Source organism: Ochotona curzoniae, unplaced genomic scaffold (genome assembly GCF_017591425.1).
Source record: "Ochotona curzoniae isolate NIBS_2020 unplaced genomic scaffold, NIBS_Ocur_1.0 contig_2210, whole genome shotgun sequence".
Classification (NCBI taxonomy): Eukaryota; Metazoa; Chordata; class Mammalia; order Lagomorpha; family Ochotonidae; genus Ochotona; species Ochotona curzoniae.
In genome coordinates, this window is record NW_024465369.1 from 42,360,011 (window position 1) to 42,504,189 (window position 144,179).

General features: G+C 38.9%; 1 protein-coding gene and 1 pseudogene across 4 annotated transcripts; one reads left to right on the top strand and one right to left on the bottom strand.

Moving 5' to 3' along the window:
- Positions 1-13,129: 13,129 nt before the first annotated feature.
- NCKAP1 (NCK associated protein 1) lies at positions 13,130-113,865 on the bottom strand. Of its 4 annotated transcripts, none has more exons than XM_040971825.1 (32): positions 113,542-113,865; positions 96,334-96,351; positions 95,172-95,282; positions 75,803-75,889; positions 75,560-75,616; positions 74,137-74,279; positions 73,964-74,054; positions 72,082-72,219; positions 71,011-71,059; positions 62,978-63,134; positions 60,285-60,341; positions 57,558-57,654; positions 57,097-57,203; positions 56,310-56,442; positions 52,562-52,643; positions 49,342-49,400; positions 47,903-48,048; positions 45,542-45,674; positions 42,687-42,806; positions 38,378-38,517; positions 37,415-37,546; positions 35,171-35,389; positions 34,850-34,980; positions 34,482-34,579; positions 29,830-29,923; positions 27,548-27,630; positions 26,995-27,075; positions 22,269-22,362; positions 20,586-20,702; positions 20,007-20,116; positions 15,117-15,206; positions 13,130-14,257 (listed from the first exon to the last, which is right to left on the bottom strand). In XM_040971825.1, the coding sequence occupies exons 1-32, from the start codon at positions 113,647-113,649 to the stop codon at positions 14,141-14,143; spliced, it is 3,399 nt and encodes a 1,132-aa protein (XP_040827759.1). In that variant the 5' UTR covers positions 113,650-113,865; the 3' UTR covers positions 13,130-14,140. The 4 variants fall into 4 exon arrangements, with proteins under 4 accessions (XP_040827759.1, XP_040827757.1, XP_040827758.1 ...); XM_040971823.1 differs by having other exon boundaries at positions 75,803-75,895; XM_040971824.1 differs by lacking the exon at positions 96,334-96,351.
- A 28,266-nt stretch (positions 113,866-142,131) lies between these two features.
- LOC121150835 lies at positions 142,132-142,695 on the top strand (annotated as a pseudogene).
- The last annotated feature ends 1,484 nt before the right edge of the window (positions 142,696-144,179 follow it).

The following is a 144,179-nucleotide window of genomic DNA, read 5'->3' on the forward strand; positions in this document are numbered from 1 at the left end:
AGGAGTACAAACTCAACTGAGCTGCCTTACGAAGCTCCCCCTTCATTCGGAGGTAAAGAAGCCCGTTACGGGACAATCCTTCCATGCCACCACCTTTGACACCAGAAGAAAGGATGAAGTTCTCCCTGCTGAGCGGTGGCCCTGTGCTAGTCTAAGTGGTTGGCACGAGTCTATACTTTCAGCAGGAGAGCAGAGAGCTCAGCACGGGCCACTCTAGCTGAGGAGCAGAGCCAGAGTGGCTGTGTGTTTCTGTCTGCAGGAGAAAGTGCCAGAATTCCTTGAGAGGTAGAAGAGAACCCAAGCATTTCTCAGAAGGCTTTTGGAGAAGAGTGAGCAGGTGCATGGATGTGAATGGATCCTCACGTGGCCTCACAAAGCTTGCAGCCTCGGGGAGGCTGGACTACACTTTTTGGCAAAGTGCTGTTTTCCAGTGACCTGCAAAAGAGAATCTCAACTCTGAGGGAGTTTCCGCTCAGTCAGCGCGCAAGAGCTGGGTCAGAGGTACCGAGAAGGCTGTGCTGCTCTGCAGGAACCCAGGAATGACATTGTCTTGGCTTTTGTCCATGATGTGAAAACATTATAGAACTTGAGAGCTTCCAAATAATGAGCAGAAACTCTTCTGAGAATAGTATTTGTGGAAATGTATCATAAACATTTGAAGTCAACATTTCAAATAATGACTTCAGGTTCCCTGTAGAAATCCAGCGGAAGAGCCCCTTCTCAGGTTTCCTGCTGGGGCGGGGTCAGAAGGATGAGTGTGGGTGCTCATCACATAATATGCTGTCACGTGTCTAACATGCACTGGCCCTCAGATTCCATGAGGATGCCAGAATAAATCCCGTGCTGCCTTGTTACATGGCACCCTGTGTACATTCAGTGAGTCAGTGGGTAGAGCAGAGTCACCTTGGAGTTAGTCCACATTTTGCAGAATGGGTTCCTCAGATCCTCACCGGCGGTGCATCCTCAAATACCTTTTTAATGGCCCAAGATTACAGACAACACAATGGGTCTAATCAAAAGTACCTGTAGCTTGGCCAATGAAGCACTTCATTTCAAGAAGAATTATGCTGATAGTTTATACCCTACTAAAACCGCTACATGAAAAACAACTTCAATATTGAATAGTTGAATTATATTCATTAAGATATTTTGGGCCTGGCGCGATAGCATAGTGGTTAAAGTCCTTGCCTTGTGCTCGCCAGGATCCCATATGGGTGCCAGTTCTAATCCCAGTGGACCCACTTCCCATCCAGCTCCCTCCTTGTGGCCTGGGAAAGCAGTTGAAGACGGCCCAAAGCCTTGGGACCCTGTACCTGCATGGGAGACTCGGAAGAGCTCCTGACTTCGGATTGGCGCAGCACTGGGTGTTGCGTCTGCTTGGGGAGTGAACCATTGGACAGAAGATCTTCTTCTCTTGTCTCTCCTCCTCTGTATATCTGCCTTTCCAATAAAAATAAATTTTAAAAAATTTAAGGTATCTATAAAGTCTGTGGTATTCATGAGCAAGAATTTCACTGAAATGAAACTGAGCAATATATGAAAGATAACACATCAAAGGCAGAGAGAATCTTCTATCCACCGATTCACCCTCCAAATGGTCATAACAGTTAGGACCGCACCAGGCCAAAGCCAGGAGTTCGGAACTTCATTCTGGTCTTCCACTTAGGTACCACAGGCTATCTCTGTTGTTTTCCTAGGTGTGTTAGTGTACAATTAGACCAGAAGTAGAGCAGTTAGGACTCAAACCTGTGCTCTAATGTGGAGTGTCAGCACACTAAGCAACAGCTTAATCCGCTAAGCCACGATGCCAGCGTCAATAGTTTTTTTGTCTTTTTTAAGGAATTAATTTTATTGGAAAGTCAGATTTACAGAGAGAAGGAGAAACAGAGACAAAGATCTGCCATCTGCTGATTCACTCCCTAAGCAGCTGCAATTGCCAGAAGCCAAAGCTGATCCGAAACCAGGAGCCAGGAGCTTCCTGGTCTCCCATGTGGCTGCAGGGTCCCAAGGCTTTGGGTGGTCCTCAACTGCTTTCCCAGGCCTCAAGTAGTGAGCTGGATGGGAAGTGGGCCCACCAGGACACAAACCATTTTCTTAGTTTCAAACTGTATACTATGGGGACAGCTTTGTGGCACAGCACATTAAGATACCATCTGCAGGGGCCCGGCGGGGTGGCCTAGCGGCTAAAGTTCTCACCTTGAACATGCCGGGATCCCACATGGACGCTGGTTCTAATCCCGGCAGCTCTGCTTCCCATCTAGCTCCCTGCTTGTGGCCTGGGAGAGCAGTCGAGGATGGCCCAAAATCTTGGGACCCTGCACCAGTGTGGGATACCCGGAAGAAGTTCCTGGATCCTGGCTTTGGATCGGCATAGCATCGGCTGTTGCGCTCACTTGGGGAGTGAATCATCGGATGGAAGATCTTCCTTTCCTTTCTGTCTCTCCTCTTCTCTGTATATGTGACTTTACAATAAAATTAAATAAATCTTTAAAAAAATAATGTTTTTACACTGGAGAAAGAAAGCTCCTAATGGACATTGTTTAAAATGGGAGGGCAGGCATTGTGGCACAGCAGATCAAGTCAGTACTTGGACTAGCTACATCCCATATTGGAGTGCCTGTCTCAAGTCCTGGCTGTTCCACTTCCAATCTGGCTTCCTGTTGTGTATTCTGAGATAGATGATGAATCAGATACTCCTGCCTCTGGTGTGGCAAACCTGGGCAGACTTCTCTCCTGGCTTCAATCAGGCCCAGTTCTGACTGTTGGGAGAAATTGCATAAGAACGAACAGATGGGAGAACTTATTCTCTCTCCATCTCTCAGTCCTTCTCTTTTTCTAGAGCCATTCACCTTTTAAATAAGTAACAAATCCTTTGAAAAGCTCTCAAACCAAAAAATAGATTTAGGGAGAAACTTGCCCTTAATTCCTTTTTTATAACTGTCTAGACAAATTTGAGATGATTAAAATTTTATCGATTTAGTTTTTTAAAATTTTATTAGTTAGTAATAACTACATTTTTACTCTAAGTCATTCTAAAATAATTTTGCATTATACATGCATTTTTCACAATATACACATTTGAATTCTTTCAGTTGGCCTACAAAAGGCAAAAAAATCAGCGAACTGAAATAGCCCTTAAATCTTGTGTTCAGCTGAGTTGATTATGTCATTTACACCATGAAAAATTTCTTTTTACCTAAAAAAAAAACTACTAAAGTTCAGAGAGCTGCAGTCCTATTTCGCATCACATGACAGACTGGCTAACAAAGATGCAGACTTCTTAGAAACATATTTAGATACTGGTAAAAATTTGAGAAGTTTTTTGACATGAAAAAAAGTGCTTTGGCGGCCTGACATGGTAGCTTAGCAGCTGAAGTCCTCACCTTAGATGCACCAGGATCCCATATGAATGCTTGTACTAATCCCAGTGGCCTTTCTTCCCATCTAGCTCCCTGCTTGTGGCCTGGAAAGGCAGGCAAGGATAGCCCAATGCCTTGGGACCCTGTACCTGTGTGGGAGACCTGGAAGAAGTTCCTGGCTGCTGGTTTCAGCTCAGCTCAGCTCTGGCCACTGTGGCCATTCAGACAAAATATCTTTCTCTCTGTCTCTCCTCTCTGAATATCTGACTTATTTTTGTCAGTATTAAAAAGCCTTCCAAATACTTGCAGCAAAAAGCCAGCAAAGATCAAAGATGTTTCCCATGAGCCCTCTCCATGGCACTGAGTACAAGTGTCATCTTTTAACACATAATAATGCCCTTGTGCCACGTTCACTTCCAATGACCTGTGAACATTATGTATTCAAGAAAGGCACTTTTTCCCAGCAAAAGGAAGAAAGTATGAATTAGAAAGGTGCTTTTAGCAAGTTCAATGATCTATTGTGACAAGTTAACATACTTTTACCCTTTTCTGTGTAGTTCAGAATTGCAAATACTTGACTAGACATAAAAGATGAAATTTGAATGTCAGAATGCAACTTGACAAAATGATTGATTACTCCTTACTCACTGAAATAAGTATATCTGCTAACATTTTTTTTTCACTTATTCTGTTATGCTTATCTTGCACCAAATTATATGCTTTGGCACAATACTGAAGCCAGTTTACAAAAAGACAGGAAGAAATGAAAGCAGGAAGTTACAGGAGTATAAAGTCTAACTAAAGCTAAATTTCAGCTGAGTGTAATTTGTTTTGTTTGCTAATGATATTAATTTTCTAATGTGTTCATTTTTAATGTATCCCCCCCTTGTGATTAGTGACATTAAAATTTTCCTGGATTTCTGTCCAGTATTGATACTTTCGCAGCGAGTAGCTGTTTTCTGATTTACTGTCTGCCTCCTAAAGCAAATGGTGAGTGTTGATACTTATGTTAGGATCAAGGTCAAGTGAAAATGAGTCTTCTCAACCATTTGTATATGACAAGTTCTATGTCATCAAGGGCTAGTTCATGGACAAGCCAAGCATTTAGGACACATGCCCCGCGTATTCATTCATTTAGCAGATAATTACCAACAACCTCCTCTGCACAGGATTCATGTAAGCAAGAAATGTAAATGCAGGGCCAGCTCCGTGGTGTAGCACGTGAAGCTAGGCCTGTGTTTGGGCCCCAGCCATTCACGTGAGAGACCTGGATGAAGCTCCTAGTTCCTGCTTCTGCCTGCTCAGTGCTGGCTGTTTAACCTTCTGGAGTAAACCAGCAGATGAAAAACTTCTCTCCCTTTCTCTGTAACCCACTTTCAAAATAAATAATCGGAGTATATGATCTCTACAACTGTAAGACAATAAGCAACTCTTGAACAATTACTCTTTTTTGGCAAGCCCCGTGTTAGCTGTTATGTTTTAATGAATTTATACAAATGCAAATTAATTCAAGGAAAAAAAGAGGGAGGGGGCAGAATCTGACTACTTGCTCTCATAAGTCACTCTCATAAGTCTTCTGCTGTGTGCATTTGCTCCATCTTTTTTGCCTGACCAGCTTTCTTTGCTGCTCTGTCCTTGGGACCTGGGGGTACAGGAAACTCTCCATGGTTGCCAGTACTGCTTGCTATTTCACGAGTGCCCACCCAACGCAACCCTTGGCCTCTTGATTCTAATTTATGTGAGAAATGCATTTGCAAGCCATCTGACCAACTTCCCTTGGATCAGGTTTCCTCCTTCATCTAAGCAGCTGTAGTCAGCGAAGGGTCCCCTGTTGGGATCAGAGTACGCAATCACAGGTGTCCTATTAGGCAACATCTTTTCCCCTTTTCTGCAAAGGGCTCTTTGGTTACTTGTAACATCGTTCATGACCCACAGAAAATTATTACTTAAAAATTAGCTTGCTATAGATATCTTGAATTTTGAATGCTGAGAGTGGTTGTCTTGGGAAGACCTGGCTAAATGCTTTTGCAGGCCTTACACAGCCCACAGCTCTTAACATTCCCCACCCCAGCAAAGGCAGGGAACCAGACAAATCTAGTTCAACGGGTGTTTTTAGCTAGTTTGCTTTGTTTCGGTCCCCAGTCTCTAGCACATAGCAGCCATTGCTCATTGCTCATATAACCACCTGTGTGGGCACTGTATATGAAAAATATATATATTTGAAAGGGAAAGAGAATCTTCCAACCTCTGACTCACTCCCCAGATTCTCATCACACAACAGGGCAAGGACAAACTGAAGCTAGAAATCCAGAGCTCAAACAAGCTCTCTGCTATGGGTGGCAGTGACCAAGGTGCTGGAACCATCACTCAGTGCCTACTGGGATGCAGAGAAGCAGCAACTGGCTGGGAAACCCTTAGCCAGACACTCTGGGGAGACACAGCATCCAAGCATCTATGCTCTGTGTCTAATACCCACCTAACACTTCACATTTCAAAACTGTCATGTTCATGTGCCAGTGTTTTTGTGATTCCCTTTTGAATATAAGCCATTTGAATGAGATATCATTCAATTCCAAGATACAGAAAAAATAAAGTAGCAAATTTGCCTCTAATAAATTCTCCGCCAGAAAATCTATGGCTGTGAGGAAAGGATGATGGCTGGACAGATGCTATATAATTTCGTTGCTTTAGACACATAGCCCAGGGAGTCAAGAAATAATTTTTTTGTTGTTCTTGTGGCGGGAACTTCTGTGATATTCAGAGGAGCATTTACTAGCATTCTCTCTCCCTTAAATGAAATAAAATTTGGTAAAGGATAATGATAAACCAAGACAGACCATGGGTGATCACTGAGGCTGGGAATCCATCTTCACTGGGGTTGGAGCACATTCTGAACGAGCATCCTTAGCTTCTCTCAGGGTTAAAGGCATTCTGAGGCTTCCCCTTCTGCCACCCACTGCTTTAGGAAGCTCTGCTTCAAAAGGTACAATTAGGCTAATACAGGCAGCAAAGTACTTTTCTTTTTTAAAGATTTTTTTTTTACTTGAAATGCAGATTTACACAGAAAGATTTTCCATCCATTGGTTCACTCCCCAAGTGGCCACAACAGCTAGAGCTGAAATGGACTGAAGCTAGGAGCCAGGAGTGAGTTTTTTCCAGGTCTCTCACATGGGTGCAAGGGCGCAAGGACTGGGGCCATCCTCCTTTGTTTTCCCAGGCCATAAGAAGGAAGTTGTGTTACAAATGGAACATCTGGAACACCAACTGGTGTCCATATGGTATTCCAGCACTGCAGGTACAGGATTAACTGTTATACCACAGTGCTGGTCCCATAAAGAAGACTTTCTAGAATAGGTTTCACCTGGAATGGGTTGAAGGGTTTGGACATTTTTATTTTTAATATCAGAACTATCTTTCAGTTGTAACATTCTCTATATAAGGACACATTTTTGAAACGTCACAGGAAAAACGAATTACAAGACGATACAAATCTTCCATGACCTTTTTGAGGTTTGCTCACAGAATGCAAATATTCAGAAATTGCTTTTCTAGAAAGTGTATGCTTCATGGTGAAGGACAGTCATTCAGAACAGTGTGACCTATGCTTGTAACCAGAGTTAGGCTGTTGGTTCACTTGCCAGCAACCTCAGATGTGACAAGAATAGCAGAACTCACCAGAGGTTATCAGCCGCCTCCTCCGATCACTTTCTGGGTGCTGTGACCCCTAGCAGCAGCAGCAGAGACTCTCACTCAATGAGTGTTCTGTTGTCCTGAAAGAGTACTGGTCTGGTCGGTCCTCTCTGTGTGATCAGCTGCCAAAGGAACTGCCAGTGCCATCTTGAGAAGAGATGAGGAATTTGGCTAACGGGATAAAATTTCAAGGCTTACTAATTCCGTGCTTGTTGATATGAGATCATCAGACCAGCCTGAATGTGGGATGCATTTCTGCCAAGGGGTAAGATTACGGTTAAGTGTCTCAAAGCTTCTGTCTTTTGATGAAGTCCTGCCTCTAGCTTGAGGTGTTGCCAGAATGAGGGACCATTTCTGACTTCAGGACAACAACCTGACTAGTCAACCTGCAGTTTCTCTGATGGCTCTTTGTTTTTGTATTAGGCATTTCATTTACATTTGCAGGTTTAAAAAAAAATTTTTTCCCCCTGCAACACAGAACAACTTTTGATGTGGCCAATGCTTTCATCTGTATGCTTATTGACACAACAGGTTCAGAGTCTGCACCCTCTCTACCACACACACCCAGACATGTGAATTACCTCCTTGGGAAAATCCTTAGAAATCATTTATTTCACCATCAAGATATCCCTACTCCATATGCTGAAAATATTCACCTTCATGCAACTCATAACGCCCTTCTCCTCCTCAAAAATAAAGAGAAATACAACCACTTGTTCCCAATGCGAAGCAGAAGGCATCTCTACCAACAGAGGTGTGAAGGTCTACATCGGTCTGCTCAACGGCCTACTGACACTTCAAATCTCTGACAGCTATTTGGGTCTTGGGATTTGACTTGACAGAAAAATGAAATAAACATATATCCCATCCTTAAGTTATTCCCAGAGTGATAGAAGATTGAGATATGTAAAGTACTATATATTACGGGCATTTGCAAGATTCTGAAGAAGCAAGATGGCATGTTAAGGAAAGGTTGAATGACATCTGAGTTCATCGTTTGCAAGGTGATCAGGAGTTTGCCAAGCAGAACATAAGAACATTCCATTCCAGAGGTAGGAAAAAGCATGTGGAAAAGCTCAGAGGCACCCAAGGTGGAGTTGCTACAACTGTTTTGATTACTGCAACCACACTTGAAAATACTACATAAGCTTTATGTCGAATATATACACACATGCAATATAACATATATACCATATAGATCAGACCAAAAATTTCAAGCACTGCTTACGTTAAATTAGTGGGGCAAAGAAACCCTCTCTTTTAAGACAACATGAAAACCTTCAGACCAGAGTTGCAGAATAGACTGACAAAATATCTTGCATGCTCATACATATAAGTTCTGATTTTATACTACTCAATAAAGTTCATTTTCTACAAAGGCCAAGAAGCACTCGCCCATTAATCTAATACTAAGCCACATATTGTACTCCAAGATTTTATTTCAGCAGCTGCATTAGCTTCATAAAATAGCCCAAACAGCATTTTTGTAACAGAAAAGTACTGTATGGATTTGAGTGTTTTTAAACTTAGTGGGCCGGTGCAGTAGCCTAGTGGCTAAAGTCCTTGCCTTGCAGGCACCAGGATCACATATGGGTGCCAGTTCTAATCCTGATGGCCTCATCCAGCTCTCTGCTTGTGGCCCGGGAAAGCAGTTAAGGACGGCCCAAAGCTTTGGGACCCTGCACTTGTGTGGGAAACCTGGAAGCAGCTCCTAGCTTTGGATTGGCTCATCTTCTCCGGCAATTGCAGCTACTGGGGGAGAGAATCAACAGATGGAAGGTCTTCTTCTCTATCTCTCCTCTTCTCTGTATATCCGACTTTCCAATAAAGATAAAATCAATCTTTAAAAATAAATAAATAAATTTGTTAAGTGACAAACTATCTACCAAATATGTTAGGTGGAGATAAGACTAGGAAAGAAACATAAATCTGCAGAGATTAAATGGGAGAACACTAGAGAGAGAAAAAGCAAGAAGCAAATTAAGATCATGGATAGTGGCTTCAAGGCCACTGTTACCCAGAAAACCTTTTTCCGTGCTTAGGGAAAGATTCTAAACTATATACAATATAAAAAATACAGGGTACACATTCAGCAGCTAACAATTCTAATTTCAGCACTGTCACCCAATAGGTATGTGACACTGGGCAAGGGATTTTAAAATTCAGCCAGGGGCTGGAATTGTGGTGCCACAGGTTAAGCTTCTGGCTCTGCCGACCTGTGTCATAATGCAATTCGAATAAACAAATAGATCATTAAAAAAAAAAAAACCTAGGCCTAAAATCCACCATGCCGGGACGATTATATGCTATATGGGTTAAGATGCCACCTGAGATGGTCTCATTCTCTGTAAGCAGGCCTGGGTTCAAGTGCCGCTTGGCTTCAGCTCCAGCTTCCTCCTAACGCACTTCCTCCAGTGCCTGCCATCCATCTGAATGACAAGTCCTGCATGCTGGGCTCCTGGCTTAAGCCTGATTTAGGGCATCAGCTCTTAGTGCATTTAGGTTGTGATCAGCAGATAGGAGATCTCTGTGTATCTTCCAAATATATTAATGTTTTTAAGGTTCCACAAGAAGATTTTTCATTCATTTGTAAATAAATAAATTAGGTTGTGACTTTTTAAAGTAAATTTTTATTTATTCAAAAGGTTCAGTTATTTTCATTATCTAATTGGCCACAATGACCCAGGTTAGGCTAGGCTGAAGCCAGAAGCTTCTTCTGGGTCTACCATGTAGGTATGGGTAAAGCTCCAAGTATTTGGGCTTTCACTTTCCCAGGCACAGGAACAGGCAGCCAGGGCCATATTTATATCCAGGCCCCTGCTACTTGCTTGCCATGTGAGTTTTGCAAATTATATTTCTTAACTTCAGCTTTCATCTCAGTAAAAGGGGATAATCAGCATGTAGGATTGCTATGAAAACTAAATGAGCGATCCTGAGGGTTAAGTTAGATAAAACTTAGCACAGTATCTACACAGGATGAATTATTAAAACATTAGGTCACTAATACTTTAGCCAAGATTTTTGGCATCGAAACAATCCCTCTTACCAGCCAAGGTCAAAGTTTCCTTTTTCTTCCTATCTGAGTCAGGCCTTGCTTCAAGTGACACACTCAGACCGCTGTACTTTAAAGGGCAAAAACCTAGGCATGAACTGAAGCTCAGCTCCAGCCTGAGATACTGTATAAAATCTGACACAACATCGCCTTTACAGGATATGTTAAAGAGCTCATCATGCTCTCTGCACTTGTGTGCTGCCAATGGTTGTGTAATGACATAGGTATGGCCACATCTAATTAGTCATGGTATTTCGATTTATTATTTAATGTTCCCTTTTCATATAGAAAGCACTGCATATGTAACTTGGAGTGAAAATCTCCCATGTGCTATATGTTTAATTTTATCCATGAATTTAAAAATAAATGTACCTTCAAAGTTCAAGTTTGTACATAGTACCTGCTACAGAGATTCCATGTAAACGAAAAAATGCTAGAATCAACGTGCATGCCATAACAAATGAGATACAGTGGAATTCAGAGGTTTTTAAATTTAGTGGTTGGCTTTTCATTACACTATTCCAGTGTCATGTTTTTAGAACAAGGTGTCAGGCCACTTGGGCCTTCCACCATGTAGCATATAAACAATGTTTTTTTCACAGTTCTGAAGCTAGAAAGCCCAAGATTAAAGTGTTGTGGTACTTACTATTTATTGAATGCCTGCTTGCTGGCTCTTCTTAGTGAGTTCACAGCAAGGTACCTTTTTGGAGCTTCTCTTGTAAGGTTACTAAACCCAGTCATGATGGCTGATGTCTGGGCAGTGTCTATAACCATTAGGACATATGCCTGCCCCAAGGAAATGCTTTCACCCAGTCACTAATGAAAAAGCAGCTCTTAAGAATTTGGTAGCACTTATCTTGAGTTTTTCTGTACCCTGTACTTCAGGTCCATCTTTATCAAAGAGGATTTATTTATTTAAAAGAACTACAGATAAACCTTCCAGTCACTGGTTAACCCACCAAGTGGCTACAACAGCCAGCTAAAGCTAGGAGCTTCATCTAGTTCTCCCATGCACGTGGCAGGTGGCAGGAGGCAGGCACTTCTGCTCTGAACATAACAGCAAAGTAAAATCAATAAATATTACTTAAGATTCTTTTCAAATTTTAAGAGGACCCAAAGATTAAACTTAAAAAATTTTAAGCAAATCTTTCACCATGAAGAGATCACATCAAATCTTAGGACGGTTTTTCTAATCAGAAATTGAGGGTAAAACCATTAAAATTAAATGTTGCCTTTTCAAGTGCCTTTAGAGGAGTGAGGAAATAACGATGCAAAGAAGCACTACTTTATCACAATGTTTAATCTTTACTACTTTAACTATTACTCACTACAGTTTTAGGAATAAAACTGAAATCCTATAAAGGCAAGTAGAATGAGTAGGGTTGTACACTTAATTAATCATTAGATCAGAACTGACTATCTGATGGGGTTTGGGATGGGGCTGAGAGTAATATAATAGACTTTATCACTTCAGATTCATATTTATTTATTCGCTAATCAATAAATTTTTAAACTGATTTGAGTGCTCTGACTACACAAGTAAATAAAGAGAGAAGGCCAGCAGACCAGGAATGAGGAGCTATGTAGCCAAATGCGAGGATGGTAGAAGGACCAAGTGTTCCTTATCACAGATGTATCTGACTTCTCACAGGTCCTAGTTGGTGTTTGCCTCATTGGCTCTTACCTTCACTGTTTAGTCCTCTGCTCACATCTGGTTCCTTTTTATCCTTTATCTTGAGCTTAAATGGTTTTTCTTACAAGGGTCTTTCCTGATGACTCTATATAAAGTAGCACCCTTATCAACTCCTTCATTGCTTCTTTATTAATATCAGAAGTTTGTTCTTTTACTGTCAACTGCAATTAAAATATAAAATCAGTCGTGAAACAGGACCTGCTATATTTTGCTAACCATTATATCCTAGCATCTAAAAAGAACTGCTGAACTGAATGGATTAATAGCAGGAAGCAATTCTGAGATCTCCTAGAACAATGGGTTAATTTCACTAAGACAGATGCTAGATATTTATAATTAAATAAAATAAGCAATTCCCTGGATGTACACTCAGATGAAACTGTCAAACTAATTACAGAATACGTAGAATATTAGAATCTTTCTTCCATTATTGAATGAAATAAGTAAATCACAGGTTAGTGTGCAGAATGATAATACTGCAGAGAAAACAAGAACATTATCTTGTAGATTGAGTGCAGACAATACGTTCAGATGCATGTGAAAAAACTGTGGATGAACAAAACTTTCAGTGACTATGAAAGGATGATCTTTTATTGGCCTTATTATAGCAAAATATGGCTTAATTACATCCTTCCACATATTACTCCAAAGCATACATACTCAAATACTTAACTTTATTTCTCAGGCTATCACTGCCAATGAAGTTATAAACATTCTAGGATCCTTATTCTTTGAAACTCACCACATTAAATTTTAGCTTTAACTATTCATCGTGTGTTGGGCTATTTCAACACACAAAAAAACAATTCCACTTAAAATTTTCCCTAAAAAACAATCCTCAGTGGATCCACTGAAGTTTTTCCACAAACAGTGACAACGACTCCCTGCATTAAATACAGACTGGATAAATCATACCAAAACAGTTGTATGATAATCTTGCGGCAGCTCAATTTCATTTCATCCTCTACAGCTGAACAACAAGAAAATGCTGTAACTGAATTCATGGTAACTCTCTTTGATCTTAGCACAAGTTATTAGTACACACATAGAGGTTGTGAACAATAGTTCTTTATAATATCCAGACACAAAGCTGTTGAGAAAGACTTCATAATGCAAATCAGTGAGCAGAACATCTGTTTGGTTTTCAAACCAAATGAACTGCTCTGCTCTGTATGCCAGTCCTCTATGTATGTTCCATTCAGTACTGACTAAATGTATCAGTTCTCAACAACACTCTTTTCAAAATCATTTAATTCTTTCTCATTCTTTCAATAACTCTCTCGTTCTGTTACAGACAGTTACCAAGCTGATGGTACACAAGTTTTCTTTTAGTCCTTTTTTTTTAAAAAAAAAAAACTCACAATTTTATTTCCTAATTTTAGTTTTTCCTTGGAATATTTTTCAAAACATTTAAACAAATAATGTAACAGTTGATTTGTTGTCAAATGCTGTACGTAAACATTCTCAAATCAGTTCATTTTAAACTAAACATTTTAAATTACTGAATAGATTTTCATTAAAGAAATAATTCAAAATGTGATACATTCTAGTGTTTATTTTATGTTATGGCAGATACAATTGAATTTCAAAAATTTAAAACATATAAAAAGTGGTTAGAGACTAACATCTGTATCAACAGTTGATAAATGTCTAAGATTGTTTATTATACATCAGGAAATAATGGTAGTGCTAATGCAGACAGGGCCCCATGGAAGTTAGTCTAAAAATTATCACCAGGCTTTATACAAACAACATATGCTGCTGTTATAGAATTTTGGGACATGATCTGCTTCTAATGCTAAGCAGCCTTTCAACATTTTTAATGTTATACAGTGTTACAGTATTTAGTTTGGCAAACATTTCAAAATAAAATAGAAATGTATTCATAACATCACAGAAATGCACATCCAATTTTGTTTTCAATAAGAACCATAGTACAGATCAGAACTCTTCCCTATATGAAATAATTTACACACAGATGAATGCTCTAATATCACCATCTAAAATAATCACTAAATACAATTCTTTTTTTTGGAAATAAACAAGCAAAGGATTTTTTTTCATCATCAGGTATCAAAAACATGTAGATAATGTAGAGATTTCAAACAAATGATATTCTAAAATTATAGGAATGATTTCAGTGAATTCAGAGAATGTGCAACCTAAATTAACCAAGTATACTGTATTACAACCAGATTAAGAAGTCAATAATCAGAAAATACAACCATAAAAGAAACTTATAATCCACAAACTGTTTTTCAGGCTTTAAGGTAAAATAGTTCCACAGTTTACAGATAAACTCGAGGCAACAGATAAACGCGTGCTTGTCTTGAGTAAGCTGATAGTTTATGCAGAAGATGTAACACTTTGTTTGTAGACAGCATGGTATGCATTTCTCAGCAAAACATACGGAAAACAAGATTCCAAAAGATCCATTGTCAGGAATGGGGATTCCTGTACAATCTGAAAAATTTCAAAAATACATGAAAATTTATCATAGGAACATTTATTAACAACGATTAAATCAAAATTTCTAAATTGTTTTTGTTTTAGGAAACTGACATAAACTCTTCATTTTATTTTAAAATCTAAAATGCAAATGTGCCACAGTGGATTCTACCAAAACAAGAACCACCACTTCTTGATTTAGTTATTTGGTACGGATGTGGTGAGCACTTTCATTGTTCTAAAAAAACACAGTAGACACAGAAGAACTCAAGGATACTGAAAATGTGGTCCATAACAAAAGCTTTAATTGGAACCCTTAGGTTAAACTAAAAGGCAAAACCAGACATACAACCAACCATAATTAAATGACAACTTGTAAATTCTAAATGAACTCAAAAAGAAAGATTAATATAGGCAAAGTAATCAGAAGAGGCTATCATGTAAAGAATTTGAGCTATGGAACATGCTGGGCCATAATGATGGACACTAATCTCTGGAGCAAGGGAGGTGACAAGGTGAGCAAGGAGCCTTGTGCTGGAAACAAGCAGGCATTGGACATTACATTTGATCAACAGACTATCAGAAAACTTACAGGGTTAAACATTGTAAAATAGGACTATAAGGCCTGAATGCTTCCCAACAGGCTGATAAACCGTTGATAAAAGAACACCATACAGATATTGCTCATCTTTGATTTTGCTTGCTAATATTAACAAACAATAGGGGAAGGCAGCCTTCGCAGCAATTTTTAGAAAGTGTATGGGTTAGGTAGAGTGTACACAAGAGATTAGAAAGTAATTCAGCTTAGCCAAAAAAAGTGAGTCAGAAATGGCTCTAGCATTTTCTTTTTGGTAAAAATGAAAATGAGGCTTACCATATCCAGCAGTAAATACACAGATTCTCTATTTCTTGTAGTAGTTTTATCTGTCTCCTGGCCAATTTTCAGTAGACTCGAGGATGCAAGCTTAAAAGTAAACATACATATTAAAATGACTTCTAATGAAATGTTTATCAGTTGTTACTTTGTTTTTCAGGATGATTCAACTTTTAACACATTTCAATCATTCAGCTGCATATAAAACAATGAATAATTAAATAACTTTTGATACACATTCAAGCAATGGTTTATAAAGTTATTAAAACAGAGATCCCAAAGAAAAAAATGTAATAAAAGAAATTTCATTCTTAAAACCTTTTTTTAGAACAAATCTTTTCTTTTAAAGATTGTAAAAAAAAAATCTTTTTAATTGAAAAGTCAGATATTCAGGGCCCGACGCGATGGCACAGTGATTAAGGTCCTCTCCTTGCACGCCCGGGATCCCAAATGGGCGCTGGTTCTAATCCCGGCAGCCCTGCTTCCCTTCCAGCTCCCTGCCTGTGGCCTGGGAAAGCAGTTGAGGACAGCCCAAAGCTTTGGGACTCTGCACGCACGTGGGAGACCCAGAAGAGGCTCCTGGCTTCGGATGGACAGAGCACTGGCCATTGCGCTCACTTGGGGAGTGAATCATCGGACGGAAGATCTTCCTCTCTGTCTCTCCTCTCTGTAAATCCGCCTTTCCAATAAAAAAAAATAAAATAAATCTTTAAAACAAAAAAAAAGAAAAGTCAGATATACAGAGAGGAGGAGGGACAGAGAGAGAGGAAGATCTTCTGCTCACTGATTCACTCCCCAAGTGGCCACAACAGCTGCAGCTGCAGCTGCAGCAATCAAAAGCAAGGTGCCTGGAGCCTCCTCCAGGTCTCCTGTGTGGGTGCAGGGGCCGAAAACCTTGGGCTATCCTTGAGTGCTTTCCCAGGCCACAAGCATGGAGCTGGATGGGAAGTGGGGCTGCTGGAATTAGAACTGGTGCCCATACGGGATGCTTGTGCATGCAAGGTGAGGACTTTAGGCTACCATGCCAGGCCTGACAAGTCTGTCTTAAAACTACTCACACTATTCCTCTTTCCAATATCTGTTGTCTTTCTTTACCTGACTTTTTGTTTTTACTTCCTCTAGATAGTCAAGTTCACCCATCTTCTTTGTACTCCGCCAGGGCCATGGGCTAACCCCAGTGGGGCCGATCCAAGGGCTTCACTAAACCATCCAATCGATGGTAGCAAAGGGTGAAGTTACAAGCTTATGCCCCACACTTACTGGGAATTCCTCATTCATGGGGAATGACCGCAATATCCATCCCCATCACAAATGAGCTCAAGGGGTTACTCAAGCCTGCTGGCAAAGGCTAGGCACACACTGAGCCAGTCAGTGCAATGCATACAGCTCTGGACATCCAAGGGCATCAGAGACCTGTTATTACTCAATCTCGGTTGCTGAATGCCACTTGTCCCTGTAAGTTGGGGGACGTCAACCACTCCAGGGTCGCGTAATTAGTTAGCATGCCAGATTCAAGAACATTCCAAAAATATTAAATGGAAAATTTCAGAAATAATTAAGTTCTAAATTGTATACTGTTCCAAGTAGTGTGATGAAATATTATACCATCCTGCTCCATCCCAAGACACTAATTATTTCTTAGTTGTGCATCTATACCATTTTTACTACCCATACAACCAGCCTAGATATGCTACCCTTCTGTTCATCAGTTACTTTTAGTTAACAGAACAAGTACTGTTTTGCAGTACTTGTATTCAAGTAACCTCGATTTTATCTTACAGTGGGTCCAAAGAACAAGTATGAAATGTTTGCAATCTGGACATGCCAAAGAGAAGCTGTTAAGAGAAAAGAGAATCTCTTAAGAGAAAAGGAATGAACAGAAATTTTATGTTAAGGTTGCTGAGGTCTATAGAAAGAACAAATCTTCTTCTATCTAAAAAGTTGTCAAGAAGGAAAAAGAAATTTGTGTTTATTTCACTTTCAAAACTCAAACTAAAAATGATAAGGCCACATTGCACATAAAATGTTTGGTTAAGATGTAAAGATATTAAATTTGGGAGTAGAAGATATGGGCAGAAAATATGTTCCAACTGACAGCAAAATGTTGAACCAGAAAGTACTGAGCCTATACAAAGACTTTGGCAAGGATTCTCTTAAAACAAGTAATACCAAGCCATCTACTGCATGTAATGGTAGTTACACATATTTAACAATATGCTTGAGCTGAAAAAATTACTGGATAGAGTTGCTGCTACATTTCGGAGAGCTGAAGAAGTTGATTACAGATAAAGAATATCATCAAGGAACCTGTTCAATTGCAAAGAAACTTCTGGAGGACCCTTACAAATTACAATCATTAAAATGCAAAGTTAGCACAATGGATATAAAATATGGATAGACAAATAAACTCTGGCATTATGTGCTAATCCTATAAGAAACAGTGACAGACAATGTGGAAACAATCCACAGGCTCTCAGAAAAAAATAAAGTGCCTGTGTTCTGATAGTGTAATCCTAAAATGTTGACAACAGCTATTTTGCTCATGGAATGGTTCCCTTGGTGTTTTAAATCAGAACTGAAAAAGGCAACTGGAAAAGAGAGCATTCCAACTTTAAATCCAGCTGATAACAGAAAAAACATGGTTGTACTCACTCAGCTTGCTGTGAAACACAAATGTCATAGTTACATGTCCATCATAAGCTCGCCTGCCTTTTGGCTGAATCCTACCACCGGTTGATGTAGACTCTAATCTGGACACACACAATCCTGAAAACTGTTTGCTAATGCTCAGGCAATCACATGTACCTAAGCTGCAAGGAATACATGAAAACCAGAAAGTATAGTTTGTACCGAAAAAGTTTATAAGAACTGACAAGCTTCTGAGAAACCGATGGAGAAGTTAGGAAAATCACTAACAAAAACAATTTGGTAGAGAAGGACTTGTCAACATGCCTGATGAAGATAAAAACATGATGGTCACTAGAAGTGTTATCAAAATTAGGAACTGGAGGAAAATGTCCAATTACCTACAGAAGAAGAAGGAGGAAAGGATGCAGAAACAGCAATGTGGAACTAACTGCACTGTACATATTAAAAGACAAAATGAAAAGGATTACGATTCTTGGATTGGATGGAACTCACAAGAAAGTCACCTCTACTTTCACCAAAGGATTACAGTCTCTGAAACAATATCTTGATGAGTTAAAGATAGCTACTTCCAACTATATTATTTCAAAAAGTTAGAACGGCACAATAAGGTATCTTGAGTAAGAAAAAGTATAGTATTTTAATTGTTCTATTATTAGTTACTATTGTAAAAATTAACATCTCCAATGATTCTTAATTTGTAAGTTAAACTTCAACAGCTGTGTATGAATGGGAAAAGTGGTATAAACTGTGCTTATTGTTATCTCTGCTGCAGGTATCTACTAGAGTCTTGGAGAAAATCCTGTGCAAATAACGGAGGACTATTCTATTTCCTAGGTCTCAAAAAGGATGTGAATTTCACATTGGGTTTGAAACTGCAGGAACTAATGAGATTAGGACAATAAATCTCAAATGAAGGAAATAAAGGAAAAGGAAAAAAAATAGTGTTAATACTGCCTCCCTAGGAAGTTATTTTCTCCTCTGACACTAAATTCACTTTTTTTAAAAAAAATTTATTTGTATTGGAAAGGTAGATTTATAGAGAGAAGAGACAAAGATCTATCCACTGGTTCATTCCCGAAGTGGCCACAACGGCTAGAGCTGAGCCAATTCCCAGCCAGGAGCCAGAAGCCAGGAGCTTTTTCCAGGTTTCCCATGCAGGTGCAAGATCCCAAGGCTTTGGGCTGCTCTCGACTCCTTTCCCAGGCCAGCAAGTGGGGCGGCCGGGACATGAACCAGCACCATATGGGATAACAGAGCATGCAAGGTGAGGGTTTTTAACATGAGGCTATCATACCAGGCCCTAGTTTACTTTTAAAATTAAAAAAAAAAAAAATCAATTTTTTAAAAAGGCAACAAGATGTAGAATTAAAAGAATTAGCAAATTTTACAGCATTCAGTTTACTACAGCACATCTTTCCTTAAATTGGAGCAGGTATATTTATAAAGGATACAAAGAGGGGTGCAGGTTTTGTGGCATCTCAGGTAAAGGTGCATGGCACACCAGTATCCACATTGGCACCGACTCATGTCCCAACTTCTCATCCAGCTCCCTGATAATGGCCCGGGGAAAGCAGTGGAGGATGACTCAATGCAGGCCACCATCACAGGAGACCCAGACAAGGCTTCTGACTCCTAGCTTTGGCTTGGCCCAGAGCAGGCTAGTATAGCCATCTGGGGCACTGAACCAACAGATGGAGGATTTCTGTCTCCCTCTCTTTCGTTAAATCTTTCAAAAATAAAAAAATCTTAAAAAAAGAAACAAAGAAAACAACAGTAACAGAAACACAGAAGCATATTTTACCAAGTAAACCGAAATCAGTCATATATGTGTTTTTGGTTAAATTTTTCAATTTTTAAACACTAAGAAAACTTGTAAGGGAGTTTAAATACCTGTACAGGCAAGAAAAAAAAAAAAAAACACAAAACAAACAAAAAGACATGCTCACAATGGTGAGCTCCAAGACTGGGGGAGAGGTTTTCTTGAGTCCTAGGAACAAAGTATTATACTCTGTTGCTTCATTCTCAGGTTTTCATTTGTCCCTCTCACCAAAAGGAAAAAAAAAAAAATCAAAAGATGACTAAAATTAATTTATTGGAGGAAAGAATCTAAAAAAGGAAATGTCATTGGAGGATATTAAGTAAAATGTAAAATAAAGAGAATTTACGCGATTGCATCTCATGGTTGTGGTTTTTACTTTTATATATAAAATGTCATGAGTCTTGTTACTTGATTATACGTACAGCCAAAAATTCTTTAAGACGGTCTTCAATGCTTCCTTTGTGAATTGTAAACAGAGCTGCTGCGATCTGGTTTATGGCTTTGGCCAAGCAATGTATATTGTTGCAGTGTCCTGAGAAAGTGAAAATAAGATTGTGTGGATTCTGTGTGATCCCAAATATCAAACATTCTGTAGCAAGCAAATAATTAGTAACAATAATTACATAGACAGAGGCATGACAGAAAGCAGAGTTGGGGTACTGATTGACTCTTCATACAAGACTGAGGTTTTCAAAAACAGTACAGAATGAGGGCAACAAATGATTGTATCTATGTTAATCATGCAAATTCACTTTACATTTTATCATCCACTCTAACACACAGATTCATGCACACGTGTCACACACTGACAGCTCTTACATACATCATAGATTAGGAAACTGAGGCCTAGAAAGAGAAACAGACTAACCCAGGTCACATAACTAGTAAGTGGCAGGAGTTAAGGTACTTTAAATGACAAAATAGCATCAATTACTTGAAAAGTATCCACTATTCCAAAGTGAATGGATTGCCTGGCCCAAAGCAATTTTAAACCACATTACCTTCTATAGCAGGGCTATACTGAGACATCACATTACTAGCCAGTGTTGGCAATGAAACGGCCACAAAGACCATGAGCAGGCAGGCGATTTTATATTCTTCTTCTGGACTGATGTTTTCTAGAGCAGAAAAATTAAGAATTATAGTAATTCTTAGGGATTCGGTAAAGACAAAAAATGTTCAGGCAAAAAAATTTTTAAATTACTTAAAACTTACTATTATTTTAAAATAATAACATGAAGGATTTTATTAGAGCTCTATAGAACTGATGGCAATTTTTTTTTACAGGAAAAATAAACTAAGTAGAAATAACATGGAAAAAATCTTGAAATCCAGACCCGACGTGGTGGCCTATTGGCTAAAGTCCTCGCCTTGCATGAGCCAGGATCCCATACGGGTGCCGGTTCTAATCCTAGCCACCCATCTTCCCATCCAGCTCCCTGCTTGTAGCCTGGGAAAGCAGTTGAGGATGGTCCAAAGCCTTGGGACCCTACACCCACTTGGAGACCCAGAAGAAGCTCCTGGTTCTGGCTTTGGATCAACTTTCCAATAAAAATAAATGAATAAATAAAAAATGTTGAAATCCATATGCTACTTTTTTTCAAAATAGTCATTTTCCATCAGTTTTTTGAAGACTTCTCATGTTATGGGGTTTCTCAACTAAAGTATTTTTCAAGGACACATAATAAACAATACAAGCTTGTATTTTTTCTTCATTGTTAAGATTTCAGGGTGGAAAATAATTAGGATGATCTGAATTGCAAAATTTTAAAACAAACTTGCTAATAAATCATTTCGCAAGAAAAACCCATTTATTATAGCTCAGAAAATTTACCTCATAGATTATTGTGTAAAATCACCAGAATAATTTTTTTTCCTGAAAGTCATCAATACTATGTGAATGAAAAATATCTAGCATTGTCCTAAAGATTTTAGGATAAAACCCTTTAGTATAAATAGATAAAATGCTGCTTATATCATAGTTGAATCAACAAATAGAGCATTCAGGGTGCTACATTTTAAAGGGCTATCCTTAAAATTTCTAAACGATTAGTATTGTACAACAATGTACAGACAGACTAGGACGTGTACACTCAGTCCCTTTAAGACAGAAATAGAATTTCAAGGTATCATTTTTTCTGCTATCATGGCTTTGGCCATTTCAATTACAATACAAATGCTGTTATCTTCCCCATCTTAAAAAACCTCTTCTGATTTTTTATTTCTTTGTTTCACTATTCAACAAACTCTTTGAGAACTGTTTTATACTTATTATCCTAATTCTGTTTCTTCCATTCTTTTTTCAGCATCAGCACTCTGCCCCCTAAATCTCCACTGACACTGATCTAGTCGCTCACGAACTCATCACCGTCTTGCCACTTCTCACACTGCCTTCTATTGCACAGGTCCATTCTTCTCAGTTTCTCTCAGCTGAGCTTTCACTTTTCCTTAAACTCTGAAAGTGGGAGTGATTCAAGGCTCAGATCTGGATCCTTTTCAGGGCCCCAGCATACATGAATACACAGACTCAGGGGCCTCAGATGACACAGATGTCACCCGAACAGTGATTCCTGAACACAAGGCAGGTGTCAGGTATCTGAATGAATGGACAAATAGCACACCTGTATCTAAGTAGTAGCAATATTTTTAACAAAAAGTACTACATATTTACTAACAAATCTTACCTGATTTTTGTGAGGAAAGAGCTACTACCAGGGCAGGATCAATTTCACAGGGTAATCCAGCAGCTGAAGATAACTCATACACATTCATTGCAACCTGACAAAATTTAACAATTACAGAATTAGCCTAACAAATTCCTGAGAATGTACAATTTGGTAGATTAAGATTTAGTACTCATATCACAATTAACCAACAAGAAGAATACTAGAGAATTCCAGAAACTTGGCTGAAACATCAACCACAGAGCAAATTAGCTATTTTTTTTAAAGATTTTATTTGTTTTTATTGCAAAGTCAGATATACAGAGAGGAGGAAAGATAGAGAAGAAGATCTTTCATCCGATGGTTCACTCCCCAAGTGGCTCCAGCGGCCAGTGCTGCGCCAATCTGAAGCCAGGAGTCAAGAACTTCCAGGTCTCCGACGTGGGTGGTGCAGGATCCCAAGGCTTTGGGCCGTCCTCAACTGCTTTCCCAGGCCACAAGCAGGGAGCTGGATGGAGCTGCTGGGACTAAAACCAACACCCATATGGGATCCCTTCTTGTTCAAGGCAAAGATTAGCTGCTAGGCTACTGTGCCAGGCCCCAAATTAGCTTTAATTAACAACTGATTCAGTATTCTAACTTACTGCTAGTTATAACTTCCTAGTACTAGGCCAATGGCAACTTGGGCATGTTCCAATGGTAAATTCCAACATAATTACTGTAAAACTACTGTTTGTCTTAGAAATATGGATATGAAAAAGCATAGAAGAAAAAAATTACTATACCTATTTTTATGTACACAGTTGTTTAATGAAAACTGTAGTGATTCAATACCTAAGTTATATAATATGTAGAAATGTGAGAAACTAATTATTATAGCAGGTTTTTAAAAAACGTTGAATTTGGTATCTAATAAAGAATTTTATGATTAAAATAATTTTTCAGGGCCCAACGTGGCAGCCTAGTGGCTAGAGTCCTCGCCTTGCACACACTGGAATCCTATGGGGTGCCAGTTCTAATCCTGGCAGCCCTGCTTCCCATTTAGCTCCCTGCCTGTGGCCTGGGAAAGCAGTCGAGGACTGCCCAAAGCCTTGGGACCCTGCACCCGCGTCGGAGACCCACCCGGAAGAGGCTCCTGGCTTCGGATTGGCATAGCACTGGCCGTTGTGCTCACTTGGGGAGTGAAACATCAGACGGAAGATCTTCCTCTCTGTCTCTCCTCCTCTCTGTATATCTGACTTTCCAATAAATAAATAGATCTTTAAAAAAGTTTTTTTAAAGTAATAATTTTTTGTATCACATGAGCATTTAAAACATTTTTAATATATTCTGACTGTTCAACCCTGTAGTTTAAAAACTAGCTATAGGGACTACATAGTGGCACAATAAGCAAAGCCAGTGCCAGTGATGCCAGCAATCCATACTGGTGCCAGTTTTGTCCCCAGCCTCTCCACCTCTGATCCAGCTCCCTGCCACTGGCCTGGCAAAAGCAGTGGAAGATGTCCTAAATTGCTTGGGTCCCTTGTCAACCATGTGAGAGACCACAAAGAAACTCCTGGCTCCTGGTTCAGCCCCTGGCCCAATCCCGGCTTTTGTGTTCATCTGGGGAGCGAACTAGTAGATGGAAGATGTGTATCTCTCCCTCTCTGTGTAATTCTTTCAAACAAATTAATTAATAAAAAAAAGAACACCTACTTAATATCGGTGGTATATATCTATCCACTTATGATAAATGGAATTACTAAGCTCTGGATAAGACATGTGTGTGATGCTACTAACTTCATATACAAAAATTAATTCAAAATAGATCACAAACTTAAATCTAAGAGCCAAGAGTATAAAATTCTCCCAAGAATTATAAATATTCATGACTTTGGGTTAAGACATTAAGAACAATACGAAGAAAAGTAATTATAACCCAATTTTAAAAATAGTAAAACAACAACAAAAACAAATACACATTTTTCCAGATACAACATATGAATAGACAATTAATACATGAAAAGATGGTTAGTATCATTAGCTTCAAAAATTTTTAATTAAAATCGATACTACTTCATGCCCACTACAATGGCTATAGTCGTGAAGGCCGATTAACGGATAGAGAAACATCAAAACATCTATAAGATGCAGAAACATAAAAAATTTTATATACTGCTGGTAGGAATGCAAAACACTATAGCCACTTTGGTACAGTTTGGCAAGTTCTCAAAATACTAACAAGCATATACTTTCATATGACCCAGAAATTCCACTCCTTTGGTGTGCCCAAGAGAAATGAAAACAAATGATGTGATACAAATCATATACTGAATGTTCACAGCAGCACTGTATTATTTCTGAGTCAAGAAGTAAAAATAACACATTCATCACTGAAGGAATTAATAAACTGGCATATCCATACAATGGAATATTCAAAGCCATTTTTCAAAAATGAAGTATTAACATGTTTCAGTATGAATGAACCTCAACAACTGTATGCTATGTTAAAGAAGCTAGTGTCAAAAAAGACCACACATAGTATCATTTATAGGAAAGTTTCAAGCCAGGCAAATCTACAGCCAGATTAGTGATCATTTAGAACTGAAGACTTAGAGAAAAACCTGAGTGACTAATAATGGGTACAGGATTCTAGTGATTCCCTCTGAGATCATGACAAAGTTCAAACACTGCATTAACAGTGCTGATTTCATAATTCCTGACCACACTAAAAACCACTGAATTGTAAGTAAACTTCATTGGTAAAATTTATGACAGGTAAATTATAAGGGAAACAAACAAACAAAACTTTTCCTCCCAATGAGCTCTATTCAAAGTTAATTTCCCTGAAGGAATGTGGCTTTTTTGGGGGAGAGGGTTGCTTTTTATTTTTTATTTATTGGAATGGGTTTTTAAAATGTATTTATTTCATCTTAATTAAAAAATTAAAAAAGCACAGAGCGGAAGAGAAGGAACAAAGGGAGGAAGGGGGGAGGAAGACAGAGAGAGATGTTCCATGTGCAAGTTCACTGCCCAGATTCCTGGAAATAGCCAGCCTGGCACATGGATGGCACAGACTAGGTACTTGAGTGGCTGCCTCTCAGGATGTACATTAGCTAAAAGTTGCACCGGAAGCAGAGAAACAGAGTCAGGACTTAAAGCCACGGCTACAGAGGGGTATACACCTAAGCACCCTATTAGCTGGAACAGGCATTGGTCACAGTGGTTTAACACCACTTGGGGTATCTGCACCCATTTTCAAAATGCCTGAGCTGAAGTCCTGCCTCCACTGCTAATTCCAGCTTCTGTAAATACACACTGTGGAGGGTGTAGGTGATGGCTCAAATAGCTGAGAACCTGCCACCCATGTGGGAGACTCAGACTGATTGGCTGGCTCACAGCTGTGGCCTTGCTCAGGTCAGGTCTGTGTGGGTTTTTGGGCAATGAACCAACAGATGGAATATCACCATTTATTTATATTGCTACCTCTGGAAATCAACAAAAAATATCTTAACAAAAATGTGGTGGAAACCAAATACATTTATGCCAGGAGAAAAGAATGGAAGAGTTGCTCAGAATGCTAAATGAGTACTGTAACAATGTAAACAGCACTACCCTTTCAGGGATTAATTATAATTTTTTTCTGCAGTGTTTTCCATCTAAGAAATTACTTTGAGCTATTTCTACAGAACACCAAAAATCTTTATTTATTTATTTGAAAGGCAGAGTTAGAGAGGGAAAGAGTGATAGAAAGAGATAATTCAACTGCTGGTGCACTCCCCAGACAGCTATACTGGCCAGGGCCAAGCCAGTCTTTAGTCAGGAGCCAGAAGCTTCATCAAGGTCTCCCACATGAATGCAAGTACCAAAGCACCAGGGCTGTGCCCTCCAGTGCTTGCCCAGGAGCACTCGCAGGGAACTGGAGTCCAGCTGATGCCTGATGGGATACTGGCACTGCAAGTGGGAGCCCACTCAATTTGTCAAGATTAAAAATGCCAATTCCCCTCAAGATTTAGATTTAGAAAATGATAACTGGCTAGGATTTAAAAGATACTTAGGATATCAAAACACAGAAACAGAAAATATAGATTAGGGCAAAATTATTGTATAAAAAAATAGATTTGAGAATGCGCGCGCGCATACACACACACACACACTTGTCAGCTCACATTTGGACAAAGTGGGAAAAGGAAGGAAAAATTGGACAAGTCTCCAAAAGTGTCACTGTTACCAGTTTGAGAAGTTCTACAAAGCAGTTATATTTTCCTCAAGTCTATGCTTTTCAATTCATGTGAAACAAAAAATAACCCAAGAAGTAGAAAGCTCAGCCTACTAGTAAGTTAGGTTGGGATTAGATCAGTAACTAGATTTCATGGCTTAATGAATTTTCAAAAGAAAAATTGACTCACATTATTACTGGGTCACATACAAATTAACTAAAAAAACTATTATAGCTTACACTCAGTTTCCATTTCTATGAATAAATATCTCAACATCTATACTTTAAAATAGAACTCTCATTTCCCTAGCCCAGATTTTTTAATAATTTTACACTGGTAAAGGTGATTAGGTAAATGCACAGTAGTATTTTGGTGCTGAACTCTCAGTGACATAGTTTCAAAGGTCAAGGATGTAATTTCAAAGGCAAGTACACTAACAGGTCACTGTTAAAAAAGGAACTTTAAAGAGACACAGGATTTATTGCATTTTATTTTTAATGTAACCTGAACTTCATTTTAGAATGAAATGGCAGAAGTCATATCAGTACCTTCATATCAGTTTCCCTTGGAATGTGATCCTTAAAATCTTCAATTGAACTTACAAGAAATGGAATATGGTAGGACAAGACCTAAACAGGACAACAAATAAAAACATAGAATTAATAAAACTGTATCACATAATGCAATGTAATTAATAAAAAAAAAATTCTAAATAGAAACTCCTAAATGTTTGAAATCCTGCCATTTGACTGATTTCAGTTTTCATAAAAGTTATTTTATTTAATCTATCTCTGTTATTTTCTCAAGTATCAAGAAACATGAAATGGATATATGCAATGTGCAGTGAAGTATATTCAAAATAAAAAAAAAATTCTTCAATAGCAAAACTGAAAGAATAATGTAACATCTAGGCAAGTTACACCCTTCAAATTTCAATGCCAAAACCAAAACATGAGCACAAGTAACTCAATTTCGATACAGTTTATTTCTCCAATAACAACAGCTCAAATTTTAATCATATCAATACCCATGTGAATTCAAAGATTGACTTGTAGTTTCTGATTTTCTGACAATAGGTAAGTACTTATAATGGTTTCTTACATCTCTCAGTGCTTCCTGTGCCAGTGATCGGAACGATAAAATCACACCAATTATTGTCATTCTCTTCAAGACACTGTCAACAGCTAAATTCAACACAAGCAGGGAAAAACAAGGGGAAAAAGCATGAATTTAATTCCATTTTAATCTTGGGAAAAACTCTTAAAATCATAAAAGTTCCATGATAGAAGACATAATTAATGGAAATTTAATTGTAACAAATAACTAGAGGTAAAGTTACTGAATGTATATATTTAACCACTTAAAACTATGAAGTAATAACAGTTTGTATCAAATGGAGTATACTACTTTTTTAAAATGAGTCAGGTAGTTCATCAGAATCTTGAAATACTCTCTTACGTGGTCACCTGTATAAAAAGAGGCAAGGGAAGGCAAGCAAAAGACTGGGCAAGAAAGAGGTGAGTGGAAACAGTTCAGGAATTCGTAAGTGCTAAATTCTTAAACTGTTGAGTCAAGAAAGGAAAAATATTTATTAAATACTTCTCAAATAAAGGGCATTGTACTAAATAAGAACACAAATATAAGGAGAGAAAATATGATCAGCACTTATGTGATAGGAAAATATATACTTATCTGCATATATGCAACAAATTGCAAAGTGGTATATAGAAAACTGTGAACTATGGTCACTAACTAAGGAAGAGGAATGGAGAGATTTTGTTCATAAGAATCTTGCATTAAACCACACAACCCATGCATAACATAAGCTAAAATGTAATGGAATTAAAGTAGTAGTGTTAACAAAAGGACACAAAGCACTCTTTCATGAACTCTATATGAGCAGAAACAACTCTTAGTAATTGTATCTATAGCACTCAAAAAAGTCTGTGATACATGAGAGATCAGCTGATGTTTCAATGAAATGGAGATTCAAAACCAGACTAGAAAATTTTCAGTATTCATAAGAAGTTAAAAAAGAAAAAAGGGTGAAAAACAGCACTTCTTAAGAAAATATTCAGACCAGAGATGGTCTCACCAAGAAATCGTTGAACTCACTAGGATAATAAGATGCTGGACTCTGCCTGGCATATGCTTGCAATGAAAGAACCTCAACTGAATTTGAACTGTGGTAATGCAATAAGGTGGAGAAATCCACCATGGGGAGAGGGTTCGCGGAGGGGTGGGGGGAATCCCAGTGCCTATAACACTGTGTCACACAATGCAATGCAATTAATTTTTAAAAATCCAATCTGGGCATAAAGAGGAGTAAAAAGAGAAATGGAGGAGGAGGGAATCAGTCACAATTTCATAACAAGGAATCACAAAGTGGAAAGCAAAATTTATTAGAAAGTGAAAAGTCATCATTTGTTTCCCAAAGGATATTATCCAGAATTTAATCAAAAGTTGACCAAAAAACCACAATAGGCAAGCCTTTTTGACCAATGGCACTTCCCCTAGTACTGTAAAATTTCCATTAACCTCCCAAGTGACTGATACTAAAGCCAGAGGCCGCATGCATCTCAGGGCTGACAGAGCGCAGGCAGTGAGCGGAAGGAAAGCAATAAATGGCCAAAAGAGAGGTTCAGCCAAATAATAACATTTATGAATGTCACGTTAAGGAATTTACTCTTTCCTTCAAGCAATGAGGGAGCTGTTCAGAATTTGTGAAATAAGAAGAGTTAAAGCAAAGAAATGCATTTAGAAATATTATATCTGAATATGAAAAGTGGGTTAAAAACAGAAAACTGAACACAAAAAGATGATGAAGCCATAAATAAAAGCCACAAGAACAGAAATGAGCGTATTTGGGATATTATACTTAAGAGGTTAGATCTGCAGGAACTTCAAGCTCAAACACCAATAACACTTTACCTAAAATCATGAAATAATCTGAGTGAAAGGTGATTAAAATCGGAAAATATACTTCTGAAGGGAGCAATTGCTACTTGCTGTATTTCCTAAGTTTTCTGAGAGCAATGATAAAATCTAGACAAAGTACTATAGATTTTATTCCAAAATTTATAATTTTGTTTAGAATTTTAACAAATTCCATTTCAATTTAATTCTGCAAACAGAAGGTACTGACCATACTACAGGTATCAAATTCACTAAATCAAATATTTACTAATCATTAAATTGATAAAAAAAGTTCTGAAGAGGTAACCCATATACTGAAAACATCTTTTGAATGCAAACATTTTCTGGTTCTCTCCATAATCTAAAGAATACTTTTTATAAAGTACTACTTATATTCATGTTATAAAAGTTAAATACATGAGTATCGACATTTTCTTAACGTTTAGCAATTATCAAGAGTTACCCACATGATAATCTTTTGAAGAGTGCAGCCATCTGGTCTGGTTTGTCAAAGCTGGTCCTCATCTGTGTTAGCACATCAACATTCTCCACCACAAGTTTCTGGAAGAAAAAGAAGAGTGGGTCAGGCACAGATCCCTTAGTATGAGTATATCTAGGATCCCTTAGATATGAGTATATTTAGGAATTAAAAGCTGGCATGCAGACAACACAATTCACGAAATCCAGATGCTCCATGCTATATAATTTGTTATTTCAACAAAATATTCTTAAAATTATTTACACAGAGTTAGCATTTTTTATTCAAGTTCAAGAAGGAAGGCATAAGAAAGGTAAATAGTAACAACAATAAAAAGTAGATACTAATATGGTAAAGGAGGCAAGAGTCCAATCCAAATGAAACTACTTTTCCAAAGTTAGAGCAAGCCGAAGATATTTTGGTGTGACTTTTGACAATGAAGCCATCATTGGATATATAAAATCAAAGCAGAACTAACACTTTATAGGAATTGCACTACAGCAACGAATAACAAAACAAGTTAGAAAATCAGAGTGTAAACCATGTATTGTTCCTTCAAGGAATCACAGAGAAAAAGAAATTTAAAATAAGAAAAAGAAGTTAAGCATTTGCTCTTTAAAAAAAAGTAGAAATCACTGGAAAATGTTTTTCTTGAAAGAATCACTGGAAAAATAATTTAGTTAAAATATTGTAACAATCTCATTCTGACAGAGATAAAGCTAGACAACAACAAGCTGAGAAAGTGACTCAGACAACCTGCTCTTTATTGTATTATGCTTCAATTGCCTGAATCACTAACTTCATTATCATAGTCCCTAGGTCTTAACCTAATTCAAGCCAAGTTTATGATTTCTGATCTCAATAAAAGTTCCTTTAAAGGAAAACTTCTCTGCTTTAAATTCTCTATATTGGTTGTCAGAATCTACTACATATCAAAATCACCTCTGGAAACAAAAACAAAAAAAGATTAAAAACAAAACAAAAAGAACAGAAAAACAGAAAAAAACAAAACAAAAATTGAAAAAGAAAAGAAATCACCTCTGGAGCCCCTTCCAAATACATATAACCAAATATTCATCAATGGACAGTTTAATTCAAACAATGTCAGTGGGAAAATGAAGCAACTATATAGTCCAGTTCCGTTGTGGCTTTGTTACAAACAAAAGGTTAAGGACAACTAATTAAAGGAGGGTGTGAAAACTGTACAGGAAAACCTGCAAATCATTTTTCCTAAAACATGAGGTAAGAATCTCACTAGATACTTGATATTACCTCAGCTTATCAGACTCCTAATCAGAGGTTCGGCTCTAGTAACATTTACCTGCTAAATTCAACTTCTACTCTCTATAGTTAGGATGGTTTGCATTTTCTGGGCCAATACTGTCCTAACTTAAAATTCAATGCAATACACACTCAAATTCTGTGCCCAACCTTTAAAGTACTTATATACTTCAAACATCTCATATATCTGATTCAAAAACATGATCAAACTTAAAATTTCTTATGTTATATGCCACTAAAGAAAAATCAACTATCAATCAATATAACAAACACATATAAGAAATACTAATATAGGATAAATGTCTTAAAATCAGTAAGTTATGGTATATATCTAAGAGTAAGAGTGCAAATATTTGAGGCCAGTGCCACGGCATAGTAGCCTAAGTCTCCATTTGCGGTGCTGACATCCCATGTGGATGTCAGTTCATGTCCTAACTGCTCCAGTTCTAATTCAGTTCCTGCTTATGGACTGTGAAAGCAGCAGAGAATGACCCAAAAACTTGGGCCACTGCACATGCATGGGAGACCCAGAGAAAACTACAGGCTCCTGGATTTGAATCAACTCAGTTTCAACCACTGAGGCCATTTGGAGAGTGAACCCTCTTTCTCTATCTATCCTCTCTGTAACTCTGCTTTTCAAATAAAAACAAAATAAATATTTTAAAAAGTAATAATTTAGATTCTTTTTAAAAACATATTAATTATTATTGGAAAAGTAGATTTACAGAGAGAAGGTGAGAGAGAAATATTTTTCATTCGTTGATTTACTTCCCAAAATGGCTGCACAGCTGGAACTGTGCTGATCTGAAGTCAGGAGTCAGGAGCCAGGAGCTTCCTCAGAGTTTCCCACGCAGGTGGAGGGTCCCAAGGCTTTGGGCCATTCTTGATTGCATTCTCAGGCCACAACCAGGGAGCTGGATGGGAAGTGGGGCAGCCAGGACATGAACCAGTACCCACATGGGATCCTAACACATGCAAGGCAGGGACTTTAGCCACTAGGCTATGGCGCCAAGCCCCAATTTATATTCTTTTATGAACATCTTTACAATTGCTTTTACTCTACTCCATTTCAGTAAGGGGTAGTGTTTCAATCCGACCACTAAACTAAGGCTTAATAAAGTTGGATAACAAAGTTGGGCAGTTACTATGATATTAGTAGAATTTGGAAATTGAATTCAAATACATCAGACTTTAAAAAATTCATATTTTTAATCCATAAATAAATGGGGTTCTGGGGTCAGAATTGTGGTTTAGCAGTTAAAGCCACTCACTGCTAGCAATGCCAGCATTCCCAATGTGTGCTGGTTCAAGTTCCAGCTGTTATGCCTATAATCCAGATTCCTATTGATGGCCTGGGAATGCAGCAGAAGATGGCCTGAAGTATTTGCAGGAGTCCTGAAAGAAGCTCTAGACTTCTGACCTCATGCTGGCCCAGCCCTAGCCATTGTTGCTTTCCAGAAAATGAATCAGTGTATGGAAGAGACCTTTGTCTCTTTTCTTTTCTTTCTGTAACTCACCGAAATCAATAAATGCATGTTTGGGAAGAAGGAAGAAAATAAGAAAACAAGAAAAGAGAGAAAGAAATGGTTCCTAATCTTCACTGTGTATCAGAATACTTTTAAAAAGATTTTATTTATTTCTATTGCAAAATCAGATATACAGAGAGAAGAGACAGAGAGGAAAATGTGTCCGATGATTCACTCCCCAAGTGACCACAACTGACAGTGCTGATCCAATCCAAAGCCAGGAGCCAGGAACTTCCTCCAGGTCTCTTATACCGGTACAAGTTCCCAAGGCTTTGGGCTGTCCTCAACTGCTTTCCCAGGCCACAAGCAGGGAGCTGGATGCAAAGTGGGTCCAGCAGGATTAGGACCGGCACCCATAGGGATCCCAAAGCACTCACGGCAAGGACATTAGCCACTAAGCCACCATGTTGGACCATGAAAGGATATAATTTAAAACTTAAAATATAACTAAGAAAATAATAACACATACAAATTATATACACATACAAATGAACAGCTCTGGGTAGAATTTTGAATTTTGTCATGCAAGGAAAAGCACTATGATACAAGAAGATTATGGCTTGACAAAAAGCCAAGAAATATGGGAGTTGCAAAGCATTACCTAGTCAATTTACCTGTTTAAATCACCTGTTCACTATAAAACAATACTCAACTAAAATGGCATGGAAAGGCTTTACCAGCTTTTTAAAAAGAAATTAATTTAGAAATCCTTTGCTTACTTGCTGGTTTTAAGAGATCAGTTTTAAGTTTATTTATTTTTTTCATTTTTAAATAATTTTTATTTTGAATTTTGAAATATGTGGTACAATTTCGTATAGGCTGGGATTCCCCCGCAAATTTCCACTCCCCATCATTTTTCCCACTTTATTACAATAGGGTAGTCATTCATAAGGAATCATAATTCTATCAGTCTCTTATTTAAGTGTGCCCTGACATTGTTGGTACAGACAATGTCAGACTGTCCAGCATCCCATTGTCTACACATGTGCAACAATTTAACTGGTAATCCATCTTTCATCTGGAAGCAGGGATGCATATTCATATACTCCCACATTTGTATATGATAGACCCCAGTACTCCATCATTATACATTTCCATAAGTGGGAAACCATGAAACAAGGTCAACAACTGGTATGAGTTAGAACAGCCACAACAATAACAACAACAACAACATCAACAACAAATTACAGCACCATGAAAAAATGCACCGCTGAGTAACCATCACATGGGTCACAAAAAGGAAACTCAAAAGTCCCTTGGGAAAAATGATGCCATTGTATAATCCATGAGTCCATGATGAATTTATTTTTACTTATTTGAAAAGCAGGGCAACAAAGACAGAGACATAAGAGGAAAAAAAAAAAAAAAGAAAGAAAGAAATCTACACACTGGTTTATCTGCCAAATGTCTACACCTGCCAAAGCTGGCCCTAACTGAAAATCACAAGCTAAGAACTCCCTCTGGGTCTCCCATTTGGCTAGCACGAACTCACATTCTTGAGCCATCAAATCAGTGTCTCCTGCTATGCACACCGGCAGAACATAGCCTAGGGAGCAGAGGCATGGCTGGATCCCAAGGAGCACCATTATTGGATACAGGCATCACAAAGCAGCTCCAACTACTGCACCACATCAGCTGCTTTCCTACTAATTCTTTCATTTCATTGGCAAAGCAGTATTTGCAAGTCAGAGTAAATAAAATAACACTGTATGCATGCTCAACTTTCCTAAGTTCTTTTTTTTTTTTTTTTATTTTGTCAATCTTTACATAGTTAATTTGGGCAAAAAGGGTCAAGGCCTAAGTTCTTTAAGAATTCATGAAAAATCTATTTTACCTTAAGTTCAGCAACTTGTGATGAAATATGCCACATAAGGCTTTCACTCAGGAACTTCATACCATACGGGCCTAGTAATTCTGACAATGATCTCATTTCTGAAAGGAAATGTAATGCATTTTATACTTTAGAAAGAAACATGTTAAGGGACACCATATACTGAAACAAAGAAAGAAATGAAAAATCCTGGGAAAAATCTTTTGAACTAAAGTGGTAACACAAAATGCGAAATTGATTTCAAAGAAATAATTTGCAATTATGCATAAAAGTGAATTAAAACCATCACAACAACAACAAAAAAATCAAGACACTAGCAAATGAGTCAAGTTTACTGTAGTCTCCAAAGCAAGTTACATGTATTAATTCACCTGATATGTCAGAATATTCCTCTGCATTAAATGTTAATTCATTTTCTGTAGGTAAATTCACAAATGCTTTCATTGCAGGAAAATAAGCTATATGACCATTGCTGACTTGTCTTAACAAAGTTTCCAAATACCTAGGAAGAAAAGTAAATTGATAACCAGCAGAGATTATATAATTCAAAATTCATTATGGCATACAACCTCACATGTAATCTTAAATTGACCCACAATATAAATGAACACTTAGCTATAAGATTAATTTTTCTAAATGATTTATTACAAAGAAATTTCCTATCACCCCATATTTCAAAATGTATTCCTTACCAATTTGTGTACAGACTCGTAATGGTTGGCTCTCCATGACTGTCTAAATGTTGTGTTTGCTGAAGAAGTACATTATTAAATACTCTTGTAATATCAATCTGCACGTAGTTTTCTATTGACTGGAGTACAGTCATGTATGCTCTTACACTTGTTAGAAGTTCTGATGGCTTTGCAATTTCCTGTGTAGCTTGATTATACATAGTCATACCAACAATAGATCTAGGATGAGGAAGAGAATAAGAAAAAACTTCCAATTTTTCTGTTTATTTAAATTAGCCATTTGACCCATTGATACCTAGTAATAATAATATTAAGTTAATTTTAAAAACAATTTTCTACAAAACCATTAATTACTACTGCTCTTACTATTCCAAGAAACAGCAAAAGATTAAACATTTAAAAGTTTACTTAAAATGAAATAAGAATAAAAATTATTAAAAACCATTAAAAATCAGCAACAAATACAATTAAAGGACAAGGAAAATTTTAAACATTGCTATAATGTGATAAGCTGCTTGCAGCAAGAACAAGAGACTCTTCAGTTCATTCTGTGAATTCTTACCACACAATTACTTAGCCTTTATGCAGATTAATCATAATCATCACATTCAATACCCTACTGCTATTTCACTATCATTTTTCAAATAATAAAAAAAAGTTAAGGTTCAAAACTCAAGTAAACCTATCAGGTCCATTCTGTTTGAAACTGGTATTATTTAAGATCTGATGTGCAAGTCCTGACTTGCTGCTTCAACAAAATATAGAAGAGTCAAAACAAGGCAATCAGTAATTTAGTTTATATCACTCACAGTATATAAAGCAGTTCTCTTTTTATCTCAAGAATGGTATAAGCCAAAGAAAAAGAAAGCTTTTGTAAATACTCCCCCCCCCCCCAATCTTGGCCACCCCTGTTTTAGTTAAAAATTCTGCAAGTATTAGAAAAATCTTAGACTTGTATGTGTAAGGATAGATCCTTAAAGACAGACAAATCTCATTATTATAAACAGATACAGCAAAGTCAAATGATGATGAAAATCACTATCCTTGTATTTAGTCCCTGAGTCCTAAAGTTGAACTAAAATGATCAGGAGAAAAAAAAATAACTATAAACAATCTTTAATAATTTCAAGATATTTGTTCTGGCGTCAAAAAATCTTTCCTGCAGCTGACGTAGGCATTGGCTCACATCCTTGCTGTTCCATTTCCAATCTGGCTCCCTGCTAGTGGCCTGGGAAGGTGGAGGAAGACTGCAAGTGCCGAACAACTGTCATCCACATAGGGAGCAACCAAGATGTTCTTGATGCTGGCTTCACTTTGACCCAGCTTTAGCCAACGTGGCCATTTGGAGATTGAATCACAAAATGGAAGATCTCCCTTTCCCTCTCTCCTTGCAACCCTGACTTAGTCAATAAATCAATCTTTTAAAAAACTTTCCCAGGTAAACCACTGTTCCCCTAGCCTTGATCCTGATCACTATGTAACACGTGGTAAAACGAACTTTGGCTTCTGCCTGAATTAACAGGCTGGACTGTTCGTGGAAAAAAGCAGCTGTAATTCATGGCTTCTCCATGAATTAATAAGCCAGGCTGTTCACAGGACAAAGCTTAACCTGGGTCTCCCTTATGGATGGCAGGGACCCAAGTATTTTGGCCCTCTTCTGCTGCTAAGCCATTAGTAGGCAGCAGGATCAGAAGTGGACCAGCCAGGAATGTTGGTGCCCATATGGAATGTTGGTATTACAGGTGGCAGCTGAATCTGTGACACTACAACACTAGCTTCTCAAGAGATAATTTACCATGTGTCTCTAACACTGAAACTCAGCATACATTTACATTAAAATTTCATTAAGCAATATTTATATTATCATATGCAAAGCACTGTTTCTGTTTTTTTTTTTATTCTTTCTTTTCTTCCCTTTCGCTTTAAATACTGACTACAATCAACTAATTTCATGACCTACTGGGTTTCCACTGACAACCTAAAACACAATGATTTACTTTAACCAATCTCATTTTAGATACAAGTAAGCAAAAACACAGATTAATAGACTGCTGCTACTAGTTAGCAACAGGCATGGAACAGAGAACACAACAATCTGATTCTTGGTTCACTCTCCCTTCTATTGACCATTTCTCTTTACTAACGATTTTTCTCACGAAAGGAAAACTGCATATAGGCATTAGCAATTAATTCAGTTCATTAACTGGCCCAACAAAAATAAAAGCACTTTAGATTCTTTCTTACTTAGTAAAGCGGATTTCCAGATGAGAAGTCAAGTATTCTCGTGGAGTAAAGGTATGTTCCCATACCACCATGTTTGGTACATAATTTATGGAAAAACATAATTCAGAAAGTGCAGTGTGCAGTTTATCAAGGCTGAAAAAAACAGTAAATAAAATGCTCAACATCTCATCACAGACAGTACAACATAAACATTGTACATCATAAACCTATCAGACCTCATTGGAGAAAAAATGTGAAACTCCTTTTCTTCCTTCTTCTAAACTGACAAAGTTTTAAGGTTTAACTCACATATGAGAACAATTTTGTAAAAACAGCATTATTTGTTTTTACTTTTATGTAATTATTATACTGACCTAACATAAATAGGAAAAGTTTATTCTGCACTCAGACGATCATTTCCAATTCCTAGTGTATTTTCTGCAATGGGAGAGGGTTAAGTTCTCTACAAAATGATAATGGGTTGCTCAACTTAAAAAGCAAGAAAGAAGTGAATTTACATTAAAAAAAAAATCATACACTCAAATATTACTTAACTCTGTAACTTCTCCAAACACTTGAACAAGTAAAAAAAGGGTCATGAATGCCACCTGGTTCAATATTTTTATTGCAGAATCGGGTATGTTCTAATATATTACAACATGAAAGTCAATTACCTGACTTTCAGTAAACTGAAAACTAGACTGTTTACAGAGTATCGATGAAATTTTCAAAAGAGATTTCCAGTATTTAGTATTTGGTATATAAACACAAATACCATTTATTACATATCTATACTTCGGGATGAAATATGCAAGTTCACAAAGATAATGAAGAGGACAAATGCCTTGAAAATGAGGAATAAATATTTACTAGCACTTTCTTAGCACTAATACCATAAGGTAGGGAAGGGGAAGCAATAAAAACAAAAGCGGAAAAAAAACTTGTACCCAGAACAGAAATACAAAGTGAAAGTGGATGCCTTACTTGGTCACCACCAGCCTGTTCTTCCTCATGCTCTCAACGCCTGGTTTTTCTCTTTCAGGTTCTCCCTTCTTACCAGTCTGTTTTTTTGACTTCTTGTTCACTGCTTGACTGATGGTTTTGGCACAGTGCTTAGGCAGCAACTAAATTTAGCAAAATAATTAAATCTTAAAATTACAGCAACTTATTTTGATAGCATACAAACTGTTCAAGCAAATTCTACCTGAGTACAGACTATACAATATGTGTCATACCTAGTACTCAGGACAAATGTGGGATGCAGACATTGCTTAGCAAGTCTGGGTAGAAAACAGAAACACATAAATTCTGTGCTAAGAAACTCTTTATAGAGGAAACTATACCAAAATTTATTTAAATGGTTATTCAAATAATAAGCAGACAAACTAGGGAATTTAAAAATGACTCAGGAAAATAAAACTACATGAAGACAGGCCATGTTCAGAGTCTAATGAGAATATTCAGCAGAGTATGAACGACAGGGTAGAGAAGCTTCAGCTATCAGGAAAGTCATAAACTGCAAAGTGGGAAATTATTAAGTTTGACAGGTAACATATCAGGCAAACGAGCAATGAATGAGAAGAGCATTTTAAATAGAGCTGCACTACACAATACAGTAACCACATCCTGTACACCACTACCTGAAATGTGCCTAGGCCAAATTGAGTTTTATTTTAAGTATAAAATATAACAAATTTCAAATAATCAGTACAAAAAGGCAAAATGTCATATGCAATATGATCATATGCCGAAATGATAAAATTTTTATATGCTAAGGTAAATATACTGACAAGATCAGCTTCATTGGTCTATTATTTTAGAGGCAGTGAGAAAGAGAGGGCTCTTATCTACTAGTTCACTCTACAAAGGCCTGTGTTGGCTAGGGCTGGGCTGGGATCAAAACCAGGAGCTGGGAATCCAATGTAGGTCTCCCATCCGGGTTTCAGGAATTCAGTTCTTTCAGCCATCCCCATGGCCTCCAAGGCCAGCACTGGCTGGAAGTTCAGTCAGAAGCTGAGTACAGAAGCTGGATACAGACACTCTGACATGGAATAAGAATTGGAATGTAGGTATCATACCTGTTAGCAACCTGCTCATTTCTTTTTTATCATGGCAACTAGAAAGCTTAAAACTACTCAATGAGGCTCCTATGACCCTTTTATTGGATAGTGATGTGCACAGAAAGCAATTTAGTCATTACAGACAGTAACAAAAGTCACAGGAATGTGTTACATTATGAAAAACGCACTCAAAATTACACTGTATGGCTGTAGAAAGAGTTCCTTTTTAAAATAAGATGAAAATTTCTAAGGAAATCTGGAACTTTAAGAACATTAATGTTGAATTGCTCTAAGTCCAGCTATAAAACACACTGGAGCAGGTGCTGTAGAGTGTAGCTTAATGCCAGCAGCCTGCAATGCTAGAATCCCATATGGGTGCTGATTCAGCTCCCTGCTAATGAGCCTGGGAAATCCATGGATGATCCATGTCCTTGGGCACCTTCACCTACAAGGAAGACCAGGGGGAAGCTCCTGCTTTTGGTCTGGTCCAGTTCAGGCCACTGCAACCATTTGGGGAGTGAATCAGCAAATGGAAGACCTCCCATTTTGTTAGTCCCTTTCTTTCTCACTGCCTTTCAAAAAAAGAAAATAGCCTTAAAAAGAAAAAGAAAAAAAATAAGAGTAGGAAGTAAAAATGATACTTGCTTTAGTCTTCAAAAGTTCAAAGAAAATTCTTAAGAAAAACTAACAGGGGCAGGTATTTGGTTCAGGGGTTAAGAGACTGCCTGGTACACAGGAATGTCTGACTCAAGTTCCATCTTGGCTTTCCGATTCCAGTGTGCCACTAATGCACACCCAATAAGGGCAGCAAGTGATGGCTCCTTGTTACCCAGATGAGAAACCTGCTTTTAGTTTCTGGGCTCCTGACTTCAGCCTAGACAAGTCCCAAATGTTGAGGACATTTGGGGATACAACCAGCAGATGGAACATCTCACTCTGTCTTTATCTCTCTGCCTTTCAAATAAACAAAAGTAAATTAAACAAAATTTGAACTAGACATGGATTCTAAAGTATTCTTGCACAAAAACATTTTGGATTCAGTTTTCCATTAAATTTTTGATAGCTTATTCAAAAACTAAAACACAAAAATTTGGTTAAGATGTTTCTGGTATATAGGGTGCAAACTATTAGCAACATACAAGAACTTAACGAATATTAATCTTTTGAATCTTTTCTAAGGAATCTACTAACAACAGATTAGCAAACAACTACTATGAGTAAAATTTGGCCCTTCACCTGTTTTTATTTTAATGGAACATAGTCACTCATTTGTCCATACGCTGAAGGTTACTTTTCTACTAGCAAGAGCAGAGAAGAGCAACTGTAACACAGACCAATAGGGCACAAGACCTCAAAGAACACAAACATTACTTATATCTTGTCAAAAAGTATACATCTTTAAGAAATTCTGGCCTGGCATGGTAACCTAGTGGCCAAATTCCTTGCCTTGTATGTTATGGGATCCCCTATGCACGCTGGTTCATATCTTGGCTACTCCACTTCCTTTCAAGCTCATTGCTTATGGCCTGGGAAAATAGTCAAGGACTGCCAAAAGCCTTGGGACCCTGCACCTATGTGGGAAGCCCAGAAGAAGCTCCTGGCTCCTGGCTTCGGAATGGTTCATCTCTCGCCACTGTGGCCACTTGGGGAATGAAACAGCAAATGGAAGATATTTCTCTCTTTCTTTCTTTCTGTAAATCTGACTTATCAATTTAAAAATAAAAATTAAAAACTCTAAAACAATCATTGACAGAAGTCCAGTGACGTAGCCTAGTGACTAACATTCTCACCTTACACACGTTGGGATCTCACATGGGTACCAGTTCTAATCCCAGCAGCCCCACTTCCCAACCAAGCTCCCTGCTTGTAGCCTGGGAAGGCAGTAAGGATGGCCCAAAGCCTTGGGACCCTGCACCCACGTGGGAGACCCACAAGAGGCTCCGGGCTCCTAATTTCAAACCGGCTCAGCTCCAGATACCGTAGCCGCTTGGGGAATGAATCATTGGACAGAAGATCTTCCACTGTCTCCCCTTCTCTCAGTGCATTTGACTTTCCAATAAAAATAAATAAATCTTTTTTAAAAAATTGAAAGCAAGAGGTAAATAGATTAGAGCCAGGTTGTTATCCTGGGTAAAGCCAGTATCTGCAAAGCAGGCATCCCATATTGACACTGGTTAGTGTCTCAGCTACTCCACTACCATTCCAGCTTCCCATATGGAAAGCAGCAAAAAAGAGTCTGGGAAACTCAATGGCCTAAATGATAGAGTTCCTATAACCCAAGCGAGCCTGGATGGAGCTCCTGGCTCCTGGGCCCTGGTAGCAAACTAATGGAGAAGAGATCACTCAATCTTTCTCTCACTCTCCCTTTCACTCTCTGTAATACTTACAAATAGGAAGTGCGCTTTGCTAAAAAATTTAAAATTAAAAAAAGGAAAAGAAACTAGAAACTGGTGAAAAACTCATTGTTTTTCAAAGATTTATTTTTATTTGAAAGGCAGATACTCCAGAGACAGGAGACACAGAAACAGAGAAAGCTTCCAGCTGCTAGATCACTCCCCAAACAGTCACAAGAGCCAGAGCTGAGCTGGTCCAAAGCTAGGAGCCAGGAGCTTCTTCTGGGTCTCCCACATGGGTGCAGGGGCTGATAGCCACTGTGCCGGCCTCCACTGCTTTCTCAGGCCACAAGCAGAGAGCTGAATTGAAAGGGAGCAGCTGCAACATGAACCAGTGCCCACATGGGATTCCAGCTCCGCAGACAGAGGATGAGTCTGAAATACCACCATGCCAACTCTTCCTTTTCTTTATATTTTTAAAAAATATTTACACTGGACACAGAAATCTGATTTGCCTATTTAATCCCACCAACTTTCTAAGAAATATTTTTATTTATTTATTTGAAAAGCAAACTGAGAGAGGGAGAGAAGGAAAGATAGGGATCCTCTATCCGTTGGTTCACACCCCAAATTCCTACAACAGCCAATGCCGGGCCAGAAACTCCATTCAGATCCCCCACATGGGTTATAGAAACCAAAGTGCTCAAGCCATCATCTGCTACCTCACAGCCAGAAGCTGTATCAGAAGCAAAGGTGGGACTTGAACCAGGCACTCAAATATGTAATACAAGTGTTCTACAAAATAGTTTCACTGGCTACAACACAATGCCAACTCCTAATAGCTCTCAGCTTCTTGCTTTTACAAATTTCCTAACCATATAAAACATTTAAAATTATTACCTGATCACTAAGAGTACACTGTTCTGTACAAATATCAGTGATGAGATTTCGAGCTTGTTTGGCCATTTCATCCAGGAACATATTACATAAGGAAAGACTGCGATCTCCAATATGATGTCGCTGTTGAAGCAGAAAAAAAGTAATAAAAGTTACAAGAAAGTAGTTTGATACAGCTGTTAACACTTTAAAAACACATAATGTGTAAAAGCACCTGCTCCTTGAATTTCCAAATTATGTAACATTACACAATATCTTCATTCTGCTAAAAAGATACATATAATACAGAAATACTTAAACATAACTGTTCCTAAACCTGTCATGATACTTCACAATATATATTTAAAATACCCTTTAGAAATGGTAGAAGATCCCCTCCCCATTACCCTGTCTTTCAGATAAGACTATCTTTAAAATGGGGAAGGTTGACAGGCATTGTACTGCAGCTGGTTGCCAAAGTTCTTCTGATCCAGATTCCTGCAAATGCACCTGGCAGGCAGTGGATGAGGCTCAATGCCTGTATTGCTACCATCCACTTGGGAGACCTGGATAGTTCCTTTCCCTTGGCTCTGGCCCAGCCCAGCCACAGCTATCACCAAGCCTACTGGGAGTAAAGAATGATATGGAAGATTTCTGTCAGCCTCTCATTCTTTGTCACACTGCCTTTCAAATATACAGCTAAATCTTTTTTTTTTTTAAGCAAAAGCAAAAATTAACTGCAGCCAGATATGACTAATATCGGTTCACTTTAGGACTACCAGTTGGTAAGTATTAGACATCTTGTTTGACAAACATCTCCCACGTTACTATTGTTTCTTAAAAATATATACTCAATTAAGATTGCGGCAAATTTATTCTTTACAGTCAAAAACACATTTAAAATACAAGCTCAAGTTCATGATTCCCTTTGATAGCTCAGAAATGCTGAGACTGAGGGAAGAGACAACTGATACTGGTTAACATGTCCTAGAAGTAAGTCTCTCTCTGATCTGCCCACTGCAGTGCTGAGAACAGTCTCTAAAAGGACACGAAGAGAAGCAGAGAGAGCACTTGGTGGGGACGAAATTACAATTCAGGTAGAAAGATCCAATGAATAGTACAGCTTGCTCTCAGTAACTATGGATGTTGCATCTGTAGATTCAACCAGCAAAAGTTTAAAAATACTCAGGGTAACAGAAAAACATATGTCTGTACCAAACAGTATAACAATATACATTTACATGTATGTAATATAGAAAGAAGTATATAGGAGAACATACATAAGCTACATGTAAAAACTTCACAAATCTGAAAAGACTTAAGTATCCATGGATTTTGGTATCCAATGAAGAGGGCTTAGGAATGTTCCAGAATCATCTCCCATGGATATCAACAGATCAATGTATAAATGGAAAGCATTAAAAACAAAGCTGGGCAACACAGGAGACAACAGTAATAGAAAGCAGAGGATAGATTCAACAAATGCAAGATAGCATCAAATTAGGAGGATTCGATGGGTAACTTAATGGGAAGAATGATAAGAAAGGAGTTAATAGGATATCCTTAAACATCAGGTTTGCATTGGGAAAATCTATTAAATCTAAAAAAGTCTCTAACTCTGTTAAAGGTGGTACACTTCCTAATTACCTATAGAGTGAGCCTGTCTCAAGGTCCCCATGAAGCACAAGCATTCTGTCTCCAAGATAAGCTACTAAATCCTTAAAGTTCCTGACTATGCTATTGCTCTGATGAGTTCTGCAGTTCTAAGAATTGAATGTTTAAGTTATAAAAATAAAATTATATATATATATATATATTTGTTCTCATACTTACAAAACGTTATTTCTTCTTCAAAAATTAAAACACTAGTAATTTTGTCCTATTTATTTATTTATTCATTAAAGACTAATTGGAAAATTTTATTGGAAAATCAGACACACAGAGAGGAGAAATAGAGAGGAAGGTCTTCAGTTCACTGATGCACTCCCCAAGCGGCCACAGCCGGAGCTGTGCTGATCTGAAGTCGGAAGCCAGGAGCTCTTCCAGTTTTCATATGTGAGCACAGGATACCAAGGTTTTGGGATGTCCTCAATGTTTTTTCAGGCCACAAGCAGAGAGCTGAATGGGAAATCAGGCCACCAGCACACAAAACAGCACCCATATGGGATTCCAGTACACAAAAGGCGAGTACTTTAGTCACTAGGTCACTGCACCAGACTCCTTTTTATTTATTTTTGATTGCCAAATCATAACTGTAAATTTTTGTAGAAATGTTTCAATTTGCATAACCATTGCAGAAAGGGTCAATCTGGCTAATTAACATGTATTAACTTAATAATTCTTATGGTAACTTTAAAAAATTAATCACAGAAATTTTAAAAATAAACAACATATTAACTGAAATCATCATGGAGAAACAGATCACTCACACTCATTCCTCTAATCAAGCTTTTTCTTATGTGGTTGTGAGCACAGTTTTCTAAGTATTTGGTACCGATGAAAGAAGCAATTAGTTCAGTTAGGAATTGTGCGTATACATGTCTATCTCTCAAAAACATCAGAACATTTCATTTTTAACTGAACAATTCAATGAAATTTATTTTTGACTTCTATATAGTTACTTAACTATCCATAAACTCAATTTTTAAATTATTTTAATAGTAATAGGAAAAGTATGCAATATTTTATCATAAATATTAATGCCCGACCCATCACTGGATCTTATATCAACATAAAATATTGATTCAACCATTATTTTGAATCTGCACATACATGTACTGCATGATAAGAGATACTGTGTGAACATTTGGCCAACTAAACACTTGATCTATTTAGTTTATTTCGCATGCCATATATCATAGTATCATACTCAAAATTACCTCTTCTGGACATAGTTCATGTGTGCAACTCATAAAATGAGTGCAAAGTAGTGGAAATGCAATTGAGTATCTTGACTGAGAAGGTAACTCCAAACACTGTTGAAACATCTTCTCAAAAGCTCGACTATAAAAACTATATAAGGAAACAAAAAATTAGAATCACAATTTTTACAGCTAATAGTTACAGAATAATTTTCTGAATTAGTACCTACAGTTAATTTGATTTGATTCAAGTGAATAAAAAATTACCAGCGGTAACATTTGATTTCCTTGAGAAATATTCCTAAAAAGTATCTTAACATGCCAATGATAATAATGATTATAATATCTTCGGGGACTAGAGTCATGGTAGAGCAGGTAGAGCTGCTTTCTGCAATGCCCGCACCCAATAGGAGATCTGATTTGAGTCCTGGCTGCTCTACATCCAATCTAGCTCCCTGATAATGGCCCAAGAAAGGCCATTCGTTGGGAGGACAGCCCAAGTATTGGGTCCTGACCACTTACATGGGAGAATCAGATGAAATTTGACCCAGCTCCCTGCTAAGTACCTGAGAAGGCAGTGGAATATGGCCCAAGTGTTTGGGCCCCTGCATTCACATGGCAAATCCAGAGGAAGCTCCTGGCCCCCAGCTCCTGCCTGGCAGAACCCTGGCCATTGTGGTCATGTGGATAGTTGGTTGGCGAATGGAAGATCCCTGTCTTTCCCTTTCCAACTCTGTACCTACAATTTTTAAATACAGGATAGGGGCTGGCATTGCAGCACAGCCAGCAGTGCCAGCACCCCAAAGAGGTGCTGGTAGGAGTCCCAATTGCTCTACTTTAGTCCAGTTCCTGGCTATTGTGCCTGGGAAAGCAGTGCTGGGTCCCTGTACTGACATGAGAGATTTGGGGGAAGCTCCTGCTTCCAGCCTGGTCCAGCCTTATTCTGAATTAAAGCCATCCTAAAAAATTACCAAATCACCATCAAATGGATTACTTTCCATAATGAAAGCAAGGGGGTTTTTGCTAATAATTTCAATACATTGAAATTTCTACCTTCACTAGCTACTCAACTTATCCCAGTATGTTAAAAAATAGAGACAATCTAGGTCTGCCAAATTCACTGACCTAAAGGAAACAAGAAACAGAGGCAACATTACATAGTCCTAGGGCCAGTACTGTGTAGTTTAATTCCTGGCCACATTATCTGTCAGATTGTAATTAAGTTCACTAATTAATATTCATTAAGCATCTACTATGTTAGACTCTCAACAAAAAGCATAAACCTCCTTCTAGGACCAGATTCTCTGGTTAGGAAGGAAAAGGAAAAAAAGTAAACTACAACAGTAAGTATGAGAGAAGCCATGACAGAAATAGGAGAGTGAAGTATAGTACCAGCAGGAGTGACATCATCATCATATTAATAATTAACTTAATATTTTTCAATTAAGTACCTATCTGATCCTGATCCACAACTTTTTTTTCTCATAGTCTTATCATGAAAAGGAAAGCCTGAAGGTAATCTGACATGACTTTCACCTCAAACAAAACATAAAAAATGAAATTCATACCAGTAAGAGTTCCCTTTTCCACAGAATTAGACACAAAATACAAATTTGCAAAATTGTTTGCTGACAAATGTTTCTAAAAGTCAATTATCCAGAGGAAAAATGAATAAATAAAGTCAATTATCCCCCTTACTTTAAATCTGCTAAGGATTTTATTTATTTGAAAGGCAGAGTGACAGGTAACAGGGAGATTTTCCACGTGCTGATACACATTCCATTCAGTACCTGCCAATAGCCAGGTCTGAGTCACAAAGAAACCAGAAGCCAGGAGCTCCTTCTCGGTCTCTCAAGCGGGTGGTAGGTCCCAAGTACTTGGACCATATTCTATAGCCTTTCCAGGCACATTAGCAGAAAGCTAGTTCAGAACTAGACTAACCAGAACCCAAACTAGCATTCTAATATAACACGCTGACATCACAAGTGTCAACCAATATTGCCTTTATTCTTCCTGTCTTAAAAATTTTACTTGAAGGATAGATAAAGGGATCTTAAATCTGTTGCCAGGAGCGGGAACTAGGCCAAGTCTCTGCCACGATCTCAAGCTAGGAGTCTCACACAGGTGGGAGGGATTCACTCATCTGAATCACTACTGCTGCCTCCCAGGGTGCACTATCAAGAAGCTGGAACTTCAAGGAGAGCCAAGACTTGAACTCGGGCTCCATTATGGGACACAGGCATCCCAGACTGGGATCTTAGCCACTGCATTCAACCTCTGCTCTACTTTATTCCTAAAAGCCTATCATGGAATTGTCAATAAACTTATGTCCAGATACTACAAATTTCAAATCCAAAATTAAAGAAAGTATCAACCTACCAAAATATGGAGAGATCTGATGTTTCTACCAACATTTCCACCAAAGAATCTACCATTTTTGTATGGAAAATTATTGTATTCATCATCTTCCCAAGTTCTCTGTGATCTGCAAGGCTAAGTGAAGCCTTAGACACACTTGTATATGCCTGTAAAAGCACAGCAAAAAACAGAAGTAGTTTAGGTAGAGATGAATGACTTTAAACTAGTTAGCCAATAACAAAAAAACAGTGAAAACATTTAAGCTATTTATTATGACATTTTATCAGTAACATCTTTTTCTTTAAACTGTTTCTCAATGAGTTTAAATACTGATGATCAGAAAACAGAATCTAATTCATGGATCACTCAAACCCCAAAGGAACTGAAGTCACAATGTCAAAAGTAAAAAATAATTGCCATAAGCGGGTTATCACAAGTTACAATATAGTTTAAGAAAGCTTATGAGAAAACTAGATGAAAAGAGGACTGCTTATTGATTTAGTGAGATTTTATTGAATCATTAAAAACCAAATAGCTCAAATAGTTTTCAACTTGTTATGAAAAATGCATACTATGAAGAAAGTACACGTTTCAAAAATTTTATCACCAAAATTAGCCGCTTTTCAAGTCCATTTTCCATAAATTATTATAACCCTGTCTAATAACATAATGCATTGTGAAGAAGTACTAATACAGTAAAAAAAAGAAAAATTACTGTAGATTGGTTGGCCAAAAAGGTGACAGAACCTAAATAAGACTAGAGATAGGTTTCAGGGAAAGAAATTCTATGATCTGAATATCAAGTTAAAGAGAAGACAATTATGTCCATGTGTAGCAGATATTTCTTAAAGAAAGAGAATAAGAATAAAAGAGGTGCCTACAGAGTAAATACTGAAATTATCAATAACAGTACATAGAAAAATGCACTTGACTCCTGAAAAAAATCTCTCAATTTCAAATGTCGATTTAAGCATTCTCACATATCATGAGCAGGGAACCACACAGCTTCAGTATTTCCACTGGTTTGTCTAATTCCTTGTAGCACAGCCAAGCCCTTTTGTTCCTGTACTGCCCACAGCTATCACAGTACAATGCCAGAGAGGAGTGGCTGTGCCAGAAACTGTATGGCCCACAATCCTAAACTATCAATTGACTATTTTCCTAAAAAAAATTTAAAGTTAGATAACAAACATTTTGTCAAAAAATGCTCTCACTTTATGCTTTCAGTTTAGAAGTAAATAATCAAAATAATCAAGAGAGATTGGGATTTAAATTTTAGGTTATTTTCAATCTTTGACAATTATTTTATATAAGCTTTATCAAGGTCTACATTGAAAACATTTATGGAAGTTTAGTAAGTGCTACAAATTGTTTCTTCTATTGTTTATTATACAAAAAATTTTCAATATGCATATAACCATTTGCATTTTATAGTAACAATAAAAAAGTTAAATTCTTACCTGTAACCTAAACCAATCTAATCTCATTCCTCTGAAATCAAATACTTCCCCATCTTCTACTGTAATAATGGAAGAAAAGCAAGGATTAAAAGCAAATTAATGTTTTAATTAATCAAAAACATTTTAAAAATTAAGAGCTAAGACAATACCACATCTGGGAATAGGTCCAAAATAATTAAAATCAAGAACTGAAAGACATACTTATACACCCATATTAACCACAATCAAAGGTACAAGCCAATTAAATGTTCCCTAATAGATGATTAAATAAACACACTGTGTTACGCAAATATAATGTGATCTTATTCAGTCTTCTTTTTTTTTTTTTTAAGATTTATTTATTTATTGGAAAGTCAGATATACAGAGAGGAGGAGACAGAGAGGAAGATCCTCCGTCCGATGATTCACTCCCCAAGTGAGCACAACGGAGGGTGCTGTGCCGATCCAGAGCCAGGAGCCAGGAACTTCTTCCAGGTCTCCCACACGGGTGCAGGGTCCCAAAGCTTTGGGCCATCCCTGACTGCTTTCCCAGGCCACAGGCAGGGAGCTGGATGGGAAGTGGAGCTGCCAGGATTAGAACCGGCGCCCATATGGGATCCTGGAGCGTTCAAGGCAAAGACTTTAGCCACTAGGCCACGCCGCCAGGCCCAATCTTCTTTGGTCTTAAAGGGAAGGATATGCTGGAGCAGGCTACCCCAAAGTTAAAGCTTGAGGACATTATGTTCAGTGCAAAACAAACACTACATGATTTCACAGTGTGCAGTTGTCAAACTAACAGAAAGTAGAAAGATGGCTGTCAGAAGATGGCAGGACATGAAAATGGAGTGTTGATATTTAAAGACCAGAGTTTTAGTCTTTTAGACCTAACACCATTGAAATGCACATTAAAAAAAAAGTTAAGATGGTAACTTAGAAGATGGGCACTTGGCCTAAAGTTTAAGACAATGATTAGAATAACTATCCCACATCACAGTGCCTGGATTCAACTCTCATATCCAGCTACTGATTTCAGTTTCCTACTAATGAAGACCCTCAAAAACAGTAGTCAAGGCTCAAGTAACTAGAGTCCTGCCATCTACACAGGAGACCTGATGGAATTCCCAGCTCCAGGCTCTGCCCTCAAGCTTCTGAAGACACTGTCAAAATAAATCAATACATGGAGTTTTCTGTGTCTAATAAATGAGTGAAACCTTTTGAAATATGTGAATGAAAGATGGTAAGTTTTATGTTGTACTTATTTTACAATTATAAAATGAAAAACAAAAATGTTTTTACAGCAGGCTTTTGGTGCACAGGTTAAGCTGCTAACTGGGATACCCATATCCTGTATCTGAGAATGTGACTTGAGTCCTGCTTAACCCATTTCTGATCCAGTTTCTTGTGAACGTGTACGCTGGGAGACAACAGATGATGGACCAAGGGCTTGGGTCCCTACCACGCATATAGCAGACCAGGATAGAGTCCTGGCTCTTTGCTTCAGCCTGGCCCATTCTGGCTGTTTTAGGGATTTGCATAATGAACTATCAGATGGAAGCCTCTCTCTCAAATAAAATGAAAATAAATTAATTTCTTTTAAATGTTAGTTAAGAGACTAAGTTAACAACCCATTTTTCAAATCTGGAGAAGATGATAAAGGAGTCATGTTAATACAAGTGTAAACTTTTCTCCTAAGCTTTTTGATCCTCAGTTTACTTACACAACAACTTAAAATAGAAAAGAACTCGAAGGATCCTGTGAGTAAAAACTGTGGACAACACACTAAAGTTCCACAAGATAATTTGGCATTTTACCAGGCAAATCTGTAGTAATTTCATGACTTACATGTGGTAACAATTAAGTGACTGGACTGGGCCAGGCACAGTGCCCTAGTCAGTAAAGGCCCTGCCTTCCATGCACAGAGATCCCCTACGGATGCCAATTCATGTGCCGGCTGCTCCAATTCCTTTCAGCTCCCTGCTGGTGGCCTGGGAAAGCAGTGGATGATGGACCAAAGCCTTGGAGCGCTGCATCCATGTGAGAGACTAGGAAGAAGCTCCTGAGTTCGGATCAGCTAAGCTCCTGACTGAACTAAAATAACCTCAATAAATAAAATAAAATAAACTCAGATTTGGAAAAATACTTTCCAATACTTTTTATCTAAACACTGCAAAACCAAAATATATCAGTCTATCAGCAGTGTGCATTCAAGCAGTGGAGAAAGAAATATAGTGCACAGATTTTTTTCAGAACTATAGACCCAAGCACAAATTGTTACTCTTTTTTTTTATGGAAGGTCAGATATACAGAGAAGGAGAGAGAGATGATCTTCCAACCTCTGGTTCACTCCCTAAGCGGCCACAACAGCCAGAACTGCTGATCCGAAGCCAGGAGCCTGGAGTCTCATCCGAGTCTCCCACACGGGTACAGGGTCCCAAAGCCCTGGGCCGTCCTCTACTGCTTTCCCAGGCCACAAGCAGGGAGCTGGATGGGAAAAGGGGCCTCTGGGATTAGAACCAGCACCCACATGGGATCCTGGCCTGTGCAAAGTGAGAACTTTAGCTGCTAGGCTATTGTGCCGGGTCCACAAATTTTTATTCTTGCTTAATAGCTGTTAGAGCGTGGATAAACTGTTAAGTAACTGAGAAGTTTATTCTCAAATGTTCAGTTTCAAATCTGTCAAATGCAAATAGTAACAGTATTCCCCTCAATATCCCCCTCTACCTCAGATATATGAAGGAAACAATGTGGAAATAATAGTCTTACCCACTTTCCTGTAGCCCTTGACCCTTTTTGCCCAAATTAACTATGTAAAGATTGTCAAAATAAAAAAAATTTAAAAAAATAAAAACATTATGTAGATTTAACAGAATAATTTGCATATAAAATGCCTGAGGCAAACTGAACATTTTATAAATGGCATTCTCTATTCAGATGCATGTTGGACCAAATACATGCTTCTACAACACTAAGTGCTCCTTTTGGCCTACTTTTTGGTAGTTATAAAATACCTTTTTTTCTTTGAAAATTCAGAAATATTAAGCTATATTTCTTTTTATTTCAGTAAGCATCATGACATCCATTTTAGAAACCCTTGATGAAGAGGGAAAAAATCAGGATAAAACAAGAGATAAAAAAATGAGCTAGGTAAATGATGCTATAAAATTTAACTGCTAAATTTATCCTAATAATCAAATCTCAAACTTGAGTAAGAAAATATACTGCCATTTAAAGAACTTAATACCTTGTTTTACACTTAAGGAAGTCATAGTGTTAACAAAGGAGGACATGATGATTGATTCATCTTCAGGACAAACAGAAAGATTCTGAAAAAGAAACAACACTGTTAAAATGGTTAGCTGGGAAACAGCTCACAGGATAAACAAACTGGTGTGTCCATACCATATAATGTTTTCATCAATAAAAAGAAAATGTTGATATACAATACCACACAAATGAATCTCAAAAACAATATAATAAATGAAATTTTAAAAGTATATGATTGCATTTACGAGAAAAAAAACTTTCACAAAGGCAAAATTACAGTGACAAAGAGCAGCTCGCTTATTGCCAAGGTCTCTGAGGGAATCTACTGTAAATATCAGTAAGAAAACTCTGGGAATGTTCTGTATGTTGAATATGACAGTAGTTATACTCACTGCAAAAATCAAGCTACATACCAAAACATGTGATTTTCACTGTACAGAATTTAAAATAATGACAACAACAAACACTACCATTTAAGCAAGTTAAGAAAAATGAGTATTTGGGGACAGGCAGTTGACCTAAGGGCTATGCCACTGTTTAATAGGCTTAAAATTCCACACTCGGAATTAAAATCCAGCTCTGGCTTGTAATTCCAGGTCCTGCTAATGCAGACCCTGACACGCAGCAGCAGGAGCTCAGGTGGCTGGGCACCCTGCACCCCTGTGGGGGGTCTGCAGCATGTTCGTGGCTCTTGCCTTTTGACCTAACTGAGCCTAGCACCTCGAATGGTACCCAGGCAATGAACTACTTTATCTCAAATAAAATTAGTTGTTTTAAAAAAATGAATATTTATGATAGACTGCATCTAAACTCAACAAGTAAGTTCTTCACCTGGCAGTTAAAACATTCACAAACCGTATCAGGATACCTGGGGTTTAAGTCCCTATAAACTATGTATGTGATTTGGACTGGGTTCTAAACTTTTCCACATCAACCTAGCTCAGTTCAAGCTTTCTAAACATTTGGGGAAAATTTTGCAGCAGGAGCTCTCTCCCTGCTTTTCAAATAAATAAACAAATAAATATTCAAAAGGAGGTGGGATACTAAAAAAAAAAACCACTTTTTAAAAAGGAGAATGCTTAACAACATAAATATCTTTTTAATACCTATTCAATAATGTATCATTTAAAACATCAATGAAAATGCAAATATTTAAAATGTAAACTTTGTTATGTATATTTTACCAATAATAAAAATTAGCACTTATTACAAGAAATCATATTACAGGTTTACAATCTTAGTTCTAAATTTACATCTTAGCAAAGGTAAAACCATTGCAACTGCACCTTGCACAAGAAGAGGGAAGCAAAAAGCTTAGGAGTTAGATTATTTATACAGCACACAGCACGGAGCAAGTTACATGATTTCTGTAGCCAATTATGATCCCTATATCTCCACTCACAAGACAGTATTTCATAAACCTGGCAATTGTTAACACAAGTTATTGCTGCTGTTGCTTATATTCTACTAAAATCTTTCTAACGCCAGAAGTGCTTAAATCCCCTTTTCTCAATATTGGTGAATTCTATATAAAAAATAACTCAAAAATTTTAACACTACAATAAAGGTCTATGAAACTTACTAATAAACACAAGGCATTTGAAAAAGGCTATGGAAGGAGTGGGCAGTTTGGGACACCGGTTAGGATACTGCTTGGGATGCCCACGCTTCACATCCGAGTGCCTGCGTTGCAGACCTAGCTTCACCCCTAACTACGGCTTCCCACAGCACGCAACCTGAAAGGCAGCAGTGGATGGTTCGCGAGGCTCGGTCCCTGCCATTCATCTAGGAGACTCAGAGTGAGGTCCTAACTCCTAGCTCCACCTTGATCGCCGAGTGCATCTGAGCAATGAACCTGTATCTGGGGGAATCTCTGTATTTCTCTTTTTGCTTTTCAAATAAATTTAAAAAAAAAAAAAAGAGAGAGAGAGAAAGACAAACTATTTTTAAAAAGGCTTACAGAAAATGAAATTTAAACGAAAGTTTATTTTGGTGGGAAAAAAAAGGTCGAAATCTGTAGAGTAATCTATACTTTTCACCTAATTTCCTGAAGACCTCTCCTATCCATATACTCACAAAATAAAACCAGTACTTCATTTATTTTCTAGAAACAATGCTAATATGGAAGAAAAATTAATGGTAATGATAGTTTCTGGCTTGTCTGATAAACAGTAACTATTTAAATAAAATCTTAATAAGCAAATGGTATTTCAGGGATTTAGCACATTTGTTTCTTAATGTCATTCTAGAAAAAAGTATCTGGACGCCACCTAGTGGTTAAAAGGAGAAAGCAGTTCGGGTAATAACAATTGTACATAATTCAAGGTAACAAACTTCCTTGAACCATGTTTCTTCTTACCCGTTTTTCCTTAAAAAAAAAAGGGGGGGGGGGTTGGGGTTCTGCACAGTAGCCTAGTGGCTAAAGCCATCACTTTGCACGCACCGGGATCCCATATGGGCACTGGTTCATGTCCCAGCTGTCCTACTTCCCACTCATCTCCCTGCTTGTGGCCTGGGAAAGCAGTTGAGGATGGCCCAAAGCCTTGGGACCCTGCGCCCGTGTGGGAGACCTGGAAGCAGCTCCTGGCTCCTGTTTTCAGATCAGCTAAGTTCTGGCCCTTTTGGCCACTTTGGGAGTGAACCAGAGGATAGAAGATCTTTCTGTCTCTCCTGCTGTCTGTAAATTTGCCTCTAGAATTTCAAAAGTGGCAATTTTTAAGGAAATAAATAGTAATCTCAATGTAGAATTCTTTTACTGCTCTTCATAATATATGCTAGCTTATAATGGTTTCAGACATCTATAATTATAAAATGAAAACAAAATGTTTTCTTTATACTGTTATTTAGATTACAAACAAAAAAATTTATTAAGACAAAAAGATTGCATAGACTAAAAACAAAGAAAATTCAAAATAAAAAAAAAATTAGAACACTTAAATTAAACCAGCAAGATGAAATCTTTATTGGAAAGTCAGATTTATACAGGGGAGAGACAGAAAGATCTTTCATCTGCTGAATAACTCCCACACGGGTGCAGGGTCCCAAGGCTTTGGGCCGTCCTCGGCTGCTTTCCCAGGCCACAAACAGGGGGCTGGATGGGAAGTAGGGCACACAACACATGAACTGGCACCCATATGTCATCCTGGCACTCAAGGCGAGGATTTAGCCAGTAGGCTAGCACATTGGGCCCTGAAATCTTTATTTTTGGCCATTCTCGAACACAATATTCAGAAAGATCTTTTTCTACTTCACCTCTAATATTTAATTAGCAATTACGCTGTCTCCATCTCTTCTCTCTTACCATAGCTGCCATCATGATAATGCTGTCATTAGCTGTCACCCACCCTATTGTAGTACTTTTTCTTCTGTTATTCGTCCCACTGAGCCGAAGTAATCTGGTTAGTAAAATCTGATCTATGGCTAATCTCTCATTTTCGAGGTCCTCTAAATTTTGGTTAGTGTACACTCCCATCCTGAAGGTAACTGCTTCATGGTCCTCAGGCTAAGCTTTGTATACATTTATGCGTAACATTTTTGCATTAGGCTACAACTGCCTTCTTAACTCTAGACAATGACTCCCTTAGCAAGACACAACCATGACTGATTAATTTTTATCTCCACTGCTTGGCACAGGATATTTCCCAAATGATTATCACACAAACAAATCAATTACTGCAAAGTCAAAAAGAAAGAACACGAGGGGAATGATGTGGACTAGCTTTTACCTGCACGAGCTCGTTGAGGACAACAGCATCAAAGCCAGAAAGGTACTGCACATAGTACCTCTGCATCACAGGTCCGTACTTCCTCACATGGGCTCTAAGCTCCTCCATGTAAAATATTAATTCAGCAATGTGCCTTTTGAAGAAATTCAAGATTAGTTCAAGAAATAAGTTTATCGCTATCAAAGAAAATATTAGATTATGTTGATATTACTTCTAGACACTTCCTTCTTAGTAATGGAATTGCTTAGTAATATCTACTTCCTTTTAAAAAATACTTCATACTAGAAAATAAAGCCAAAAAGCAAGACTAGAAAAAGATTAAACATTCACAGCAGAAAATCCAAATGAAAATAGAATTCATTCATTTCACATATATTTTCAAAAATCGTAAGTAAAGAGGCTTTATGAATGCTCTTATTTTCTATGCTTCCTTTATTTAAATCCTGCTAAAACACTGCAGATTAAAATGAGAGATTTCAAATGACACATTTCAATGACACACTGTGTTAAAATTCAACTCTGTAAAAATTCTTCTTTAAGTGCTTTTTTAGTGAACAATTTTGACAGATCAAGAAAACAAACAAGAACTATATCACCCTCTAGTGTATCAGAAAGTACTAAAAGCCCTAATTTCAAGCAAAGGCAATAATGTATTCAAATTCATATATTCTAATATTATAAATATTACAAAAAGTACAGAAGTCCTGAAACGTTTTCAAAAGTTTGCTCCAGATGTAAGTATCCATATTTGATAAATCTGAAAAAATAAATTTTTAATGTCACTTACTTATCAATAAAGTCATCTGCACTCTTCTTTGGCATATTATCTGCATGACGAAGTAGCCAGATAATTTCATCACGGGCAAAAGATAACGCCATAAAAACAAAAAGTGCCTGTGGCATAAAAACGAACAAAAAATACTGGTTACTCTCAAAGATTAACAAAATCTATTCATAATATCTAAGTGAAAACTTATTGGCAGAAATTAACAAATTCAAAAGACAAGAGAGACAACAAGCTAGGACAGAAGTGGAGGTGTGCGTGAAGGAGAGCCTCCCCCAGGGGAGAAGTGTGGAAACACAGGGGGCTCTGTGTGTGAGGCTCAACCAGCAACTTCATTCCTAAATATGAAACCTGATTATTTTATGTAGTCCCTGATCTACATTTTAGTAAAATTCCATATAAAAGAAATGCTTCTGAAAATTTTTATATAGCACACTTACTGCAGGATGAATGAAATCAATTACCTTGGGACCTAGCAGGCCAGGCTGATCCGAGAGAACAGTAGCCAGTTCTTTCAGTGCAGACCTTAAAAACTTGCGTCTTTCTCTGTGCATTGAACCACTGCAGGCAAAAGAAACAATTACAGTTCTGTTTCCAATAAAATTATTACTGACAATTAAGGCAGCCTGGTGTTCATTAGAAATGTCACAGCAAATTTTTAATTTTCTTTTATGAAGTAGAAGCTACTATTAGAAAAACCATCTTTCATACGTTGGTCTTTAAGTGACTGACTACTATATGTTTATTCTGGGCTTTCCTGTGTTGTCCTCCATATACCAAAATCCTATCCCAAACTTCAGTCCAATGTTTCATGAAGCATTTCTTGATATCCAGCTATGCACTTCAAAATAATTTCTACAATTTTAATATCATACAGTCTTGTACTTTGTGAATTGGACTATAAAATCCTTTAAAGACAAACACTGTATTCCACTACATATGCATTTTTCAATTCCTCACAGAAATTAAGAAATATAATTTAGTAAGTATCTGGTTTATCTGTAATTGGGTTTATCAAGTCTATTTCTGTTAAACGTACAAAACTGACTAAGCATTAGTTATAATCAATAAACATAATGGGATGCTATCAATTTTGCATTCCTATTAAAAAACAGAAAGAAAAAAGCAGAAGGAATAATCATAATTATCAATACACTATATATTTCAAAATTAAGTTCAAATTAAGCTCTTATGGTCGCAGACTAATAGGGAAAAAATTACAGTGTTCCGGATATTCCAACTCCTCTTACAATGCAAAATACACTCATACACTGTTTCAAGAAAGTTTTATTATTAAGACGGATGCATAAAAGTCCAAATATAAAGAATCTACAACACCAGCAAATTTGCTTTGACTGTAGATTAGTTTTAGAAGATTTAGATAAAAAAACAAAACAAAACAAAAAAACACAGTCCTCTGCCTCCACCTCTCATGTTTCAGTTTTTCATCTACCAAAGCAAGTATGATGGCAGGTGCTTCAGATTATTTACATCTTTCACGATGATATGTTACTTTAGGGTAACAGAGTAGTGGTGCAGAGGATTATGCTGCCATCTGCAATGCTGGCATCCCTTATCAGAGTGCCTGTTTGAGTCCTAGCTGATGTGCTTCTGATCTAACTCCCCAGCAATGTATCTAGGAAAGCAGTGGAAGATGGTATAAGGCCTCAAAACCTGGGCTGCTGCCACTTTAACAGGAAAATCTGATAGAGTCTCAGGATCTTGGCTTCAGCAAGGACTAACCCAAGACGTTATGGCCAACTGAGGAGTAAACCAGCAGACAGAAGATCACAAATTATCTCTCTGTTAACTGAAATCCTTTTTAAAAAATGTTAGTCTGGGAGGGTGATCCAATAGCTCAAATGGCTAATGCTCCATCTCCAAACGCCAGCACCCCATTTGGGTACTGGTTCATGTCCCAGTTCCTATACTTCCCATCCAACTCCCTGCTGATGGCCAGGAAAAGCAGTGGAAGATGATCTAAGTCCTTGGGACCTTGCACAGGTGTGGGAGACCTGGAAGAAGCTCCCAGCTCTTGGCTTTGGATTGGCTCAGCTTCGGCCCTAATGGCCATCTGGGGAGTACACACCAGTGAGTGGAAAGTCTTTCTCTCTCTGTCTCTCCTTCTCTCTGGACATCTGCCTTTTCAATTAAAATAAATCTTGAAAATAATAATAATAAATGTTAGTTTGGTGGGGCCAGCTTGGTGGTTCAATAGGCTAATCCTCCACCTTGCTGTGCTGGGTTTGTGTTTCAGCTGCTCCACTTGATCCAGCTCCCTGCTAATGCACCTGGGAAAGTGGGAAAGCAGCAGAAGAGAACACAAATGCTTTGGCCCCTGCCACCAACATAGGTGACTCGGAAGAAGCACCTGGCTACCAGTTTTGGATTGGCCATGTTGGCTATTTGGTAATGAAACAGCGGATGAGGATTTCTATTTTCCTCTCCCACCCACCCCAACTCTGCCTTTCAAGTAAAGAAATCTCTTTTTTTAAAAAAGTTACTTTCACTGCAATGACGAGCACTATTACTGACAATAACAAAGCATATACTATTTCAAAGAGTGTGGGGATTTATCAACTTCTATAAAACAGTACAAAAATTAGCCAAACTTGAAAAATTCAAACAACTTATTGGTATGGGGAATACAGTGGCCATAAGAGATCATCTACACAAAATTTTCCTAGTGCATTGTATTAAGACTTCAAAAATAACTTAACGGGCCAGTGTGGTGGTGTGGTAGGCTAATCCTCCACCTGTGGCACCAGCGTCCGATGTGGGCTCCAGTTCAAGTCTATGCTGCTCTAGCAGATCCAGCACTCTGTTAATGGCCTGGGAAAGCAGTGAACAGGCCCAACAGCTTGGCCCTCTGTATCCACATGGGTGACCTGGAATAAGCCACTGGCTCCTAGCTTTGGACTGACCCAGCCACTGTGGCCACTGGAGAGTGAACCAGCAGTGGTAAGATCTCTTTCTCACTCTCTACTTCTTTGATTTTCAAGTAAAACACAAACACCGTAAAAGCTTTGCACAAAGATTATACTTTAGATATAACACATTGTTCCTCACTAACTGCAAGTTCTCCCTCACAAGTATTGCATCTCACATACCATTCATATATATACCCAGTTCAAGAAAAGAATGTTTCAAACAATTCTTCACTGAAAGCAGATAAAATAGAGCTTACTTACGCATGCGACACAGCTGCCTCCTTGCATTCTCTTATGTCATTTATACGTTTATTATAGCTATAAAAAAAGCAACATGCTCATCTTAATATGATCAAAAGTCAAGACGAATATAGCAAACACTAAAAGTCAATTCAAAGCAACCTATTACCCACAACAAGAGCCAAACAACTGGCCATTGAACTTGCAATGCCTAGAGATCTACCCAGCTTGCTTCCTAGCAGCTCAGGAGCTCAGAACAAGCCTTGTCAGGGAAAAAGAAATTCTCACATCATATTAAATCCAACAATAAGCTTCTTTACAAGCAGTTATTTAATTAAATCTCATTATTTCCTTGAGGCCAAGACATTAAAATCATACCTGTGATATATTAAAAAGAAAAAGCCACATACATCAGTAAGTTTAAAAGTGCCATTGGAAGAAATTATAAATAACCTCATGAATATGATTAAAAATTGAAAACTCCAGGGCAGACAATGCGGCACCTGAGAGACAGCAGAGGACGGCTTAAACATGTGGATTGCTGCCACCCATGGGGGAAGAGCTGGAGTCCCTGGGATCCTAGCTAGTGCAGGGAACCAGTGAAAGTACAGGGGAAGAGACCCCTTCCTACGCCACCCAACACTGCCACTTTTTCAAATAAAGAAACAAATAGACAAATTTTGAAGAAACACACTCAAAATTTGTAAAATGTAAGCTATCTCCTGACAACCATCAAAACCATACATACTAAAATGAACTCCAATTTCTATATTCAAGTAGTCTAATACTTCTACTGTTAAACAAATCTTCAAAATACACTATTTTTCCAAGAACTGGTCTCTGTAATAAGCTTTTATATGTTTGACTTAACTATGACAATTCAGACCTTAACCTGATCAAAACTGAAACTTTTCAACTTAAAATACTGAGATCCTTAAATGACAATTCTATCACAAAAAAGTAAGCCAGGCTGAGTGTTGTGGGGCAACAGGCTAAGCCTCCATTTGGGATGCCAGTCATACGCTGGATTACCTGGTTGGAGTCCCAGCTACTCCTCATTTTTTATCCAGCTTCCTGCTAGCATGCAGGCAGGCAGTGAATGAGCACCCAAACACTTGGGTTCCTGCTATCCACATGAGACAAGGAAGGAGCTCCCGTTCCTGGCATAAGCCTAGCCCAGGCCTGGCTGTTTGTGGCCATTTGTGTGGTAAAGCAGCAAATGTTTTTACTCTGTCACTTTGCCTTTCAAATAAATAAATCTTCCTTCCTTCTAGCAAACTGGTTTCATGGTACCACCAAATTTTACTTGTACCATACATAGCCTAAGTTCATTCAATATACATAGACTAATTGGCTTTATGTACACATTTCTATAAATCACTCCACAAAAAGCTCAGTGAATATGCTAAGACAAATTTCATGATTTTCAGTTTTAGTCAGTTGAAAAAATTGGCATAAATGGTCTCACATAGGATGTATCAGTAAATTCTGCCATCTAAAGTAGGACTGTAATTTTCGGTACTACTGCTTGTATTATAACTGTCAGATCACCCATGAGAGAATATCAAAATCACTTTTGGTGACATATATCAGATGGTTAATTGAAAAAGGAGCAGAGGAAGGTGAAATGAACGCTGGCAGTACTGACTAGAAAGTGAAAAAAAAAGAATTTCCTAAGGATGAGGAAAACTTCCCACACTTTGATCTAATGAAGGGTCACACAGGAATACCATATGCAAATGCGCCAAGTTACACATCTAAGACTTATTTTTGCAGGTAAATTTTACATCAATAAAACAGTGGTAGGGAAAAAAGCAGACTCTTTCAACCTTTCCAAGCTATAGATGTAGAACGTTGGAGTCATGCCCAGCAATCAGGATTTTAATTTGCATTTCAGAGTAATTCTCAGTCACACTAAAATCTGACATACATGTTGTGTTAAACAGTCAGTGCCAAATCTTCTTAAAATGATGCATCTAGATATTTATCTGAAAGGCAGTATAACAGGTTCAGTCCTGAAATGACTGTTAGCAGCCAAGAATGGGGCAGGTTAAAACCAAGAACCTGGAACTCCACGTGGTGGACTGGAAGCAGAGTAGCCAACACATGACCCAGCATTCCAATATGGGAGGTGAGATCCTAAGCATCAGTAAAACCTGGAGCACCACAACTGTCCCCACAGATTTTTAAATAACTGATGCTTTAACTAAATTTTATTAGGACATTATTGAATTGGATATGAAATGGAATGTGAAGTAAATGTAAACAAGTTTCATTTTTATCAAGCTCCCAAGTTCAGCAATAATTATTCAACATCAACTGCAGAGATTCCACTATACTTCAGATGCTTCTCATTTCAAAAAATTTGCAATTGCTACAAACTCCGAGCTCAACTTGGCTTTTTATGTTTTGGGATGGCAGAATCTCAACCTGAAACAAATACAGAACTCATCTTCCATCCAGAATGCAAGCTTTGGAAAGGCAAGAATTTTAGATTTCTAATCTGTGAAATGATCTTAAAAATACAACTACTTCAAAAGCATGTAACCACTATCGTAACAGGACAATTGTTCAAACACCTTGCTAGAATCACAGTAGGATGACTGAGGCTGTATCTTCCCTAATGATGTGACTACTACTACATCCATAAGACATTAATGAAGACAATACATACCAACATTCTCCAAAAGACAAAATAACGTAAAATTCCATACCCTCGTATGTTTACAAATAAGTCTTCTGCAGCTTTGTGAATGTGGAAAACTTCATCTCGAAAAAGAGAGAGGCAAGAGCTGCTTTGAAGCGCTAGCTTCCAAAGGTTCAGTGCTGTAGCATCAGTATTTAGGATCCCATGGCACAAAATAAAGCCAACTGTAAATAAAAAGGAAAGCAAGTACGATTGTAAAAACATTCCAAAGAAAAATCTTTTTGACTATATCATAGTCTTTAAAAGAGAAAGAGTAGCAGCAATTTCTAAACTGAGGCTTCTAAATGACAGATGTGTAATTATATACACACAGAAATATTAACAGTATTCTTTTCAAACTGTAACTTACTATACTCTGCAAGAATTGAACCCACAATGACGCAAAAAAAAACCAACAGTTTCTGAGCTATAAGCAGGATCATTTTAACAAAAGGTGTTTTCAGGAACACTTAAAAATATTCTTAAGTCACAGATCAGATATAACCAACATAACCTTCATAGTTGTAAGTGGAATTTAAAGCAAATCTTTCTCAAAGTTATCAGGAGACCTGCTAGCATTACAGCATTATCTGGTATTTTCACAGTAATTTATAGTTTAGTGAACTTTTTCACATGCACTCAATTATCTCACAGGATTATCCTATTATCTGATCAGAGAAATGGTGTCCTTTTACAACTGAAGTAACTTATCTGAAGTTATAATATCAAACTTAAAAGAGTTAGCATTTGGTCGCAAGTAATTATCTTTAAAGTTCATTATTCTTGGGCCCAGGGCGTGGTGGCGCAAGTGGTTAAGGTCCTCACCTTGCACGCCCGGGATCCCATATGAACGCCGGTTCTAGGTTCTAATCCCGGCAGCCCCGCTTCCCTTCCAGCTCCCTGCCTGTGGCCCTGGGAAAGCAGTCAAGGACGGCCCAAAGCTTTGGGAACCTGCACCCGCGTGGGAGACACGGAAGAGGCTCCTGGCTTCGGATCGGCATAGTATCGGCCGTTGAGCTCACTTGGGGAGTGAATCATCGGACGGAAGATCTTCCTCTCTGTCTCTCCTCTCTGTATATCCGCCTTTCCAATAATAAAACTAAATCTTTAAAAAAAAAATAAAGTTCATTATTCTTTACCCATATTCTCTATAATAAGCTGCTCTCTATAATATGAACCTTAAATATCTTAGTTTTAGTATCTTACCTGGAAATTCTACATAAATGTGTAATCATAAATACATTTCCTGGTTAACTTCCCAATCCTCTGAACTAAGACTTAAGACCACATCCTTCAGTGATGCAGTACACTCAATGCCTCCTATACATGTAAAGGTTTTACGCCTGGACAGTTAAAAGCAATTTTATTTTCTGTGAGACTTCCCTATGATTCAAGTAACTGCAACCTTTAAACTCCTGTACTACTATTTGTACTATTATTATAACTGTACTATCAACACTTCAACATAAAACTTACCATTTAGCTTTTCTCTCCCTTCAAAAAATTTTTTTTCAAGATTTATTCATTTTGTTGGAAAGTCAGATTTACAGGGAGGAGTCACAGAAAAGATCTTCTACGCACGGGTTCACTCTCCAAGTGGTTGCAAAGGCTGTAGCTGAGCTCAGGTGCAGGGTCCCAATGCTTTGGGACATCACTGATTGCTTTCCCAGGCTACAAGCAGGGAGCTGGCTGGGAAGTGGAACATCCAGGCCATGAACCAGCGCCCATATGCGAGCCTGACAGATGCAAGGCGAGGACTTCAACCGCTAGGTTATCATGCTTTAGGGCCAGCGCTCTAGCACAGTAGATAACCAGTGGATGGACTATCTCCTCTCTCTGCCTCTAACACCTTCAAAATAAATCTTTTTTTTTTTTTTTTCAGAAGGGGAGATGCGAGGCCAGCTCATTGACACAGTGGGGAAAGCCATTGCCTACAGCAATGGAAGGCTAAATGGGCACTGGTTCAAGTCCTGGCTGCTACACTTCTGAACCACCTCCCTGGTAATACATTCAAGTGCTTTGGTCTCTGCACTGGCAAGGGATTTATTGATTAAAAAAAAAAAAAAAACAACAACAAAAAAAAACGGTTTCTATGAAAATTTTATATTATATTAGAAGCTATCAAGTTTATTTTTTTAAGATATGGGTTATGGGGCCTGGCGCAGTAGCCTTGCAGCTAAAGTCCTCACTTTGCATGTGCCAGAATCCCCTATGGGATCCCAGCAACCCCACTTCCCATCTAGCTCCCTGCTTGTGACCTGGGAAAGCAGTCAAGGACAGCCCAAAGCCCTGGAACCCTGCAGCTGTGTGGTAGACCTTGAAGAATCCCTGGATTCCTGGCTTAGGATCACTGCAGCTCCGGCCATTGTGGCCACTTGGGGAGTAAATCAATGGACAGAAGATCTTTCTGTCTCTCCTCTCTGACTTTGCAATAAAAATAAAACAAATCTAAAAAAAAGATATTGGTATGGTTTAAAGTATATTTGTTTATGATATATCTAAAAAGAGCAAATGAATTTAAAATAGTCTAAGATAAAGGCAGGGAATACTAAATATACAATAACAACCTCTTTTTTTTTTTTTTAAGGATGCTTTTTTTCATTGGAAAGGCAGATTTACAGAGAGGAGAGATAAAGACCTATCCGCTGGATCACTCCCCAAATGGCTGCCACAGCTGGATCTGAGCTAATCTGAAGCCAGGAACCAAGTGCTTCTCCCAGTTCTCCCACACAGGTGCATGGTCCCAAGGCTTTAAGCCATCCTCTACTGCTTTCCCAAACACATAAGCAGGGAGCTGTATCAGAAGTGGAGCGGAGCAACAGAGACACAAACTAGCATCACATGGGATGTAAGCAGAGGACAGAGGGTTATCCTATCGAGCCACCTATGTAAGCCCCTAACCTTCTTTTGTTGGCAAAGACAGGACAATTTTTTTAACTTTAAAAAAATGTTTAATTTCTCAACCATAAAAATGTTGGAGGGCCAGCACAATGGCTCAATTGGCTAATCCTCCCCCTTGCAAGCACAGAGAACCGATATGGGTGCCAATTCGTGTCCTAGCTACTTCATTTCCCACCCAGCTCCCTGTTTGTGGCCTGGGAAAGCAGTTGAGGATGGCCCAAAGCCTTGGGACCCTGCACCCTTGTGAGAGACCTGGAAGAGGCCCTCGGCATCAGATCAGTTCAGCTTTAGATGCTGAGGCCACCTGGAGAGAGATCAGCAGATGGAAGATCTTTCTTTCTATCCATCCATCTCTTTGTAAATCTGACTTAAAAAAATAAAGTTATAGAACAAAATTAGAGGACAGACTAGATAACAAAATTGGAGATAGAAAAGAGAAAAAATAACTATTATTATTAAAATTTTATTTTTCTTTTATTTGAAAGAGTTACAGAGACAGACAAAAACCAGGAGGGAAGAAATCTTTCATCTTCTGGTTTATGCCTCATATGGCCACAACAGCTGCAGTTTTGCTTATCCAAAGACAGGAGTTTCTTCTGGGTCTTGCACTACAGCAGGACCCTGGGCTGATATCAGGTGGCAGTCCCTCATCCCTGGGTACTGGGCATTAGGGAGGCTGGGTGTGGCTTCCACCTTTTTCTCTCCCCTTCTCCAGTGACAAGAAGAAACAGAGAATTTGGAAACAATGATTTCACACACTTTTCCCTAACCCTCAATTTTTCCCACCCTGGTCAACCATGTAATCATCAAAAATTTTTTTAAAAATTTAGTCATATATAAAAACTAATAAATCAAAAAACAAAACCAATAAAAACTAAAAAACACAAAGCACTTAAAACAATTCCTTTCCAGCAGTGAATATGGGAGAAGCTGAAAGAATTTAGCTATCTATGAGTTCCTTTCATTACACCTGTGTTTTCTTCCTCCAGTTTGTGGGCCACTTAGGATCATAAACTATTTATTCTCTGTGAATCAGACAAACATAAGGGTCACTTAATTCTCCTTGCAAGCTCTGAGATCCCAGGAATAGTGGTTCTTGTCCTGGCTGCTTCACTTCCAATCCAGCTCCCTGCTTATGACTTTGGAAGGCAACAGAGGATGGCCCAAAGCGCTGGGATCCTTTACCTATACGGGAGACCAGAAGCTCTAGGTTCCTGGCTTCAGATCGGCTCAGCTCCACTTGGGGAGCAAACCAGAGGATGGAAGATCTTTCTCTTCGTTTCTCTTTATCTCTAGAACTCTGCCTTTCCAATAAAGATTCATTTTTTAAAATGTATTTCGTTTCTAAACTTACTTTGAAGATGATATGATATATAGCCCACAAGACTTAAGTGATAGCCTAAGCTCTAACCTTATCTTTTTTTTGTAATTTTTTCTAAAGATTTATTTTTATTATTTTTCTATTGGAAAAGCAGATATACACAGAGGAAGAGAGACAGAGGAATATCTTCCGTCCGATGATTCACTCCCCAAGTGAGCGCAACAGCCGATGCTATGCCCATCCGAAGCCAGGAGCCTCTTCCGTGTCTCCCACAGGGGTGCAGGGTCCCAAAGCTTTGGGCCGTCCCCAACTGCTTTCCCGGGCCACAGGCAGGGAGCTGGATGGGAAGCAGGGCCGCCAGGATTAGAACTGACGCCCATATGGGATCCCGGCCGTGCAAAGCGAGGACCTTAACCACTGCGCCACTGCGCCGGGCCCTAACCTTGTGTTAGAGACTAACTAGTAGTGTGTCTTAATCCTTCAATTTCTCATCTACACAAGAGACTACTTATCCATTAACAAGTCAATAGGACTGAATGATGTAATTTCCATCAATGACTTAGCACTGTGATAAAGAACAACTTAAAACCTAAGGATACTGTTCCTCTAGATGATTATATGTATATGCATGTTTAACATATGTATATGTTGGTCTTGCAGTCTGGATTAAGGTGGCCTTATATCAGAGAGAACACACAATATTTGTTTTGTTAGGACTGACTTATTTCATTGAGCATGGTGATCTATAGTTGGGACCACTTTCCTGCAAATAGTAGGATTCCATTTATTTTTTCAGATTGGTACTTTTTTATTCAAAATCTCTTCAAGTTATTTTTTTTTTGGCTCAATGATAAGAGTGTTTCTAAAATACTATCTGAGAAACAATTGTCTTGTGTTAGGAGCTTCGGCCCTAAGATGACGCCTTGGCTGTATGCCAGGGTCATGAGGAAGAGGCCTAGCAGAATCCAGAACTTCATCCTGATTGGCTCCTGGTGCATGCTCACCACGTGCAGGGTTAGTACTCTGCATTATGATTGGTGTGCTTTATGCGTGCTGTATTGACCTTAATGTTGACTGGATGGTGAAATGCATATATTGTGAAGTTTGTGCGGAACCAGGAAAGGGAGGAGATGGGGAATAATAAAGAAGCACCATGGAAAAGGACATGGTGTGTGTGAGAGTTTTTCTCTGCGGGTCAGGGAGCTCTCCACAGTCTTGGTCTTCCTAGAATTACTGCTTAGGAACTAATTATTCTTTTTTCTTGATTATATAATCATCATCATTAAACACAGCCTATAAATTTCTTGCCTGAGAATCATATCTTGGATATATTTATTTTTAGTTTTACTTTTAGTTTGTGATACAATTCCATGGGCTCTGAGATTTCACTTACCCCCTCCCAAAATTCTCTCCTTCACACTGATTTCCCCTATACAATTACAATAGGATAGTCCTTCATAGGCAGGCATAAGTCCATCATTCTATTTAAGTGTATCCTGACATTGTGGGTACAGACAATGGCAGAGTCCAGCATCCTATTGTCAAGATAATATTTAACAGTTTCATTGGGAGTCCACCATGGATTTGGAAGCAGAGATGCATACTGCATTGTATCTTCACATCTGAATACGATAGTCTCTATTGCACAATTACTATACCTTCCATTAAACCAAAAGCTATAAAACAAAATCAACAGGGCCCAGCGGCATGGCCTAGTGGCTAAAGTCCTCCCCTGGAGTGCGCCGGGATCCCATATGGGCGCCGGTTCTAATCCCAGCAGCTCCACTTCCCATCCAGTTCCCTGCTTGTGGCCTGGGAAAGCAGTCAAGGATGGCCCAAAGCTTTGGGACCCTGCACCCGTGTGGGAAACCTGGAGGAGGTTGCTGGTTTCTGGCTTCAGATAGGCGCAGCACTGGCCGCTGCGCTCACTTGGCTGGTGAATCATCGGATGGAAGATCTTCCTCTCTGTCTCTCCTCCTCTCTGTATATCTGACTTTGTAATAAAAATAAATAAATCTTTAAAAAAAAAACCACAAAATCAACAACAGGAATAAAGTTAAAAACTTTACAACACCATGAAGTTAAATAAAATGCTACTAGATGACCAATGTATTGCTGAAGAAATGAAAACTAAAAACCTTTTTGGAGAGAATGATGTTACTTACTATATGATCCATGATTTAGTGAAGAATTTAATAAGAGAAAAGAAACTATTTTGTTGAAGAAATGAAAATACAAACAAAAAAAAAATCAAACTTTGAGTTGCAGCAAAAACAGTATTGAAAGGGCTGTTGATCTTATATTTTGCATGAAGGTTGCCTTGTATCAGAGAAAACATGGATTGGGATTGACTTATTTCACTGAGCGTAATGGTCTCTGGTTGGGTCAATTTGGTTGCAAATGAAAGGATTTTGTTCTTTTTAATTGCTGAGTAGTATTCCATAAAGTAGCTGTACCACAGTTTCTTTATAACTCTTTTGTTATAACTAGTTTCTTTTGAAGACCATCTGGGTTATTTCCAAGTACTTATTAGTATAGATTGTGCTGCTATAAATATAGGAATACAGGTCATTTTCCTATAAGCAGATTTTATTTCTTGCAGATATATTCGTAGAAATGGGATACCTACAACACACAACAAATTTTCCCATCTTTTAGCACTTTCCATACTGACTTCTTTAATGGTTGTACTAGCCTACACTCCCACCTACAGTGAAGCAGGGTACCTTTCTCCCCATATCCATGCCAGCACATGTTGTTAGAGTTCTGAATTTAGACAACATGCATGTACATACAGTCATCTAGAGGAACAGTATAACAGAGACTACTACATCGAGATGTGAAGATACAAGGCAGTATGTATCTCTGCTTTCAAATCCAAGGTGGATTCCTAATGAAACTTAAACATATCTTGACAATAGAATGATGGACTCTATACCATGACCCATACCCATAATGTCAGAATAGCAGAATGATGGACTTACCACTGCTTATGAAAGACTATACTATTGTAGTAAAATAGGGGAAATCAGTGGGGGGAGGGAATTCAAGAGGGGTGGAGGGGAAATCCCAGAGGCTATGGAACTGTATCATAAAATAAATAAATTATAAAAAATAATAACTTGAACAAAAGGAGTAACTTGATATTATGCCACCTACACTTGGTTAAAATATTTTAAAATTCTTTCATCTTACTAAACAGATCTCTAGGGGAAAAAATTGATTAAAAATAATTCTCGGGCCCGGCGTGGTGGCGCAGTGGTTAAGGTCCTCTCCTTGCACGCCCGGGATCCCATATGGACGTCAGTTCTAATCCCGTTGGCCCCGCTTCCATCCAGCTCCCTGCTTGTGGCCTGGGAAAGCAGTCGAGGATGGCCCAAAGCTTTGGGACCCTGCACCCGTGTGGGAGACCCGGAAGAGGCTCCTGGCTTTGGATCGGCATAGCATCGGTCGTTGTGCTCACTTGGGGAGTGAATCATCGGACGGAAGATCTTCCTCTCTGTCTCTCCTCCTCTCTGTATATCTATCCGCCTTTCCAATAAAAATAAAATAAAATCTTAAAAAAAAATAATTCTCAATAAATCTCAAGACACCTATTACAGTCTTTGGAGAATTATGAATCCACAACTGGCAAAAGTATTTTATATGCTACTGCCTGTAAAATGGCATGCCTTGCATTTTACAAGTACACATCAGTAAATAAAAATACAGTGTTTCTTGTGTTTATCTTTTCCATTCCAAAAGAAGTAAAACCTAGTATATTTCATAATAAAGAGTGCTAATAAAGTTTAAAACAAAGAAACCTAAGGATAATCACAAAACTAGCCCATTTTACTTACAGATAATCCATTTCTCCATTGCATCCAAAGAAAGATATTCACAAGGCATCTTAAAAAAGAAAAAATATATAATTTATAGTTGAGAAATTATTATTTTGAGTATATGTACATATAAAATAATTCAGTCACTATAGTCTTTCCCTTTCAAAAGTTCTAATTATCTTTTTTTTCTTTACTTGCCATGTGATGATACCTTTAAATATCAAAAATGAAGCTTGCTACTATGAAGGGAATAAATATGCTACTGTAATGATTTGAGGGAAAAGGAATAAGGGGGAAAGCAGGAGGGAAGAGAAAAAAAAGTGCTTCTAAATCTGCACCACAGAAAAATGTGAAATCCACTCATTTTATACAAATAAAAACAAAAACATGAGGAATACTAAAAAAAATTCTAATTGCTCATGTCTTTGTTCAAATACCACCAATCAAATTTGAAACCATGGATAAATTTTGTCATTTAAGTTTCCAGTCAGAAGACAATGGTCCACCTGTTTCAAGCCAGCACCTCAAAGCTCTACTTGAAATATGCTCTAGCTAAAATGTCTCCAAACCATTAAATGACAAATTCCCATTTTGTGAAGCTATAACAGTTTATAATATTCTACAGGATCAAAATTTGATCAAGTTAAAAGAGGTTTATTTATGTGCCTGGATGCTCACTGTCTCCTCCAAATCCCTAACTATGTGTGTATTTTCTTCATATGAACATCTATGTTCATACACATAAAAAATTACAAGCATAATTGTAATAATTTCCCTAGTTGGTAGATTGGGGGGTGATTTTTTTCTTCATACTTTTGATATGTTCAAATTTTTGTACCAAGATAGGATAAAACAAACATTTCAATTTTGAAGAATATATATTCATACTATTAACCGTACTAATGTAATATCCATTTCTGTTGAAAATCTACCAAAAACTTAATAGTATAAACAAAAGAGCATTTTACAACAAACTTTATTGATTGATAGGCCACTGGCTAGTTTTTACTAGAAAAAAATTATTTTATTGTTCAGTCAATTTTTTTTTACAAATCACTTATTTTTACTCAGAGAAAAATGGAACCATACAGTGTCAGACTGTGCCGGATTAAGCATTGTACTAGGTGCACTGATTAGACTTAATAATTGTGCATTTCTCCACTGGTCAGCTGAAAGATTCCTTCGAGGATATACCATTTGAAGAGAAATTAGTGCATCTGAAAGAGACTAAAGTAGAAAAGAGCAAGTTTAAGAATAAGTTATTATTTTCCTTTTTGCTTAAATTTCACCTAGAATTACTGTTTCAAACTGCTTTATCATTTTAAAACAAACCCATACTTCCTATAATATCTGAATTATGTAACAGATCCCTTCCTGTACATTTTACTTTTAGTTCTATAATATATAATATTATACATCTGAGGTAAAAGCTTAGTTGAATACTGTGCTACTGATATAGAACAACAGAGCTTAAAGAATGGCCGGAAAAAGACCCAAATCTATAGTGGCTAAATAGTGAAGGACATGCACGAGTAATGAAATAGCACAAATGGAACCAGAGAGAAGAGGCACAGGGATGATGGCTGTGGGATAATAAACACTACCAAAATCAGATCTGGGAAATGACTGTGACACACTGCACATCTGAGGAATCCTGCCACTGTGTCTACAAATCTGGCTTTTGGTTTTTTTTTTTAAAAGATTTATTTATCTAAAAGGCAGATTAACACAGAAACATAAGGTAGAGAAGAGAGATCTTCCATCCACTCACTTACTCCCCATATGTGGGCCAAGCCAAAGCCAGGAACCAGGAGTTTCATCTAGAACTCCTACTTGGCTGCAGGAGACCAAGGATTTGGGCAAGCTACTGTTGCTCTGCCCACGCCCATTAGAAGGGAGCTAGACTGGAAGTGAAGAGGGTGGGACTTGAATCAGCACCTATTGCAGCTGGTGGCCTAACCTGTGGTGTTACCCACTAGCTTCTTTCAGTACTCCAAAAGGTTTGCATTTCGGAACATTTTGGGTTACAAATTTTCCAATTAAGGATGCATAACAAATCAACTAACTGTGCAAAGATATCAAGCCAGAACAGAATCTTAAGAATTTTCAAGGGAGTAAAAACAGCTAAAGAAAATCACTTAACTGTATGTCAAGAAAATGAATAGTTTTATACAAAATTCTGTATTATTAAAACTCTCCACATTTAGAGAAAAACACTCCAAGATTCAAAACTTCAGTATGGTACTGCTATTATCGCAGCCAAACAGCTTACCTTGTCATAATTTTCCAGCCCTTAATATTAATAAGTAACAATACTACATATCTGTAATTTTGTTAACATACTGAGAAACAAAAATGAGCCCCACCACACATGAGGTACAATAGCAAGTTTTTTTACAACCAAAATTATTTTATGCAGAATGACATTTTTAAAATAATTTTAAGATTAGACCATTTAAATTATTTCTACAAAACCCTGTCATGTTTCTCTAATAAGAGAATATAATGCAGTATAGTCAAAATTTATCAAAAATACTGCATCTCAAACCTTTTTAAATTCTCACAGTCACCATATGTGTTAAGTGCTATTATAACTTAAGACAACTGAGGAGCATGAGAGTGGTTAAGCAACTCGCCCTCTAGCAAAGAGTAACTGGCAGATCTGTGCTTAGAACCCAAGCAGACCAGTACAACAGACATTTTGAAATACTGTGCCATACACTCTACTACTTCTACAAGTTGAGTCTGTATTCTGAGTCTCTATTAGTATTCTAAATCTCTACAATCTATTCTAAATCTAACTAGCTTTTTGGTTCACAATTGGGTAAAATTATACACAACTACTGCTTACATTTTCAATGTAACTTTTTTCCTAAAAGAAGCTTATCATCTTGTCTAACCATCCAGCTTTAAGTTATCTCATACAGGCATAGATGTGAAGATCACACCATACCTAAAAATCAGCTCTTACCTTGCTGTGGGGTACAAATTCTTCCATCATCTTTTTTAAAGGGTTCTCATAATCCACAATCATCTGACCAAGCCGTGGATATTCTCGGTCACTTAAAAGAAACATGTCAGATTTCAATGACTTGTAATCCATCAAACTGAGAATCTCAGAAAAATTTAAGAATGTACATTTACCTAGCTCCATGGGTCATTTCATGAGCATAGTTGTATAATCCAATAATTGCCTTCCGTTCTTCAATTCGAGACAGTAGTATCATTAATGTTGTATATGTTATAATCAAATCTAAGTAGTTCTTTGTTAAATCGAAGTTTACAGTCTACAAAAATAAATCAAGTTCACCACATCATACACGCCAAACTTTTAAATACACATAGAACATCTTCATAGCAGTTACTGAAAGCTATTCATTTTCTAATTTCCTATTTCTGAAATTCGAATTCCTTTCACAAAAAAACTTACATTTTTTTAATTTTTAAAAAATTAGCTTATTTGAAAGACAGAGACAGAGATAGCAACAGAGAAAGATTTTCCTCTGGTTGGTCCAAACCCCACATCCTACAGCAGCTGGTGCTGATGCAGGCTGAAGCCAGGAACCTGGAATTCAATCAGTGTCTCCCTGTGGGAGGCAGGGACCCAAATACTAGACCCTTCACCTGCTAGAGTGCAAATTACCAGGAAGCCTGGATTTGAATACGGTCCTCTGATACTGAAAACAAGTGTCCCAAAAGCCATGCCAAATGTCCTTTCTGAATTTGACTGCTACAGGTTACTATCTGTACCCCTGTGACACAATTCTATGAATGAAAAAGAGATTGAGATCACTGCATTCAAACTGATAAGAGTTTAAAAGAATAAAAACCAGCATAAGACAACATACTGCTGCAAATATATCACCAAGTAAGAAAAAGTGTTATTTTTCAAAGAAGCTTACAATTATGTCACTGGAGACCTTTCCCCCTTACATTTGTTTTATTCAGAAATTTTCATACTAAAAATACTAAGAATTCTAACAAGTATGCATTTTACAGAAAAAAAATACCATCAGCTGAATGTTTCTTATATTGATTCTACTAGGACCAAAATGAGAAAGCAGTAATTAAATAAGACTTACAGTCAGTGGCAATCAAGTAGTAAGTAAAACTGGAAAATATGTTTTACAAGTCCTCCCATTAAAAAAGAAGCTACAATAAAGTAAGACAGGGGTCAGCATTGAAGTGCAGTGGAGTTAACTACCACTTGCAGTGCCAGTAACCTACCTTGAAGAGTGGTTCTAATTCTGATTGCTCTGCTCCCAATCTACCTCTTGCCAATGTGCCTAGGAGAGCAGTGGATGATGGAGTCCCTGGCTCCTGGCTTGGGCCTCACCCAGCCTCAGTCACTGGGACAATTTGGGCACTAAAGCAGCCAATGGAAACTCTCTGTCCCTCTACGTCATCGTCGTTCAAATAAAATTCATCTTTTTAAAAAGCAGAAAAGGTTAAAATAATAACACTAAAAATTTAAGTGCCACTTGTATAAACTTTCTGTAAAAAAAAAAAAGCAATTGATTCCAAGTTTTGGAAACAGAATAGGAAACTTTTTTAATAAAATACTTACAATATCAAAGAAGACTTGGCAAACATCAATAGTATTCAGTAATTCACAAACATGATCCTGAAAATAAAGGCTTAGTTTAAAGTTTTATGCATATAAATAATTTCACATTCAGAAATCACAAATGAAATGTTTTAAATTTCAGTTGCAGAATTCTAGTTTTACTATCCATAAGTGACAAATCTGTACAGCCAGCAAATGTTAAATCTATCTCTAAAAAATTAAATATTATATTAAAATGCATACCTTAAATTCCATAACATCTACAAATGTAAAATAATATAATGCCAGGTTTTTCAAAATCTCTGATTTTTCTTTCTGTAGTTGTGCAAGCTGTTGCTGTAAAATAAACAAAATTAGAATATATTATTTATAGAGAATAGAAGTATTTAGTGACAAGCTATCTTTGCTATGATTCTAAATGGAAGCACAAGCTCTCAGAATATTTCTAGATGACTAAGATTTAAAAAAAAATCAAAGTACTGGAAACTGCATCTGCTAATAGTGATCAGCAACTGATAGCGTGAAGCTATAAAACAAATCCAAGCAGATTAGTACCAATAAATTGAGCTATTACTAAGGAAAACTGGGAAATGTTAGAAAAAAGACCAATTACCCAAAAAAAAAAACCTCTTAAAACATTAAAAACAAGTTGTAAGCATGATCACATTACTACATATGGGAGAAAATAAAGTGAAAATAACATCACACACTACAAAAAAACAATTTGCTATATAAATTTAGAACTTACCAAAAAGAACATCCAGGCAAAGCCACGTTACGCATGCAAAATAAAATGTAGATACAAACATAAAATACAGTAACGGTTCCCTGACCAAATCACAAAACACAATAATATTTCAAACAAAAGCAAAAACCACCACAACAAAAAAGAAATGATAAAGAAGCAAAACTACAATTAAGACATGAGAGAAAAATGACAGATATTTGTTCAGTCGACTGTGTTATTAAACATTTACCAAAAAATCCTATTTTTTTTTAAACATTTATTTATTTTTTATTACAGAGAGGAGGAGAGACAGAGAGGAAGATCTTCCACCTGATGATTCACTCCCCAAGTGAGCGCAACGGACAATGCTGTGCCAATCTGAAGCCGGGAACCAGGAACCTCTTCCGGGTCTCCCACATGGGTGCAGGGTCCCAAAGCTTTGGCCGGTCCTCGACTACTTTCCCAGGCCACACGCAGGGAGCTGGATGGGAAGTGGAGCTGCTGGGATTAGAACCGGCGCCCATATGGGATCTTGGCGCGTTCAAGGCGAGGACTTTAGCTGCAAGGCCACACCGCCGGGCCCCTACTTTCCTTTTTAAGTCAGTTGTTTATGTGACTTCAAGAATCTAGCCATTTTTAATGCCCTATATAATTGGACTGACAGAATTCTAATAACTAGTTAGAATCTTGAAACTCTGAGTACTGAACAGCAGCTTCCACATCATTTACAAGTTTGGTAGAATAGCAGGATTTTAGGTCCATCTCAGACCTACTGAAATCAGAATTTGCCTTTTAACAAAACAGCCAAGTGATTATAAAAGACACACTGAATGTCTGAGAAGCATTTTTCTAGAACACATGAAAACTAGAAAATACAAGAAAGTAGTTCAAAGTATCAAAATTGCTTGAGAACCAAATAATATTTGAGGCCCTCATAGGGTCCTTATTTATACTTATAGGGTCATTGGAGGAGAGATGCTTCCATAAATAATTGTACTCAATCATCATGAGAACTCAGAAAATTGGCAGCAATACGCCTAACATTGTGGGGAATGCGGGTGGGGGAGGTTTAAAAGCCACCCAAGCTAAATCTGCAAGTGCAGCATTATGGAACACTCAATTACCACTGAGTGCATCACACTAAACACTGCAATTACTGAAGACATTTAACAAAGTAATTTATCTGGAAAATATGTATAAATGAAGTATCACACTATTCCCTGTAAATGCCAAAAAATTAAGGTATATACATGTAGTGATACATAACTGTTTTAACTTCACCTCTGAAAGTAGGTGACTATATTTTGTACATGTTTCAAAGCAATTCCATATTTCTATGTGCATTTTAATATATTAGTGCCCAACAAGCTAATATATTAAAAAGACCATATTTCCTCAAATTCCATGATCTTGTTTAACATTAAACATTTATGATTGATGTCTTAGAACTTTCTCCTTTTTTATTTTTCCTTTTTTGTTTGTTTCTTTAAAAGAACTACAGAGGAAGAGAGGGAAAGGCAAAGAGATTCATCTTCCGCGTACTGGCTCACTCCCCAAGTGGCTGCCAACAGCCAGGGCTGAGGAGGTTTCCTCAGGCTCTCCTGCGTGGGTTAGCACAGAGCTAAGGTCTTGTGCCATCTTGCACTGCTTTCCCCAGAACATTAGCAGGGAGCTCAATCAGAAGTGAAGCATCCTGGGCAGGAACTGTGTTCAGATGAGTGCCAGATCCAGTCTAGGCTGATCCACTTCCAATCCAGTTCCTTGTAAATGCCTCTGGGAAAGCAGTGGGAGATGGCTAAAGTGCACTGGTCCCTGCACCCATGCAGGAAACCTAGAAGCTCCTGACTTTGGTGGAGCCTAGCTCTGGTCATTTCCACCCTTGGGGAGTGAACCAGCAAACCATAAGATCTCTTTGACGCCCTGTCTGTGTAACTCTGCCTTTCAATTAAAAAGGAAAAAAAAAAGATAATCTTTAAGCAAGGTAATTGCAACCACGGCTAAGTGAGCTAGAATTTCAAAACCAATCAGCCCTATCACCAAAACAGGAGCAGATGTGGACAATTAACCAAAGCAATATATATGAGGATATTAAACAGCACCTGGTACCCAAAAGCTATGCCTTAAATATTAGGGACATGCACATACACGAAGGTTAGAGACTAAGAAAAAGCTCACAAGTTTCTGCAAAACAAGTAAAAATAAACACTACCTTAAATATATTGTACTTCTAATAAAATAATAATAATATATTGTACTTCTAACTCATATTTATTGGACATGTATTATAGGTAAGGAATAATACCAAATAATGTATAAGCATCTTACACAATACTCTGAACATACCTGTTCCATATTTTAATGAAAATAAACTTCATAAAGACATCGAAGAAACTGGGTTCCAATTGCAAAATAAGGTTTTCTTAATTTAACATCACATTGTTTTATATTAAGCAAAATGCAGCATATGATTTAAAAAATATACATCAAAAAAGTTTGATGTTATACAACATCACATTAGAAAAGTACTATTTGAAAAGTCTGAATTTCCAAAACTTTAAAAATCATGCTCACGTGATTGGGTATTCACTAAAATTTCAAGCTATAGATCATTGTCCTTTAAATTCAAGTAAAATGTATAAAAACTGAAAACATAGGATAAACATCAGATTCTTAATATATAAAGAAATATGGCTAGAGTTTTAATTTACTCACTTGAATTATTATCTTATTTCACTCTTGAAACTATCTCTGTTAAAGTTATTTTTCACGATCTACAACATATTGGCCTTCTGTTCCTCTTGGGAAGTTTGATTTCAGGAAAGATCTAATTTCTCAGCATGATATTCTAAGCCAAACTTTCTTAAATATGAGGGTACTGATATATCTCTGAAAGAACCATCTAGTTCTCACATTAGTTACCCACCTTTCAAGTGGCCCACCACAGTAGCCTCCCAACTGGCCTTGTATTTCTGCTCTTTATCATCAGGCTTCATAACAAACACAGCCTGGTATTTTACACCATTATACCACTTTGATTCCAAGTATAGTTATGAAAGATATTAACACTAGGATTATAGGAATATGATATGTTATTTTTGCAAATATTCTGCAAAGTTTCTTTTTCAATCCAATCGCTTCCCTTCACACTTAGAATAAAATATGAGTACAAAGTCCTTCCCCTGCCTCACAAATTCTAAATATGAGATCTGTGTATCTCAAATGTTTTATCTCCTTTGTGTTTTCCAACCTCACTCAGTAGTTGTCACACTGGTTTATCTGTTTAATCCCTTAAACTCACCAGGCTTGTTCCCTACCTTAAATATTTCACATTTGCTTTTTCAAGTTTGCGATGCTATTCCCAGTGGGCAAAGGTCATTCTCTCACCTCCCTTCTGCTGAGGCCACTGCTGAGCACTCTAAAATAGCACTCTCTAAAATAATTTTCTGGCCCTATTACTTACGTCTTATCCTGATTTGTATTTTTTCCTATTTTGTTTCCAAATGGTACAAATTTGTTCACTTAGTTGTTTGTTTCCTAACATTCCAACTAGAAATAAAATTCCTCAAGGGCAAAAATACTGGTACACAATAAGTACACTACAAACAAATCAGCTTCAATTTCCTAATATAAAGCTCATGGAGACCTACATTTTGATGATTCATTGTTCACTACAAATGAATTTTATACTAATAAATTCAATAATTTCAATAGTAATTTCAATCTCAACAAGGTCTCTATATTCTAACACACAGAGTAGTGATTTAACGCCTCAAAAAAAATTCCCAAATTGGATAAAATACTTAATATGCCCTTCCAGAATAGAAAAATACAAAGGAAAAAAGTATGAGGCTGGCACTTTGGCATAGCATATTAAGCCACTGCCACCACCTACGTTGCTATTGGCACTGGTTCCATTCCCAGCAGCTCCATTTCTAATCTAGCTCTCTGTTAATGAATTGGTAAAAGCAGCAGATGATGGATGGTCCAAGTACTTAGGCCTGGAAAGATCTACTGGCTCCTCATTCTACCTGATGCAACCCCCTCCCTGCCCACTGCAACCATTTGGGGAGTAAACCAGCTAATAAAAAACTCCCCCTTTCTCTCTCGTTCTTTCAAATAAATAAATAAATCTATAAAAGAAAAAAGATTATAAAGAGGATGACATGCATACCAAATATAAGCAAATCTCTTAACTGCCTAAAAATCCAAATTAACATAGGGATCATTTCTAAAGGAATCACAGAATTCTATTTAAAATCCTTCATAGGATGCCACAGGCGGTTTACAAAAAAAAAAGAAAGAAAGAAAGAAAGACAAAACTGACCCAATAAAGAAAAGAAAGAAAAATAGGGTAGACTGTGTCTGGAATCTTCAGTTTAAAGATCGCTGGCACCAAAGACCAAGACCAAGGTTGAATCTTTCAGGCAACAGTCTGCAGGTGGACAACTACCCAGGTGTGCTGGACAAAAATCCTTGGGCAGGGTATGCACACACATGAGGCCAGCAGGATGACTCAACTGGCTAATACGCCCCCTTGCAAGCACAGAGATCCCATATCCAGCCCCTTGATTACAGCCTGGGAAAGCAGCAGACCCTGGCCCAAAGCCTTGGGACCCTGCACCCACGTGGGCAACACAGAGAAAAACTTCTGCTTTCAGGCTGGCTGAGTCCTGGCAGGTGCACTCGTTTGGGGAATGAACCAGTAGATGGAAGATCTTTTTGTCTCTTTCTCTCTGTAAGTCTCTCTTACCAATAAAAATAAAGAATAGCATATATATAAAAAATAAATATAGCATACACACACACACACACACACACATATATCCCTGAGGCCTCCATCTGCAGTGCCAGCATGTCATATGGGCACCAGACCCCTGGCTCCTTCCTTTGGACCAACCCAGCTCCAGCAGATTTGTCCATCTGTGGAGTATAACAGTCTCTCTCCTCTCTTTAACTCTTTTAAATAAAAATAAATAAATTTACAGAAAAAAAGAATATACTCATTGGTGCAATTAATTGCAGATTTCTGTAAACAGGTCACGTTTCCTGAGCATCAAGTATTAGCTGGTTAACAGGAATATGGGGTGTGGCTATTAAAGTCTGTACCACATCAATTCCTGTAATTTGACTCCCTAAGCATTCAATAAAAAGTTGATACAGCAAATTTGCTGGGTTATTTTCTCTTTCGAAGAAGAGAAACCTTTCTGTTTCCATTTCTTATTTTCTTAATTGTGCATCATCTCCTTTTCAAACCCTGTTTATACTGTGAGGTTCATACCAGATTTCTATTTTTTTTAATATAAAACTATTCCATGAGCAATAAATATTTCAGAAATGCATTTTTCTGATTAAGAGTAATCAATAAATTTTAGATAAAACCATCCTAACACCAGTTTAATAAACAAGCATTACTAAATGCTAAAGATGTGCTCCTAAATTCAATGCTTTTAACTATTTTTCAGTCTATTCTTCTTATTGTGGTAAATGTAAGATTTACCATTTAAATCATGTGGTTTTCCTTGTCAAAGATATAGTTATGTTACTTGAAAAAGTGAGGGGGTGGGAGAGAGAGATCTTCCATCTGCTGGTTCACTTTCCAAATGGTTGCAACAAGCAGATCTGAGCTAATCCAAAACTTGGAGTCAGGAATTTATTTCAGGCCTCCCACCTAGAGGTACAGCAGCCCAGGGCCTTTATCCTCCACTGCTTTCCCAGCCCATCAGTACAGGGCTAGAACAGAACAGAGGCAGCCAGGACTCAAACTGGCACACACATGGGATGCCGGGGCTTGCAAGCGAAGGTTCAGCTTGCTACACACCATACCAACCACCACACTGGCCTTCACTTAAACTATATTTAAGTTTGTAGTGCAGTAGCATTAAGTATCTCAGCATTATCATGCCATGATTATCATCATCCACCTGTAGAGCATTTTTCATTTTCCCAATCAAGGTAACATGATATAAAAGATTAATTCAATGCTTGGAACATCCACATTCCATAACAGAACTGCCTGGTTCCAGTCCTGACCATGCCATGGTTCTGATACAGTTGCCTACTACTGTCCTAGAAGGCAGCAGATCATGACCTGACCATCTAGGTTTCTGCTATCTACGTGAAACATCCAGATGGAGTCCTTTATCTCTAGACCTCAGCCTGGCCCAGCCCTGGATGCTACAAGCATTGAAAGTAAACAACTAAATGGAAAAATTCCTCTCTTGGTGTCACTCTGTTTTCCAAATAAATAAAATAGATACTTTTTATAGGACAGATTTTTATCCTCATTTTTCAGATACAGCAACAGATTAGAAAAAAATGTAAGATGCCAATCACAATCAGATTTCAAAATCAAACCTTCACTACAGTTCCCCATCCAAATTGCTCAGTAGGACAAAACTAGTGCAGAAGCAAGCAAAGCTAGAGCTGCAAAGTATTTTCAGAGAACAGCTGCACTTGATTGCAGTCTAGTTCACCACAGTTTTTTTTAAAGAACTTTTTTTTTCCTAAGATTTATTTATTTTTATTACAAAGTCAGATATACAGAGAGGAGGAGAGACAGAGAGGAAGATCTTCCATCCGATGATTCACTCCCCAAGTGAGCACAACGAATGATTCACTCCCCAAGTGAGCACAACGGCCGATGCTGGGCCGATGCTGTGCCGATCCAGAGCCAGAAGCAGGGAACCTCCTCCAGGTCTCCCACACGGGTGCAGGATCCCAAAGCATTGGGCCATTCTTGACTGCTTTCCCATGCCAGAAGCAGGGAGATAGATGGGAAGTGGAGCTGCCAGGATTAGAACCGGTGTCCATATGGGATCCCGGCGCATTCAAGGCGAGGACTTTAGCCACTAGGCCACACCGCCGGGCCCTAAAGAACTTTCATATTCAACTTCTTTGTTTTACATAAAAGTGATTTTCCAAGTTTACATCCTATCATTTGCTTAACTCTAAAACACAAAAAGAACTGTTAAGAACTTAACGTGCCAAAAAAATAAATTACAGGTTAGTTATCACATGTCCTTTGAAACAGAACTTCTCACACTTCTCATCAACAACTGCAGTCCAGGGCTGGCACTGTGGACAACGCTGCCACCTCTGAGACAGACACCGTATATGGGTGCTGATCTATCTGAGGACTAGGTGCTCCACTTCCAATTTAATTTCCTGTTACCGACCTAGGAAAAGTAGCAGAGAACGGTTCAAATGTCCCTGCCACCTACAATGAGACTATGATGAAGCTCCTGGCTGTGACCAGGCTCCGCACCGGCCATTGAGGCCATTAGGGGAATGAACCATGGATGGAAAATCTCTGTCTCTCCCTCTCTGTAACTCTGACTTTCAGACAAATAAACAACCTTTGATCTTATCTAGTCCTGTGACTTGTTTTGACCAACAGAAAGTAACAAAAGTGAAATAGCATTCCTTACAAGACTAGGGTTTAATAAGCTTACACCTTGCAATTGCGCTCCTTTAAAGCACTGCTTCTTTGAAGAATCACATTTGAAGCCTGAGGTAGCATCGCATGTGCAGCACAACACCCCTGCCGTCCCAGGTGGGTACTACTGAGTACCCGCAGGTAATGCAAGACAGAGGGACTGTCCAGTCACCTTAAAAATTCATAATTTCTATTTCATTCAACACATTAACTTCTCTCAGCTAAAAATCTTGGAAATGTGATTGTGAGGTACTTCTTACAAAATGGTCAAATTAACGCAAATTTAGGAAATCAATGTTACCTAGGCCCAGCACAGTATCCTAATAGTTAAAGTCCTCACCTTACACCGGCCGGGATCCCACAGTGGAGCCAGTTCCTATCCCGGCTGCTCCACTTCCCTTCCAGCTCCCTGCTTATGACCTGGGAAAGCAGTCAAGATGGTTCATTCACAGTCTTGGGACCCTGCACTCATATTGGAGACCCAGAATAAGCTTCTGACTCCTGGCTTCGGATCAGCTTAGCCCCAGCCAATGCAACCACTTGGGGAGTTTACCAGCTGATGGAAGGTCTTTCTGTATCTCTTTCTCTCTGTATATCTGACTTTCCAATAAAAATAAATAAATCTTTTAAAAATTACATGAAAAAAATAAATCAATGTTATCCTCAATACTAGAAAATGGTACACCCCAATAAAGCGCAGTTCATCACATTAACACATATTACTGAATACAACTTAACTCATTAAGTGGCACCATTTTTCATTACAAACAAAAATAAGACAGTTCCTAACATTCAGTTTTCATAATTTTAAAGCATCTTTCTAATGGGCAATTACCCTGCTGTCATAGCCTGAGAATATCTAGATATGAACCATACTTTCTTACTGATTAGATATCATTGTTGTAATCAATAATTATACTGAATTATTTACATCAAGCGGGCCCAGGAGCTACTGACATATGCAAGGTACTCTAACACTGAACAGTTCTTGCCTCTCTACTTTATCATACAAGCAGAAAGAGAGAGGCAGAGTTCCCATTTGCAGTCTCACTTCCCAAATGTCCTTGACAGCAGGGCTGGGACAAGCTGAAGCCAGGGGCTCAATCCAGGATCCCTCACTGGTGGGAAGCACCCAGCTTCTTGAGCCACCACCTGCTGCCCCTTGGGATGCACAGCAGCAGAAAGGTGGAACCAGGAGTGGGGCTGGAAATTAAGCCTAGACACTCTGATATATGATATGAGCATCTTAACAAGATATGCATGTCCCGACTTAAAGCAAAATACTCACTCCTGTAGTATTTGTGAAAATGTTTTCTGTCAATTATCATTTGTTCTTAATGAGAATATTCTTCAATTTATAGTATTATAAAAAATATTTGTAAAAACTATCTCAGCAAACATTCACAATAAAACCAAATGCTTTTCTCTGAATAAATTTTATTAAAGAATACCGTTTCTGCTTGCTCAAAATCATTGACCTTTACAGTTTCATCAAGGTACAGTTAACATATTATAAAATCCACCATTTTAAAATGAATGATTCAATAATTTTAGTAAATTTATACAGTTATGAAAACATCAATCCTATTCCACTTCAGAACATTCTCATCATCCAATTAACACTCTTTACTTTTAGAACATTTCCATCCTCCCAAGAAGTTCCCCATGCCCATTTATAGTTAGCCCTTCACTCCTGCTCAGCCCCAGGATGACTACTGATCTCACCAAGCTTTCCTTGTCTAGACAGATCCTATAAAACAGAATCACACAATTTGCAACTTTTTACAACCTAGTGTTTCTGACAGCCATGTTGTATCACACAGCAGCAGTTTATTGGTTTTTAACTGCTTAACAGTATCGTGCTGAATGTATATTCCACACTTTGTTTATTCATTTATCACAGAAATTTGAACTATTTCAGTTTGGGGCTATTACAAGCAATTAATGATCCTGTGAGCAAATCTTGTGGTAGAAATATTTTCATTTTTCTTGGCAAGACTCTCAGGAATAAAGGGATTCCTTCCAAGTCATTACAACTGATTCAAGGAGACAAATAATAGGAAAAATGGCCTCTAGGTAAAAGTAGAATCACTATAATCATATGCTATCCATTTAGTCAACAAACATCCCAATATATTATATTGTCAGCCACTATGGGAGGAGCTAAAGAAAACAATAACTAAAACACAGACCATGCTCTAAATAAGCTCATGGTCTAGTGAAGGGCAGGCGTACAGGTATACAAATAAACAAGAGATTGGGCCATTTTTTAAAGTAAATATCCAGTTGTAGAAGCAGTTATACTACAACTTCTAAGTGATCTAAGTGAAAAATTCAAAGACAGTGAAAATTATAATAATAAATTATCACATTTCCTTCAAGACAAAGACCCTCACTAATTGGCAACAACATAAAAGAGGTAAATTCAATATAACTACAAAATAGCATGATAAAGAACACAGTAAGCAAAGTCAGACAGAACTTCTAAGGGTGGTAAGGATTAGGAAGTCCAAGGAGGACCTAGAACTGAGAAGGCACTTGCAGATTATTTTTGGTACATGAATACATGACAGAAGGAACAGACTGATGGTCAGGTTCTTCAAGGCATACCTATAAACAGCAACAACATTTACGTTTTAAAAATCCTGATTTCTGTTTTTTTCAGCCATCTGTGGTCGTCAAGATATTTGGAAACAAGGTGTAATCATGGCAAAATAATTTCCACTTAAAACTTCTAATACCATGATTGCACCAGTTCTAATAACTCAGTGGGGTCTTATTTATATTCTACCCTTTTCGCAGTCATTCATGCTCTAGAGCTCTTCTTCTTACTCATCTTAATTGTAAATGGCTCATCATTATAATTACTTCCTGCAACTCTATCACAACAGCCTGATGAAACTTATGTAGGATTGGTCATAAGTGAGTTGCAACATGGTGTCACTTTTATTCTCCCACTTACCAGCGATTATTACACGACTCAATTTCTCTCCTCATAAAACCCTCAACAAATGCTCTTTAACCTGACCTTCACTTATTTCCTGTAAGAACCCTAATCTTATACATAGAATTCACCATTCATTTTTGCTACTCTGATTTCTTTTCTTATAAAGTATTTATTTACTTTTATTGGAAAAGCAATTTACAGAGAGAAGGAGAAACGGAGAGAAAGATCTTCCACCCATTGGTTCACTCACAAATGGCTGCAATGGCCAAAGCTGACTGATCTGAAGCCAGCAGCCAGGATTCTCTTCAGCGTCTCCCACAAGGGTGTAAGTCCCAAGGCTGTGGGCCACCCTCCAATGCTTTCCCAGGCCAGAAGCAGGGAGCTGGAAGGGAACTAGGGCAGCTGGGATACATCCCAGTGCAACCAAGGCCAAGATTTAGCCACCAGCCTACCACACTGGGCCCCTCTACTCAGATTTCCAACAGGTCTCTAGCTGCTGTATTCTATTCTCAGGAAAACCATACAAAACCTAATCCTTTCATCTGACTTTTTTTTTCAACCCCAAAACATTGAGACCTTATTGTCTCTTATGTCGACACTTGATTTACCAGCAAATGTGTGAGGCTTTAATATGCTTGAGTTTGGACCCAGTGTTGATGGCTCACTGGCTAAATCCTCACTTGCACACACAAGGATCCCAAATGGGAGCTGGTTCATGTGCTTCCTAGCTGCTACACTTCCCTATCCAGCTCCCTGCTTGTAGCCTGGGAAAGCAGTCGAGGACAGCCCAAAGACTTGGGTACCTGCACCCATGTGAGACTGGTTGCAACCACTTTGGGAGTGAATCAGTGGATAGAAGATCTTTGTCTCTCCTCTCTGTAACTCTGCCTCTCCAATAAAAACAAATAAATCTTCAAAAATTTATTATATATATATTTTACTTTTTCCCTAGTTTTTCTTCCTATTTTTAACTTCTGTCCTCCTAAAGACTATTCCCAGCAATCATAGTGTTCACAAATACATCTGTTCATTCAGCTGTTACTGACTGCCAATAACATCTCAACTCACTCAGATAATTAGCTAAAGTCTGCACTACGGCTTAGAAAGGGCTCTATGATCTGCCTAGCCCTTGAAACCACTGTGACCTAATCTCTTACCACAGAGCCTTTCAATCACCTATTGTACTCACAACACCCTTCTTCATTTTTCTTGAACACATGAGTTATACCTCTGTGGGTATCTTGAATTCATATATTTTTTAAAGACTTATCTATATTTATTTGAAAGGCAGACGTTACAGAGAAGGAAGACAAAAACAGGTCTTCCTTCTACTGGTTCACTACCTAAATAATTTCAAGGTTTCTACAGGCTGATGCGAAGCCAGGAGCTTATTCCAGGTTTCACACATGGATGCAGGGCGCCAAAAACTTGACCCATCTCAGCTGCTTTCCCTGGCCATAAGCAGGGAGCCAGATCAGAAGCGGCGCAGCGGAGACTTGAATTGACACCTATTTGGCATGCTGGCACTGAAGGCAGATGACTAGCTGTTAACCACCATGCTGGCCCCAGGAGCTGATATTTCTTAAGGACAAAACACTTTTTTCCCAGCTCACTTCACTCCTTCCTACTTTAAATTTCTACCCCACTGCTTCCTAAGTAAGGCCTTCTTAGGTCACTCTAAGAAAACTGGCATCTCCCCACTTCTCTTACTCATTGACCTCAATTCTCCTTCCTAGATCATTTTACTGGGGATTAAATTTGTATTCATTTACTATCCTCCTGTTTAAATGTTAAGCTTTACACAGGAATAGAGACTATACTGATTTGTTCTCTGCTGAATTTCTCTCTCCCCAAAAAGTATTTGGTTCACAGAAGATACTAACAAAATATTTTAAATGAAGGATCAATCAATAGGCAACACTAATGAAACAGAACCATGCAGCACTTCATTTTAAGAGGCAGGAAAAGCTTCCCTGCCTAGTGACATCTAAATATACAAAGACAAGTAAAAGTTGGCCTAGGAAAAGACTACAGAAGGCAGACTGTTCCACATAGGAAAGTAGCCATTAAAGTTGTGCCATGAAAATACATACATATCCTTCCATAAAAAACATCCCATAAAACAAAAAGCAAATTAATGCATTTACACATATTCTACATGACATCCATAGTAGATAATGAACACTAACACATATACCATTCTGTATTTTAATGACTGGCCAAAACCTACTAATGAACAAATTTAAAAACATGAGTACAGGAAAGAATAACAAAAGAAAATAAATTTTATAACACTTTATTTAGCATTTTTTATTTTTGATCTTGATCAAATAATTTCAATCTGATGTGCCATAAAGCAACAGTAAGATAGTAAACCAACTATACTCAAAATTCTAAAACTGGGCCTGGCGCAGTAGCCTAGCAGATAGTCCTTGCCTTGTATGCACCGGGGTTCCATATGGGCACCAGTTCTAATTCTGGTGCCCTCCCATCCAGCTCCCTGTTGGTGGCCTGGGAAAGCAGCTGAGGATGGCGCAAAGCCTTGGGACCCTGCATCCGCATGGGAGACCTAGAAGAGCCTCCTGGCTTTGGATCGGCGCAGCTCTGGCCATTGCAGCCATGTGGAGAGTGAACTGCAGACAGAGATCTTCCTTTCTATCTCTCCTCCTCTCTGTATATCTGCCTTTCCAATAAAAATAAAATAAATCTTAAAAAAAATCCTAGAACTGACTAAAAGCCTCATAGAAAAAACAAAGAGCCAAATATAAATGCCAATAGATGATTAGGAACTAATACTGTCCTTTGTTGGTATGAAAGATATCATTATTACTACTACAGCCAAAGGCAATGGCCAATAAGTATGTGGCGATAATCCATTACTAAAAGTAGCCTCAAATCCATCACTGGAGACAAGTTACAACTTCAGGAAATGTAAAGAAAATGGAAAAATAACTGAAATACCTGAAACACAATTCTTAGGGATTATGCTGTACAATCGCAGTATAATACTAACTAGCAGGATCACTTCCAAAAAAGCAGTCAGTATCCTCAAGCTGAGGAGATTATGTCCTCTTTTAGTTTATTCACTAACTTATATAATTAGTTTAGCATGATTAGAATATAGTACACAATATTTATAAAATGATGTTTTAAAAGCACCAGTAGTTACAAGAAAAAAATAGGAAAGAAAATATTTCAAAATAGATAACTTTGGGATCATATGAAACAATATTGAGAATATAAAAAAAGCTAAAAGATATTCATACTTCCATAAATTATATGCATATTTTTCAGGGATTTGGAAGTTCATGGTAATTCAGTATGAAAGCTCAAATAAAATTATTAAACTATGGACAATAATAGATATATGTCCAGGATGAAAGCTGTGCAGATTGACATACACTGTTCAGACTGAAGCCACAACAGAAAGCTAAAACAAAGTGCTTCAGAAATAAATAAAAATGTAAGAAAAAGTGGTATTATTATTAGCCTGGAAAACTTTAACAATATTAGAAAAGCACATAACTGTAATTCTAGAAAGTTACAATAGAAGCAAATCAAACCGTAAAATAATCTTAAGCAGCTAGTAAAATTTAAAAATCCATTTCACTCTAATTTTAACAGTATTATCTGTCTTAAGTTTGAACTGCAAAAATAGAATAAAGCGGGCCTGGTGGCGTGGCGTAGTGGTTAAAGTCCTCGCCTTGAACACACTGGGATCCCATATGGGCGCCAGTTCTAATCCCGGCAGCCCCGCCTGCCATCCAGCTCCCTATTTGTGGCCTGGGAAGGCAGTCGAGGATGGCCCAAAGCTTTGGGACCCTGCACCCATGTGAGAGACCCAGAAAGAAATTCCTGGCTCCTGGCTTCGGATCGGCGCAGCACTGGCCATTGCAGTCACTTGGGGAGTGAATCATCGGACGGAATATCTTCCTCTCTGTCTCCCCTCTCTATGTATATCCACCTTCCCAATAAAAATAAATAAATCTTAAAAAACAAACGAGTGAAGCAACACAACCCAGTATCTCGCTCTTCACCAGTTAAGAACAGCATATAATACAATCTCAGAATATGCGTGCAAGTTGGAATTCTGTTTTCCTGAGTTACATTCAGTAACATCATTAATGAAATGTAACTGTGTAACTTCACAATGAAGTACAACTTTTAACACCAAAATTTACTCAATGACTACAAAACAGTATCAGTAATTTTGTGTCCTGACATGAATAGAAGCCAATTCTTGAATTCAAATGAAGATTGACAAACTTAAAAGTTGATCAAGAAGGTTTATTCATTTGTCAGTCATTTAGTGCCACATGTCAGGTTACTAGGAAAAAATGGTATTTGGAAACTCATCTAATGCTTTGTTTCTGAACCAACGTTATTGTTGAGTACGATACATTGTCTTCTGTGACAGGACTCTACAAGCTACTTAATTAAAAATATTTGTGAGTCTGGAGTAATGTTTCAATTGGTTAATCCTCAGCCTTCAAGTGCCAGCATCCCATATGGCACTGGTTCATGTCCAAGCTGCTTCACCTCCCATCCAACTGCCTGCTTGTGACTTGGAAAGGCAGCTATGTATAGCCTAAGTCCTTGCAACCCTAGAGTATCCTAGGCCCAATAATGTTTATCAATTAGTGAAAAAAAAAAGAAAGCATTCATATTTTCTTCATTCAGGATAATAAAAAGATTCCTCTTTATGATTCATAAGTTATCTAAGAGAAACGGGACTTATACTTTGAAAATAATGGATGATATCAAAATTATGGATAAGCTGGATGACCTATCAACTCTGAAATGCTCTATTTAATCAGAAATTAAATAAGAAAATTACTATTAAAACACTTAGTCAGAGACAGACATTAGACATGCAATAAGTGGTTTCAAAATCTTAAAATAAGAAATCTTTTATTCATTTTTATTTTTATTTAATGAGCCTGTTTTGCAAAGTCTATGGGATATTTGGTTAAAACAGCAAGACAGGAGGCAATAAGGACTAATTCCCTGGTGTGACAGAGCACAAATTGACCTGAACAAAACAGTAAAAATATCTCATCGAAGGCCAACATCATCACTGTTAAAGCCATATCATACTCCAATGCTGTTCTGTCAGCAGTGTCTGACTTTGTTGTATACCTGTTATGCGCTCATGGGTAATGCAATTAAAATCAAAGGGTTAGGACAATCACTGAAGAAACAAACAAACATGCAATTTTTTTTGTTGCAAAATAAGATTAGCATTTTTGTACTATTCTAGAAACTTCAAAAATAATCCTGTTGAATTTCTACCAGAAACTATATTTTTATGACTACCTTTGCTGAAATAAGATAAGTAGTACTTGTACAACACAAATCAAAATAGAAACAGTGCTAACCTTGATCTCTGAGAGATGAAGTAAGCCATGTGAGGACTATCATATCAACAGTACTTCCACGTAAGTAACTTGACACCTACAACCTCCTATCAATCCCAGATGCTATTCACTCCAACTGTTTAAACCTTCAGTAGCTGTTCATCTACGTTTTAAAAATAATAAAACACTGTCATCCCAGCAGGCCCCAGTCTGAGTTCCTGATGCCTCACTTCTAATCCAGCTCCCGGATAACGTGCCTGGGAAAGCAATAAAGGATGGCCCAAGTACATGGACCCATACACACACATGAGAAACCCAGAAGAGAAGCTCCTGGATCCCATCTTTGGACTGACCCAGCCTGGTGTGCTACTGTGTCCAATTGGGGAGTGAACCAACAGGTGAAAAATCTCTCCATCTCTCCCTTTCTCCACATAAGACTCGGACTTTCAAATAATCTTACCCAAAAAAAAAGTAAAACTGAAGTATTCACTTTTCATTTTCTCATTCAACTGACTAAGACTCTCTAACCAAAATCTGAGCAACTCCAGATCAAAACTAAGATCACAAACTTCAAGAACATGGGGGCTGGCACCCTGGCTTGAAGGTAAAGGCTAATCCTCTACCTTTAAGCATTGGCATACTATCTGTGTGCCAGTTGGTGTCCCAGCTGCTTCACTTCCAAACCAGCTACCTGATTAAGGCTGGGGAAAGCAGCTGAGGAGGCTCAAGTCTTTAGGAATTCACACCCACATGAGAAACACAGAAGAAGCTCCTGGCTCCTAGTATCACATCAGCTCAGCCCCAGCCACTGTGGCAATTTGAGGAGCAAACTAGCCAACCAAAGGTTTTTCTTGCTTTGAAAAATCTGCTTTATAAAAATATAAATGAATCTTAAAAAATAAAAGACTTCACAAATACCTACTACATTATGTTGTAGCAGTTACTAAAACCATTTTAAAAACTGCACAGACTCACACTGGCCATAAGACAAAACTCAGCTTGTGTAAACAATCAAAATTGCTACAAGTAGTTGAAACATTACAACAGTACTGTACAACTAAATACAAAATACTGTACAATTAAAAATGTGTAAAATAAAATTACCACATAACACAGGAATTATACTTCTAGTATATGTGCTTATGTGTGTGTATGTATACACAACAAATACCCATAATGAAAACTTTTAAAGAGGTTCTTTGCAACATTTATAGTATTATAATAAATAATGCAAAAAAAGAAAAAAAACCTTAAACATATACCAGCTCAGCTCACAGATGAATAAATAAGATGTGGCATATTCATACAATGAAAGACACTAAAAGCCACTGAATCATTCAGTGATTTGTACAGAACATGAGTACCAATAAAGCAAAATAACTAAAACATCAATTTTAAGCTTCAAAATTTGAGGAATAAAACTAATTAAAAAACAAAAACTAAAGAATTATAAGCTATCTATCAGGCACATCAACAGCAGAGTCTTCATTGGTTTTTTAAAAAGTACTGTTAATAATTAGTAAATACATTCTTAATCTTGCTAATTTTCTAATTGGTAAATACATTCTTAATCTTGCTAACTTTCTAAGAAAAGAGTTTATATTCAAGAACTATGCCTAATGAAAATTTGCACATAAACACATACACAAGCGGGTTTAAGTATATGGAAAACTGTCTAATTCCCATTCGCCATGAACATTCATAAATCGCTTCATAAAAACTGAATGTAAGAGGCCAGTGCCATGACACAGCAACCTAATTTTTTCTGCCCTGGTGCTGGCACTAATTTATGTCCTGGCTGCTCCACTTGCAATCTAGCTCCCTGCTTTTGGCCTGAGAAAGCAGCAGAGGATGCCTCCAAGTCCTTGGGTCCCTGCACCCACTTGGAGACCTGTAAGAACCTAGCTCCTAACTTTGAATCAGCTCAACTCTGGCTATTTAGGCCATTTGGGGAATCATCAGTGGGTGGAAGACGATCATTCTTTCTCTCTGTAAAATCTGCCTTTTAAATAAACACAACTAAATCTTTTTTAAAAAATAAACTCCAAAGACCTTCTAAGGATTTTACATCACAAAGATCTTATGAGCCATGAGAAAAAGAAGTTATATATAAATTAAAGACAAGGCAGAGTGGCCAGCATCATGGCCTAATGAGTTAAGCCCAGTATACAATGCTGGCATCCCATAAGAGTGCCAATTTGAGTCCTAATTTTCTTTTCAAAAGAAAATTATTTTTTTAAAAAAACTGTGTCTGATTTATTTTTGCTAATTCTGGCATTTTCCTTCTATATTAAAATGTTTCTAAATAAAAGTGTTATCAATAGCTAAATGTGAATTTCCAATGAACACGTGATTTAAGAAAATATGACAACTTATCTTTTAAACAGAATGCCTCAAAAGTAGAGAAACTTTCACAAGATTTGTACATAAAGCAAGAGATAGAAACGGTTATAAAATGGGATATCAACAAAAAAGTAAAAAGAGAAGGTATGCAGAAAGCCTCCAAGTCAACAGAATTCATATGACAATGCCATAACCTGAAAAGTAATTCCAATTATCTAAGTTATTCATAAAATTATTATAAAAAACTACCAAAATACATATAAACATACCACGAATGCTCTGAATATTTCCTTACTCCAGTATAATAAGAAAGAATTTCAATTCAATACCATCATCGCATATTATTTAATTTTCAGAAATTTTTTTCAATTATGAAAATGCTACACAAACAAATATATTTTAAACTAAACACAGCTAACTAGTAAAAGCAATACAAGGTCAATGAAGGCATTTAATAACTTTAAAATTAAACCCACTGTATGACTTTATGAACAAAACCATACCAGGTATTCACATAAATATTTAGGATCATGCATTCATATCACCTTACTCTTGCTTCAATTTGAAAGGAAATTGTGCAAGAAACTAAGGTCTTGTTTTTTTATAATAAAATAGTAATAAAGCTGAGTCTCTTTTTCCAGTAACAGATAAAAATATCATCTAGAAGAGCTCTTACTGCATTTCATTGCATACCAAAATAGAAAGGTTTAGATTTTTAAAAGAGCCTCCATAAGCACTTTACACACCACCATTTTGCTTACAGCTGGCTGAAGTCAAGCAACAGAAAACTTCAGATGACTTACATTGTTGTTGCGGGTTTCCACAGCAGGGAATTTTCTGACTATGAATTTCACAGCAGATTCCAGGTTTTTGTCAATAAGGTAAGACGGTTTGGCCTTGGGATCTCCACAAGCCTATAAAGAAACAGCAACAACAACAAAAAAAAAAAGTGAAATTCATCTTTCTGCTAAAATCAAGGAATAGCAAATCTGTAATCAGAAATTAGATATTTATTGTTTTGGTGAGCAGGTGATAAAATGAATAGGCAAAGTGCAGGGATTGTCACAGCTGAGATATGCAATGGGAGACAGTACAGAGATGTTCTTCTACTGAAAAAAATGCATGGAAAGTTTCAAAGCAGTTAGCGCAGAACAGCAGTGAAGGAAAAAGCTCAACCTAAAAAAAAAGGAAAACAAAAAAATTCTTGGTTTGAGGTAGGACTGTATTCATCTGAAGCTAATTAAATATCACAAAATTAAATATTCAGTGAAGTACCGGACATGTTCTTTTTTAAGTCTTATAAAAGTTTATTTAAATGTTTTTTCCAAAATGTTTTTCCTTATTTACTTTAAGCATTTTAACACAAGAACCCTAGTTCAAATGAATTGGAAGCTGCTAAAATTGTCTCAATACTGCTAATTTGTGTTGCTTCTGAACATCTCAGTTACAACACTGTTTTCCATCAAACCAGCAGTATTTTAAACAATAAATCTACATCTGTTTCATATCTCATAAGCTCAGAACAAATGGAAATGCTTACATTTTCACCACATCAGCAGTACAGCGTTTTCTATAGTGAACTGCAAAGCACTATATAGATATGGATGTTATAGGAAGAACTTTTTACCTCAACTGTTAGCAAGACAGAATACAATCTTCAATAATGTTCACTAGTGGTTCACTATGCGACATTCAATTAACTGCTTGCTAGTGAGACGTTATTTCTTAGCGAATTACTAAAACCCTAACAATCCTATCTAACTTTTTAATTCCATTTTTAAAAGAATATGTCCTTTGAAAAAGTTACATCTGCATTCCATGTGTAAGAAAATAGAGTACTGCAATTTAGCATTTTCCACTATTTACTATGGCTATGTTGTGGGTTGCAGAAAGAGAAGTCATGAAACATGAAACTGATCTGAAAGCGGGCAAGCGGGCAGAGGGAAGGTGAAAAGCTTTGCAAACCTTCCAAACTTGTCCTTGCTGGGGAAGCATTGTAACAGAAAGAGAGAAAATTACGTGTAAACAATGATTGTCAAACTATGCCATACTTTTTAGTAGAAAACTTATCCACTGCAGACTATGAATAACAAAACAAGTTAGAACTATATGGTGCTATAATTTAAAGGTATTCTACTTAGCAAGTTTTAGAATACAAATGATGTATAATAGTTTGTACTAGTCACAGATATTTAAATACTATTGTGTAAGTGCACACCCATGTCAATCAGCACTTTTGTGCTCTTTCTAAACCAACGGAAAACAATTTTAAGGAAAATAAAGGCTACATGCACTTATAAAACAGGAGCAAAACCATCAGTGAAATTTTACATACCTTAAAAAGAAACGGTAGCCAAGAATAAAAATAAACCGTTATTGGAAGACTTCTGTACTTCATCTCACATTGAAACTATTTTTTAAATATCACCTATCTTTCTTCCAGAGTGCAAAAATCAATACAAACATTCCCATAATTTCCAAATAGAAATAGGAATGCAGTAGGAAAAAAATCTCTTCACTCTCTAATTAAATAAAACAAAATTAACCGTGAGCAATTTAGAATTCTGTAACCTTTAAATTAGGTTGACACCAGGCTACCGTTAAATTCTACTTCAACATCACAATATTAACTTCTATATGGCTTTTCCTCAGAATAGACTATCACTTATTTAAAATATTATTTCTCATAATCTTACAATTTATCCTCTTCCTAAAATATTATACAAAATAATTAAGAATCACACAGCTGAGAATTTTCCAAAAAAGAAACTGCTACAAGTTAGTATTTTCCAACAGCATTAGCACAGTAAAAATCAAGTCTACAAATATGGTTGAGTTAATGATGAATCCTAAAGTAATTCTAAATTATGGTTATTTTTTCATATTTACTGTTTTCAGATTCTAATTATTTTAAAATTTGGCTATCCACAGTATTAGTGACTATAAGTATTATAAATAATATAAATATAAATAATGCAAATATTATAGACTAAATTTCCCAAGATCACAAATTTTACTGTATAAGAATTTAATCCACTAGAGAACATGTACAAACACACCCACACCCACACACACACACACATACACAGTTGCTTGGGCTTGCCTTACCCCTTCCACACTGCCCAGTAGGTTTACGGTATAAGCATACTACACTGCTAGGCAAGGATGCCAAGAAGGCTGAAAATACAGATTCTAGAGTAAAACTAGCTGGATTTTGATCTTCACTAGCCATGGGATCTTCAATGTATCACATAACATCTCCTATTCTAAGTTTCTTCATCTGTCAAATGGGGAAAATTAGTACTTACCTCATAATGAGGATTTGAAGAGGGATAATCCAAGTAAAGCATTTAGCAAAATGACTGGCACATTAGGATGCTAAAGACATTAGCTGTTGTTAATTACAGCTGTAATAATGCTGATAATAATAATTACCAAAGTAAAAGTCTAATATAAATAGTAATCATAGTAGTAATCATCTTTATCATAATATACAGAACTAGCAATTTAATTTTAACTTCCTTTCATGACTACAATTCCTCCTCTCGATAACAATTTCCTTTATTCACTGAAAGTCTAAATGTTTATACTCAGGGAAAGAATCTAGCCTAATGGCCTGAGTTTTAGGACAGACTCTCCATGTTCAAATCCTGACTCCAGCACTTAGAGCCGTGTAACCATGAGCAATGATTTTGATCTCATTGTTTCTGTGTCAAGAATTAAGTAGAAGATAATAATTACAATCTATCTTAAAAGCTTTCTGTTTTTACTACTTGAGTGCACATTTAGAATTTTTAAAAGAACTTTTCTATATCATAAGTACTCAAAATATTAATAAAATATACACAAGGTTCCTTACTGTTACATAAAAGTACTGGGCCTCATTTTACATTATCTGAAATCAACTTAAATTGGTGTGTTATCTCAAGATCAACAAAAGATATTTGTGTAGAACACACTACGGCAAAAATGGAAAAGTACCAGGAAAATATTAATTATGAGCAAGCTAGAAGTTATCAACTTATGTAAAATACATCCTGACAGAGTCATAAGTGGAAATCAAGTTAAGAAAATTCTACTTCTAGACTAAAGCAATACAACAAAACTCCACTAACCAGATTATAAAACCTATAAAGATAAATCTTTTCCATTCTAATGTGAAGAATTTCATTTTTACAACAAAGAAATCAACTTTCATTTTCAGGATATAGGCTAATATTTGTACTCACAAAATTGTATTTCATCCTACTACAACTATAGTATTAAACAAAATTAATCCTTCACTCTTAAAATTATCACCCAAGTATCCAATTTTTGAAAATTATCTATATTGAAATACTTAGTTACAATTTTAGTCTATACATTTCAGAAAAGCTTATTATAAGGACTAAATTAAGAGTTTTAACAAACTATAAACTATGCTAGATTATTATCAAAATTGTAAATACTGAAACTTTAAATTTTAAATTTTAAGTATTTAATTATCAAAATTTTAAACTTTTAAGTGCATTCATCACCTCCCTAAATCCTCCCCACCAAAAACTTACAGGGTGAAATTATATATATCTCAGTTCCAAAATTTCATAACTGTACCAAAAAAATCTTTTTCTCCACAAAATTGACTAAAAGAGAATTCATAGGAAGGAAGGAAGCTATATATTGTGAACCACAGAATTTTAAAAGCTCTCCCTAATACTGTGTTTTTATTTCATCCTAACTGAGAACATTTTCATTATCATACTATATAAAACACTGTAATTTCACAATCCAAAAGATATAAAAAAGATTTTAAATATTTAGAAACATAAATTTCCAGCTCTCAAAACTGCAACTATACTCTCTTTGAATGTTCTAACACAGTTTTTAAATTTAAAAAGGAGAATGGGAAACTACTGGCCAGCATTGTGGCACAGTTGGTTGAAACGCTGCCTCCCATGTTGGCCAGCTGAGTCATGGCTGATCTACTTCCAATCCAGCTTTCAGCAAATGCATCTGGGAAAGGCAGCACAAGATGGCACAAGCATCTAAGTCCCTGACAACCACAGAAGCTCCTAGCTCCTGGCATCAGACTGGTACAACCCCAGCTACCGCAGTGCTCTGGGGAGTGAGCCAGATGGAAAATCTTCCTCTCTCTCTCTCTCTCTCTCTCTCTCTCTCTCTCTCTCAATCTCTCTCTCTCTCTAGCTCTACTTTCAAAGAAATAAATTAAACAAAAAAAAAAAAAAAAAAACTGAAGCCATTAGAGTGGTACAGCTAGCTAATCCTCTGCCTGCGGCACTGGCATCTCATATGGGTGTTAGTACAAGTTCCAGCTGCTCCACTTCCAGTCTAGTTCCCTGCTAATGGCCTGGAAAAACAGAGAAAGATTGCTCAAACGGAGATCCAGAAAAAACTCCTGGTTCTCGGCTTTGGATCAGCCCAGCTCTGACCACTGCAACAATCTGGGGAGTGAACCAGAAGATGGAAAATCTTGCTCTTTCTCTGTAAAACTTTCAAGTAAGATAAATAAAATCTAAAAAAAAAAAAAAATTCTGATGATTTAATGCAACAGGACATGTAAAATTATAAATGTTAAAACAATATTTATTTATTAAGATTTATTTCTTTTTATTGAAAAGGCAGATTTTTACAGAGAGAAGAAGAAACAGAGAGAAAAGTTCTTCCTTCTTCTGGTTGGTTCACTTCTCAAAGGGCCACCAAAGCTAGAGTTGAGCCAATCAAAAGCCAAGAGCCAGAAGCTTCTTCATGGTCTCCCATGCAGGTGAGAGGTTCCAAAGCTTTGGGTCATCCTCAACTACTTTCCCAGGCCACACACAAGAAGGGAGCTGAATGGGAAGTGGAGCAGTTGGGACATGAACCAGAAGCTATATGGGATCCCGGTGTTTGCAGGATTTAGCCACTGAGCCACCACCAGGCCAGAGGACACATAAACAAAAATTTTTTAAATAAATAGTGAAATATACAATACAGCATTAGAAGTGCTGGTGATGGGTGGGGCTTTTCCCTTTGTTTATCCCCTGACCCCAGATACAGGGAAAAAAATATTAGTGTGGAAACAATGGTATTACCCACTTTCCTGTAGACCTTGATTCTTTGTGCCCTAATCAACTAAGCAAGATCATTTTTAAAAAGTAAATTAATTTTTAAAAATTTTTTAAAAAAAGAAGTACTGGTGATGACACGGTAATACAATAAACCAATCCTATGGCACCAGCATCCCATATGAGCACCAGTTCTAGTCACAGCTATTCCACTTCTGATCAGCTCACTGCTTTTAACCTGGGAAACCAGTAGAAAATAATCCTATATCCACATGGGAAACCTGAAGCAGCTCCTGGCTTCAGACCAGTTCTACAACAGATATGACCATTTGGGAGATGAAGCAGCAGATATAAGACCTCTTCTTTTCCCATTTAAATATACTTATGATATGCTATGAATATATACTGTAATTTATGTAAAAAAATGGCATAACACATTAAGTTTTACAATTAAAATCATAATGAAAATATATCATATATATTTGTGTGTCATACATTTAAAAATATATAAGTTTAGAGGCACAATGCATTTAAGAAAATGCCAAGATATATTATAATTTTACATCTTACGTATTTTATCATACAAAAGTTCTGGAATCTGAAATAATGTCTGGCTAGTTCTGGTCAACATCTGACTAAAGCGCATGTCTGTAACATAAGAACCAAGTACAAATATAACTCATTTCCATTTCTCTGACAGTTGGATTTTTAGCTCTCTTCTTAGGACATCTTGACTCCTACTTACTAAATTTAGTTATCTATACACCTTTCATCCCTACTAAGATTCAAAATGCTTGACACTAGAGTCTTCATCATAATGTATTTATTTACCTAATATCAACGAACTTTTAACAAATGAAGAGTAAATGCATGACAAGGAAACTCCCAATATTTCAGACAAACTGTAATAACAAACAGCTTTAAAGATGTAGTTTTATTAAAGTCAGGGATATAGATATCTAAGATAAGTTATGCAGTAAGAACACACTTTCTGGGGTTAGCACAGTGACAAACCTTCCACCTTACAGTATTCAGCATCTCATATGGACACCAGTTCTAGTTCAGCCAGCACAATTGCAGACAGAAGATCTCTATCTCTGTCTCTCCATTTCTCTGCAAATGGTCTTTCAAATAAAAATAAATCTTAAACAGAGAGAGAGAAGAAAATACTTTCCAGAAGTAGGCACCATGGATTAGTAGGCAAAAGCTCCAAGGCCTATGATGCTGAGATCCCATATGGGCACCAGTTTGTGTTCCCAGGACTCCACTTCCTATCCAGCTCCCTGCTTAGGGCCTAGGAAAGTACCTGGTAACCCAGAAGAAGCTCCTGACTTTGGATTAGCCTAGTTCTGGACATTAAAACCATTACGGGAATGAACCAGCAGATAGAATATCACTGTCTCTCCTCTCCATAATTCTGCCTTTCAAATAAAATAAGACAGATCTTTTAAAAACAAAACACTTTCAAGGTTAGTTTATTTTGTTTAAACAAAAGAGATTCCTTTGATTTTGGCACATGAATACTACTACTACTACAGTTTGCACAAAATGTCTTCCCGAAAAACACACAAATTCATTACCTGAAGTCTTAAATCAACAATTAATAGATCAATGTTAATTAAGGGTGATTACTTGACCTAATTACAGCATCTGGGAAGTGAGCCAAGACGGAGGTCTACAGGTCACTGGGTGCTAGCCCTCAGAAGACAGTACCCAGAGTCGGATACTAAAGATAAGAAAGTTACCTGCATCTCTGCCTGCTTCCTAGTTCATCATGTGATCATCTCCTTCATCATCTTCTGGCATCACAATATGCCCGAACCAATCAAAACAAGCTGAACCTCAACTCTGAACCTCCCAATTATCAGCCAAAATAAACCTTCCCTTCTAAATTGCTCTTCGCAGGTATTTGTTATGTAGTAAAGGAAAACTAATGCAACTACTTACAAACTAAAAGTGGTTTATGAAGTTTGTCATTTCTAAGGAATCATTTAATTTTCTCAGAACTGCCAGAACTGAACAATCCATACAAGTGCCAGTTTGAGACCCAGCTGTTCCACTTCCAAGCTGGCTTTGTGATAATATGTCTGGGAAAGCAGCAACAGATGGTCCAACTCCTTTGGCTCCCATATGAGAGACCGGAAGAGACTCCTGCTTCCTGGTTTTATATGGGCCCAGCTCTGGCCATTTAGGCCATCTGGGGAGTGAACCAGCAGATAGAAAATCTATTTCTCTCCTTCTCTGTCTGAAAAAAAATCTGTGCTTCAAATAAAACTAAATGAATATTTTTAAAAGAATAAGTGTCTATTATAAAAGTTTAAATATCAACTATAAATCTAATGGCAAAAATAAATAAACCAGACTTTGTTAGAAAAGGAAGATACCAAATTCTTTTCCCTGACCATGGGCAAATTATTTCATATTATAAAATTAAACTTCTTTATCTATAAAATAAGTACCTACATCCCAAACCTTAGAACAATTCATGGCCTACACAATGACATAGATGGCATAGCCTCTGCTAGCAAAGCCAGAAACCTATCGGCATGCTCAGTTCAAGTTCCAACTGCTCCATTTCTGATCTAGTTCCTGGAAAATGGCCTGGGAAAAGCATCAAAAGACAGCCCAACTATTTGTATTCCTACTGAATAACTGGTTTAAGAGGACTTGAAAGGGGGCCGGAGCCAGGGCAATGGCACAGTAGGCTAAGCCTCAGCCTGCAGCACTAGTGTCCCACATAGATGTTGGTTGCTTTCCTAGCTACTCCATTTCCAATCCAGCTCCCTACTATTGACTTGGAAAAGCAGCAGGAGATGGCTCAAGACCTTGGGAACCTACACACAAGTGGGAGACCCAGAAGAAGTTCCTGGCTCCAAGCTCCAGGCTTTGGACCAACCTAGCTCCAGCCATTGCAGCCATTTGGGGAGTGTACCAGAAAGTTTGAAGGAATAAATCTCTTTAGTTCTAATAAATACTAAATAAACATTTCACTAAAAATATGCCAAAATTACTGCTGGATTTTACCTAATAATATTAGCAAACTATTAAAAAAAATCAAGAATATGAGCTTGATTTTCTATCATCTTTACCTGAAAAAACAAGAACTTTGAATACTGACACATCTCTCCAATTTGTTCTCCTCACTTAATTTTTTTTTTAAGATTTATTTATGTTGATTGGAACGGCAGATTTTCAGAGAGGACAGACACAAAGAGGACACACCCTCCATCCAGTGATTCACTCCCCAAATGGTTACAATGGTCAGAGCTGAGTCAATCTGAAAGCAGGAGCCAGGAAGCTCTTCTGGGTCTCTCACGTGGGTGCAGGATCCCAAAGACTTAGGTCATCCTCCTGCCTTCCCAGGCCATAAGCAGGGAGCTGAACTGGAAGTGGAGCAACAGGGTCACCAATCAGTACCCATACGAGATGTTGGCACTTGCAGGACTAGCCAGCGAAGCAATGATGCAAGCCCCCTCCCCATTTAATTTTTTTTTTTTTAAATTACCATTCGGAACTGTCACAGCTCGATGGACAGGAGCGTGTGATCCTTTAGCAGCTGCGAGTGGGGTGCAAACCTGCTTCAGCTTCAAGGGGGAGAGCACCCCACCCGATCTTCTCACCCTAAAGGTGAGAGAGACAGAAGAGAGATCTTCAGGATTTTAAAGGCAGGAGGCTGCGCCAGGTTCCCAGGATCTGTCAGAAGTCGGGGAGCCCTCGCTTTCCATCAGGCAAAAAGCCCAGCAGCCAAGAGCCATGACGTCCATCCTGGATGAATACAAGGACCTGTTGTCCCACTCAGCCGTCTTGCAGCCTGGCTGACCCAGCGTGGGCACCCCCCACTTGGATAAGGAAGACGAGGCCGGGAAGGACGGGCTGCAAGAGCTCAGCGTCGTTTTTCAGAGTGTGCATGCTGCGCCAGTCCTCCTGTGGCTGCCCAGGCCCCCTAAGTCTCATGCGGTGGTGGCAGGGCTAAGTTTGAGAAGTGGCTAGGGTAACCGTGGTGTGGGCCTTACTGCTACAGTCCAGTGAAGAAGGAAGTGGGATTAAGATGAGGAAGGCCCTGCTGAGGAGGCCGCTGCCTGGAAATGTCTCATTCTCTGCTTTTCTCATCTGGCCACTCCCTGCAGGTGGGAGGGAGAGAATGAGGGCCAGGAAGCTGCTAAAGGGAGACTGCTGGGAAGGGATAGTCCTGGGGGGTGATATGGGGGGATTGTGTCACAGAACAGGGATGAGATAGGAAGGAAGTATTTGGGACCTTGGTGAAAGCCAGGTGCTGCCTGGAGCCTGGAGGAATTGTATAGAAGGTAGTGGGTCAGCACAGCACTGGGGTCTCTAGAGGCAGCAAAGCCTGCAGCCCTGAGTTGTTAGTGCTGCTTGGAATGCATCCCCAGGGTTTCCCTTTGAAGGCTGTGCTTTCAGCGAGGGGTAGCTGCTTAGCTGAGCTGAGATGGCTTGGAGCGCCCAAACCATTCTGCCCACTGACCCCAGGAAAAGGTGCAGCATGCTGCAACATCATCTCAAGGGGTCCAAGAATCAGCCTCCTCCATGCCATCCAAAGTGTGGGTAGGAGCCAGGCATTTGTCTCAAAGTCCCCTGGGGATGCCTGAATCCAGCACACTGTGCCAGAGTCAGGCCCTGGCCTCTTAGTTTCTTGCTATTGCATACCATTTGTGGAGTACTTGGGTCCCTGCCACCCATGAGGAAGACCTGGGTGGTGTTCCAGGCTGCTGGCTTGTGCCTGGTCCAGCCCTGGCTGTTGCGGTCATTTGGCAAGTGAATCAGTCAAGCAAACAGTTCTCTCTCTCCATATGTCTGCCTTTCAAATAAAATGAAAATAAATAAATAGGAGCATGGTTAAAATAAATTATTTATTTTTTTTTATTTAAAAATGACCATTCCTTTTCTTTATATGTAAGTACAGAAGCAATACACTCTTACTAATTGCATTTATACATAAAGTGTACTGCATTGTTTCTCTACTTTTGCATACAGAACACACCCAATTTAATCATAACAATAAAATATTTATGTACATTAGCATTTGTACAGACAAGAATATAAGTCTAATTAGCTTATTTTTTGAAGTGGGAGATGGGCTGATCGTAAATTTTTGAAGTCACACATATTATACTATATTTGAGTTTTAACAAGAAATATGTTTCCCTTTGTAATCTGTTTTTTGGGCGGGGAGGGAAGAGTCAGATTTACAGAGGAGAGACAGAAAGAAAGATCTTTCATTCACCAGTTAACTCTCCAAATGGCTACAACAGCTTTTGCTGAGCCAATCTGAAGCTGGGACGCACGAGCTCTTCCAGGTCTGCATGCAGGCGCAGGGTCCCACGGCTCCGGGCCTTTCTTGGCTGCTTTCCCAGGCCACAAGCAAGGTGTTTTGATGGGAAGTGGAGCAGCTAAGACACAAGCCGTCACCCATATGGAATCCTGATGCGTGCAAGACAAGAATTTAGCCACTAGGGAATCACACCCGGCCCTTCCTCTATAATCATTAAACATTCTTAGGAACAAGCATTATGCCACAGTGGGATAAGCTGCTGCTTTTGACAACTCTACCCCATTTAGGAATGCAAGTTCAACTCCAAGCTTCTCAGCTGCACCTCTAGCTTCCTGTTAATGCATCTTGGGAGGCAGTGCTTGGCTCAAGTGCTTGGGCCCCTGCCACTCAAATCAGAGACCTAAACGGGGTTCCAGGATCCTGGCTTCAGCCTGCCAAAATCTGGTTGTGGTGGGCATTTAGGAAATGATCAAGTGAATCACTCTCTTCCTCTCTATAGTTCTTTCACTCAAGTAGATAAAAGCAAGTAAAAAGTAAACATTTAAAATTAATTGATAATTCATAAGGGAAGCATATGGTAAATAATTTACCAATGCTACTTGAAAAGTTAAAATAGGGACTGGTGCAGTAGCCTAGTGACTCACCTTAAATGCACCAGGATCCCATAGGTCTCTGGTTCCTATCCTGGCAGCTTCACCTCCCATCCAGCTCCCTGCATATGCCTGGGAAAGCAGTTGAGGACGGCCCAAAGCCTTGGGACCCTGCACCTGCGTGGGAGACCCAGAAGAAACTCGGGGTTCATAGCTTCAGATCAGCTCAGCTCCGTTAGTCATCACACTTGGGGAGTAAATCAGCAGACAGAAGATCTTCCTTTCTGTCTCCTCCTCTCAGTATATCTGACTTTCCAATGAAAATAAATAAATCTTTAAAGAAAAACTAAAATAATTTATTTTTGCTAAGCACCTTCTCTCAATTTTGGAAGCTGCTTCCTTAAAAAATAAGCCTACAAGCCGACATAACAGGATTTGTTTAAAAATATACAATTATTTAAACTCAGCTTCACTAATGGATGACTAAAGCACTCAATAATGAAACCCTACTGGAAGAGAAAAATATCCTATTTTGATAAAACTGGTTATTATGGAACTTGCCACCATCCAGTCCCAAAATATTTCTCTGCTCCTGGTGGATCAACAGAAAAAATACCTTATGGAGACAAATATAATACTGAAAAGACAAGACTAAAGCCAGTCCCCTCCCCCTCCTCAGCACTCCCCGCTTCCCAAGCACCATTTTCTTCACTAGAGAAAGAGGCATCAGCTAAAGACTAAATTTTATACACTACTTCTGTTAATTTTTTCCTTAAGAAATACACTTATCCAAATCATAAGAAAAGGATTACACGGGGAAGGGAAGGGAAAGAAAAATACTCCTCTGATCAAATAAGTATCAGTGCCCTGAAACTGCAAGAATATGCTTTTAAAAACAATGTGTAATATTAAGTAGATTTCTTTCTTCTTTTTAGGTTTGAGGCAGTAATTAAGCAAAAGGAAAAATATGCAAGTACTAACTAGATCTTTCCCATGCAGAAATCAATCTCATGTTGGTGACAGTACAGGGAAAAAAACCTAAAATCAAAAAAAGAATACAAAATGAAAAGAAAAATCAAACTTGGTCAAACTAAATTTACAGAATTTTTAAATATTTTTTAAATATCATTTTCTTTTTTAATACAGTTGAGAGAGATGTGGGCATCTGATTGGGGGGGGAGTCAGGTAGGAAGGAATGTGGGTGGGACAAATGTTTCCTTTTTTTTCTTCCTCCTATGTTTAGGGGAAGAAGCTGCTACTTGCTGTCAAACGACATCAGCAAACGGGGACTGAGGACAGTCTTTTGATGACACCTTAGAGACCCTGATGTGTGTTTCAAGGGTGTTGAGTGGAACTGCTAGTTCTGTGAAGCTGTCCGCTTTGTTGCACCAGGGTTGGAAAAATCCAAGGTCTATGCACTGATCAAGTCCACCTTACTGCAAACACAGACCTGGATGCTTTCTGGAAAACTTGACCAGTACAGTTATCCAACTTTTCCTACTTCTCACCTTCCTCTGCTGGGCTGGATGAGCTGGCTGTCTCTTGCCCCATGTGCATCCAGGCACCCTGACTACCAACCACACAGTCATCAGCAACAGAGGAGGCTCAGTCCCAATACATGTACTCCACGGACTGGCCACACCCTGTGATTTTCCAGGTGGCTAGAGTTTTAGACCAGTAGTTTAGTTGGAGACACTGCTAAGAAGCCTTCCTGGAGTGAACTCAGACTTGACTCTGTGTGTGCGTCACCTGCACCAGCCAACACACATACTAGTAGATGCAGCTGCCTGGTCAGTTACAGCCCAGCCCCATATCTCACACAAAACAACAAGTACTGAGGCCCAGCCCAGCCACCCCAACACAGGTCTAGTGCTCACACATACTAGCAGGTGTTACAGCCTGGTATGGGCAACCCCAAAAGCAACCCTATCAGGTGCATCCCCAGGCATGGATTCGTGTGTGTGTGTGTGTGTGTGTGTGTGTGTGTGTGTGTGAGAGAGAGAGAGAGAGAGACAGCTTCTGCTGTAGCCTAGTCCAGCTGTTCCCACATTCCACTCAGCTCTGATGCATGCTCAAGGGTATCAAACATAGTCCAACCTGCCCCAGACCCAGCCCTCACCTATGTCGACAGGTGACACTGCCTTGTCCAATTTGGCCTGCCCCCAACCCTGATTCTTGTGCTCACCAGTGATAGGTACAGGCTAGCAGGGGACTGCCCACAGTGTCCCTGCCAGGCCTATTCCCAGTCCCAATTCTTGTGCTTGCCAGTGGGGACTGCAGTCCAGGCTGACAGGATTCGCAACCAGTTCCAGCACTTGCCAGCTGGTGCTGCAGCCTAGCACAGCTGTCCTGCACCCATTCTGGCTCTTGTTTGTTAGCAGGTTCAGCAGCCTAGCCCACCCTCAGTCCCAGCTCTCACACTCACCAGTGAAAGCAGCAACCCAGGCAGGGAGTCTCCAAAGTTCCCCTACAAGCCCACTCTCAGCCCTAGATCCTGCATGTGCCAACAGGTGTTTGGCCTGCCCCAAGTCTCAGCATTCACCAACAGGTGCTACAGCCTGGCTCAGCCCAGCCTGCCCCCAGTCCCAGCTCTGGCTAGCAGGTGTTGTAGCTAGCCCACCTTGGCCCACCCCCAGCACTCATGTAAACTTGCAGGTGCTGCAGTTCAACCCAGCCTGGCCTGTACCCTATCCTGGCTGTCTCTCGTGCCAGTGGGTTATGCAGTCTGGCCCAGCCAAGCCTGTCTCCAGACCAGGCCCAAACAAATGCTGAGTGCTACAGCTTTAGCTGTTCTGGCCCTCTTAGCTCCAGCTTTTGTGCTCCCCAATAGAAGCTACAGCCTAGTAGGGGAGTTCCACAAGTTTCCCTACCAGACTTGCCCCAAATGCTCGATCCCATGCTGGCAGGTGAATGGGTCTTGCTAAACCTGGTTTGCCTTCAGTGCTTGCCTTTGCACATGCTGGCAGATGCCACATTCTGGGCCAGCCTGCCCTCCTCCCAGTCCTTGCTCCCAGAGATGTCAAGTGGGTTCCTGTCAGGTGAGTTCTGTGGTCCAACCTGGCTCTGCCTGTCACCACCCCCAGCTCTCCACATAAAGCAATGGGTGCTGCCATCCCACAGAGGTGAGACCACAATTTCCCTACAGAATCTGCCCTAAGATCTGGTTCTTTCATGTTTTGGTGGGTGCTGCAGCCCAGTCTGATGTGGTCCACCCCTGTTCCCACACTACTAGGCAGATAGCACAGCCTAAGCCAGGCATGCCTCCCAGCCCCAGGTTTTGTGTGTGCCAGCAGGTGGCAAGCAACAGTATTTAGCCCAGCCCAGATCTCCCGCGTGGACAGGTGCCTTGGCCTGAGCCAAACATGCCCTGTAGTTTTCCCCCTCTAAATGACTCCATCTCGGTTCGTCACCTACCTGAAAGTGCAGTGGCCTGGAACATGGAAGACCCAAGAAGTCATTTGTTCCCTATTAAACATGCCCTCAGCTGCTCCCACTCCAATATGTCCCCAGACCTCCTTCGCTGGACAATCTACAGCACCCCTGACTAAGGGCAGGGTAGCATGCCCTGGCCCAGCATTCCCTGCCTTACCCAATTATCTTTAAAAAAAAAAAAAAGATTAGCAACCATGCTGGCATATCAGTAGGGTTAAAACAAATTTAGCCCTAACCAGGCCCAGAAAGTCCAGCTACTAGCTGCTTTTCCACCAGCAGTATAATGCTTGCCTAGGTACAGGGCAAACTAGGTAGTTTTCGAAGGCTGGGGAGAAGTTTGTGTGGGAGATATTTTCAAATACTTCCCAGTTTTTCATCTTCATAAGCAGATATTATATTCCTATATTAATGAAAACCACAACAAACTCAGTTGCAACTTAAAATGGTCTGTAACTTCTACTAGTACAAAAAGAACTTACAAAGATAACAAAAGTAGAGCTAGAACAGACTTTAGCATTCCTTTCACAGTTAATTTTCAGTTTTACAGACGAAGGTAAGTGAAGTTTAGAGAGATCAAATCACCTACCCCATGGTACAGAATTCTCAATGAAAGAACGAAGACTGAAACGCAACTCCTCTAACCTTAGGCTTGTGCTCTTAATTCTAAAACTCACCATGTTAGTTTCATAAGTCACAAAAGTGGCCTAATAAAATGTTAAAAATTATAATGTAAATAAATAATTGGGTCTGCTAAAGGGAAGACATTTTCAATAAAAATTTAAAACCCAAGGAATTGAACAAATTGAGATATAAAATTACCTATTACCCTCATATCTTTTCCGTAAAATGTCCATTTATGTCTTTACTTTCTGAATTAAACTAAAAGTTCCCTAAAATTCTCTATAGCTTGCAAAGATTTAAGTATTTTTTTTCTCATTAACACTTAAAAAAACACCCAAAAATCCCTTCTCAGTCACCATGTTACATTCCCCTGATAAACCCAAATAAGATGTCCTAAAACCCCGAACTTTCTGATGCCACAGCAGAAAATCCCACACCTGACCTCATGTGACAGGCTACAAGGCACAGGCACACTAAAAACATCACATAAAACCACATTTAAGTGAGTTGTAAAACATACATATATGTACACACACATATATATATACACAAACATATATACACATATTTATACATAACAGATATTTCGTGTTTAGGTTTGGGTCACAACATCAATATATATCATTATATACATATATACCTATAGGCAAATATTACAAAATCTAAAGAATCCAAAATCCAAAAGACTTCTGGTTTCCAGCATTTTGGATAAAGGATACTCAATCTGTACTTCCAGCTAAAAAGAACAGAAAACCAAATCTAGTTGGTAATCTAATGCATGCATGCCTGAATAAAGATGTGATAACTGTCAGGCAGGTAATATCAGACAGAAGGCTGCTTTGAAAACTACAAATGACTGAGATTGAAAAGATCACGTGGTTTATATGTTGTAAGAATGCATACAGCATGAACTCTTTAAACACATGGTGAATAAATCTTACTCACTTTTTGGCAAGGTATTTGAACAAATGTTTCAATCCCTAGCCAGCTGGAAGATGTGACATTCCTACATGATAATTCTATAGGCAGAAATATCAGAAATCTAGCTGATGAATTCATATGCAAACTTACATAATAAAAAGCAAATCATAATCTATTATAATTATTAAAACTAAACACACAGAGTATGTAATTCATTCATTTCAAACAGGCCTAACCAAGGCACTCAAGCATTTAAAGCTTGACACACCAACTACTACTTCAAAAATAAATTAAATTGTCCTTGCACGGAGAAAATACAAAATCAGGCGAGGCAGGAAGAGTATTTTTCAGGAACCACAAATACACAGCAAGTGCTGAATTATTTCAGTAACTCAAAATAGGTGACACATGGATATAATATTGGTCACATTCAACGTATTTTAAATTTCACCAGTTCTCAAAAACACAAGAGCCTGAAGTTTTTCAAAACAGGAAGAGAAAAAGCATGCTTTTCAGAAAAGGCAGTAAACTGAAATTGTAACTTTTAAATACCTATAATTTATTTCAATCTTATTTATGAAACCAGGAGATTAACTTTTGATTGCATTGATGCTACAAAAATGTTTAATGAATGCTTAAAAAAAGGTAGTTCGGCCAAATATCAAATCACTTTTGATGTTACTTTCACTTCCTCTTCTAGAAACCATCATAACCATTTCCCCTAACCACAAATACCACAGGTCTGGTAACTTTTAGTAATGTTTGACTTGCCTCTGTTTTGAACCAAATTCCAAGTTTAGACTGTATAATCTCACCCAAAAGTTCAGGTCAACGCAACCTGTGAGTAATACTGTATAAAATTAAATGATTTCTAACTTACACAAAAGTATGAGGGAGGCTCCCTGGGAAAGGCAGAGGGTTTCTTTGTATCGAAAAGGAGCTCTTGTGACACAAAATGTAACAAACTGAACAGGCATGTCACGGTTCTTCTCCTGGTTGCCCTGGGTTTACAGCCAATCCACGTTTACAATCAGGAGTGCAGCCAGAGGAATATGGCTATCATGATCCAAAATTTATCATTATTAACCCAAGACAGCCTTTCTCTGGAGAAATAAAGTGTCTCCATCAAATTGTCAAAATACAACAATTTTCTATTAGAACCACTTAGCAAAAGCCATCTTCTCTAATCTGCAACCTAGAATCTTGCTAGGATTAAACTGAAAGGTAATTCCTGTGATACCTTAAAAAGCCAACAAAAGTAATGCTGAGGATGACAAAGTGCATGCTGCAAAGCCCAAAAGCTTTATTTTTTTTTTCCTTTACTAAATTATCTAAAATTTACAATCCCTGTTTTAAAAAGAAAACTTTGGGCTGCTGCTAAAACAACCAACTGATGTTGTGCTGTCTTCACATTTACTGTTCTCAACTCCAGGCTTCCTCCTTAACTGCTGGGAGTAATGTAATTTCAATAGGCCCTATTACTTACACTACCCATATTAACAGATTACCCTGCAAAGCAGCATGAACGGCGCAACATGTTGAGCTTTCATTCTGTATAGAGCCCTAACTCTGAAGAGATCATGGTCTGAAACACGCAGGGCTTGAGAAAACCCAGGGGAGGAGTGCAGAGGGAAGAGAAGGTTGTTATTCCTGTTCTAGTGAGTCACACGTATTTCAGAAGAAAATTGCTTCCACCCTCGCTTCTCCCTCCTCTCCACTCAAAATGAAATAATCCCAAATTGTCAACAAGCCCTCAAATGGCTTTCATTTAGCAATCCAAACTAAAGTGCCCAAGTGCTAGGGCTCTGAGGTTCACCGGCCCACATTCCAACACTCAAACACACCAAAAAATGCAGAGGTGGGGTGTGCTCCCTCGCCACCGGCTGCCATCGCCGCCCCGGTCCTTTCCACCTCGTTCCTGGAACCTCCCGTTCTCCTGGTCCCCCGGAGACTCTCGCCCACCCGTTACCCTCCTTTTTCCGGCCAAGGCCCCAGGCGCCCCTCATTCCGCGCTGGGCCCGGCGACGGATCCGATCTCCAGGCGCCGGGAAATGGCTCCTCGTCGGCCTCCGGCCGGCCGGCGGGCGAAGCACCGGGATGGGCGCCCGCGTTAGGCCGCGGCGCGTCCCGCCGACCCGGGGCCCGGCCTGGCGCGGCGCCGCCGAGATGTCCGCCCTCGGCGCGGCCCGCCGCCCCCCACCCCGAGGGCCTGCCCTGCCCTTCCATCCCTCCCGGGCCCCGCTCCAGCCCCGCCGCGGCCTCGCCGGCCCGCGCGTACCTTCTTGATGTTGTAGAGGCGAGTGAGCATGCCGACGCCCCGGTCGTTGAGGATGGTGAGCTTCTCCGCCAGCTTCTGCTGACTGGGCTGCAGCACGGAGCGCGACATGGTGCCGGTGCTGCTGGTGCTGCCGGTGCTGCTGGTGCTGCCGCCGCCGCCGTCGGCCGCCTGGAGCTCGGTCACCGGGCCGTGGCCTGCGCAGCACCCTCTCTGCGGCCTCCGCCCCGCCCGCCCTCGACCTCCGCCTCAGGGGAGCGCGCCCATGGTCCCCGCGCCCCGGTTCCGCGAGCAGCGGCGGTCGCCTCCGAGTCCCCTTCCCCCGCAGCAGCAGCAGCAGCCGGGCGTCCCGGCTGTCTCCTCCTGCCTTCCGCCCGCCGCCCTTCCGTCCCCACCCCCCGGCGCGCTCGGCCCCAGCCCCCAGCGAGCCGCCTTCCACCGCTCCTCCACTAGGTGTGGCGGCGACGACGACGGCGGCGTCTCCGGCGGCTGAGAACGAGGCCGCTTCCCGCAGCCCCGGACGAGCGCTCGGTCACCTGATCGACCACGCCGCCGCCCCCGCGAGGCCGGACAGGGAACTGCGGCCCGCGGGCCCCGGCCCGCCCCGCCAGGCCTGCCAGCCAGGCGCTCGGGTCCCGGCGCTGGGCCGGACGGGTCAGCTGTGGTCACGGCAAGAGCCACCCTGAGCGGCGAGCGGGCTGGATCGCACCCTCGCCTCGTCCCACCTTGCCCACACCTCTGTCCGTCAAGTTCTCCAAAGTTGCCTTTCCGCACCCGCCCCCACTAAAGCAAGCAGCAAAAACTCGGGGTGGGGGCGGGGGTGTTTTTCGGGCGAGTTCTAAGAGTGGGCTGGAGGCTGCAAGCGCTTTTTTTCCTCCCACTGCCTGACAGACGCTCCCCGCGGAACACAGCAGATGTTCTGCTCAGCTAGGCGAGCGTCGCATTCTCCCAGCTCCCGGGTCCCAGCCCTCCTCCCCGGCCTCAAGCCAGTGTGTGAGAGAGAGGAGGTCGGAAGTGAGCACAGCTCAAGTTTCTGAGATAATCAGGATCTGGAACTTATCGAGGACAGGCATCCATCCGGTACGGACACTAATAGAGTGACATGTGACAGAGAAAAAACAATGTTCCATGAATGGAGGGTTACCCCGTCCACTCCCCAGGCCTCCACCCCAAACCTCACTGTATTGAAAACAAACGACTTTGTTAGCTCATTCTTTACCCCTGATCAATTTCTCAGGCGCACTCCAAGGCTACTCCCTCTGGTCAAGTACATTAGAAGTGGTTCCAAAAATGAACAAATCAAGGACTTACGTAATTGATTTTTGAGGAGAGAAACTACACCCAGAAGGATGTTCTTGGCTTTACTTTTTTAAGATGTGTTCATCTTTTATATTTATCCATTTTAAATTCAGGGCAAAATATTCCACAATGGAAACAATTCTAAGGATCAAATAAGTTTTCAATGGATTCGCAAAAATACCTTATGAAAAAGAATTGTAATAGTTGCTTCTAAAATATTGTTGGAGGCCCTTTGCTCGCAGAAATCTTCGTTTTAGTATCACAACAGAGAGAGTAGAGTGGGCTGGATGTGTTTGACCGAAGGCACGTTGGAAAGACTGCTATTCCCCCTAGAATCGATCCTAAACAAACCCCGTGATTGTATTTTAGGTTCTGTACATGGAGTTCTATTACCTCAAACTCTTTGTGCCTAAAAATATCTTACGTTAGTACCAACACCTCAAGAGTGATGACCTTTTTGAGCGTTAGCAGCTATCTGGTGGAGAGATTTTTTGATTGCTCTCTCCAGTGTAATAGTGTTTTGATTTGTAGCAGGCATGGCTGTGCAGTCCTGCGAGGGATGGGTTGCTGTGAGATATGCTAGAATAGCCAGATAAAATGGGAAGGTGCCAAAAGGCCTGCTCTGTTAGGGAAAACATGCCAACTCTAGAAGCAGAATTACAGAGTCTTACAAATGAAAAACTTTGTCATATTTTAGCTTTTCTTATTGTTAATTACATTGCATTATGTGACACAGTTTCATAAGCTCTGGGATTCCCCCAACCCCTCCCCTTGCCCTCCCCCAGGGTGGAATCCTCCACCTTTTTGCAGTATTACAGTCCAAATTCAGTCATGATTCTTCCATAGCAAGCATGGACCATGCATTGAGTCCAGCATCTTATTGTCCAGATAAACTCAACAATTTCTTGGGGAAACCCTCTCTGGTCTGAAAGCAGAGCTGGCAGAATATCGTCTCCTCCAATGAAAAGCCCCAACATAACATCAACAGCAATTTATAACATTATGGAATTAATTGACATGGTATTGAGTAACCAATATGTTTTTTTAAAAATGCAACTTCTTAACCACATCCTGTGACTACTTCATTGACATTTCTCTTTTAGTTTATATACAGAACCGGCTACTATACACCTTAAAATGGTTATAGGGTACTATTCAGCTGTCTTGTGTCTATTTTCATTTTAGTATTTAGCCATTTATAGTGTTGAAGCATAATTTTGCTGAACGTGGCAGATTTTAGGATAGTCTAAACTGGCTTGTAAACTCTAACAAGGCATATGTCAACAATTGAGGTGCAGAACAGTTTTAGGAGGGGTGTGCAGAGAAACCTTCAATACCCTAGTGAGAAGTAACTAATCTTTGTGTCCTACCTAGTAAGGTATTTGTGAACAACAAGGAAAGCTTAGAACCAGACAGGAAATGATCCACATGGATTCACATATTCTAGCTTTTTTAAAACTGCTGTGAAGAGAGAATCAGAGAATGCTGTAAGTGTGAATACACTCCTTCTCAAGAGAACCTGTTGTGCTCCCACATGAGTTTGAATTCTTGTAGGTGCTTATAACTCAGCATATCCAGTAGAAAGAAGACTGTAGATACTAATCCCACTATCAAACTTGTACTGAAAAATTGAGGAACAGTGAACCTAGGGGGTTATAAGAGGTATTCCTTTTTTAGGAAAATAGAGTAAATGAAGTTTTCACAATACATGGATTTTTCTACATTTCGCATCAATAAAAGAACTTCATAATTAAGAGAGTATACATCACACACACGGCAAAACTATGTGTAGATTTCAAAACTTTTTAATCAAAATAAACATCTTTTAATTCCATTTTCCCACAAACTTCTAAGTATCTGCCTATAATTTCTTCCTGAAAAAAAAAACCTACATCTCCCAGTGTCCCTTGCAGCTTGGTGTGGTCAAATGATTCATGATCTGGCCAATAGGATATAAGCTTTCAAGGACCTTCATTAAGGGACTGCCGCTGCTCTGTCTTTTGCTAATTCTTTCCGGTTTCCTTCATTATGCTGCACTGCTCCCAGGGTGCAGCAGCCACTACCTTGGGCCATTAAGGAGACAGTCACACAGTAAGTACAGCAAAACACAAAGATGTCTATGAGTGCCTTAGCACAGGACTGCCTGTCATAGCAGGCCTGGCAAGAGCTGCATTTTGGGTGAAGGAAAAATAAACTTTGATTTTTAACTCCTTTGGTTCTGGGTATTTTTCTCACTCATAGCCAGATCTCATCCTGAGTAACAGTTTCTATAGCCAACATGATAATGTCTCTACTAGAAATAATAGATGAATGATTGAATCTTAATATTTATTGGGTTTTTGTGCTACATGTCCGATGTTGCTGTCTGAGTTACATTTTCTCATCTACCTTTCAAGAATTATTTAAAATATTGTCTTTCATTTCGTGGATGAAGAAACTGAAATGCTGGTAAGTTGTTTTACCCAAGTTACTCACATCACACCCGTACAAAGTGGGATCCCTAATCAGGTTTAATTCCGAAGTTCATGCTAGCTTTTGTAAAATGAAGACCTCTGGATGGCACTACATTTTTTTCATGTTTCTGAACATCCCTTAACCTGTCCCTTAAGCCCCATAACCCTATCCAAATCTTGGTGAAGAATCCCATAAACAAACCTTGCTCTCCACAGCTAACATAAAGTCACATTTGTCCTCTGACACAGACACCATCTATTTTTCTTTCAAAGATTTACTTATTTTCATTTGAAAGGCAGATTTCACAAAGAGATAGGGACTGCAGAGAGGTCTTCCATCCACTGGTCTATGTCTCAAATGGCCCAAATGGCCAGAGCTGATCAGATATGAAGCTGGTATCTGGCAGCCAGGAGATTCTTCTTGGTCTCCCACATAGTTGAAGGGCCCCAAGGACTTGAGCCTCAGCTGCTTTTCCAGGCCAGAAACGGAGAGCTGATTGGAAGCAGAGCTGCAGGAGCTCTAATCGGCAAAAATATGAGATGCTGGCATCAACATACAGAGGATTAGGCGACTATGCCACCACATCAGCCCACAGACAACTATTTTATTAGCTCCTTTTAACTCTGCTTTCTCTAGAAACTGGAATGAGAATTAGCTTTTTGCTAATCATGAAGAATGTTTTAACTTGCTTTTTTAAAAATTATTTTTCTTGAAAGGTATATTTTACAGAGAGGAGAGACAGAGAAAGATCTTCTGTCTGCTGGTTCACTCCCCAAGTAGCCATAGCGGTAGACGTTCAGCTGATCTGAAGCCAGGAGCTTCTTTCAGGTCTCCCACACAGATGCATGGTCCCAAGCCTATGGCTATCTTCTGCTGCTTTCCCAGGCCACAAGCAGGGAATTGGATGGGAGGTGGAGCAGCCAAGACATGAACCGGGGATCATATGGGATCCTGGCGCATTTAAGGTGAGGACTACCGCGCCCAGCCCTTTAACTTCAATTTAAAGAATGGTTGTTTCACAGAGCCAGCCCTCTGCTGCTTCCCAATGTAAAACAAGAAGAAAAAACTTAATGAGGGGCATCTCTGTGGCTTCTCAGGATAAAACTCCTGTCACGGGTAATGTTCCATGTAGTCTTAAAAACAAATGAAACATCTTTCCTCCTATCAGACACGTAATCTAGATACTGCTACCTAAGTATAACTAGAAATGCATAAGTAAATTTATGTTGCAAACAGTCGGGGAAAATATAACAGATACAGGGACAATAGTTTTATCTGTTCTCTATCCTTTTGTTTGGGAAGCTGCTACATTCTGACACAATTGATTATAAAGAATAAAAGAATTGGTCAAACTGTGAGGTCAGTGCAGTAATTAAAAGTTAAGAGATGGGCCTGGCGCGGTGGCGCAAGTGGTTAAGTCCTCGCCTTGCACGCCCAGGATCCCATATGGGCGCCAGCTCTAATCCCAGCAGCCCCGCTTCCCTTCCAGCTCCTGCCTGTGGCCCGGGAAAGCAGTCGAGGATGGCCCAAAGCTTTGGGAACCTGCATGGGATACTTGGAACCCGCGTGGGATACTTGGAAGAAGTTCCTGGATCCTGGCTTCGGATCTGTATAGCATCGGCCGTTGCGCTCACTTGGGGAGTGAATCATCGGATGGAAGATCTTCCTCTCTGTCTCTCCTCTCTGTATATCCGCCTTTCCAATAAAAAAAAATAAAAATAAATCTTTAAAAAAAATGTTAAGGGAGTTGTTCAAGGAATTGCCATTTTAGAAATTATTTTAGGGGCCTATATAATGGCATAGGAGGTTTATCCTCTACCCGGGGCTCTGGTATCCTAAATGGGCATCAGTTTGAGCATCAACAGTTCTTCTTCTGTTCCGGCTCCCTACTTACAACCTTGGAAAGTAGCAGAGATGATCTAAGGCCTTGGCCACTGCAGCCACTGGGAGACTGGGAAGAAAGTCCTGGCTGCCTGCTTTGGGCCAGCCCAGTTCTGGCTGTTGCAGTCATCTGGGAAGCAAACCAGAAAATGGAAGAGCTTTCTGTGTGTCTCTCCTCTCTCACTGCCTTTCAAGTAAAAATTTTAAATGTAAAAAAAAAAAAATTATTTTAAACATTATGTGTAGTCTAACCACAACATAAAGAGTAAAGAATTCTGGATGAGGCCCGGCACAGTAACCAAGCTGGTACAGTCCTCAACTTGCACGCACCAAGATCCCATATGTGCAGCTCCATTCCCATCCAGCTCCCTGCTTGTGACCTGGAAAAGCAGTTGAGCACGGCCCAAAGCCTACTCAAAGGGAACCTGCACCTGCGTGGGAGACCCGGAAGAGCTCCTGGCTTCAGATTGGCGAAGCTCCGGCCATTGAGATCACTTGAGGAGTGAATCATCAGACAGAAGATCTTCCTCTCTCGTTTTCTCTGTATATATCTGACTTTGCAATGAAAATAAATAAATCTTTAAAAAAAAATCTCGAAAAGTAATTACAGCATTGAGTTTGACCATTCGTAGCCAATTAAATTCATTTTATAGCCTGCCAGATCTTTGATAATACAATTCATATGTGTTATTTCCTTCAGCATTACAAAACTAAAGACACACATAGCTTTCCATTCAATTTCATTTAAAGACCTTCAGATTCATCTGGGGAAATTTCTAAAATAATAAACAATTTAAGTTTATGATTCGTTTTAATTTTTCTCACTTAATATTCCAAGACAAAAGACTTGGGTTTTTGTTTTAGAATTACATTTGAAAGATTTTATAATGGAACGAACATACATCTATCTATATATATAAATATTGATTAACTTTTGGGTTTGGTCATACATGCTTGAAATATTAGAATATTGAAGCAGAAAACAAACCAAAGAGGTGTCAAGATAAGAAAGGAAGAAAGGAAGAAAAGAAGGAAGGAAGGAAGGAAGGAAGGAAGGAAGGAAGGAAGGAAGGAAGGAAGGAAGGAAGGAAGGAAAGAAGAAAGAAAGAAAGAAAGAAAGAAAGAAAGAAAGAAAGAAAGAAAGAAAGAAAGAAAGAAAGAAAGAAAGAAAGAAAGAAAGAAAGAAAGAAGGAAAGGAAGGAAGGAAGGAAGGAAGGAAGAAAGAAAGAAAGAAAGAAAGAAAGAAAGAAAGAAAGAAAGAAAGAAAGAAAGAAAGAAAGAAAGAAAGGAAGAAAGAAAGAAAGAAAGAAAAGAAAGAAACTTGAAACAGCACTTAAACCAAGGTTAAATCCTAGGTTTAACTCACACTGCCTGGTTCAAATTTCAGCTGCTTCCAATCCAGCTTCCTGCTAACACACACCTCTGAAGGCAGCTGGTGCCTGATTCCCTGCAACTCTGTGGGAGACCTTGTGCGAGTGTGTGGCTGATGGCCTTGGTTCGGTTCAATACCAACTCTCTCAGGCACTTGGGAAGGGAACCAGAAGACGGAAGATTTCTCTCTCTCTCTCCCTTTCAAATAAGTTAAAACAAAACAAAACAAAGAAAACCTGTAATACCAAATGGAAATCTGGCAATATTGGGAACTGAGCACGAATGATCCACTTTACTTCGAAGGTGAACATTCCTGTAACATTTGGAAATTATTATTTTTTTAAAGATTTATTTTATTTTTATTGGAAAGGCGGATATACAGAGAGGAGAGACAGAGAGGAAGATCTTCCATCCGATGATTCACTCCCCAAGTGAGCGCAACGGCCATGTTATTGCCGATCCGAAGCCAGTGCGGGTGCAGGGTCCCAAGGCTTTTGGCCATCCTCGATGGCTTTCCCGGGCCACAGGCAGGAAGCTGGATGGGAAGTGGAGCTGCTGGGATTAGAACCGGCGCCCATATGGGATCCCGGGCGTGCAAGGCGAGGACCTTAACCACTGCGCCACCGCGCCAGGCCCTGCATTTGGAAATTATTGAGTGCACTAAACTGAATCTCCAAGAAGAGATCTTGATTAGACTAGACAGGTAAATTGGGAACCATGAGAATATGGGTGATATTTGGAGCCATGAGAGTAAGTGAGGTTATTTTGGAAGAGTATTTTTAAAAAGAAAAATAGGATCCAGACTAGAGCTTGAGGAACTCAAACTTTTAGGGATTGACTAGACAAAGTGGAGCCAGTGAAAAAAGACCAACTGGAAGTGACACAGGAATTAGACGCAAAACACAAGCAATTGGTGTCTCAGGACTCAAGAGAAGTTTTTTAAAAGAATTATTTATTTTTATCTATTGGAAAGGCATATATACAGAGAGGAAGATCTTCCATTCACTGATTTACTCCCCGAGTGGCTGCAACGACCGGAGCTGCACTGTTCCAAAGCCAGGAGCCAGGATCTTCTGCCCAATCTCCCATGTGGGTGCAGGGTCCTAAGTCCTTGGTCCATCCTCGACTGCTTTCCCAGGCTACAAGCAGGGAGCTGGATGGGAAGCAGAGCCACTGGGACACAAACCAGCAGCCTGCATGGGATTCCGGTGAGTACAAGGCGAGGACTTAAGAGGGTGTAATCTATCAGGTTAACTACTGCTGAGACATTAAATAGGGAAAAAGTTGAATAGAAAAATTCTCTTTTTGTTAAGCAACTCATAAGTTTTTGGTATATTAAAAATAACAATTTTGACAGTGTGAGATTAATAAAATTTGGAATGAAAGGGAAGGTTATAAAAATGGCTTGTGCAGATAATTTTCTTGAGATTCTTTTTTTTTTTTTAAAGATTTATTTTTTATTATTTTTTCATTGGAAAGGCGGATATACAGAGAGGAGAGACAGAGAGGAAGGTCTTCCATCCGATGATTCACTCCCCAAGTGAGCGCAACGGGCCGATACTATGCCGATCCGAAGCCAGCAGCCTCCTCCGGGTCTCCCACGCGGGTGCAGGTTCCCAAAGCTTTGGGCCATCCTCGACTGCTTTCCCAGGCCACAGGCAGGGAGCTGGAAGGGAAGCGGGGCTGCCGGGATTAGAACCGGCGCCCATATGGGATCCTGGGCGTGCAAGGCGAGGACCTTTAACCACTTGCGCCACCGCGCCGGGCCCGATTTCTTGAGATTCTTATAGACTGATTGTTTGATTTTAAAATCATGGTGATGGGGGGAAGATAGAAATCTGTCTGCTGTTTCACTACCAAAATGCCAGTAACAAGCAAAGTGAGATCCTGCATTCTATCGAAATCATTAATGCCTTTTAAGTAAAGCCTACTTCATAAAAGTGATGATCACTCCAGATGTAGACATCAACACAGGAGCATAAGGCCAGTGTGATGGCTCAGTGGCTAAATCCTTGTCTTAAAAGTGCCAGGATCCCATACAGACACCAGTTCGAGTCCTAGCTGCTCCACTTACCATCCTACTGGTGGCCTGATAGAGGATGATCCAAAGACTTGGGACCCTGCACCCACGCGTGAGACTCCGAAAGAAGCTCCTGGGTCCTGGCTTCAAATCGGCTCAGTCCAGACCTTGTGGCCACTTGGAGAGTGAACCAGTGGATGGAAGATCTTTCTCTCTCTTCCTCTCTCCTTCTCTCTACAAATCTGTCTTTCCAATAAAAATATATAAATCTTCAAAAATAAAAAAGGAGCATGGGAAACATAAAGAAACAGTATGACACCTCCAAAAGAACATACTAATTCTCCATAATTAGATCTGGATCTGAAACAACTCTATAAAATTATAGAAATACAATTCAAAATAGTGATTGTAAGGATGCTCAGTATGACACAGAGAGGCAGATTAATGAAATGAGGAAGTTAATGAGTGACGTGTGAAAACATTGCTAAGGAGACAGACATTAGGAAAGAATCAAATAGGAATTTTGGAGATGAAATTTTAATCAATGAGATTAAAATGATGACTCAAAGCTTTAACAGCTAAATAGATCAAGCAAAAGAAAGAATTTCTGACCTCAAGAACAAGACTTTTGAAATAACCCAAAGAAAAATAGAAAGAAAAGTATTAAAACCAATGAGAAAGTCTAAGAAAAATATGAGATAAAATTGAGTAACCACATATTAATGTTATAGGTGTTCCTGAGGCATTAGTTAGTTGAGCATAAAGTCATTTATTGTAACATTAATTAAAAATATGTTATAGCTGACCTGCTACAGAGGTGCCTGTCACAGTGCTTAGATGGGAGACAGAAGGGCCTACCATCATGGCATAATGGATTAAGCTGCTACCTGCAATGCTGGCATCTCATATGAATGTCACTTTGATTTCCAATTATTCCACTTTGACTCCACCTCCCTCTAACGCATGTGGGAAAGCAGCAAAGGATGGTGCAAGTCCTTGCCACTGCACCTATGTGTGGGACCTTGAAGAGGCACCTTCACTCCTGGCTTCAAATCAGATCAGCCAAGACTGCTGCAACCACTGGAAGACTGAACTATCAGAGGGAAGGTCTGTGTATATGTGTGTGTAAAACTTTGCATTTCAAAGAAACAAATAAATACAAGGAAAAAAGATAAGGATGGGGAATGAGTGTTGGAAGTGAATATCATTACATTCTTAAAAACATATCTATGAACAACATTGAATCTGCTCTTTTGTATTTTTTTAAGATTTATTTATTTATTGGAAAGTCAGATATACAGAGAGGAGGAGAGACAGAGAGGAAGATTTTCCATCCGATGATTCATTCCCCAAGTAAGCACAACGGCCGGTACTGCGCCGATCCGAAACCGGGAACCAGGAACCTCTTCCAGGTGTCCCACCCGGGTGCAGGGTCCCAAAGCTTTGGGCTGTCCTCGACTGCTTTCCTATGCCAGAAGCAGGGAGCTGGATGGGAAGTGGAGCTGCTGGGATTAGAACTGGTGCCCAAATTGGATGCCAGCGCATTCAAGGCGCAGACTTTAGCCGCTAGGCCATGCCGCCGGGCTCTGCTCTTTTGTATTAATATTACATTAACACACAAAAATAAAGTATCACACACACATACACAAAGAAAGATAAAAAAACAGAGCTGCTAAGACTCAAACCAATACTATGATATAATATACTAGCATCAGAAATGATGAGTCAGGACGCTGGTCCAAATTTGATGCATTTGTCTGTGAAAGGGACTAGAGAATGTGACAGTACCTACAGAGTTAAGGGGGAGATTTTGTTTGTTTGTTTTAATGTACTTGCTTTTAATGTGGGGTTCCAGATTATTCAGTAAAAAGGAGTAGGTTTCTGATTCAGTCAAGAAAGAAGTGACATGGGCTGATGTACTGTGTACAGTAAGTTAACTATTTCCTAAGAGGCCAGCACCCCATATTGGAGTCCTAGCTGCTCTGCTTCAAACTCAGTCCCCTACTGATGTGCGGGAGAAAGCAATGGAAGATGCACTAAGTACTTAGGCTCCTGCCACCCAGAGTGGAGATCCGGTTGGAGAGCTGGGTTCCTAGTTTCAGCCTGGCCCAGCCCCGGGTCCCAGGCATTGTTGCCATTTGGGCAGTGACTCAACAGGTGGAAATATCTCTCTCTCTCTCACTCTGCATTTCAAATAGCTATAGAAGTAAAGTAGATCTTTAAAAGAACAAAAGAAAGAAAAATGGAGGGATAATTGCAAAGCAGAAGGAATAATTGCCTTTTTTTTTTTAAAGATTTATTTTTATTATTTTTTTATTGGAAAGCCGGATATACAGAGAGGAGAGACAGAGAGGAAGATCTTCAACGGCCCGATGCTATGCCAATCCGAAGCCAGGAGACTCTTCCGGGTCTCCCACACGGGTGCAGGGCCCCAAAACCCTGGGCCGTCCTCGACTGCTTTCCCGGGCCACAGGCAGGGAGCCGGAAGGGAAGCGGGGCTGCCGGGATAGAACCGGCGCCCACATGGGATCCCGGGCGTGCAAGGCGAGGACCCTAACCACTGCGCCACTGCGCCGGGCCCATATTGCCTTCTTGACACAACAAGACAAGATGAAATGCAAGATGCTTGTTCAGACTACATTTCTGATGGGGTGAAAAAGAGGCAGGATAATATTAGCACACATGTCCCGAGCACTAACACTGTCCCATATCCTCTTCCAAGTGTCTCATTTGTAATGCCTTTTGTCTTTATAATAAACTCTGGGAGCAAATACATCTTGTCATTTATGTGAAACTGATGATGAAATTGCAGCTAAGGTCACAAGTGATTAAAGGGCAGAGTGCACCCATTTCAGCAGTTGCTGTACTTATGTGGATCAACAAAAGCGATTGGGAAGATGAAGGTGTTTCCTTGTACCTTTAGTTTTTGAATGAAGCAAATTTCCCATCATCCTAAAAGAAGTCCTGTGCCACAGAATGTTAAACATTTATTTGAGCTCTGTGTCACGTATTTCAATCATGAGCAGATGGCCCAGCAATGTGGTACAGCTTATAAAACTGCCACCTGAGATACCAGCACTCCATAGGGGAGTGCCAGTTCAGATGCCAGATGATCTGCTCTGATCCTCCATTCCTTCCAATCTGAGGGTGTAGATGGCAGCAGGGCACTTGTGCTGCTGACACCTGCATGAAGAACACACACAATTCCTGTCTTCTGACCCTTTCCCAGCTATTGGTCCGTTGCACAGTGAATCAGTAAGTGGAAAATCTCTCTATAGCTCTGCCTTACAAATAACTAAATCTTTACCAAAAAAAAAAATCATAAATAATTATCAGGGGAAAAAGCCTAGGTTTCTGGGGTCAGAATGACAGAGTTAGGCTAAGTTGATAATTATCCCATTTTACCTCCGATGAGGACAATTGTACTGACCACACCAGATGGTTGAAAGGAATGTCTGAGACCATTTTTTAGCACTGTGCTTTGTGTACTTTCATTTGTTATAACTATGTCTTATTGTTACTATTTTTAATGGTTATTACTATTATTGCCCTGTCTGCTTTCTTGTGTTAATTTCCACATTGATACATAAATGACTTCAGAAACAAGGAAGCAGGGTTGTAGGCTTTCCTTATTGTCATTATTTGTTCCATGGGAAAAGCGATGAAGGAAGACTGTGGAAAAGGAGCTGACAGTAGTGGCCAGGGGATAACAACCTAGGTCAAATGGCCAGCTCATTGTTTTTGAGTACTCAGACATCAAAAGCCTATCTAACTGCATTAAATTGCTTTGCTCAACAATCTTCTAATTCAAAATAATAATTTCTTTTTTTAAAGGTTTATTTATTTTTATTACAAAGTCAGATATACAGAGAGGAGGAGAGATAAAGAGGAAGATCTTCCGTCCGATGATTCACTCCCTGAGTGCAACGGCCAGTGCTGTGTCAATCCAGAGCCAGGAGCCAGGAACTTCTTCTAGGTGTCCCACACTGGTGCAGAGTTCCAGGGCTTTGGGCTGCCCTTGACTGCTTTCCATGCCAGAAGCAGGGAGCTGGATGGGAACTGGAGCTGCCAGGATTAGAACTGGTGCCCAAATGGGATCCCAGCACATTCAAGGTGAGTACTTTAGCTGCTAGGTTACGCCGCTGGGCCCCAAGGTAATAATTTCTTAAGATGACCTTTTCACTATTTCATGTTAGGCACACCATAAACATTATACTTCCAATTGTGTATTATATGCAGATGTTAATGACATTAATTTGTTTCATTATGTAATGCACACTATTCTAAAACATTAAAAGCTTTTATGATATAATTTTTTTCCTGTTAAAGCTTGACAGAAATCTAAATGTTTACAGTGAGTCATGTGCTTCTACTGCTTAAGTTCAATTTCTTATTTCTATTCAAATTCAAAACCAGTGTTATTTAACCACTGTCATACAAATTATCTGCTATTGCAAAGCCTGTTTTTTCTATTTTAAAACTATGAACATACACTGTTCCATTTAGATGGATTATTTACATATTAAAGTTTTATCATTTTTATACTATTTGTAGTTGATATAAATCATTGCCCTTTTAGGGGCCTGGCAGCGTGGCTTAGCGGCTAAAGTCTTCACCTTGAATGCCCCGGGATCCCATTTGGGTGCCAGTTCTAATCCTGGCAGCTCCACTTCCCATCCAGCCTCCTGCTTCTGGCATGGGAAAGCAGTCAAGGACAGCCCAAAGCCCTGGAACCCTGCACCCGTGTGGGACACCTAGAAGAAGTTCCTGGATCCTGGCTTTGGATCTGTATAGCATCGGCCGTTGCGCTCACTTGGGGAATGAATCATCGGACGGAAGATCTTTCCCTTTGTCTCTCCTCTCTGTATATCTGACTTTCCAATAAATAAATCTTTAAAAAAAAATCATTGCCCTTTTCACAAACTTCTGGACTTGGAATTTATTTACATTTTTTATAGCTACTTTTTGCTTTTCTCTGATTCCAAATTATATTCATTTGTGCTCTATTTGAAATGAAATGAGAACTTACTTCTAGTCTGTAAAGAGTGGGAAGCCACAGCTTCTAATTAGTACCAGTTTACTTACCTGTTTCATGTAGATAATTCGACAGTTAAAGTATTAGGAACATAAGAAAGCAAAGTTGATCTATCAATATATCTATACACATAGACGTACATAAATACTTTCTCATGTGATGCTTTAATACAAGTGTTTCATTTTTAATGTAAACATTTGTAACCCAATTTAAATAGGAACTAAGGATGGACATTTGGCCTACTTCTAAAACACTCGGTTAGCTGGCTCTGGCTCCTGACTCCAGTTTGCTGATAATGCAAACCCTAAAGACAATGGTGATGGCTCAGGGAGTTGGTTTCCTGCCACCTGTGGGGGGAATCTGGCTTGAGTTCCCAGTTTCTAGGACTGGTCTCAGTCCTGCCCTGATTCTCATGGACATAACAAAGTGTAAACCAGCAGATGGGCCCACTCACATTCCCACTCTCACTCGCTCTCTCTCTGCCTCTAAAATTTAATACTAATTAATTAATTCAAGAATAGTTATGTTACATAATATTTGAGCTTAAAAGGCTAATAGTTCTATTATTACTAAATTGGTTAAAAGTGCAATAGCTACATTACAAATTATAACACTTCCAAACATTAGAAGAGAATTTTGGCTATGCAAATAATTGTGGAAATAGCAGAATTAGTCTACTTCACCTTTGTAAAAGAGATTGAGATAGACTTGAATCCCATGAATGAATCAGAAGAAACAAATGTAATGAGCAGGTCATCTTTACTCATCTCTCCCAAATAGTTAAAGCAAAATTAAAAATGAAGCTGCAATCCTTTGTTCTTTTCATTTTTTGTATTTTTAGGACACATTAGTTCTTAATTAGCTTTTGGATCATAAACCCCTGTGTAAAACTACTCTGATCTCAGCCAAAAGGCCAAGAAGAGATTTCTCTATGTAAACCTAATGATGCTTGCACCCTAGCCTTAAAAAATGCCAAATGCTTAAATGTTGAAAGAGCTCATGATCACATATGATCACATAATATAAAACTCCAGAGACAGATTCAGAACCTGACTATATTGTAATAATTATATTTAAAAAAAACACAACAGAAAAGCAATTGTGTACTCAAGTAATATATGCTAAAGCATCCAGGTTTAGCCAGGGTTAAATTGTTTTTAAATATTTACTTTTACTTGAAAGTCACAGGTATAGAGACAGAATAAGAGAGAGAAATCCACTGGTTTATTCCTCAAATGGGCCCAACGTCCAGATTTGAGATAATCTGAAGCTGAGAGCCAGGGGCTTCCTCTGAGTATCCCACATGCAAACAAGAACCCAGGGCCTAGAACCATTCTCTTTTGCCTGTGGCAGGGGGCTTTGTCACAAGTGGAAAATTGTTGCTCATACAGTGCCCATACAGGATGCTGGTGCTAACAGGCAAAGGATTAGCTTGCTATGACATTGTACTGGTCCCATAACCTGAGACAAATTTTAAAAAGTAAACTCTACACAGCAACACCCAGCGCTGTCAAATGTTTCCCTTTACTCATTGTATCACTGCTTACCTTGTGTTAATCTTTCCAGTAATAAAGTAGCTTCTGCAATCAACAGTTTATCAGAACCCAGTATCAATGGTAAATCAATTACTCAAATTCTGTCTTTACTTCCCTTTGATTGTCATATTTTGGTACCTTCAACAGAAAGTGGGAAGGGGAACAGAAGTCATGAAACTCCAGTTGTTTTCTTTTCTTTTTTTCTTCTTGTTCTTCTTCTTTTTAAAAATAAAAACCATACATCCTTTTTATTGTCAAGTCATAAATAAAAATAAAAATGAAAGCAAAAATTACAAGACTTAAGAAAACTACCAGGAGCATCAAAGGACGTGAACATGGAGCTATGTGCAGGGAAATAAGGATTAATGAACATGGGAAAGGCAAGGATGGGCTCAATAGTGAGCATGTGCTGTCCTTCTGCTTTCAGTTGTACATCTTGACTAAACTGTGCAGTACAAAGGAAGAAATGGAAACTTCTATTTACCACAAAGTCTTTAAATGGTCTGCAAGTTGACATTTGTCTATATATTCCTTTCTCTTACTAGTATACATAACACAGACTGGCCATTTCCTTAATGAAATGTATAGTGTTTTAAAGATATCCCGTAGTTCCTGCATATTGCATAAGCCACAGTTAGCCTGCTTCAGAATGATAGCAGAAATGTAAATTTAATCTCAGAAATCTGTTGCTATAGTAGACCCAGCCAGCTTTTCAGCTCTCAAAGCTGCTCTGTTTGAAGAAACACATTGGAAAATCTGTTGCCAATATACCCTAATCATGCTCTGTTCCTAAGAAGTAAAACTCAAGTTGAGGAAGAAAGAGGTGTCGAATGTGGGAGAGTATCACAGACATGGAAGCAGCAGTGGCAAGGGACTCAGAACAAAGTCACTATTTTGTTAAGTTTTCAAATAGATGATCATATGTCTTGGAGTGTTGTTAATATTTTCTTGAGAACAAAATACCTCTTCTCTTGACTTCTACAACAAGTGGCAAACTCCCAGTCTAACAACCTACAACGGGTCCTTTTCCAACAAGAGTCACTTTGTCTGGCATGGAAAATACAAATACAAACATCCCTATCACCTCCACCCTTCATAATAGCTTTATTTTATCAGCCATATTAGTAGCTTATTTTATTAAGATTGATTTATTTTCATCTGAAAAATAGGATTACAGAGGTAAAAGGTGAGACACATGCATGCACACACCACACACACACACACACACACACACACACACAGGTCTTCCATCTGATGATTCACTCTAAAAAAGACGGTCATGGCCAGAGCTAGGCCTGTCCGAAGCCAGGATGTAGGAGCTTTTTCTGGGTCCCCCACGCGGGCACAGAGACCCCGAAGACTTGGGCATCTTCTGCTGCTTTCCCAGGCACATTAGCAGGGAGCTGCATCAGAAGTGGAGACCCTAAGGCATGAACTAGCTCCTAAATTGGATGCTTGTGCTGCACACAAGAGCTTTCTTTACCTGTTATGCCACAACATCAGCATCTTAAGTAATGACGTCAGTATGATGACCCAAGTATGGCTGGTTTATTAACTTTTAGAGTTAAAGAAGGTGTCCCAATTATTTTTGTATGGAACAAAGTTGTATAAAAATATACTCAAACATTTAGAATAATGAACTTTTTCTCCTTCATGCAAAGGAGCTTAATTCATGTAAAGGATTTCTTATTATTTAATATCTTTTCATTTCAACAGATACTACTACCTGTAATGGAAAGGTTGTTTTTCCAAACACTTTTTATCACAAAAATGTCCAAATGTAAAGAATAGAAAGAAGAGTACAATAAACTCCCATATATCCATGACTCAACACTGACAATGATATTTTTACAAACTTGAATATAAAGTGTTTTTAGTTTGTCTATGATGTATATCAGAATTTATTGTTACAGTAAATAATACATATAGAAACAGCATAAACAACAAATAATAATAAGCTCTTAAAATTGATCATATCATTTATTTTCAAAGACAATATAACTTTGACCCATTTTAAAAAGAAGGGGTTATATGAATAAACATCAAATTGACACTCCTGGCAATAACTCAACTATGGCGTAAACTTATTAAGATCAGTCAAATATATCTTTATCAGATTGAACTTAAAACTAATGTCCTGACTGTATGAGTACTGCCTCCTAAATCTTGATATCTTGGAGAAGTGGAAAGCACCCAGTGTCTTTGTGGTGCCTAATCATAGGATTGAAATTAAGCAAAATAAGGCACCTGTTGAACATTTTAGAAGTCTCACCCAGTGCTTGTTCAGTGCATGTTGATATCAGGCAACTACAAGGTGAGCCGGAAATTTGACTATGCAAAGATCCCTCAAGAGTATATTTAGGGGTAAGCAAAAGCAGTTGCAGAAAATAAGATACTATTCAGAATCACAGGGCAGTACTTTCTTGACTAAAGCAAGGATTGTTCAAAACGGAATTATGACAGTGATGCATGTCTGCTGGAGGCCATTCTAAATAAAGGTTTAGCTTTATGTGAATAAAGAACGTATCTCCTCCCTTTCCCCCTGCAGCTTAGGGCATGGAGAATTGAGTGGTTCTGGAGACTGCAAAATAAGGGTGGGTGGTAGGGAGGGCTACTAGCATCATGGAGCAGGGAAAGATTTGGGGAGAACCAGCCCTGCTCTTTGCCCTTTTCTGCATTGACAAGTGTTCTGCACCTGCTCCCTGAGAGGAGTCTTAACATTTAAACTGTCATATGGAGGATTTGTGCATGCTCACCTTTAAACTACAGAAACGGATTTTCCTCATGTTGATAATCCTTTCCAATCTGTCCTCACTGTCAAAAGTTAACATATTCCAAACACAGAGAAAATGAAGTTAACTTTAAAGGAAAAAAATACGATGAGATCTTTCTTGGAATTTATAGGAATTCAAGCCGATTGTTACTATGAAGAGGGTGTTAACACTCTCCCTTGTGTAACCTACCAAGGGAGAAAGATCTTCTGACTTGGTTTCAGTTCTCCTCATTTCTCCTGTGGACCTTTTTGTAGTAATAATTCAAGTGAGTGAAGAAATAAAATTTTAAGTTAAAGGAGACCTGGGAGTTCATTTCTTACCTTTAATTCCATGGATGAGAAATCTTAGAAAGAATGAAAAGGCTGACTGTAGGGGATCAAAAAGTAGCAGAAGCTGTAAGTATGGATGAGCCATAAGCTGAGGATCAAACTCCATAGTCCTGAGGTTATTTTAGAAATTATGACAGTTAATTGCATTTTCTCTGTAGATTTGGATATGTGCTTGCTGTCTTTGTTTTTGTTGGCTAAAGGATGGACTAGGTTTTTAAAACTTGTTCAATGCTGCCACAATGGAAATCTACAAAAATAGGTTATAGACTATTTTGAGACCATTGTTCAGCAGAACATTTATCTTAGATGTGGTTACTATGGAGATGAGCACATGATATGGGACTCTACAGCTTGTGAGTTAGAGTCATCTACGCTACTAAGACATAAATAGCCATACACACAGAGTTACTAAAGAGAGCATGTGCACCGAAGTTATATTTTTCCTCACTTCTTGTAAAAATAATGATAAATTTCATGCAGAACTGACCTCTAGAAGTACACATTTTAAAACGTAACATACAGTGACACAAAAACACTTTTTAAAAATATTGTGAGGGCCAGAACTGTAGCCTAGTGGCTAAAGTCCTCACCTTGCATGTGGCAGTTTTCCATATGAGTGTCAGTTAGAAACCCTATGGCCCTGCTTCCCATCCAGCTCCCTGCTTGTGACCTGGGAAAACAGTCAAAGATGGCCCAAAGCTTTGGGACCCTCCACCAACATTGGATACCCAGAAGAAGTTCCTGGCTCCTGGCTTCAGATTGGCTCAATTCCAGCCCTTGTAACCACGTGAGGAGTAAATCAATAAATGGAAAATCTCTCTCTCCTCCTCTCTGTATATCTGACTTTCCAATAAAAATAAATAAGTGTTTAAAAAATATTACGAAGTAGTATAAATGAAGTTAAAAGCCCAACATACTGAACATATAAAATAAGCAATGCAAACACACCTCTTAAATGTCACTGCTGTTTAAATTAGGGTATAAAATTTAGAAGGTGAAGAACAAAATCAGATTATATTATAACCCAGTTCCTGAGTTATTCTCCCTAAAGCACTACATATCATATGTTTAAGGATTTATTTATTTATTTGAAAGGCAGTTACAAAAATGAGTGATTGTCCAAACATTAGTCTACTCCTCAAATACTCACTGCAACTACAATTGGGTCAGACTGAAACCAGAAACCTAGAATTCAAAGTAGGTCTCCCTTCTTCGAAACATCTGGGTTGAGACAGCATCAATGACACGTTCAAAAAATAACAAACAACCAAACAATAAATTGCATTATTTTTAACATATTGTTTACCCAATACTATGTCAATTAATTCCATAATGTTGTATATTGACACTGAGGCCTTGTTGGGGCTTTTAACCGACCGGATCTTTACTCTGTTAGACCTATCTTCAGACCATAGAAGGTCTCCCCAAGAGGCCACTGAACTTATCTGGACAATAAGACGCTGAACTTTATGCTAGGCATGTGTTTGCAAGCAATGAATCTCAACTGAACTTGAACTATGGTTATGCAGCAAGGTGGAGAAATCCACCATGGGGGGAGGGGTATGGGGAGGGGTGGGGGGAATCCCCAGCGCCTATAAAACTGTACTACACAATACAGTGTAAGCAACAATAAAAAAAAAAAAAAAAAAAACAAAGTAGGTCTCCCACACGGTTGTCAGAGACCCAAACACTTGGGCTATCTTCCATTACTTTCCCAGGCACAATAGTACAAAGTTGGGTTGAAAGAGGCGAAGCCAGAACTGGAATTGACACCCAGAAGAGATGCCAGCATTGCAACTGACAGCTTGGCTCAGTGAGCTGCATCACTGGCCCCAGCAGCCTGTGAAATTGAGCAAAGTTGTTTAATCTCTCTTTCCCTCTGTTCTTCATCTTTCTGTCTACCTCTCTATATATGAATATATGTGTGTGTGTATGAATTTTTTTTTCTTTTTGGTTTCTTTTCCTTGCCTTGTCTTAGGAAAATCCCTAACAAATTAGCCCTTTTCAGATCACAGAAGTACATATTTTCATAAAAGTCAGTTTAAAAAGTCACTTTTACTGCTTTGTTTGGTGTAATGGACATTCCAAATGAAAGGATTGTGAAATTAACTTCCTTCCTATACACCCATCACCTGATTTTGATATTTATTAGTATTTTGTTTGATTTATGACGCTTTCATCATTTTAAGTCAAATAGAAAAATAGCATGATAAAGATTCTGTTGAATAATCACAGCATTCAATAAAAAGCATTTTCTCCTTCTAACATGGGAAGGTTTTTAAAAATAGTTTTCTTGGAAATTTAAGAGTTTTTAAACATTTATTGCCATTTTTCAAATGGAAGTATCATAGTTAGCATAAATTCTCCAGTTGAAAAAAAACAACAAAATACACGATTTGAGTTAGCAAAAAAGCACAAAGAAAAAAAAATCCAGTAATACAAACTTAATTCTCTTTTCCATCACTACTGTCACCACACTGTTTTCTAAAATCTCAGCACGGAAAAAAATTGAAAATTTAACATTTTCTCAGATTCATCAATATAATGTTGTTTGTTTTCTTCATATTAAATTCTTACTTCTCAGGGGCCAGCAATGTGGCAGAGCAAGCTCATCCTCTGCCTGTGGTGCTGGCATCCCACATGGCTGTGGATCAAGTCCCAGCTGCTCCACTTCCTATCCAACGCCCTGCTAATGGCCTGAGAAAGCAGAGGAAGATGGCACAAGGTCTCGGGCTCCTGCACCCCGTTAGGAGATATGCACTGGCCTCGCTCTTGCCATTCTGCTATTTGAAGAGTGAACCAGTTAATGAAAGATCTCTCCATCTTTCCCTTTCTTTGTAACTTTTTCAAATAAGTTAAATAAATCTTAAAAGTGTTATTCATCAAACTCTAAGTAATTAGACACAAGATTTTAGAAATTTTAAGCCTTTAAAGCTAAGTTTCAGGAACTGCAAGATGTTTAACATGGAGAGAATTACCAGGCTAAAAAATAATCATTTCATTTTACTTAGCTTCATCCCAAGTTAGGTTTTAAATCATCACTTTTTGAATTTTTTTACCTGTATATATAGTTTTGTCATTCATCATTAAAGAATATGAAAAGGAATATTCCCAGAGAAATTAACAGTCCTTTTAAAGTATTTCTAAGGGAAAGCAGTCAGGATGCACTTCTGACTCAGTTGAGACAGGACTGAAGACAATAAAAGTAGAAATTAGGTCATATTTCAGTGGACTGATTATCTAGTTGCCAACAAGACATATTTTGAGAGAAAGTGCTACAAACTTAATTCATGCAGAATTCTAGAAAGATTCCTTAACAGACCAGACCAGTTCTTGTAGAATTCAAAATACACATGTGTTTTATTCATTTCACTGAAATCAGGATCTATCTCATAATCAATAATACCTTGAACATTTCAACATAGTTTGATTGGCATTATTATTCTTTCACAGTGGAATGTGTTTATAGTCAATGTTCTCCTAAATTCAATCAAACTTCATTTTTTTCCCCTACCTTTAAAGCACTGGTGTAATTGTAAGATCATTGCAAATATTGATTTTTTTTTAAGTTTACCTATTTTATTTGAAAGACAGTTACAGAGAGAAAAAGAGAGACAGAGCAAGAGCTTCCGTCTGCTGGTTATCACCTCAAATGGCCACGATGGCTATAGCTGGACCAGTCCGAAGCAAAGACCTTCCAGGTCTCCCACGTTGGTGCAGGGACCCAAACACTAGGGCCATCTTCTGCTGCTTTCCCAGCCATGTTACCAGGGAGCCGGATCAGAAGTGGAGCAGCCAAGAATTGAACTGGTGCCCACATGAGATGCCAGTGCCACAGGCAGCAACTTTATCCACTACACCATCGTGCTTGACCCTGCAGCTACTCTGTCTTTTGGTTCATTTATTTTCTGCTTATATGTTTTTTCTTCATATATATAATATATGTATTTATATATATATATATGAGAATAGATATGTATTGGAAAGTCAGATATATAGAGAAGAGGAGAAACAGAGATAAAGATCTTTCATCCCTTGATTCATTCCCCAAGCTGGAGCTGAGCCAATCCGAAGCTAGGAGCTCAGAACCTCTTCAGGATCTTCCACATGGGTGCAGGGTCCCAAGGCTTTGGGCCGTCTTCAACTGCTTCCCAGGCCACAGGCAGGGTGCTGGATGGGAAGTGGAGCCACTGACATTAGAACCGGCACCCGTATGAGTTCCCTGCATATGCAAGGTGAGGACTTTAACTGCTAGGCTACTGCACCAGGCCCCTGTCTATAGTATTTTAAAAATACAAATGGCTACAATAAAGCAGCCCCTATGTCTAGCATATCACTACTTTTAAAAGCAAGTTTTTAAATTATTTTTGACAGAAGATAGAAATATGGAGAATTAGACAAGTGTGAGAAAGCTACTCTTTAAACTCATGTATATCGCAAAGGATGAATCAAATTCCCCAATTCCTAAGCTCTGTTTCCATGAGTTCTGAAAAGATCTCAATTTTTAAGGCAACGTGGAATCCTTAAATATCACCACAGACAGGTAAGTAACGAATATTTGGAAGGAAATAGAGAGGGCTTCTATTTCTGATATTACTTTTGTATGTTGTTTTTATGTCATCACTGAAATATCAAAATTCTGATAGTCTAAATGTTCCATTAACAAACTCATATATGAGATACTGTATTCATAAAGATACAGAACAATTGCATTCAAAGTCATTTTAATTGAACATTTAAAATAACATAATAGACGATAATTTAAAATATATTAATATATAATATATAATAAAATTATTATGAATCACAAGAGGAATTTCTTTTTTGTCTCTTCATCTCAGGCTGTGTGTTCATGTTCTTAGCAAAGTACAAAACTGATACTACCAACCAGGCCAGAAATCATAATGCACAGTGGGAGATTTTTGTCCATGTTTTTAAGTTTGAGAGGCAGAACTTTTTTATTTTGAGAGACATGGAGAGATAGAAATAGAGATGGGGACAACTGACATCCCCAAATCCCCCCTCCAGAACTGTACCAGGCGAAAGCCTGGAGCCAGGAAGCCAATCGATGGCTCCCACGTGGGTGACAGGAACTCGTTCCCTTAAGCCATATCATCGCCTCCCTGGGTCTGCATGAGCTGGAAGCTGTTGTTAGGAGCTGCAATTGGAACACCACTGCTCTGATTTGCAACATACGCATCTTAATTGGTCTCTGACATGTGAGGCAATGCACCTGCCCCCAAAGCAGAGATTTTTTTTTTAAGTATGGTCTTGTCTTTTCTTTTTTTAAAAGTGCATTTGTTTTTATATAGTGCAAAGGGAAAGTGCCATCTGTCCACTATTTTACTCTCTTAGCACCTATAACAGCCAGGGTTAGGCCAGGCCAAAGCCAGTAGCCAGGAACTCTGTTGGAGTCTTCCACATGGGTGTCAGGGACCCAAGAACTTGAGCCATCTTTTTTTGCCTTCCACGGTACAAATAAACAGGAAGTAGAGTTGATCAGAAGCAGGATCAGGATTGAACACACCACCACTGATCAGCAATGCAGGAGTCCAAAGCCGTGGCTCAGTTACCCAACACTCACCCAAAGTAGAGAATTTTTAAAATCACAGTATTGGTAATATTTTATTCAAAAGAATTATATCTGAGTTAATGAAGATTACATATTCCTGTGGCAGATTTTGTTATTTATTTTGCAATATTGCCAGAGCACACAATGCATGCCTTCAAATCAGACAGACCTGAAATTGAATACAAAATCTACTGCTTACTATCTCTTCACACTTCAGTTACTTTATCAAAAAGTGATATTTTTGTGAAGATTAGAAGCAATACTTACGAAATGTCTGGCATAGCACTTGGCACAAACAGAAAATCTTTCTGAAGAGAGAAATCATAAGAAAGATTCAAGAACACATTCCAAGATGCAATTCTTTTTCTTTTTTCTTTTCTTTTTTTTTTTTTAAGATTTGATTTTTTTGAAAGTCAGATTTACAGAGAGAAGGAGAGACAGAGAAAGCTCTTCCATCTGCTGATTCACACCCCAAGTGGCCACAGCAGTCAGAGCTGAGCTGATCCAAAGCCAAGACCAAGGAGGCTCTTCCAGGTCTCCCACATGGATGCAGTATCCGGAAGCTTTTGGTCATCTTCTACCGCTTTCCCAGGCCACAAGCAGGGAGCTGGATGGGAAGTGGAGCAACCAGGACACAAGCCAGTGCCCATGTGGGATTTTGGTACATCCAAGGCAAGGACTTTGGCCACTAGGCTACCATGCCGGGAGCTTTCTTTGAGATTTTTTTTTAATTGGAAAGTCAGATTTACAGAGAGAAGAAGAGACGGAGAGAAAAACAGGATGTATTTATTTCATGTTTATCCTTTTGCCACAGATTCTGAGGCCTTTAGCCCTTGCAGGAATATTGTCTTCCAGGACAACCTCTTACAGTTTCAGCCTAGCGGAGACAATTCCTTCCTCACGAATGAAATGATACTATCTTCCAGTGGCTCACCTCCCCTAACATTTTGTCTCTGCTGTCTCCCCTGCTTGCATTGCAGGCCTGAGGGAATTGTGCTTCTTGCAGTATAACTGCACCCAGGAGAGCTTTGTGAAAAGGAGTTTGGGGGCCAATGTGAAGGCACAATTGATTAATTCTCACCTTCCAAGTGCCAGTAATCCATATGGGCACTAGTTTGTATCTCGGTTGTTTCACTTCCCATCCAGCTCTTGGCAGTTAGCCTGGGAAAGCAGTGGAATGGCCCAAACCCTTGGAACCCTGTACCCATGTAGGAGACCCAAAGGAGGCTCCTGGCTCCTGGTTTCAGATCTGCTCATTGTAGCCATTTGGAGAGTAAATCAAATGTTTCTCTCTATCTCTCCTTCTCTTTGTAAATCTGCCTTAATAATAATAATAATAACAAAAGTTTTTAAAAGAGAAATAGTTTTACTCTTAAGGGACTTTTCAGAAAACTGTATACTGCATTATAGACTTGGTCTTCAAAACATTAATGGAAAATCTGTAAGTTGGAAAGAACCTGCAAATCAGTGTATTAACATCCAGTGCTAAGAGGCGCCATTGGCTCACACAGCAACATCCAGTGCTACTACAAGTAATATTATCAGCTGGAATTATAATTATCAAGGCATAACTATCAATGCTGCTTACTGTCTATAGAGTGGCGTGGTACAAAGAACATTAGCTTTTGAGTAATGTAGAAGTATGATGAACATTCTTACTAGACATAAAAAAAAAAATCAGAACTATGTGACCAAAGACTAATTCCCTAAGCTCCAAATTAAACTCCCCTTTCTATTAAAATGAAATAGATCATACCTGCTCCTTTGGGGGTCATGTGGATTGAATCTTGTACTATTTGTACATAGCTGGAATGTCGCATCTATTGTTGAGAGAACCTTGAAGCTCAGCACTGTTGTTCAACCTTTATCATTTTTCTTTCTTTAATACTCATTTTTTCTTTATTTCAGAAAATACAAATTTCTGTTATCCTTCATATCCCTCCAATCATTTAATAACCAGTACTTTGTGTATAATTTTTAAAAAACTGCTTCTCCATGTAAGGGAAAACGTCTCTCATTTGTCTTTTTGTGTTTGGCTTATTTCACTCAATATGATGTGCTCTAGTTTTGCTGCCAATGATAGCATCTAATTTTTAAAGACTAGCAATGCATTTTGTGATATATTCCACATTTTTCTATGGATCCATCTGATGACGATGTCTTGATTGATTCTATAGATTGATAATTATGCACAGTCCTGCTGTAAATTTTCCAGAGCAGGTTTTTTGACACACTGAGTTCATACCTTTTGGATACATATCCAGTAGCAGAATTGTTAGGTCATAGGAAAGTTCTATTTCTGATTTTTAACGAAATTACCTTCCTGATAATCCATAGTGTCTGAACTAATTTACTTTTGAAACAATAATGTAAAAGATTTAAAAAAAAAATCCATGTTTGCAGGTGATGCAATGTTGCACATGGAAAAACCTAAAATGCTATTAAAACCCAGCTGGAAACTATAATGCTAAGGGAAATGAGCGAATCCCAAAAGGTTAGATACCACATGTTTGCCTTGATTTAACTTGTAATTTTTGTTTGGTTGTTGGTTATTTTTTGAACCTGTCATTGATACTGTCTCAACCCAGATGTTTCGAAGAATGGAACTTGCATTATTTTTAACATATTGTTTACCCAATACTATGTCAATTAATTCCATAATGTTGTATATTGATACTGAGGTTTTGTTGGGGCTTTTAACTGACCGGACCTTTACTCTGTTAGCCCTATCTTCAGACCAGAGAAGGTCTCCCCAAGAGGCCACTGAACTTATCTGGACAATAAGACGCTGGACTTTATGCTAGGTATGTGCTTGCAAGGAAGGAATCTCAACTGAACTTGAACTGTGGTTATGCAGCAAGGTGGAGGAATCCACCATGGGGGGAGGGGTATGGGAGGGGTGGGGGGCATCCCCAGTGCCTATAAAACTGTATCACATAATACAATGTTAACAACAATTAAAAAAAAAAAAAAGAAATTCAGTAATGTCTCAAATTACCAAATGAGCATACAAAAACCAATGACATTTTAAAACTTAAAAAAATGTTTATTTTAATTTTATTTGAAGAGCAGAGTCATAGAGAAAGGGAGAGACAATGAGAGAGAGAGAGAGAGAGAGATCTATCCACTGCTTTACTCCCCAAATGGCCCTAATGGCTGGAGCCAAGTCAATCTGAAGCCAGGAACCAGCAATCTCTTCAGGGTCTCCCACATGGATGCAGTGGTCCAAGGACTTGAGCTATCCTGCACTGCTTTCCCAAGCCAATAGCAAGGAGCTGGATTGGAAGTGGAGCAGTCAGGACATGAACTGGCACATGTGTAGGATGCCAGTGCCATTGTTGAAGGCTTAACCACAACACTAACATTTTTAAAATAATAAATTTCTTTTTATTTTTTTGTGGGAGATCTTCCCTGCATCTCTGCCTGCTTGGTCTATGAGGAAAATCAAAGGGACACAGCACACTGTGTCCCCAGGGAATCCCCAACAATGGTCTGGGCACATTGAAACCTCAACCTGACCGAATCACTGCCCTCTACAGGTGAGTGTGGTGGGCTGCATACCAGTTTTTCTGTCCTTGGACAAGCTGTGCTGGGACTTCCTTGATAAGCAATGCAGAGAAGTCAGGTGGGGTCCACATTACCTGCCAGCCTATGCATTGTATGTAATCCACAGCCAACTTGCCTGTGACCCAGGGCATACCTATCAGCCTTGCGTGTTGTATGTGACCTACTACATGACTGGAGGGTTGAGAGACAGACAAACCTTCTAGCCAATTAGTGTTGTTGGGTGAGAGGACTGTTGGAAGACAACCTTCTGCCTTCCCCTTTCTTAGTCTATGTAAGTTTGTGTTTGCATTACAATAAATAGACATGCTCGAGTAAGACTGTCTCCGGAGGTTGCTGCTGAGGAACACCGTCACTTCACCCCTAGGTGGTTTCAGGACACCTGCTGGTCAGGAAACCCCCAGGAATTTTTTATAATGTTTACATAGTTAAGAAGGATGTATGCTCACGTGTACCAACAATCAGGGTAGGGAAGGTTGGGGAATGGGGGAAAGTGGATGAGACAATTATCTCCAATCTCCTTTTTCCTCTTGTATCCAGGGAAAGCAGGGAGAAAAGAGGAAAGGGCCACTCTCAACAATTCAACTGCATCGGAGCCCAGGGATAGAGGACAGTTATTGGAAGTCATCCCTGGACCTCCGATGTGGAGCATGTTCCAAGGGTATGGCTTCAATGGCTTTAATAGCTCTAGCCCCAGCCCTGTACAAGTTGAGCAGGGGCGAGAGAGGCCAGAGCACAGTCTGTGCAGCACAAGAGACGATGTCTCCCAGTCTTCAGGAAGGGGCTCGGCTGGCGGAAGGCAAACCCTCATCCTGCTCCTTCTCACTTGAGAGCATCTTAGGACTGGACCAGAAGAAAGATGTCCTTCCAACAGTGGAGCCCCACAGGCCATGGGCGGACACCTGCAGCTCCTTAGGGAAGGGTGCTAACTCACAGTTACACGTCCCAGATTTTCCCATTGGGATATCATTCCCATGCTTGGTGGATCACCCACTGCCAGAAGAGTTTCTAAATATGAAAATTACTATCCAGCCTCAGAGAGAGTCTCTTTGAAAAGTGAGTTGAATTGGTACAGAGGCCGAAGACCAAGGACTGCTTTTACACAAAATCAGATTGAAGTGTTGCAAAATGTCTTTAGAGTAAACTGCTATCCTAGAATTGATATCAAGATTTAGCTCAAAAATTTGATCTTGAAGAAGACAGAGTACAGATTTGGTTCCAAAATTGGTGTGCAAAGCTGAAAAGGTCCCATAGAGAAACACAATTTCCAAAGACAAAAAAAAAAATTTTGACACAAATTTTCTGGAGCGGATAGAAAACTAAATAAGTGAAATTATCTTCCAAGTGCACACCATGAAGAACCAAGGAAGGGAAAAATCAGCTGTCTACTTTCCCAGGCCACAAGCAGGGAGCTGGGTGGGAAGCGGGGCCGCTGAGATCAGAACCGGCGCCCATATGGGATCCTGGTGCTTGAAAGGTGAGGATTTTAGCTGCTAGGCTACCATGCTGGGTCCAAAGGTAGCATTTTTTAAAAAGATTTATTTTTTTTTTAATTTTTATTGGAAAGGCAGATATACAGAGAAGAAGATCTTCCGTCCAATGATTCACTCCCAAGGCAGCCACAACGGCTGGAGCTGAGCCAATGTGAAGCCAGGAGCCTCTTCCGGGTCTCCCACACGGGTGCAGGGTCCCAAAGCTTTGGGCCGTCCTCGACTGCCTTCCCGGGCCACAGGCAGGGAGCTGGATGGGAAGCAGAGCTGCTGGGATTAGAACCGGCGCCCATATGGGGTCCCGGGCGCATGCAAGGTGAGGACCTTAACCACTGCACCATCGCGCCGGGCCCCAACAGTAGCATTTTAAAAGACTTATTTATTTATCTGAAAGACAGAGATAAAGAAAAAAAAAAAAAAGAATGTTGTATCTGCTGGTTCACTTCACATGTGGGTATAATAAGCTGAGGCTTGGCCACATTGAAACCAGAATCTGAGAGTTTACTCCGTGTTACCCACATGGGTGGCAGGAGCCCAAGAACGTTTCTGCAGCTTTTCCAAGGCCATTAGCACAGAACTGGATTATAAGTGCAGCCCTGGTGCTGATATGGGATCCTAGTGATGAAATCAGTGGCTTGACTTGCCATGCCACAATGCTGATTTCCAACAATAACATTTCTGTACATGAACCAATGCCCATACAGTATCCCGGCACTTGCAAGGCGAGGATCTAGCCAGTTGAAATACTGTGCCAGGCCCTCAGATTGATTTTGGAAAGAGATGCACAGACCAATAAATGGTGTGGGCAATGGCTTCAACCAATGGTGTGGGCAAAACTAGATACATTTAGGGCCCAGCGTCATGGCCTAGCAGCTGAAGTCCTCGCCTTGAACCGGTGCCCGGGATCCCATGTGGGCGCTGGTTCTAATCCCGGCAAATCCACTTCCCATCCAGCTCCCTGCTTGTAGCCCGGGAAAGCAGTTGAGGACAGCCCAAAGCTTTGGGACCCTGCATCTGTGTGGGATACCAGGAAGAAGTTTCTGGATCCTGGCTTCGGATCAGCATAGCATTGGCCATTGTGCTCACTTGGGGAGTGAATTATCGGATGGAAGATCTTCCTGTCTGTCTCTCCTCCTTTCTGTGTATCTGTCTTTCCAATAAATAAATCAATTAAAAAAAAAACCAGCTAGATACATTTATAAGAAGGAAGTTAGATCCATACCTCTCTCCATATATAAGCATTAACTGAGAGGGCCCAGCACCATGGCCTAGCAGCTAAAATCCTCACCCCGAACTCACTGACATCCCATCTGGCCA

Bases quoted from the DNA above. Each gene is read 5' to 3' on its own strand.
- NCKAP1 (XM_040971823.1), bottom strand. From the start codon at position 113,649: ATGTCGCGCTCCGTGCTGCAGCCCAGTCAGCAGAAGCTGGCGGAGAAG. The intron at 63,135-71,010 runs GTAAGTAAAATG...TTTTATTTACAG, and splicing joins AATGGAGAAATGGATTATCT to TTGGCTTTATTTTGTGCCAT. The intron at 34,981-35,170 runs GTAAGGAATACA...TTTTCTTCCTAG, and splicing joins ACGAGTCTGTACACAAATTG to GTATTTGGAAACTTTGTTAA.